This window comes from Oncorhynchus clarkii, chromosome 6 (genome assembly GCF_045791955.1).
Source record: "Oncorhynchus clarkii lewisi isolate Uvic-CL-2024 chromosome 6, UVic_Ocla_1.0, whole genome shotgun sequence".
In the NCBI taxonomy this organism is placed as follows: domain Eukaryota; kingdom Metazoa; phylum Chordata; class Actinopteri; order Salmoniformes; family Salmonidae; genus Oncorhynchus; species Oncorhynchus clarkii.
The window spans coordinates 54,786,305-54,930,483 of NC_092152.1; the positions used below are offsets into that span (position 1 = coordinate 54,786,305).

Here is a 144,179-nt window from a genome sequence, read left to right on the forward strand (position 1 = left end):
AGAGAATGTTCCAATCTCTGATGTCTCTCTGGAAGGCAACTCGTGCCCTAATTTTGTCCACCTTGTTATCTAGAGCATTGGCGAGTAATATGCTAGGAAGCAGTGGATGGTGTGCTCGCCTGAGTCTGACCAGTAGGCTGCTCCATCTGCGGCGAACACGCTGTTTTGGGTCGGTCTCTGGGATAAGAGCGCATGTCCAGGGTGGAGATCCGAGCAAAGGATCCGCTTCGGGAAAGATGTATTCCTGGTTGTAATTATGGTAAATTGACATCGCTTTTATTTCCAATAGTTCTTCCCGGCTGTATGTAATAACACTTGAGATTTTCTGGGATAACAATGTAAGAAATAGTGCCCAAAAAAACCAACTAATAACTGCATAGTTTTGTAAGGACCTGAATGAAGCGAGGCGACCATCTCTGCCAGCGCAACCATCTCTAAAAATGACTGGAATCATTGCAAATAAATTTGTGCCACTTGCACAAATTGGAGCTGGCAAAAAATTGATTTAATACATAGCCGATAACTTCAGTGTATTGCTGTAGTAGCCTTGTGTTATTATGCAATTATTAATGGAAATGTTTAGTTGATTAAATTGGAAGTTATCAAAGCTCTATTGCAATTGCCGATCAGTTGTTAGAACGCATTAGAATGACAGTAACAGTCAGTCTGATTAGGCTAGAGGTCAAAAAAATAAACACTGGCTGTTGTTGACAATCATATTCAGTTCATATACATATTATGAATATTTCATTTAGTGATTGAAATTACAACCCCGTCCTCAGTATCCTATTTCAGCCGGCTAGTGGGCACCAGAAGCACTTCTTACCTCGAAATCGCCAAACTGTTCACGTTGAATAAATTAGTCTGTTAATTTGAACGCATCCAGCTGCTAAATTGTTCAGTTTACATCTTGCCCACATTTTCCCTAGGCTACTGTAGACTATCTGAAATTAGATGTAGGCCTTTCATTGATTTTAGGCTACCTGCATCTAGCTAAGAAACCATGGAAATTTGAATTTGGGCCCAGACTTTAGTCTGTAGCCTATGCCTATTGAAATGACAAGTCCATCTCGCAAATGGTCCATTAATAACTGTTTGTAGTCTTAACATTTGGCACATAATGGCACAATTGCCAGAAACGGCACAATTGCCAGAAAATAGCCCACCAAAATGTTTTGTTAAAAAAAATACATTTGTCCAAGTGTTTCTTGCTCAGAGATTGAGAACCTCCAACTTTCATCACTCAAACTCGCCTGTGAGATTTATCTATAGTTATGCACATGCCAAAAGGGATTCAAGCCCTGAATGTTGATTGGTTGAAAGCCGTGGTATATCAGACCATATACCTTGGGTATGACAAAAAATTACTTTTATGTTGGTAACCAGTTTATAATAACAATAAGGCACCATGGGGTTTGTGGTATATAACAAATAAATAATTTTATGTTAGTAACCAGTTCATAATAACAATAAGGCACCCTGGGGTTTATGGTATATAGCTAATATACCACTGCTAACTGCTGTATCAAGGCACTCCGCATTGCCATAAGTCTTAGCAGTGGTATATTGGCCATATACCATACCCCCTCGTACCTTATTGCTTAATCATAGCAGTCAAACAAGTTAAATCGACATCCATTGATGGAAAATTATCTGGCGAGTTTAATAAGGGCAAATTATATTTTATATTGCAATATATTCAAATGATTTTATTATGTCATGTCAAGTAAGCAATAATCATTATTTTTGATTTAGCTTCTAACGTAGTTCCAAATTACGTCGATATTCCTTCTTAATTGGCTCAATAACATTATGGGGAAATGGTTTATTGTATAAATGTGGCAACTCTGTGGGGGGAAAAGGGGGCTAGTTTTCAGGCCTTTGGGGCAAGTTAAGTGGTCATTGGGCAATGTTTTTTTAGCTGGACCTGGCAACCCTGACTTCAAACACTCTCCATTGTGCCTAAATCACTAAGAAGGAATGCTCTGGACAAGAGCGTCTTTAAAAATGTAATGTAAACATATAAACTTGCCTACCTGCTTTATGTAATTTCAGATCGGGATTAAAAACCGAATCCAGCAGCCTCTGCAGGCGTTGATTCTCCTCCTTTGAACGTGACATCTCATCCTGGTACTCTGCAAACGCCTTTTCCACTACCACGGATATCTCTACAGCCACTGTTGTTAATCGATCGGAGAGAAACGCTTGCAACAACTGTAATTTTGACATTTTGGTTGAAATGTCCGTCTATTTGTTCTATTTTTGTGATTCGGTTAATACGACCCTTCATCAACGTCTCGTCAGCAACACTTAAATAAGTATATCCGGGTCACAGAATATCGACATTTTTCAAAATATAAGTCCCGCACGTCACAGTAGAAAAGTATCAATAACCTGCATTGATTCATGATAAATGAAACATTATTCCGTAAACATAGATTCATATTTAAATTACATTTGCATTAAATGTGGGTTTTAAAACATGTTCCAAGTTCAAATAAATGCCCCAATGTGAATCACTGTATATGGAATACATATTGACTTAAAGTTCAAAAACTATTCTGGGTGGCACAGTAAAAGTATTGTAGGGAATACTCAGTAGGGTCTGAATACTTCATGGGGCTCTGAATGTTGGCCTTTTACTCCACCCATTCCATTGGCCACATAAGATTCTTTGTGCTGATGTAGAAGTGGGGTGGGGAGTATTCTGTACGGTCTGTATAATCCATATATGGTGTAATTTCACGGGGCTCTGAGTATTGTTGGACTTTTACTGTGGTCAAACAGCATAAATGGGGTGCCTGGACACTATACTGTACAAGTTGAAGGCAAAACGCCCCAAGAACAAGCAGGAACAAGCTAGCCTTAAAAATTGTCAAAGACTCCAGCCAACCTAGTCATAGACTGTTCTCTCTGCTACCGCACTGCAAGCGGTACCGGAGCGCCAAGTCGAGGTCCACGAGGCTCCTAAATAGCTTCTACCCCCAAGCCATAAGACTCCTGAACAGCTAACTATTGACTGCTGCCCTTTGTACTTGTCACATGCGCCGAATACACCTTACAGTGAAATGTTTACTTACAAGCCCTTAACCAACAATGCAGTTTTAAGAAAATACCTAAATAAAGTAAGAGATAAGAATAACAAATTATTAATTTGATTTGAACTGAAGACAGCCGCAGTAAAGGCCTGGCAGAGCATCACCAGGGAAGAAACCCAGCATCTGGTGATGTCTATGGATTACAGATTTAAGGCAGTCATTGACTGCAAAGGACTTGCAACCAAGTATTAAAACTCACAATTAAATTTATGATTATGTTAGTTTGTTCAATTACTTTTGAGGCCCTAAAATTGGGGGGCTATGTATAAAAATGGTTGTAGTTCCTACACGGTTCATACAATAATTTTGACAAAACCCTTAAATTAAAGATGAAAGTCTACATTTAAAGCACATCTTGATTGTTGACTTTCAAATCCATTGTGGTGGCGTACAGAGCCCAAATTATGCAAATTGTGTCCAAATAGTTATGGACCCGACTGTATATCACGGTCCCAAGGCACATCAATGAACAGATTATAGAGCAAACAACAAAATTGTCACAAAGCATAGGCTGTAATGTGGGGGGTGGCTTGACTTACCCAGTGATTTTACCCATGCACCGCCAAGACCAATAGGAACTCTCATTTGCAACTGTTGGACTAATGATTACATCCTAGATCAGCTGGATGCAGGCAAGAGTGTGCAAGGCGGTATTGAATGTGTCACTGTCTGTCACCTTGATTACTCAAAATTCTCTTGGCCTGTGTACCTACGTTGTAAACCTTCATTCATGGGCTGAATGAAAAATTAGGTTGTAGCAACCTCATGACGGGTACATGGAAAATGTAGTAGCCTAAACCTATCGATGTTACATTGTGCTGGGCAAATGAATGACAGTCATCCAATATGCTGTAATAGAAATAAGCCCAAGCTCATAAAAAAAAGTATCATCCTCCCTCATTTTAAACGGCACTGACCGCCACTAAAGTGATTTGCATTGTGGCCAATCTAATGGGCATAGTAAAAGGCCAGCAACACACTGTATTATTCAGAGCCCCATGAAGTGAAACCATATATAGATTCTACAAACCCTACTGAGTACTCCCCGTTTTTCCCGTACAGTGCTATATTTGTGCCATATAGTGACCAGGCAGCTTTTAAGCCGTTTGACCACAGTAAAAGTCCAGCAACGTTTCCTATGGCCTAGTTTTTTGTTCAAACTCATCTGATTTGTATTCTAGGGACTCTAGTGAGTAGACTGGACCCTAGTTTCATGGACACACAATCTATTGTTTTTCCTGTACAATGCAATTTGTTTGTGCAATTCAACAAAAGTACAGTAAGACTTTTCATAAACATTACATTTAAAAATTGCATCCTTGAACAATAGCACCAGTAAATAAACAAGAATCATACAATCAAAATAGTGATTTATTTAAAAAAATATGAATGGTATATTTTTTACCAGTAGGCTTTTATTATGCCTTGATCACACCTAGAGCATTATTGCGCAAAATGGAACGCAGCATCTGGATATGTGTGCAACAAAAGTTCAACATTTCACTTCTGCTACAGAAAATAGTGTTGACATAGAGGGATGCCTCACTTCTAGTCCTTAGGAAACTTTGCAGTATTTCATTTTTTATGTATTATTTCTTACATTGTTAGCCCAGAAAATCTTAAGTGTTATTACATACAGCCGGGAAAACTATTGGATATCAGAGCGATGTTAACTTACCAGCACTATGACCAGGAATACAACTTTCCCGGAGCGGATCCTTTGTCCGCACCACCCAGGGCATTTGAACTGATTCCAGAGGCAAACCCAAAACATCACCTCCGGTGGAAAAGGAGTCAGAGTATATTACTTGCTAATGTCCAGTCCCTAGATAACAAATTGGACGAAATCAGGGGAAGGTTTGCTTTCCAGAGAGACATCAGGGATTGTAACATACTCTGTTTCACGGAAACATGGCTCTCTAGTGATATGCTCAGTGCATCGCGTTGACAGGAATAAACATCTCTCCGGGAAGAAGGGCAGGGGTGTATGTTTCATGATTAATGACTCATGGTGTAATTGTAACAACATACAGGAACTCAAGTCCTTTTGTTCACCTGACCTAGAATTCCTCACAATCAAATTATCATTATCTCCCAAGATAATTTTCTTTGGTTATTATCACAGCTGTGTATATCTCCGCCTCAAGCCAATACCATGATGGCCCTTAAGAAACTTCACTGGACTTTATGCAAACTGGAAACCATATATCCTGAGGCTGCATTTATTGAAGCTGGTGATTTTAACAAAGCAAATTTGAGGAAAAGGCAACCTAAATTCTATCAGCATATTGACTGTAGCGCTGGAAAAACACTGGACCATCATTACACTAACTTCCGTGATGCATACAAAGCCCTCCCCTGTCCCCATTCGGCAAATCTGACCATGACTCCATTTTGCTCCTCCCTTCTTCTAGGCAGAAACTCAAACAGGAAGTACCTGTGCTAAGGACTATTCAACGCTGGTCTGACGCGGACGGGATATGTTCCGGGTAGCCTCAGAGAATAATATAGGCGTATACGCTGATTCACTGAGTGAGTTTTATAAGGAAGTGTATAGGAGATGTTGTACCCACTGTGGCCATTAAAACCTACCCTAACCGTGGATAGATGGCAGCATTCGCACAAAACTGAAAGCACGTACCACCGCTTTTAACCATGGCAAGGCGACTGGGAATATGGCAGAATACAAACAGAGTAGTTATTCCCTCCACAAGCAAAATGTCAGTATATATTTTACCGTTATTTAACTAGGCAAGTGAGTTAAGAACCAATTCTTATTTTCTATGATGGCCTAGGAACAGTGGGTTAACTGATTTTTAACCTGCCGCCCCAGGTAGCCTAGTGGTTAGAGACAAAGTGAAGTCGCAATTCAATGGCTCAGACACGAGACGTATGTGGCAGGGTCTACAGATAATCAGGACTACAAAAGGAAAACCAGCCACGTTTAAATGTCGGACTCATGTCGGCCATGGAGAAGGAGCGCCCACAGTCCTTGGTAGCGGGCCGCGTTGGTGGCACTGTAGGATCCTCAAAGTGGGCAAAGAAGGTGTTTAGTTTATCAGGAAGCAAGACGTCAGTGTTAGGCCCAGACGGCATCCCTCAGAGCATGCGCAGACCAGCTGGCTGATGTGTTTACGGACATATTCAATCTCTCCCTATCCCAGTCTGCTCTCCCCACATGCTCCAAGATGGCCACCATTGTTCCTGTACCCAAGAATGCAAAGGTAACTGAACTAAATGACTATCGCCCTGTAGCACTCACTTCTGTCATCATGAAGTGCTTTGAGAGACTAGTCAACATTCATCACACCCCTATACACATCGATGGACAGCAGTGGAGAAGGTGGAAAGTTCCTCGGCGTACACATCACTGACAAACTGAAATGGTCCACCCACACAGACAGTGTGGTGAAGAAGGTGCAACCTCAGGAGGCTGAAGAAATTTGGCTTGTCAACTAAAACCCTCACAAACTTTTACAGATGCACAATTGAGAGCATCCTGTCGGGCTGTATCCCGCCTGGTACGGCAACTGCACTGCCCACAACTGCAGGGCTCTCCAGAGGGTGGTGCGGTCTGCACAACGCATCACCGGGGGCAAACCTTCTGCCCTCCAGGACACTTACAGCACCCGATGTCACAGGAATGCCAAAAAGATGATCAAGGACAACAACCACCCAAGCCACTGCCTGTTTATCCCGCTACCATCCAGAAGGCAAGGACAGTACAGGTGCATCAAAGCTGGGACCGAGAGATTGAAAAACAGCTTCTATCTCAAGGCCATCAGACTGTTAAACAGCCATCACTAGCACAGAGAGGCTGCTGCCTACATACAGACTTGTAACCATTGGGCCACTTCAATAAATTGAACACTAGTCACTTTAATAATGCCACTTTAATAATGTTTACATATCTTGCATTACTCATCTCATACGTATATACTGTATTCTATCTATTGCATCTTACACGGAACCCAAACCGGCTGTGCACATGCTCCATCATGCGCCATCGTACATACATTTATTTTGTCCCCCCCCCAAACCAAACGCGATCACGACAAGCAGTTTAACATATCAAAACAAACTCTAAACCAATTACATTCATTTGGGGACAGGTCGAAAAGCATTAAACATTTATGGCAATTTAGCTAGCTAGCTTGCACTTGCTAGCTAATTTGTCCTATTTAGCGAGGATGCTGTTGCTGGCTAATTTGTCCTGGGATATAAACATTGAGTTGTTATTTTACCTGAAATGCACAAGGTCCTCTACTCCGACAATGAATCCACACATAAACCGGTCAACCCAATCATTTCTAGTCATCTATCCCCCTTCCAGGCTTTTTATTCTTTGAACTTATATGGTTAATTACCACGACGACCGACAACACAGTTCATCTTTCAATCACCCACGTGGGTATAACCAATGAGGAGATGGCATGTGGATATCTGCTTCTATAAACCAATGAGCAGATGGGAGAGGCAGGACTTGCAGTATCTGCGTCACAAATAGAACGGACTTCTATTTTAGGCCTTGGCAACGCAGACGCTCGTTGACGCATGCGAGCAGTATAGGTGCAATAATTGAATAATATAGATTTCTAAATTTATTTTGCAACGGTCGCACATGCGAGTGGTGTAGTCAGGGTATTAGCCTTTGCCACTCTGACATTGCTCATCCATACATGTATATATTATTATTCCATTCCTTACTTAGATTTGTGTGTATTAGGTATTTGTTGTGGAATCGTTAGATATTACTTGTTAGATATTGCTGCACTGTCGGAAATTTCGCTACACTTGCAATAACATCTGCTAACCATGTGTATGTGACCAATACAATTTTATTTAATTGTATTTGCTTCAACATTCACCTTCTGCTACCATTTCTGTCAAGCCGTCTACGCATACAGTTTGACGCATACGTTCGATCAATCCAATTTATGCACCACACCGGAACGCACTGCAACTGCTTCTGCAACGGAATGTTGCAAGGAAAATGCAGCGTTTCATTGGAAATGAATGTAATTCTGGCGTACTAAAATGAAAAACACTCTCGGTGTGTTCATGCAGGAACCAATGGGTGCTCGATGTGGGGCGTTAATGCAGGAACCAATTAGATGCTGTATCATAAACATAGCTTTTACAGCGGACTTTTATTTTAGAGGTTAAATCCAAAAACCGGAAGTAAATGTTTTGTTTATATATTTTTTATTTAAAATACCAGGTCAACAATTGACATTGTTACATCATTCAAAACAGAACGCAGGTATTAACAATAAAATACTAAAACATACAAAAATATCAATGAAATAATAAAAAAAATCAACTATTCTAGTGCAATTGTAATCACTCTGAAAAAAATCTTAATATAATGATTCAGGAAAATGTTATTCTTGCTGTTATTCACTAGGGTTAATGTTTTAATAAGATAGTTAAATTCAAATATGTGTAATTTTTGTATAGTATTTTGAAATTTTTGTTTATGTATAAAGTATTTGGGAACAAGAATAAAACAGGGAAACAGAAATGGTGTTACCGCCACCTTCTGTACTAGAGAAGGAGCGCATGTAAACTGATTGAAACGTGCCTATCATCACCATTGCGGAGCTCCATAAACGTGTTCGCCCGACGGGAATTCAAATGTGTAGGCTACTACAGTAAGGTTACTGATATATTTGAAAGCGGTTCTAGTTTTACAACGGGAACCTCAGGCACGAGAGAGACAAATAGAGAGAGCGAGAAAGAGTGAACTTTCAAAGTTGGCCTACCCACCGAGTATTCTACGGGGAGGTCCATTTTTGACGAGAAAATATAAATAGAGGTAAGCCTACATTCCCCCTGGCAATATTGCTATTTTCAGCCAATTTATAGATTACAGACCTAGCTAACATACTAATTGATGCTAATGTGCTGTGAAAACTATTTTAATTGTATATTTCCAGAACTATTTTCTGACACACACACAGAATAACCATTTATTATTATGACTCCAACTTGTAATACCTTTTGGGAAGAGTTTTGAATACATGGTCATGGAAACAAGCAATTTCTTATCATCATGACAACATCTTCAAAATCACACCAACGTCCCTTAGGAGAGTTAGTATTATAGTGCTGTCTTTCCTTCACATAGGCTACTTAGGGTTACTAATTTACTAATTCAATATTTATCCAATTCCGTAGCAACCACGTGATGATTCAAATGTCTCTCCTCATGTTTTGTTTTTTTCAAATCAAAATCAAATTTATTTGTCACATACACCGAGTACAACAAGTGTAGACCTTACCGTGAACTGCTTACTTACAAGCCCTTAACGAACAATGCAGTTTTATGAAACTAAAGTAAAAAATAATAAAAGTAACACAATAAAATAACGAAAATGAGGCTATATACAAGGGGTACCTGTGGAGTGAGGAACGAGAAAGGGTGTCAGAGGAACTTTCCCCTGGTTCCAGATAAAAGACAGAAATAAACTTTCCCTAGAGAATAACATTTCAGAATTCCAAGCATTCCTGGAGCTGTTCCCTCCCTTGTATTGACTTTCCTTCTTTTGGAAGAGGAACATTGAGCTCCACTGACTGCCCAACTCATACCCACAGATAAAGGCAGGCTGATCAGTCCTACAGTACAATTTCATCATAGGACAAGAATACGTTATGTGGTCTTATAGGCTGGTATAGGAATGTAGGATGTTTTCTATTACAAATGTGCTAACTTCCATCTCTACAGTGAATTCGGAAAGTATTCAGTCCCCTTGACTTTTTCCACATTTTGTTACGTTACAGCCTTATTCTAAAACTGATTCAATGTTTTTTCCCCCCTCAATCTACACACAATACCCCGTAATGATAAAGTGAACACAGTTTTTTAAACATTTTAGCAAATGTATTAAAATTTAAAAAAAACAAATACCTTATTTATGTAAGTATTCAGACCCTTTGCTATGAAACGCAAAATTGAGCTCAGGTGCATTCTGTTTCCATTGATCATCATTGAGATGTTTCTACAACTTGATTGGATTCCACCTGTGGTAAATTCAATTGATTGGACATGATTTGTAAAGGCACACACCTGTCTATATAAGGTCTCACAGTTGACAGTGCATGTCAGAGCAAAAACCAAGACATGACGTCAAAGGAATTGTCCGTGGAGCTCAGAGACAGGATTTGTGTCGGCATAGATCTGGGGATGAGTACCAAAATAATTTCTGCAGCATTGACGACCCCGAAGAACAGTGGCCTCCATCATTCAACGTTGTCCTAGAGCTGGCCGTCCGGCCAAATTGAGCAATCGGGGGTGAAGGGCCTTGGTCAGGGAGGTTACCAAGAACCCGATGGGCACTCTGACAGAGCTCCAGAGTTCCTCTGTGGATATGGGAAAACCTTCCAGAAGGACAACCATCTTTGCAGCACTCCACCAATCAGGCCTTTATGGTAGAGTGGCCAGACGGAAGCCACTCCTCAGTAAAAGGCACATGACAGCCCGCTTGGAGTTTGCCAAAAGGCACCTAAAGACTCAGACCATGAGAAACAAGATTCTCTGGTCTGATGAAACCAAGATAGAACTCTTTGGCCAAGCGTCACGTCTGGAGGAAACATGGCACCATTCCTACGGTGAAGAATAGAGGTGGCAGCATCATGCTGTGGAGATGTTTTTTCAGCGGCAGTGATTGGGAGACTAGGCAGAATTGAGGGAAAGATGAACGGAGCAAAGTACAGAGAGATCCTTGATGAAAACCTGCTCCAGAGTGCTCAGGACCTCAGACTGGGGCAAAGGTTCACCTTCCAACAGGACAACGACCCTAAGCACACGGTCAAGACAACACAACACAGGAGTGGCTTCGCAACAGTGTCTTTGAGTGGCCCAGCCAGGACTTGACTGTGCAGCAACGCTCCCCATCCAACCTGACAGAGCTTGAGAGGATCTGCAGAGAAGAATTGGAGAAACTCCCCAAATACAGGTGTGCCGAGCTTGTAGCGTCATACCCAAGAAGACTCAAGGCTGTAATCGCTGCCAAAGGTGCTTCAACAAAGTACAAAAATGTTTAAAAAAATAAATAAATCATGTTTTTTACTTTGACATTGTGTGTAGATTGAGGGGAAAAAACAATTGAATACATGTTTTAATAACCTTTATTTAACTAGGCAAGTCAGTTAAGAACAAATTCTTATTTACAATGATGGCCTCCCGGGGAACAGTGGGTTCATTGTTCTGCCTTGTTCAGGGGTAGAACGACAGATTTTTACCTTGTCAGCTCAGGGATTTGAGCCAGCAACCTTTCGGTTACTGGCCCAACCTTCTAACCACTGGGCTACCTGCCGCCCCGAAAAGTCAAGTGGTCTGAATACTTTCCAAATGCATTGTATGTCATGACAACCAACTGAGGACCATCATTTTCCAAGATGGCGTAGCAGTAGGACGTGTTGTCGTGTCGTGTCCCTTGTATATATCGTTTGTTTTCGTTTTTTTCTTCGCATATCTTTAAAACACTTTGCTGAACCTCAACTTCTTCTAAATACTCTCCTGCAACCCGCCTCACCCAACGTAGCTATTTTTCCTAAAGTATTTATATTTACTTCGGATCTGGAACCCCTCAACTGAAGCTAGCCAACTAACTACCAGCTTCAGCAAAACATTGCTAGCGGTCTTCAGCTAACCGGTCATCAGCTAACCTTTAGCTCGGAAAGCTCTCGCCAGTTCGAACAACGCGACTCTAACCAGAGCATAACGGACTTATTTTTTATTTTTTATTTTTATTTTTCATCCCCGGATTCCCACCGCAAACGGAACATTTTGAGCTCCTGGGCTACAATATCCGGGCCCACGACCGGTCCATCGATGTCACCGCATGAAGAGGAATAAACAGACTCCCCCCATCGCGACGTCCCCAAAGGCTAACTCTCTAGCCCTTGCTATCTCCTTGCTTGCAAATTCGGCCTGCTAACTGCTAGCTTGTTTAGCCCGGTCCGCTAACTGCTACCGTGTTTAGCACCGTCTACTAACTGTTAGCTTGTTAGCACAGGCCTGCTAACCGTCTGAATCGCCGCGTCCCAAACACTCACTGAACCCATATTTACTTTCTATCCCTTTTCGATTTTGAATTTGTTTATACCTTCCGGTAACCTGCCTCACCCAATGTGATACGGAACCGCTATTATTTTTACATCTTTAGAACACACTCAAGAACCTCCAGAAGCTAACCAGCTAACTGGCTACAAGCTATTTAGTCATTGTTAGTTTTCTAACCTGGATAACACTCGCCAGTCCAGCTTCCCTGCCCCATCCACCGCTGCCCCCTGGACACTGATCACTTGGCTACATAGCTGATGCATGCTGGACTGTCCATTAATCACGGTAATCCATTCTGCTTGTTTATGTTTTATCTGTCGGCCCCAGCCGCACTCAGGCTCTGTGTGTAGTTAATCCGACCCTCTCTGCCTAGTCAATCGCCATTCTATCTGCTGTTGTTGTGCTAGCTGATTAGCTGTTGTTGTCTCACCTACTGTTTTAGCTAGCTCTCCCAATTCAACACCTGTGATTACTGTATGCCTCGCTGTATGTCTCTCTCAAATGTCAATATGCCTTGTATACTGTTGTGCAGGTTAGTTATCATTGTTTTAGTTTACAATGGAGCCCCTAGTTCCACTCTTTATACCCCTGATACCTCCTTTGTCCCACCCCCCACACATGCGGTGACCTCACCCATTACAACCAGCATGTCCAGAGATACAACCTCTCTCATCATCACCCAGTGCCTGGGCTTACCTCCGCTGTACCCGCACCCCACCATACCCCTGTTTGCGCATTATGCCCTGAATATATTCTACCATGCCCAGAAACCTGCTCCTCTTATTCTCTGTCCCCAACGCCCTAGGCGACCAGTTTTGATAGCCTTCAGCCGCACCCTCATACTACTCCTTCTCTGTTCCGCGGGTGATGTGGAGGTAAACCCAGGCCCTGCATGTCCCCAGGCACCCTCATTTGTTGACTTCTGTGATCGAAAAAGCCTTGGTTTCATGCATGTCAACATCAGAAGCCTCCTCCCTAAGTTTGTCTTACTCACTGCTCTAGCACACTCTGCTAACCCTGCTGTCCTTGCCGTGTCTGAATCCAGGCCACCAAAAATTCTGAGATTTCCATACCCAACTATAACATCTTCCGTCAAGATAGAACTGCCAAAGGGGGAGGAGTTGCAGTCTACTGCAGAGATAGCCTGCAAAGTAATGTCATACTTTCCAGGTCCATACCCAAACAGTTCGAACTACTAATTTTGAAAATTACTCTCTCCAGAAATAAGTCTCTCACTGTTGCCGCCTGCTACCGACCCCCCTCAGCTCCCAGCTGTGCCCTGGACACCATTTGTGAATTGATCGCCCCCCATCTATCTTCAGAGTTTGTTCTGTTAGGTGACCTAAACCGGGATATGCTTAACACCCCGGCAGTCCTACAATCTAAGCTAGATGCCCTCAATCTCACTCAAATCATCAAGGAACCCACCAGGTACAACCCTAACTCTGTAAACAAGGGCACCCTCATAGACGTCATCCTGACCAACTGGCCCTCCAAATACACCTCCGCTGTCTTCAACCAGGATCTCAGCGATCACTGCCTCATTGCCTGTATCCGCTACGGAGCCGCAGTCAAACGACCACCCCTCATCACTGTCAAACGCTCCCTAAAACACTTCTGTGAGCAGGCCTTTCTAATCGACCTGGCCCGGGTATCCTGGAAGGACATTGACCTCATCCCGTCAGTTGAGGATGCCTGGTTTTTCTTTAAAAGTAACTTTCTCACCATTTTAGATAAGCATGCTCCGTTCAAAAAATGCAGAACTAAGAACAGATATAGCCCCTGGTTCACTCCAGACCTGACTGCCCTCGACCAGCACAAAAACATCCTGTGGCGGACTGCACTAACATCGAATAGTCCCCGCGATATGCAACTGTTCAGGGAAGTCAGGAACCAATACACACAGTCAGTCAGGAAAGCTAAAGCCAACTTCTTCAGGCAGAAGTTTGCATCCTGTAGCTCCAACTCCAAAAAGTTCTGGGACACTGTGAAGTCCATGGAGAACAAGAGCACCTCCTCCCAGCTGCCCACTGCACTGAGGCTAGGTAACACGGTCACCACCGATAAATCCATGATTATCGAAAACTTCAACAAGCATTTCTCAACGGCTGGCCATGCCTTCCGCCTGGCTACTCCAACCTCGGCCAACAGCTCCCCCCCCCCCCCCGCAGCTACTCGCCCAAGCCTCTCCAGGTTCTCCTTTACCCAAATCCAGATAGCAGATGTTCTGAAAGAGCTGCAAAACCTGGACCCGTACAAATCAGCTGGGCTTGACAATCTGGACCCTCTATTCCTGAAACTATCCGCCGCCATTGTCGCAACCCCTATTACCAGCCTGTTCAACCTCTCTTTCATATCGTCTGAGATCCCCAAGGATTGGAAAGCTGCCGCAGTCATCCCCCTCTTCAAAGGGGGCGACACCCTGGACCCAAACTGTTACAGACCTATATCCATCCTGCCCTGCCTAAGGTCTTCGAAAGCCAAGTCAACAAACAGATCACTGACCATCTCGAATCCCACCGTACCTTCTCCGCTGTGCAATCTGGTTTCCGAGCCGGTCACGGGTGTACCTCAGCCACGCTCAAGGTACTAAACGATATCATAACCGCCATCGATAAAAGACAGTACTGTGCAGCCGTCTTCATAGACCTTGCCAAGGCTTTCGACTCTGTCAATCACCGTATTCTTATCGGCAGACTCAGTAGCCTCGGTTTTTCGGATGACTGCCTTGCCTGGTTCACCAATTACTTTGCAGACAGAGTTCAGTGTGTCAAATCGGAGGGCATGCTGTCCGGTCCTCTGGCAGTCTCTATGGGGGTGCCACAGGGTTCAATTCTCGGGCCGACTCTTTTCTCTGTATATATCAATGATGTTTCTCATGCTGCGGGCGATTCCCTGATCCACCTCTACGCAGACGACACCATTCTATATACTTCCGGCCCGTCCTTGGACACTGTGCTATCTAACCTCCAAACGAGCTTCAATGCCATACAGCACTCCTTCCGTGGCCTCCAACTGCTCTTAAACGCTAGTAAAACCAAATGCATGCTTTTCAACCGTTGGCTGCCTGCACCCGCACGCCTGACCAGCATCACCACCCTGGATGGTTCCGACCTTGAATATGTGGACATCTATAAGTACCTAGGTGTCTGGCTAGATTGTAAACTCTCCTTCCAGACCCATATCAAACATCTCCAATCGAAAATCAAATCAAGAGTCGGCTTTCTATTCCGCAACAAAGCCTCCTTCACTCACGCCGCCAAACTTACCCTAGTAAAACTGACTATCCTACCGATCCTCGACTTCGGCGATGTCATCTACAAAATTGCTTCCAACACTCTACTCAGCAAACTGGATGCAGTTTATCACAGTGCCATCCGTTTTGTCACTAAAGCACCTTATACCACCCACCACTGCGACTTGTATGCTCTAGTCGGCTGGCCCTCGCTACATATTCGTCGCCAGACCCACTGGCTCCAGGTCATCTACAAGTCCATGCTAGGTAAAGCTCCGCCTTATCTCAGTTCACTGGTTACGATGGCAACACCCATCCGTAGCACGCGCTCCAGCAGGTGTATCTCACTGATCATCCCTAAAGCCAACACCTCATTTGGCCGCCTTTCGTTCCAGTTCTCTGCTGCCTGTGACTGGAACGAATTGCAAAAATCGCTGAAGTTGGAGACTTATCTCCCTCACCAACTTCAAACATCTGCTATCTGAGCAGCTAACCGATCGCTGCAGCTGTACATAGTCCATTGGTAAATAGCCCACCCATTTTCACCTACCTCATCCCCATACTGTTTTTATTTATTTATTTTTCTGCTATTTTGCACACCAATATCTCTACCTGTACATAACCATCTGATCATTTATCACTCCAGTGTTAATCTGCATAATTGTAATTATTTGCCTACCTTCTCATGCCTTTTGCACACAATGTATATATAGACTCCCCTTTTTTCTACTGTGTTATTGACTTGTTAATTGTTTACTCCATGTGTAACTCTGTGTTGTCTGTTCACACTGCTATGCCTTATCTTGGCCAGGTCGCAGTTGCAAATGAGAACTTGTTCTCAACTAGCCTACCTGGTTAAATAAAGGTGAAATAAAAATAAATAAAAAAAATAAAATCAAAGTGACTTATCATTCATATCGATATATTTCTTGTTGTTGTACATTGCAGCAATATGCTTACAGTACGTGAACGTGTTGGTGTTATGCCAATGCAGAGCTTAGTAAACATAGCGAGAGCACAGACACAGCCTCCTCCATATGCTCGCCCACACCTCAACAGTCCAATGCGGATGAACTGATGAACTCTAACTTCTCAGTTGCCTACTGTTTACATTGACTTGCACAAGCCGAGAGAAAATGGAACAGGCATACCCCAAGTTTGGGCTTTGATATTTGGCCATGTTTTTTCTGTTGTGTTCACTAACAAGGACAAGGTTTTAAAAAGTATTTGAAAAACGGTTTAAACAGGAATGATAAAAAAGGGGGGATGGAGAAGGCAGAGGGAGTGTTTTGGTTTTACTCCTGCAGCTGGTGTTTTTTTCCCTGAGAGTTTTGTAGGCGACTTGTGGCTCCCTCTAGGTGTGGCAACATTCGGGCCGGGATAATTATCACAAACACTGGCTCCACTGAGAGTGGACATGCCAAACCAGATCTGTATAGTGTGTGTGTGTGTGTGTGTGTGTGTGTGTGTGTGTAAGAGGGAGAAAGAGAAATGGGTCATAATAAATAATACATGTATTTTTATCGTCAGTTGCACACAAGGTCCAACCAAAACTTGACTTCTGCTTTTAACCCAACCTCCCTGAATTGGAGAGATGCTGGGGGGTTCCACATTGGGTGCCCAGGGAGTTGTTGTTGTGGGGGGGTTAACTGCCTTGCTCAAGGGTAGAATGACAGATGTTTCACCTTGGGGATTCGAACTAGCAACCTTTCAGTTACTGGCCCAATGCTCTAACCACTAGGCTAAAGATTGTAGAGCGTTTGTTTGTGTGGTAAAAGCATGTGTAGTGAGTATGTGTGTGTATTCCTGGACAATGCACAGAGAAGCCCTTTTAGGCACAAGTGGGAGGAAAGATTTGTACATACAGGTGCTGCCTTCTAAAGGGCCTTCTAAAATATAAAGGGAGAGGGAAATGTACAACTAGCACTAGACAGGCTGTACTGTATACACACACTTCACAAAATGTACCATTGTGCCCCTTGTCAGGTTGGTTGTAAGATCAGATGCAGATGTGAACAAGGTCATGTTGGATTTATTTTGAAGTGTCTTTTGTTTGTTTACTATTGTGTGGGAGTGCTGAAGTTAAGTAAATGGAGTGAAAAACCAAATGCCTCAACCACACTCTTCCTCCCTCTCAGTCTCACCACACACCCTTTACACAACAATTAACATTTGGGCAACAATAACATCTGTCTCTTGTTCAGTCTCTCTTCTTTCACTCTCTCTCTCTTCTCTGTCTCTCTCTCTCTCGTTTTCAATTTTTCTCTCCCCATTTATATTTATTTTGTATTTCAGTGAGACTACATTTATTTACTCTTTACTGCATTTCAAACTCTGTTGTCCAGACTGTCATGAATGAATGATTGCTTGCCAATCATTCTGTGGGGAGTTCCCTAAAGATAAGTACACTGCAATAGAAGGCCCACTCATATTTTGATGGTTTACATGGGGCTATTTCGACCTCTGGAGAGTGACCGGGTATCAAGAGCTAATCTTGATATCCTGTAATCTGGCATAGTAGTGAGATTGAGTGCTTGTAAAGATGGAGGCTTCATTCAGTCCACAACTCAATACTCCTGTGGTAAAACTCTGTCACACATGAACATGCAGCTAGCTGACTGAGGAGCTTTCTTGTATATCTGATCGGTTTGACATGGTGTTATTGTGTATACTGTGATAATGGTCTTATGCTATGTTGTATAGGCCTTTCGTGCAGAAAAGGTGCTTTAGTATATGACATTAAGTATTATAACACTGAAAAAGCTTAACACGCTGTTGTGAATTTGGGGGATAGAGCCAGGAGCTGGACTTGAACCAGGGACCTCATGCATGTCAGCACAATCCACAACCACTTTGTTGAAGAGTCTTCTCTTGATAGTCAGCAGGCCGCATAGTGCTGTATTTTAGACATGGCTGCTGCAGTATCTATTTATTTCATGTAAATCAGTCCTTTTTTAAAGACTCATTTTCCACTCTGCTGTTCACCTCATCCTCCCCGCTGCTCTCCTCCAGTTCGCAAATATTATAAATGCCGCCGAAATGTCACAGTGCAGCTAATATGACACTTCGTCATTGAACAAATAACCATTTCAGTTCAGGGTGTTTTATGTAATTACATCCTCAATTAGTTCCCAGTGTCTGTCACACTTAGTTAGCGTATAAGCATATTACACTGAACAAAAATATAAACGCGACATGCAACAATTTCAAAGATTTTGCTGAGTTACAGTTCATAGAGGGAAACCAGACAATTTTAAATAAATAAATTAGGCCCTAATCTATGGATTTCACATGACTGGGCAGGGGCGCAGCCAATTCGTTTTTTGTAGAAGCACCGTTTAGGCGATTACAGCTTTGAGTCATTTTGGGTATGTCTGTATCAGCTTTGCACATCTGGATTTGGGGATTTTCTTAAATTTATCCTTGCAGATTTTCTGAAGCTCTGTTAAATTAAGTGGGGAGCCATGCTCCCCATCCAACCTAACAGAGCTTGAGATGATCTGCAGAGAAGAATGGAAGAAACTCCCCAAATACAGGTGTGCCAAGCTTGTAGCGTCATACCCAAGAAGACTCGAGGCAGTAATCGCTGCCAAAGGTGCTTCAACCAAGTACTGAGTAAAGGGTCTGAATACTGATGGAAATGTAATTAATTTTTTTCAACAATTTTCTACAAAGCTGTTTTCACTTTGTCATTATGAGATATTGTGTGTAGATTGTTCAGGGGAAAAAACGATTTAATCAATTTTAGAATAAGGCTGTAGTGTAGCAAAATGTGTAATAATCAAGGGGTCTGAATACTATCCAAATGCACTGTAAATGCCTAGAATGATGTTTTGTTAATGTCAGTATTGTATGTAGCTTACAATTTATGCCTTGTATGTGAATCCATTCATTTTACAAAGGTGTTAAATAATACTTGCTTTGATATTCATTTCTCATGACCATTCCTTGATCTTAGTCAGCTAAACGCATAATACTTGATTGCACGTGTTTTTTCTAGAATGTTAAATGGAGTCTGCTATTCAGTTTAATAGACTTTAACATGCACATTACAGTCTTATCATGGGTTGCATGTAAGGTATACAGTGCCTTCAGAAAGTATTCATACCCCTTGACTTATTCAATATTTTGTTGTTACAGCCTGAATTCACAATATATAAAAAAATATATATTTTTCTCATCTATTTACACAAAACCCCATAATGACAAAGTGAAAACATGTTTTTAGACATTTTTGCAAATGCATTGAAAATGAAATACAGAAATATATGCCAATTACCAGACACTTTTATCCAAATTACTTATAGCAGGGTGTGTCTACAGTACATTTTCATATGGGTGGCCCCAGTGGGAATCAAACCCACAATCATAACTCAGCAAGTGCCATGCTTTTCCAAATGAGCCACACAGGACTCCATGTAGGCTACATGCAGATCACCCGTCATGGATTGGGGTTTCGTCTTGTGAAGTTGCTAGATGGTGATTTGCTGTCTTCAGAGAGGTAAATAGAGATCCATGGTTGAACAAATTAGCACACTAATGCAGCAAATCAATCAACCAAATGGAAACTTATGTAAATGTATTTGCTTCTATTAGCTTCACCCCTAACAAGGTCCTCCATTATATCATTAGCATGCATGGTCTGCCACGCCACAGTCCACAGTGACTCGCTCTCTCATTGAGAAGTTCACAAGGTACTGTTTTACTTGCTCGCCGGGTTTAGTTGCCATGGCAACAAATCTGTCAGAAATCGGGAAGAATGTGTTGTCCAATCCTGAAGCCTCCCCTATCTCTGCTTTATTTCAAAAATACATTCTGGGGAAGTTTGTGACACAGTTCACACAGTCATAGATTTTCCTAGATCAAGTATTCCCTCTGTTTTTGAAAAAAGAGTGAGCCTGATCAAAGCTGAAGTGAAGTCCCAGGGAACATCTCTCATTCCTCCCTGTTCTCTCTCCTTACTCTGACTCTCTCTGTCTACCTTTCGCTCTCTCTACCTCTGTCTACCTGTCTCTCTCTCTGCTATGTGTTATACAGTATGTGTTCCCAATTGTTTTCCGAACATTTAATACCTTAGCCTGATTCAATATTGTTAACCTGCAGTAGTGGGCTGACTCATTGTTTTTGTGCAGTTGAATTACACTTCCTGATGTCTTTGGAGAGAGTGAAGATGCAGTTAGGGATAATGCATTGCCGGCTGTCAAGCGTTCCTATGCTGTGAGAGGGAGGCAGGGGACGTTTATTTATGAAACAGACACATATTTGGTGTTCACGCTGACATTGTCTACTTCCTGGGTGACAGTGGGGTTATGACTATTTGATTTAAAAGCTGATTGAGGCCACAAAGGACTTACTGCATCAGCAGGTTTGACACTGTTGGGATATAGTGTAACGTTTCTGTGAACATGCAGTGTTTAAATTGACCACCAGTGGGTAAGATAGTCAAACGAAAGTGTTTTAACTCGTCCAAATATTGGAAAGAAACATGGTAGCGTGTGTGAATGGACTAGACTGAGGGATTGTGTGTGTGTGTGTTTGGTAGTTATTTAGTGTTTTACCATTTTATCATTACATCAACTACTAGAGTTGGTTCCCTCATCCCCCAATTACCCTCTTATCTTATTCCCCAATCATAAATAGGTGTTCTACTTAACACTCCCCTTTTCTCACCTACTTTCATTTTTGCTCCAGTTTTCTTTCCTGCTATTTCTGTTCACCAGTCACCAGAACATTAGCAAGTCAGATTGAAAAAAAATAAATAATGGACCGACCTGAGACAAATAAGGCAATTGGGAAACCTAAATCCAGCATACAGTAAAAATGCCCTCTGTAGGTTTCTCATCATTCTTACATATGACTATCAACATTCTGTTGTAGCAAATTTTCTTTAAATAAGGTGCCAGCCTCCCCACCTCTCCCAGCCACCACTGTTGTGTAGGACTACTGTTTAACATCTTTGGTCTATTTTACTTTTATCCTATTATTATTATTATTATTATTATTATTATTATTATTATTATTTTAGAATTTATCCTACGGTTCTGTGTAGGTCTACTAATTAGCATCCTCTCTCTCCATGCAAACAGTCCTCAACAGTAATTATGATTTGGGTAATTAGGTGTTCACAGCCACAGTTAACCAGTTTCAATTTCTTTGCTACTTAGCAAACAACTTTGGTGTTGGTTTACTGAACATTTTAGTACATTAAATAAACATTTAACCCACTGGGCACAGACGTCAGTTCCACGTCTAGTTTTGATTTACAGAGTTGTCACGAATTCCGCCGAATTTGGCTCTCCTGCCTGTTCGGGCGGTGCTCGGCGGTCGTCGTCACCGGCCTACTAGCAGCCACCGATCCCTTTTTCGTTGTCTGTTTGTTTTGTCTCATTAGTTTCAGCTGTGTCCTGTTGTATGTGCTTAATGGGCTTCCTTATTTAAAGTACGTGTACCCCCCTTGTTTTGTGCGGGGTTGTATTTATGTTACTTGTGTGCATTAGGTAGAGGTGTTCTTGTTTCTGGACCTGGCACTGTGTGTTTTGGGTGGTCCACATTACTGTCCGCGCCTTGTGTTTTGGGCTTATTGTGTTGTGCCGCATTAAAGTGCACCTTTTCCCAGTGGAACTCTCTGCGCCTGATTCCTTCCTCACCCACCTAGTCCCGCGTGACATGAGTTGTCAACTAATGTGAATTCAATGTGAAATCAACAAAACATTTCACTATGTCATTGGATTTAGGTAAAAAGTTGGGTGAAAAAAATATGAAATTCCCTTTTTCAAATAAAATCGGGATTCCACATTGATTTAACATCACTCGCTAACTGAAGTGAACATAATTAGGGCTGGTTTCTATCAGACCCCTACTGCGAAACAAACGTGTGTTTCGACCAGTCAGTCTGTTAGGAAGTGTGGGGGAGCATATGCAGTGGACTATCATATAATTTATTTATTTTCAAACATGAATTACTTACCAGCCGGTGTGTTTCAACTAGTAAACACGATTTCCCGGTTATGGCACCAGAACTCTTATGTTCCCACAGCGGGGATGTGAACCATAGAAATAGAATTACTAATTATATTTGTATGATTATTAATTCTATATGGTGAGAATCTCAGAGGAACTCTGCATTTCTCACTTAACCGTTTCAACTGTGTATGTGCAATGTCTCTAAGCTTGAACTGGCTATGATGAGGCCAGCTTTACCACAGTTGAGCTTCACCTGCAGTGAGTTTGATTGGGGCTATCTACAACCTAAAATAGTTATTTGGCTGTCCCCATAGAATAACCCTTTTAGGTTCCAGGTAGAACCCTTTTGGGTTTCATGTATAGTAGAACCCTTTCCACAGAGGAACCAAGATAACCCCCCAAAAATATTGTATATTCTAAGAGTGTAGACCTATGCCATTGGTCCTATTGTTTGGCCTTAGCTCAGAAGCAACACTGTGTGCTACAGGAAAGGCTTGCTCTAAGCTAGTAGCTACCGTAATCAAACAACAGCATATTGGTTCTCATTCTTTATGGTGCCAGGTTAAGTGGATGAATCGATGCCCTCGGGGACTGGGAAACCATTACCAGTGAATTCGAGAGAAATATGAGACAGTTGCGTCTGCTGAACTATCTACTGCAATCTAACGTGGGGAGGGTAATGAGTGATCCTTGGAAAAATAAACTGCTTTGGTTCTAATCAAAGACGAAGTCGGGCACGTGCCTGATATGTGCCACACACACCGGTCCGCTGACCTGACCCGACGTGTGCCCCCAATACTCTCCGTATTTATCCGTATTTACCGCTCTCTTTTACCGCTCTGTCACTTTCCCTCTTCATCAAATTTCCTGGAGCTCGCCAACGCACAGCCAGCCACCTGTCTGAGAAATCTAGTGACGAGATTACTCATACTGCAATCCCTTCACCGTTATTCACCCGCTATACTGTGTTAACGCCATGATGTACATACAGCAAGTGAGCCCAGTGGCTTGTGTGGGGCTGTGTGCATGCTTAGATGTGTGCTAGGTACGTTGTGATTTTTTTTTTGCTTGCTGCATGTGTGTAATATCCCTTTCATACTACGACATTTTTTCGCCAACTTTACCATACCGCAAACTTTATTTCCCGATTTTTCCTTATAACTGAAATGTATTGCAGGTGTTGTGCCGAAAATCTTCCCTTCGCGTGAACGCGCACGCACTCAATTCTTCATTGGTACAACTTGCTTGTTAGTTGAGATTTCTGCTCTTCACTCCGTTGTCAGTTTAGCATACATTTTAATTTTAGTCACAGAAAGCATTTTTTATTTGTGTCCTTTGATCGCGGGGCAGCCACTAGTAATGTCTGCAGTTTTCAGTTTGGCTATTTGTTTTAAGTGTATTAGTCTAGTCTATAAATAAATCTCTTTGCCAAAATTCATCATCTCTCCCATATCTTATTGACTAGTAGTTGTTCTGGAATGTTTATTGCTTGCCTACATTTTACTCCCTCCTCTATGTTTAATATAACACACATACATTCATTATTAATTTCTGTTGCCTATCCTGACATTAAGTTTGTTCTATTGAAAGTATTTGACTCTGACATGTGCCATAGAAAGTATTTGACTCTAGTGACAAAATTAAGGAACTTAGAAGGGGTGGGGGTTCTGAAATTCTCCTCCCCCTTCTAATTTCCTTAATTTTGATGCTAGAGTCAAATATTTTCTGTGACACACACTACTGGTCAACCTGAGTTTGAGCTACCAAAAATGATTCTGAAGTGTGCCAGGCCTTGCAGTCCCAAGATAGAAGGGAGGGAGATTTTCGGCAGGCAAGAAAATGCCCCCCCCTAATTTCCTTAATTTGTCCCTAGTCAAATACTTTCTGTGGCACACATCAGAGTTAAATACTTTCTATAGAACAAACTTCACGTCAGGATAGGCAACCAAAATTAATGTATGTGTGTTATATTTAACATAGAGGAGGGAGTAAAATGTAGGCAAGCAATACACATTTCAGAACAACTACCAGTCGAATAGGAAATGGGAGAGATGACACATTTTGGCAGAGATTTATTTATAGACTAATACAACACCTGTATCAAAGCCAAAACTTTAATTTCCACCTAATGATCTAGTAATCAATTCAGTAAACTTCTGCCTGTGGTTTAAGGCATCCGCATACTTCCCATCCGGAATAGTTTGTGCTTATATTATGAATACATTTTATGACTGTTTTGGTCTTCGGCAAGGGTTTTCCGGCTGTTCGTGCACACACAATGTTTTCTCGAGGCAAGCTGAATTCGGTAGCCCAAGTCCATGCCCATTCGTCAGTGATTGGTCAACAGTAGGGATTATTCACCAAACATTTTAGTTGGGTGTACAATTGCGCAACAAAAATCTCCTCGCCAAAACGTAAAAATGAATGACAGATTTCTTGTGTTATTTTAGATGAATACTGACTTTTGGCTACGGTGTCTCAAGATAGACAAACAGAACTATTGCTGCTTTTTTCTCTCTCGTTTTTCAAGCAAAGGTCTTTTAAGGGAGTATGCGAGCACACTCGTTAGGCTAGGGCCCAGCCGAATCAAGGCATGCTGACACCTTTAGTATGAAACTTAGTTTAATGCTGAGGCTGCATTGGCACGCACTACGCTCTTAATGAAACTCTTGATGGTTGCTAGGCAGCACAATATACCATCCTCCTGCCAGTTCTAAACTTTGCAAGGAATGTCACTCTTCTTCGCATACCCTACCACTAAGCATGCAATGTTTTCTTAACCACAACTGGATGGATCCATAAATAATTACTGTGGGAATAGATATCACTGAATGAAGAACATATTGGAATAAAGTAGGCTATTTCAGTTGAAGGCATTTATTGAAACTCGTCCAATCATTGTCATCCAATCATTGTAATACATTTGAAGCCATACCTGCGTGTGGTCAACTAGATGATAATTTTAGCACTGTTTTGATTGACTCCTCTTGATAAATCAATGTCAGATTTTGTTTTTCACTGAATCTCCGTTTTCGTATTGGTTAGGCAACAAATAGGCTGGGGAAATGTTATCTAAATTGAGGTGAGTGCTGCTCATGATCGTCTTGTCTTGTTGGGTCATCTATTTGAACATTTTGCCAGCATGTTATGTAGTTTAACAAGTGGATTATGTTGCTCTTCACTTACAGTCGCTTAGTAGCCTAGGTCTACGTTTGCCCAAAAGCCTGAGATGTCATTGACTTGTTTCAATCAATGTGATTTTGTTTCACTGAATCTCTGTCTGTATCGGCGATTTGGTTAATTGGTTTCTGGATGCGGAAATAAGTGGGGGTTGTATAGCTAATTTATTCGTTTGCCCATCTATCACTGATCAGAAACATTCAGCATGCAATAATGTTGCCCAAATCAAATGTAGGCCTTTTATTTTGCTCAATCGCATGTATGCAACTACACAAGCTTCCTACGCGGAGGTTGTGAAATATTAACACGAGACTTGCATGCTTTTGAAAATAGGATTGCTATTATTTTCTATCAGTATCTTGATGAAGATACGCTCAACGCAAGACCCTACGTCTGCACCCTAACAAAGTGGGTAAGAAAGAGATGAAACATGGATAAAAAAAAAAGCATGGGCTTGGGCTCTGTTTCAAAAATATCACTTTATCACCTTCCCGTGACACAAGTTGTGTGGGAAAAATATTATTTATATTTTATTCTTACTACAACATATATGTGTAGTTTTAAAAATACATTTTATTAGTCTTATAGTGTTTCTTAGGACTTGCCAAAACAAATTAATAATATATTTATTTTTGATGTATATTCAATGGTTTTATTCAAATAAACGCCCACCCAAATCTGCACACCACTACTACCACTTGTCACAGGAATGTGGTAAAAATGGGCCTGTTTGGTAGGGGGTCATACAAACATTGTCAGTTTTTTCTTAAATCGTGTGTGTGTGTGTGTGTGTGTGTGTGTGTAGGGGGGGGGGGGGGGGGGGGTCTATGAGTGTGTGTATGTGCGATAGATGGATTATGTCCTGCAATCCTTACACCCTGTCCTCTAAGGGGATTTTCCCCACCAATCTCATCTAAATCCCCGGGAGACAATGGCTGTGGGATTAGACTTGCAATGAGCCAACACCTCCCCTAACCCCAGTTTTGTGTCTGTGTCAGTCTCACATACACCTTTTTCTCTGTCTCAACACCCATTCATTACAAACGCACTAATTCTCAATCATGTTTGTAATCTGCATGTGCTGATGCATAATGAAAGCATTCCTCGACTCTGCATAGATATTGAGTGGAGAATATTATTATCCTATAACGGGAGAAATCTGATATGTTAGTGAAGATAGATTATGCTCATAACATCACTGAGAGATCTGATAGATATGCGTACATCGTGATTATGGCGGGTGAATAGGTTTTCACAGGGGCTGTTAGGTGTGACGAGTTCAGCATCAGGCTGGCATCTATTGACACTGTCCCCGGGCTGAGAATTGTAATGGATGGACGGCAGGTGCCTTCTCACATATCACTCTATTTAGGGCTGAGACCGATGTTATGTTTTGATGATTGTATCACTATAGCTGTAATTAAGATGAGATAATAGACAATGTGCTCACTTAAAAATGACTATTTTTAAAGAAAGTTGGGTGCTGGATCCACGTTTGTAAAATCCATTTAGGGCAGTACAGGGTTTTCCTACAGTGTGAGTTTGATTGAATGCCACCCAGTGTGGATATAAGTGTGGACTGTGTGGAACTGTGTTTAGATACACACTGCCCGGTATGACTGCAAATCAAATAAAAATGAATTATATGGAGGCTGTGTGTGTGGAGGCTTTGCGGTAGATTTGATGAATTATTAAAGTTCCATTTCCTTTGTCGTTTCACACTAAGAGAGGTAATCTACCGTTGCTCTTCAGAGGGGCACACCGTTGTTTTTCCCTTGGTTTCTTTTACTGGGATTGCACAGTGTTTGATATCTGGTAATTGTACTGATCCCCTCTGTGTGGAAAGTCCCCTGCCTCCTTCCAAAATAAAACACAATACATGTGTTCAATTTTTTTTTGTGCAGCTGAAAAACCCAGGCAATGGAAATAGAAAATGTAGTAAAATAAATGAATCTTTGCTTGAAAATGTTGACATTTAAGGAATATTTTGGACCCACAGTTTGGAACCACTGATCTACATCCTATTGAGACAGTCCTGCTCTCTATATTCAAACGTTGATCATTGACATTGATCTAGCATGCCATTGACTTGTTCTCGGCATGAAAGTATTGATGTCACTCCACAACCATTATCATTAGTTCACTTGACAAAATATGAATGTCACGTCCCAGTGGTATGGACTCCTCCTCTATTAAGAGTCCTTGTCTTGGACGTAGGGGGTCTGCTAGCCTATGATGACTACATTAGAATGTAGCCTCACAGTCTTCTCCCCTACTTTAAGACTATTGCATTTCTTGGTCACTTTGTCTGTTTATTGAAGGTGGCTTCGTACGTATAGTGCATTTCACAACCTGCTAAGCCTCAGGGTTTCTCTGTAAACTGTAAAAGCGCCAACGGACCGAATTAAGCCACATGTATAATAGGCTGGTACTCGTTCATTCTCTGTGGGTCTGAAATAAAGGCAAGTATACAACAACAAGGTTATAGAGACCGTGAATGATGTATTCTTATGGGAAGTAGGACATTGTGTCTGTGTGTATAGTATTTACATTAAATGATCCATATTGTTGTCTGAATATGTTTGATGTATTTTTCCCAAATTCACAAGAGGTCCGTTTCCTCCTTCCTACCTGGACCAGCCTCCACTGCTATTTTAATGAATCGTTAAATTGTCATAATGTAGTTTATCATTGCTTGTTTTTTTCTTTAAAATGGGGCTACCAGGCATGGTTCTCTAAGCCTGTAGAAGAGAGATTATGCTGTAAGCCTGATGGACTGATACGCATATCTACAGGGAACTGTGCTACATTCCTTATTTTGTATGTTCAGCAATATGTGAGGTATATGAGAAAATGATTTTGAATAGGTATATTATACAGTATAGGATTTAATTTAATATCAAAACAAATGCTGTTTTTAGATGATCCACACAATTACCAAACATCATTAGCAAGCAATAAACAATGATAGACTGCAAGGCATTGAGTTACCCATAAGCCTAACATGTACATGCATCTAAGAACAAACTGAAAGTTCAATATTCTGCTACTGGCATCTTGGCGAGGGGAAAAATACAAGTTCAATCATAGTTGACCTTTTTTGTTGTTCAAGCCTTGTTGTTGAAACCTTCGTCACCATTCATTGTTTTGAACCAGATGGTCACAGAGTTGCGGAGCGTGTTATTTTGTTTATAGCATATGTATATCTAGGGAGAGTTGCTTGCAGCATGGGATTCTAGCTGCAATGTGTGGGTATGTTTGTTCCTGTCGGGGGGATAGAGGTAGAAAACATGACTGTAGTCAAGCATCTATAGAGCGTAGGTTCGAGTGAGAGAACAACCTTAGAATGTGGAATGAGATGGCGAGAGAGAGAGAGAGGGAGGGAGAGAGAAAGGGAGATGGAGAACTAGCATCTTTCTGGTATGTTAACCAAGGAGCAGGTCCTCTTTTGTGTGGGGTTGATGCTCACGTGTTTGTGTATGTCAGAGGGAGGGAGAGGGAGGAACAGTGTGTGGTGCGAGGGAGGATGGGACGCAGGAAGCGGATTGGCTCAGCTCTGTAGTAGGGTGTGGCTATAGGCTGTGAATGACTGCTCCAACCCATCTCACTGTCAGGATTTGAGGACAGTTACCAAGGAGTAGAGGGGGGAGTGCTGAAATAGTGTGAGTGAATGAGAGACAGTAAGCGAGAGAAAGAGAGGGAGGGAGGGAGGGAGGGTGGAAGGGAGAGCGAGAGGGAGCTGGACGGTTGCTATAACACTGCAGTCTTTTTTTCTTCTTCCCTCATCTAAGGAAGGTGTCTCTCTCTCAGGCAGATACTTCACTCTAGTTACCCACCTAGAGAGGAAGAGGAGAAAACAAACAAAAGGGGTGCACAGAAGGGAGGGAGAGAAGAGGAGAGGGAACCTGAATGCAATGCTCTACTGGCTGGACTGTGAAACTGATATACAGAAAGGGAGGGAGACAGAAGTGAAGAAGGAGCGAGGGAGTGAGGCAAGTAGCAGGTAGACCTGCGAAACAGCAGCTGCGGGAAGGGGAACAGAGGAAAAGCAGAAAGGGGGAGTTAGAGAAGAGAAAGAGAGAACGAACCAGGACGAACAGGAAAACCAGGCAAGGAAAGTGGTAGAGCGCTCACCTAAAGGAAACCAATGAATTCTCTCCTCATTTCAGTTACCTATCCTTTTCTCACGTATCTTTTCCTTTCACTCATCCCCACGCATTCACCTCAGTGTTGTCTCTTGGTCTGCACATCTTCTCTCCTTTTAACTTTTCTGCATGTGAGGGAAAGTGGAGCCAAGACAATGGACACTGGTGAACATTCAGAATCAATTCCAACTGGATGTAGTACTAGCGTGCGGTCTTAATGGAGAAGTGGTTCTGGTGTAAAAGAGACTGATTGGCTAAAACCCTGTTGTTGTTGTCAAGAGTGACTGTTTTCTCTGCCAGAGCGCACCTGCTCCGGAATTTCTAATGGCACCAGGTGTGACGTATCACTCAGCCAACCGATCAGATGAGAGCAGTTCTGGAAGTGCCAAGCGCTCTTGCAATTATGTGTGTCCGATTCACCTGAGATTAGCAGGAATTGGAAAAACTAGAGCTTCTTTGTGATAGACAAGTGTAGTTGTGGGATTCAGGAAAGGAACATATAATGAACAGGTGTTGTAGGATTAAGCAACGTTAAAACGGGAATATACAGGTGTAGGATTACGAATGAAGGCACTCTGGATAACCACAGATGACAAGACATCGTCCACAGACGAATTTGAGGTGATGTGTTTTAATCTTAGCTGGTCTATCACTGCAGGGGCAAAGTTGGACTGCATGCCTAATCACGCTTCAGTTTCTGTGGTGAAAACACTGTAGGCTGGTTTGCTTAGAAACTATTGGGAACAGGTGCTATTCCACATTACTGGCACCACAACTATGCACATTTGTCCCCTGAGGACACGCTATTTGTACTTTGTGTCTCTGTATAGGTCTTAAGATACTTTTTTTTGTGTGGGCTCTCAAAGACCTCTTGAAGCTCTTGAGGGGGTTGAAATAAAACTTTGGCTGTTGCTAGCGTCTCACCTCTGGTTGGTCCATGAGGCGCTCAAGCACGGACGAGACGCCGTACCGGCGCAGTCCCTCACTGGACAGCAAGCCTGAGACGCCACCCTTCAACTCGGGTTTCCACAGCTACAGTGGCGAGTACGAGTATAAACGTCCGCCCTTTGCATTCGGCTTCCACACGGCGCCGGGTCCGCAGGCGGCTAAAGGCCGCTACACCACCTCGCAGGGGAAGAAGTATGTGGTGTTTTACCTGGACCTCTCCTTCATCTTCCTCCTAGAGCTGCGGCGCTGCAGGATGGCTGAGGGCTGCATGAGGAGCCTGCGCTACGGTATGGTCTTCTTCAACCTCCTCTTCTGGGTGAGTCCAGCTTTTTGGCATTTGGAGTGAGTGTGTGTGTGTGGTGGGGATTTTTTGAGATGTGGCAAGTCTTGGTGAGGTCTGTCTGTCTCGGTCTGTCTGTCTCGGTCTGTCTGTCTGTTATATGAGTGATTGTGTGGGTGTGCTTCATGAAGTTCAGTTTCTGTATTTCTATGTGGGTATATTTCTGCCTGTTTGTGTTCAGCCTATGCATGCGCAAACCTGTTTGTATCGCGGATATCACTTTATTGCAATAGTCGCACTCTAATTCATTATCACTTCTATCATACTCTTTTGCAAAAGTGGTTATCTCTTACTCTTTTTACACTTGTGGGCTCTTGACTGTGTCTGTTTGATTGTGTCTGTCTCACGGCGATAGCATCCGTCCCCTCACCACTCTTTTGACGCCTGCACAGCTTGTCAAATGTGACCGTTAAGCTTCAATTGGAAATAGTTGCCCGTTTAAAAGTCTGGAGCTAAATGACAGGAATGTTTGCACTTAATTTTATCTGCTCCTGTTAGTCGCCCTGCATAATAACGTCTGGTAAATTACCTAAATGTAAACATATTGTGCCATCATCAATACAGCTAATCAGCCTGTAATATTTTATGTTGTATAGGCCTAGGCCCATTTATTTTCTGAAATTCACTGAAGAGGATGGTCCTCCCCTTCCTCCTCTGAGGAGCCTTCACAGATGCCTATCCATGTGGTAGGCCCACCATTTTGTTAAACAGACCGTTACATTTGGATTTTTTTAGTCCGGATTCCTGTAACTAATCAATTTGGCTATTTAAGCTATGATCAGTTTGTCAAAAATGTACGGATACAAACTTGAAACCACAAACTTGAAACTATTGAACATTTTACTTTGATCTGTCCTGTTTTTAGGATATGTTGTTTGCTAACATGACGGTGCAGTTTTTATTTGATTGGATGTCATTTAGGTTTGGCTATTTGATCAGAAAAACCTGCATGATGTAAAAAGTGTCCATCTTACATTGTCATACATTTTATGTCCAGCCTGTAGGCTACAGAAAACTCACCTATCTTATATCTGCTACATGATTTATTATAAACTCAGCAAAACATTGAATGTCCTCTCACTGTCAACTGCGTTTATTTTTAGCAAACTTAATATGCGTAAATATTTGTATGAACATAAGATTCAACAACAGACATAAACTGAACAAGTTCCACAGACATGTGACTAACAAATGGAACAATGTGTCCCTGAATAAAGGGGAGGTCAAAATCAAAAGTAACAGTCAGTATCTGGTGTGGCCACCAGCTGCATTAAGTGCTGCAGTGCATCTCCTCCTCATGGATTGCACCAGATTTGCCAGTTCTTGCTGTAAGTTGTTACCCCACTCTTCCACCAAGGCACCTGAAAGTTCCCAGACATTTCTGGGGGGAATGGCCCTAGCCCTCACCCTCCAATCCAACAGGTCCCAGATGTGCTCAATGGGATTGAGATCCGGGCTCTTCGCTGGCCATGGCAGAACACTGACATTCCTGTCTTGCAGGAAATCTGGCACAGAACGAGCAGTATGGTTGGTGGCATTGTCATGCTGGAGGGTCATGTCAGGATGAGCCTGCAGGAAGAGTACCACATGGAGGAGAATGTCTTCCCTGTAACGCACAGCGTTGAGATTACCTGCAATGACAACAAGCTCAGTGCGATGATGCTGTGACACATGCCCCAGACCATGACGGACCCTCCACCTCCAAATCGATCCCGCTCCAGAGTACAGGCCTCGGTGTAACGCTTATTCCTTTGTCAATAAACGCGAATCCGACCATCACCTGTGGTGAGACATAACCGCGACTCGTCAGTGAAGAGCACTTTTTGACAGTTCTGTCTGGTCCAGCGATGGTGGGTTTGTGCCCATAGACGACGTTGTTGCCGTTGATGTCTGGTGAGGACCTGCCTTACAACAGGCCTACAAGCCCTCAGTCCAGCCTCTCTCAGCCTATTGCAGACAGTCTGAGCACTGATGGAGGGATTGTGCGTTCCTGGTGTAACTCGGGCAGTTGTTGTTGCCATCCTGTACCTGTCCCGCAGGTGTGATGTTCGGGTGTACCGATCCTGTGCAGGTGTTGTTACATGTGGTCTGCCACTGCAGCTGTCCGTCCTGTAGAACTGTCTTAGGGGTCTCACAGTACGGACATTGCAATTTATTGCCCTGGCCACATCTGCAGTCCTCATGCCTCCTTGCAGCATGCCTAAGACACGTTCACACAGATGAGCAGGGACCCTGGGCATCTTTCTTTTGGTGTTTTTTTATAGTCAATAGAAAGGCCTCTTTAGTGTCCTACATTTTCATAACTGTGACCTTAATTGCCTACCGTCTGTAAGCTGTTAGTGTCTTAACTACCGTTCCACAGGTGCATATTCATGAATTGTTTATGGTTCATTGGACAAGCATGGGAAACAGAGTTTAAACCCTTTACAATGAAGATCTGTGAAGCTATTTGGATTTTTACGAATTATCTTTGAAAGACAGGGTCCTGAAAAAGGGAAGTTTATTTTTTTGCTGAGTTTAGATATATTTTTTGGGCGGAACGTTGGTGGAGCGCTGCAGCGATTCATCTCTCCATCAGCACCCTGGAGGCGCGCTAGGAATGGGTATGCTAAGTATTTTGCACCCCTGCCTTTGACAAAGTAGGCACTGCTTATCACAGGGCAGCATCAGTGCTCACCTAAAAAGTCAATTTGCCACTGGTTGAGGGAAATTTTCATTGTTTTAGGATCAAAATTATGTGTGGTTTTTATGTGTTGTTGGAGGTGCATTTTGGTCAGTTTAGCTCAGAAAATGCCCTCCTCGTCATTCTGCTACCATAGGCAGATTGACAGGATAGGCAGTAGGATAGGATAACATAACGCCAAGGACTGGGTAGAGAAGAGTGTCTGAACAGAAGGCATTCAACTTTAGAACCTGATTGGTCCAACAGGCTGTCAAGCGGCGGGAAGATAAACGGATCATATACAAAGACCCAGACTTCAAAGTTGACACACCAGACCTACCTCCCAACATCGCCCCGGTTAAAAAACCAACCAAGGAGGAGCTGGTGGCAAAACCTTTCAGCCTAACTTTGCAACTAACTTTAGCTTGCCGAAGGATGGCAGTGTGATGTTGTGGAACGCCATCAGTAACATGTCATGCAATAATTGGTGACTGCATGCATTGTGCCTGCTATGTAGACCACCTGGAACAGCACCATTCTCCACTTCACAGGTGTATTCATTCCGGTATCTCATAGGCATAGAAACCAGAATGAATAAAACAGGCTTGGAACCTCTAACTCTGGCAAATTGACTGGTCAACTCATGGGCACATTTGCAATGGCTGCTTGGTGTTGTCATTAAATTTCATTTGTCACATGCTTTGTAAACAACAGGTGGAGACTAAGAGTAAAATGCTTACTTACAGGCTCTTCCCAAAAATGCAGAGAGAGAAAATAGAGAAATAATAGAAAAGTAATAACACATAATAATAAATACACAATGAGTGACGATAACTTGCCTATGTACAAGGGGTACCAGTATCGAGTCGATGTGCAGGGGTTTGAGGTAATTAAGGCATATACAGTTGAAGTCGGACGTTTACATACACCTTAGCCAAATACATTTAAACTCAGTTTTTCACAATTCCTGACATTTAATCATAGTAAAAATTCCCTGTCTTAGGTCAGTTAGGATCACCACTTTTATTTTAAGAATGTGAAATGGCAGAGTAATAGTAGTGATTTATTTCAGCATTTCTTTCTTTCATCACATTCCCAGTGGGTCAGAAGTTTATATACACTAAATTAGTATTTGGTAGCATTGCCTTTAAATTGTTCTGGGACCAGTTGGATCGGAGGGTGAGGGCTAGGTCCATTCCCCCCAGACCAAGTTTATACTTCCTGACTGATGTCTTGAGATGTTGCTTCAATATATCCACATAATTTTGCTTCCTATTGATGCCATCCATTTTGGGAAGTGCACCAGTCCCTCCTGCAGCAAAGCGCAGCACAGCATGAAAAGGGGCAGACAAAGCGGTCTTCTGATCAGGCACCGGAGACGGGCACATCGCACACCACTTCCGAGCATACTACTCGCCAATGTCCAGTCTCTTGACAACAAGGTGATGAAATCCGAGCAAGGTTAGGATTCCAGAGAGACATCAGAGACTGTAACGTTCTTTGCTTCACTGAAACAGGGCTCACTCGAGACATGCTATCGGAGTCAGTACAGCCAACTGGTTTCTTCACAAATCGCGCCGACAGAAACGAGCATCTTTCTGGTAAAAAGAGGGGTGGGTATGCCTTATGATTAATTAACGAGACTATTTGATGTTCTTATAGGCACTTTAGTATTGCCAGTGTAACCGTATAGCTTCCGTCCCTCTCCTCGCCCCTACCTGGGCTCGAACCAGGAACACACCGACAACAGCCACCCTCGAAGCATTGTTACCCATCACTCTACAAAAGCAGCGGCCCTTGCAGAGCAAGGGGCACAACTACTCCAAGTCTCAGAGCGAGTGACGTCACTGATTGAAACGCTATTAGCGTGCACCCCGCTAACTAGGTAGCCATTTCACATTGGTTACACCATCCTAATCTCAGGAGTTGATAGGCTTGAAGTCAAACAGCTCAATGCTTGAAGCATTGTGAAGAGCTGCTGGCAAATGCACGAAAGTGCTCAGTCAGACTGCTCTATCAAATATCAAATCATAGACTTAATTATAACATAACAACACACAGAAATATGAGCCTTTGGTCATTAATATCGTCAAATCCGGAAACTATCATTTCGAAAAAACAAAACATTTATTCTTTCAGTGAAATACGTAACTGTTCCGTATTTTATCCAACAGGTGGCATCCGTAAGTCTAAATATTGCTCTTACATTGTACAACCTTCAATGTTATGTCATAATTATGTACAATTCTGGCAAATTAATTATGGTCTTTGTTAGGAATAAATGGACTTCACACAGTTCGCAACGAGCCAGATGGCCCAAACTGCTGCATATACCCTGACTCTGCTTGCACGGAACGCAAGAGAAGTGACACAATTTCCCAAATTATAAGAAATTTATGTTAGCAGGCAGTATTAACTAAATATGCAGGTTTAGAAATATATACTTGTGTATTGATTTTAAAGAAAGGCATTGATGTTTATGGTTAGGTGCAACAACAGTGCTAAATCATCACCCGTTTGGCGAAGTAGGCTGTGATTCGATGAGAAATTAACAGGCACCGCAACCATTATCTGCAACGCAGGACACGCTAGATAAACGAGTAATATCATCAACCACGTGTCGTTAATCCAGTGATAATGTGAATAAATTATTTATCTAAAAAAATAATTATTAACATTTTTGAATTTTACCCCTTTTTCCTCCCCAATTTCGTGGTATCCAATTGTTAGTAGCTACTATCTTGTCTCATCGCTACAACTCCCGTACGGGCTCGGGAGAGACGAAGGTTGAAAGTCATGCGTCCTCCGATACACAACCCAACCAAGCCTCACTGCTTCTTAACACAGCGCGCATCCAACCCGGAAGCCAGCCGCACCAATGCGCCGGAGGAAACCCCGTGCACCTGGCAACCTTGGTTAGCGTGCACTGCGCCCGGCCCGCCACAGGAGTCGCTGGTGTGCGATGAGACAAGGATATCCCTACCGGCCAAGCCCTCCCTAACACGGACGATGCTAGGCCAATTGTGCGTCGCCCCACGGACCTCCCGGTCGTGGCCGGTTACGACAGCCTGGGCGCGAACCCAGAGTCTCTTTAAAAAATAAAATAAATAAATCTTCACATTATCGGGGCCTCCCCTGTGGCGCAGTGGTTAAGGGTGCAGTACAGCGCCCTTAACCACTGCGCCACCCGGGAGGCCCCGATAATGTGAAGATTGATTGTTTTTTTTTAAGTTTAATGCTAGCTAGCAACTTACCTTGGCTTCTTGCTGCCCTCGCGTAACAGGTAGTCAGCCTGCCACGCAGGCTCCTTGTGGAGTGCAATGTAAGGCAGGTGGTTAGAGTGTTGGACTAGTAACCGGAACGTTGCAAAAACAAATCCCCGAGCTGACAAGGTAAAAATCTGTCGTTCTGCCCCTGAACAAGGCAGTTAACCCACCGTTCCTAGGCCGTCTGTCACGCCCTGACCTTTTTATGTCTCTATTTTGGTTTGGTCAGGGTATGATTTGGCTGGGCATTCTATGTTCTTTTTTCTATGTTTTTGTATTTCTTTGTATGTTTCTCAATCAGGGACAGCTGTCTATCGTTGTCTCTGATTTGAAACCATACTTAGGTAGCTTTTTCCCACATGGTTTTTGTGGGTAGTTATTTTCTGTTTAGTGTTTTCTGCACCTGACGGGACTGTTTCGGTTTCGTTAATTCTCTTTTGTTATTTTGTTATAGTGTTCAGTTTAAGAAAAAGTATGAACACTTACCACGCTGCGCTTTTGTCCGATTATTCCTCATCCGACGACGACACTCTTTACACCGTCATTGCAAATAAGTTCTTAACTGATGTGCCTAGTTAAATAAAGGTGTAAAAATAATAATAAATATAATCGGCCAAATCAGTGTCCAAAAATACAGATTTCCGATTGTTATGAAAACTTGAAATCGGCCCCAATTAATTGGCCATTCCGATTAATCGGTCTACCTATACTACATATGTAGCTACGGGGCGGTAATCATTTAGGCAGGTTTCCTGCAAATCAAGTGCACCTATAGGCCTGCCGCTGGCCAATCAGATAACTGTGCAGACATGAGCTTTCTTGAGCCATAGACTGCAAAAAGAAGCCTCAAAAACGTTGATACTGTATAATTTCTAAACTTTTGAAACCATGACAAGAGAGAGCGGCTGTTTAATGTGTAAGTTCATTTTTAAGTTGTTATTCAGCACTGTCAACACTTTGTTCAATACCTTTTATAAGCTGTAAAATGCATGTTCTTCCACACGCTAAAACCAGCACTGCAGTGGCAATGACTGAGTATAGCAAAGTGTTCCGATAAGCTTGCATTGTTTATTAGCGGCTTGTGTCTTTTTTAATATCAAGGAATGTTTCACTTTCTCTGGCCATAGGAGTAACATGAATTGGTGCATGAGGCATAAATAATGCAGTGCGACGTGAGAATTATTGTTGAAATCTCCATTTAATAAGTTCACTGTTCCTATCAGTCATTCCAAACTGTAGGTTCAACAGAGCAAATTAAATGTAACCATACTTTATCAATCATATATCATCAATGATGGATTATATAGAATTTGGAAAGTCGTCAACAGATATGGTTTAAATTCAGCTGTGAGGACAGAGGAACTGATTTGATATGCTAGCTTACTGTCTAGACACGATTCTAATGTCAGAATGCCAGGTAAATGGGCAGAATATGTGTAAAAATAATGCAAAGACTGAAAGAGAATGGGGTATAATGGAATGGATTCAGACCATCCCAAGAGATGACAGATAAGCTTAATCTAGGTATTGCAAATCAGAAAGGGGTGGTGGGCTCACATATCTTATTTGTCATGCACAAACGGAGTAACACGAGAAATGCTGCTCCATTTTCTAATGCAAGAGCATTTTTTGACACAGGCACTACATTTGCAAGAGGGAATAACCAACTTTGCAACTGAAGATCACCTGGGATGTATTGTTGAAGTCATTGCAAAGAAAGGAATCAATATTCACAGAACAAAATTTACAGAGCTCATGTATGCTGTTAGAGTGCATTCTGAAAGTATTCAGAACCCTTGACTTTTTCCACATTTTGTTAATTGTTTTTCCCTCATCAATCTACACACAATACCCTATAATGACAAAGCAATAACAGGTTTTTCGAAATTTTTGCAACTATTAAAAATATAAATACCTTATTTACATAATTATTCAACTGTTCGCTATGAGACTCGAAATTGAGCTCAGTTTCCATTGATCATCCATAAGATGTAGCTACAACTTGATTGGAGTCCACCTGTGGTAAATTCAATTGATTGGACATGATTTGGAAAGGCACGCACCTGTCTATATTAGGGATGCACAATATATTGGTGAACATATCGGAATCGGACGATAATAGCTAAAAATGGCAACATCGGTATCGGCCCGATGACTAGTTTAACGCCGATGTTAAAAACCGATGTCAAAGCTACCCTGCATACAGTTGAAGTCGGAAGTTTACATACACTTAGGTTGGAGTCATTAAAACTCGTTTTTCAACCACTCCACAAATTTCTTGTTAACAAACTATAGTTTTGGCAAGTCGGTTAGGACATCTACTTTGTGCGTGACACAAGTAATTTTTCCAACAATTGTTTACAGACAGATTATTTCACTTATAATTCACTGTATCACAATTCCAGTGGGTCAGAAGTTTACATACACTAAGTTGACTGTGCCTTTAAACAGCTTGGAAAATTCCAGAAAATTATGTCATGGCTTTAGAAGCTTCTGATAGGCTAATTGACATCATTTAAGTCAATTGGAGATGTACCTGTAGATGTATTTCAAGGCCTACCTTCAAACTCAGTGCCTCCACTTGACGACCTGGGAAAATCAAAAGAAATTAGCCAAGACCTCAGCAAACAATTGTAGACCTCTACAGGTTTGGTTCATCCTTGGGAGCAATTTCCAAGCGCCTGAAGGTGCCACGTTCATCTGTACAAACAATAGTACGCAAGCATAAACACCATAAGACCACGCAGCCATCATACCGCTGAGGAAGGAGACGCATTCTGTCTCCTAGAGATGAACGTACTTTGGTGCGAAAAGTCCAAATCAATCCCAGAATAATGGCAAAGGACCTTGTGAAGATGCTGGGGGAAACCGGTACAAAAGTAACTAAATCCACAGTAAAACAAGTCCGAAATCGACATAACCTGAAAGTCTGCTCAGCAAGGAAGAAGCCACCGCTCCAAAACCACCATTAAAAAAGCCAGACTACGGTTTGCAACTGTACATGGGGACAAAGATTGTACTTTTTGGAGAAATGTCCTCTGGTCTGAGGAAACAAAAATAGAACTGTTTGCCCAAAATGACCATCATTATGTTTGGAGGAAAAAGGGGGAGGCTTGCAAGCCGAAGAACACCATCCTAACTGTGAAGCACGGGGGTGGCAGCACCATGTTGTGGGGGTGCTTTGCGGCAGGAGGGACTGGTGCACTTCACAAAATAGATGGCAGGAAAATTAGGTGGATATATTTAAGCAACATCTCAAGACATCATTCAGGACGTTAAAGCAGGAAGTTAAATGGGTCTTTCAAATGGACAATGACATACTTCAAAAGTTGTGGCAAAATGGCTTAAGGACAACAAAGTCAAGGTACTTGAGTGTCCATCACAAAGCCCTGACCTCAATCCTATAGACATTTTTTGGGCAGAACTGAAAAAGCGTGTGCAAGCCAGGAGGCCTACAAACCTGACTCAGTTACACCAGCTTTGTCAGGAGGAATGGGCCAAAATTCACCCAACTTATTGTGGGAAGCTACCCAAAAACGTTTGACTCAAGTTAAACAATTTAAAGGCAATGCTACCAAATACTGGGTGTATGTAAACTTCTGACCCACTGGGAATGTGATGATGAAGAAATAAATCTGAAATAAATCCTTTTCTACTATTAATCTGCCATTTCACATTCTTAAAATAAAGTGGTGATCCTAACTGACAGGGAATTTTTACTAAGATTAAATGTCAGAAATTGTGAATTGGCTAAGGTGTATGTAAACTTCAAACTTCAACTGTACCTACATAATGTAGGTATGACGTAGTAACACCACGTAAAATTTTGCGCTACATGTGCAACACAGCATCCCTAACATAGCAGACATTGTGTGGGCTGTGTGGATCGAGCAGTCAACAAGTCGAGCAGTCATTTGAAAGAGTAAGACATTTTCAGCGAGACAACTCAAAGGCGAAATCCATTAAGCCAAGAAAGCCAAGATACAGTTTCTTGCAAAAGTATTCACACCCTTTCCGTTTATCCTATTTTGTTGCATTACAACCTGTAATTTAAATGAATTTTTATTTGGATTTCATGTAATGGACATACACAAAATAGTCAAAATTGTCCAAATCACCAGCATGTACCTCCTTGGTGTCACATCCTGACCAAAGACAGCCTTTATTTTCTATGGTAGAGTAGGTCAGGGCGTACCTAGGGGTTTAGTCTAGTTTATATATTCTATGTGTGGTTCTAGTTAGTTTTTTCTATGTTGGTATTTTTTTTGTCTTTGCTAAGTTTCACTTTATTCATTAAAATTATGTGGAACTCAACATACGCTGCGCCATATCACGTCCGCACTGCTGAAGGAGCGGTGGTGCAATCCATATGCTGCTTTGATTGTGCCTGGCTACAATGTTTTCAGGAGAGACTGGATGGAAGGAAGAAGAGGGGGTGTGATGATTTACATTAAAGAACATATCCGATGTAAACAAATTGAGTGGTCATGTGATAATGAACTAGAATGTATTGGCCTGAACGTTACACTGTCTCCCCAAATGTCTTTTACCCTTATTGGAATGTATAAGCCACCTTCCAACAAAAGTGTGTTTTTTTATCAGTTTAATAACATGCTTATGGAATGTGACTTTGGGAAAGAGGTAATCTTAATGGGAGATTTTAACATTAATTATGAAGACAAGTTTTGTAGGAAAATCCTCAAACGGATCACTAATACTTTTGACCTTACACATGTTAAAGGGCCAACCAGGGTGACTTGTTGCTCTAAAACACAGATTGATTTGGTGTTCAGTAATAAACCAGAGAGAGTAACTAAATCATTCAATATGGTTACTGGGCTATCTGATCATAATCTGACACTTATAGCCAGAAAGCTGTCTAAGAGCAGGTTTAACCTCTCTACTGTTAGAAAGCTGGATCAACTAAGAATACATAAGAGTGAATTAAGCTATTTTGAAAATGCAATTAAGGGAATTAACTGGAATGATCTCTTGTCCTATACAGACGTGGAAGCTGATAGTCAGGTTTTTCTATCCACAATCCAGACTACAATAAATGGTTTCCTAAAGAAAATGAAATCCAAACCTGGCCAAAAGAGCACTCTTCCTTGGCTAAATGGAGAAATCTGGAAATTGATGAAAGAACGAGATGATGCTCTAAAAATAGCCCTAAGATCCAAATTAGAGCATGACAGACGTAGGTTTGCCATGTTGAGAAATAAGGTGATGAAAGAAATCGGACAGGCCAAGGCAAACTTTTTTTATTAACATAATTGGTGAAGCAAAGCGAAATTCTAAATTGATCTGGGAGAATCTAAAAAAGTTAACAGGGAAAGACCCTAGTAACACTGCAGAAAGACTAGAAATCATGGGGAATAACAATCTAACACAGGATGCAGTCGAAATAGCAATAGCCTTCAATTCCTACTTTATTGACTCTCAGGGTACTGACACAGAACCCCTCCACTGGTTTCTTGGGCTCAGTGCTAGTAAATGATGCTCAACCTGTCTTCGTCATAAGGGAGGTTTCTGAGTCAAAGGTGAACAAGGTGATTAGCTCACTAAAGAACTCTAAAGCCAAGGGTGTGTTTGGGCTGGACTCTACCTTTCTTAAAAACTACAAAGAGTCACTTATTGGCCCCATTACGAAGGTCACCAACGCATCTATTGGTCTCTGGATGTTTCCAAGGGTATGGAAGTCGGCTATAATAACGGCCATCTTTAAATAAGGCGACCCTGCTGACGTGAGTAATTACAGGCCCATTAGTATACTACCTGTGGTGTCAAAGGTTGTTGAAAAGTGTGTAGCAGAACAACTGATTGCCCACCTCAACAACAGCCCCTTCACATTACACTCCATGCAGTTTGTCTTCAGAGCGAAACACTCCACAGAAACGGCCAACTGCTTTCTTCTGGAAAATGTGAAGTCCAAGATTGACAAAGGGGGCGTTGTTGGGGCTGTGTTTCTGGACCTAAGGAAGGCTTTTGATACTGTTAACCATGAGATTCTCGTCACAAAATTGTCCAAGTTCAACTTTTCCCTTGATGCCTTGAGATGGATGAAATCATACCTTGAAGGCAGAACTCAGTGTGTCAGAGTGAGCAATGAGCTGTCGCCCACTCTTAGCTATGATGTGGGCGTGCCCCAAGGGTCAATACTGGGGCCCCTCCTGTTCAGCCTGTACATTAATGATCTTCCTTCTGTCTGTACTGGGTCTGAAGTTCAAATGTATGCAGATGATACAGTGATATATGTGCATGGAAAGAGCAAACAACAAGCACAATAACTCACTACTGTAATGGTCCAGTTTAGAAAGTGGCTCAGTGACTTGTGTTTGCATCTCAATGTCAAAAAAACTGTTTGCATGTTCTTCGCAAAGAGGGCAACAGATGCTACTCAGCCAGATGTCTATGTGTCAGGGGAGAAGCTCCAGGTGGTATCTGATTTTTAAGAACCTTGGCATCATACTTGATTCCAACCTCTCTTTTAAAAAGCATGTGAAAAAGGTAATTCAAATAACCAAATTCAACCTAGCTAATTTCCGATTTAAACTAAATTGTTTGACTACAGAGGTAGCAAAACTGTCCTACAAGTCTATAATACTCCCGCACTTAACATACTGCTTGACTAGTTGGGCCCAAGCTTGTGTACAACATTAAGACCTATTCAATCTGTCTACAAACAGGCTCTCAAAGTGCTTGATAGGAAGCCCAATAGCCATCATCACTGTTACATCCTCAGAAAGCATGAGCTCCTGAGTTGGGAAAATCTTGTGCAATACACCGATGCATGTCTTGTATTCCAGATCCTAAATGGCCTGGCTCCCCCTCCACTCAGTATTTTTGTTAAACAGAAAACCCAAACATATGGCAGCAGAACTACAAGGTCTGCCATGAGGTGACTGTATAGTTCCCTTAAGGAAAAGCACCTTTAGTAAATCCGTTTTCTCTGTGAGAGCTTCCCATGTCTGGACTACACTGCCATCAGACGCACATAACTGCACCACATATCACACTTTCACAAAATGCTTGAAGACATGGCTAAAGGTCAATCAGAATTGTGAACATGGTCCCTAGCTTTGTGTTGCCGCTTTCCATGTCTGTTGTCTGTAACTTGTGAGGTTTGGAAACACTTTGTTGCTGTTATGAATTTTGTCTTGCTGCTTTTTGTTCTATGTTGCTCTGGTTGTATGCTACGTCTTGCTTGTCCTATGTTGCTCTGTCTGTATGCTATGTCTTGCTTGTCCTATGTTGCTATTGTCTATATTGCAATTGTTTTTAATGACCTGCCTAGGGACTGCGGTTGAAAATTAGCCGGCTGGCTAAAACCGACACTTTTACTGAAACGTTGATTAATGTGCACTGTCCCTGTAAAAATAAAATAAACTCAATCGTCGTCGCCTACTGAACACAAAAGAACAATACACTGATAAAATGAATCGTTCACAGAATGTGATGGACTAAAAAAAAACACGCACACACACATAGCACAACATCCACCATACTTACCTGCAACACCACAATAACTGTTGACTGACACAGAAGCATGCTCAGCATCATATCACACAAGGTCAAGAAGAGAGGTCAAGCCCAGAGCTGTCCTAGACCTGTGAAATGTAAAAGGGTGTAGGTAGATCGCTGCCTTAAAAGAGTTCCAGACTGTAAACTTGCTATTGAAAAGTTTATTTGAAGTGCTTTGGTATTGTATTTGTTTGAAATGTGGAGATGTCATTGCTACAGTGAAAGCTGAGTTGCTGGGAATCCTTTGTTCTAAAAGTAACAGTATGCTGAATCATTGTTTGAGTCTTATGTTGATTCAGTTGGTGCAGTATAAATGGTTACATACCTGGAGTTCAAACAACAGCTCATGTATTCAAAAGAAATGCTTAGAATATGTATAAAACATTTTTTTAAAGAAGGGGGAGGTAATATTCATATGTGTAAACATACTGAATTGTAATTCGATGCATTTTACTGCCATATCAAACTGCGCTATGATTGGTAAAGACCACCCAGGTGGTGAGGTCATGGTCAGTTGATCATGGTATGAGACACATGAACATGCCAGTTATAAACTTTTTCAGGACACTGTCTTTCAAATATAATTCGTACAAATCCAAATAACTTCACAGATCTTCATTATAAAGGGTTTAAACACTGTTTCCCATGCTTGTTCAATGAACCATAAACAATTAATGAAAATGCACCTGTGGAACGGTCGTTAAGACACTAACAGCTTATAGACGGTAGGCAATTAAGGTCCCAGTTATGAAATCGTAGGACACTAAAGAGGCCTTTCTACTGACTCTGAAAAACACCAAAAGAAAGATGCCCAGGGTCCCTGCTCATCTGCGTGAACGTGCCTTATGCATGCTGCAAGGAGGCATGAGGACTGCAAATGTGGCCAGGGCAATAAATTGCGATGTCCGTACTGTGAGACGCATAAGACAGCGCTATAGGGAGACTGAACAGACAGCTGATTGTCCTCGCAGTGGCAGACCACGTGTAACAACATCTACACAGAATCGGTACATCCGAGCATCATACCTGGGAAACGGGTACAGGATGGCAACAACAACTGCACGAGTTACACCAGGAACGCACAATCCCTCCATCAGTGCTCAGTTTGTCCGCAATAGACTGAGAGAGGCTGGACTGAGGGCTTGTAGGCCTGTTGTAAGGCAGGTCCTCACCAGACATCAATGGCAACAACGTCGCCTATGGGCACAAACCCACCGTCGCTGTACCAGACAGGACTGGCCCAAAGAGCTCTTCACTGACGAGTCGCGGTTTTGTCTCACCAGGGGTGATGGTCGGATTCGCGTTTATTGTCGAAGGAGTGAGCATTACACCGAGGCCTGTACTCTGGAGCCGGTATCGATTTAGAGGTGGATCATCGGACTGAGCTTGTTGTCATTGCAGGCAATCTCAACGCTGTGCGTTACAGGGAAGACATCCTCCTCCCTCATGTGGTACCCTTCCTGCAGGGTCATCCAGACATGACCCTCCAGCATGGCAATGCCACCAGCCATACTGCTCGTTCTGTGCCAGATTTCCTAAACGCGAATCAGTGTTCTTCCATGGCCAGCGAAGAGCCCAGATCTCAGTCCTATTGAGCACGTCTGGGACCTGTTTGGATTGGAGGGTGAGGGCTAGGGCCATTCCCCTCAGAAATGTCCGGGAACATGCAGGTGCCTTGGTGGAAGAGTGGGGTAACATTTCACAGCAAGAACTGGAAAATCTGGCGCAGTCCATGAGAAGGAGATGCACTGATGTACTTAATGCAGCTGGTGGCCACACCAGGTACTGACTGTTACTTTTGATTTTGACCCCCCCTTTGTGCAGGGATACATTATTCCATTTCTGTTATTCACATGTCTGTGGAACTTGTTCAGTTTATGTCTGTTGTTGAATCTTATGTTCATACAAATATTTACACGTTACGTTTGCTGAAAATAAACGCAGTTGACAGTGAGAGTACGTTTCTTTTTTTGCTGAGAGTACTTATTTTCTTTAGCCTACTGGACGAGAGACGCACGCTTGCTTGCTGAATGTAAAATAGGCTACAGCATTAAGAACGAGTTGGAAGTTGGATTGGAGGAGCCCATATTTGTTTTTTTTGTAAGCCAATCTTAACACTGGGCTATATACATCCTGACAAGATTTTGACATGAAACAAAACGTTTGAACGGTTATTCAAATCAGTCTACATCACTGCAGTTTACAGCTTATTTACAATCATTGTGTACTCACAGTATAACAATAATACATTCCTTATTGCATTGTGATGTTGTAGCCCAGGTATAATGCACTACAGATCTGCCATTTCATAAACTTGAACTCTTTTACTTTGACAGGTAAATAATTATCTAATAGCCCTAATATTTTGCTAATGAATGGCCTAATATCTAGCCAATATTTAGCTATTTAGGCATGTTCAAATTAACAGGGACCCTGTTTATCTTTCTTTTGGTGTTTTTCAGAGTCAGTAGAAAGGCCTCTTTAGTGTCCTAAGTTTTCATAACTGTGACCTTAATTGCGTACCGTCTGTAAGCTGTTAGTGTCTTAACGACCAATGTTCATTGTTTATGGTTCATTGAACAAACATGGGAAACAGTATTTAAAGCCTTTACAATGAAGATCTGTGAAGTTATTTGGATTTTTATGAATTATCTTTTGAAGACAGGGTCCTCAACTTTTGCTGAGTTTAGAAATACAGTGGTTTGCTAAAGTATTCACTCCCCTTGGCATTTTTTCCTATTTTGTTGCATTAACAGCCTGGAATTAAAATATATTTTTTGGGGGGGGTTGTATCATTTGATTTACATGACATGCCTACCACTTTGAAGATGCAAAATATATTTTATTGTGAAACAAACAAGAAGTAACACAAAAAACAGAACTTGATCGTGCATTACTATTCACCCCCCCCCCCCCCCCCAAAAGTCAATACATTGTAGAGCCACCTTTTGCAATTACATCTGCAAGTCTCTTGGGGTATGTCTCAATAAGCTTGGCAATCTTTAAATCATTCCACAGATTTTCAATTGGATTGAGGTCTGGGATTTTACTAGGCCATTCTAAGACATGTAAATGTTACACCTTAAACCACTTGAGTGTTGCTTTAGCATTATGCTTAGGGTCATTGTCCTGCTGGAAGGTGAACCTCCGTCCCAGTCTTACATTTCTGGAAGACTGAAACAGGTTTCCCTCAAGAATGTCCCTGTATCTAGTGCCATCCATCATTCCTTCAGTTCTGACCAGTTTCCCAGTCCCTGCCGATGGAAAAACATGCCCACAGCATGATGCTGCCACCACCATGCTTCGCTGTGGGGATGGGATTCTTGGGGTGATGAGGTGTTGGGTTTGTGCCAGACATAGCGTTTTCCTTGATGGCCAAAAAGCTACATTTTAATCTCATCTGACTAGAGTACCTTCTTTCATATGTTTGAGGAGTCTCCCATATGCATTTAGGCAAACACCAAACTTGTTTGCTTGTTTTTTTCTTTAAGAAATGTATTTTTTCTGGCCACTCTTCCGTAAAGCCCAGCACTGTGGAGTGTACGGCTTAAAGTGGTCCTATGGACAGATACGCCAATCTCCGCTGTGGAGCTTTGCAGCTCCTTCAGGGTTATCATTGGTCTCTTTGTTGCCTCTCTGATTAATACCCTCCTTGCTTGGTCCGTGAGCTTTGGTGGGCGGCCCTCTTAGCAGGTTTGTTGTGGTGCCATATTCTTTAAATTTTTTAATAATGAATTTGATGGTGCTCCGTGGGATGTTCAAAGTTTCTGATATTTTTTATAGCTCAATCCTGACCTGTACTTCTCCACAACTTTGTCCCTGACCTGTTTGGAGAGCTCCTTGGTCTTCATGCTGCCGCTTGCTTGGTGGTGCCCCTTGCTGAGTGGTGTTGCAGACTCTGGGGCCTTTCAGAACAGGTGTATATATACTGAGATCATGTGACAGATCATGTGACACTTAGATTGCACACAGGGTTACTTTATTTAGTTATGTGACTTCTGAAGGTAATTGGGTTGCACCATATCTTAATTAGGGGCTTCATAGCAAAGGGGATGAATACATATGCACTCACCACTTTACCGTTTAAAAAAAAAAGAAAGGTTTTTTAAACAAGTTATTTTTTAAATTTCACTTCACCAATTTGGACTATTTTGTGTATGTCCATTAGATGAAATCATGAAATCCAAATGAAAATCCATTTCATTTACAGGTTGTAATGCAACAACATAGGAAAAAACGCCAAGGGGGTGAATACTTTTGCAAGGCACTGGACACATGCTTGTCAGAGCTTCTCAATAGAATCAGTTTGACATTGTTTTACTATTGTAACTTGCAGTGCTGAAAATTCTATTGACCCCGTCAGGAGCCCAGACGTTTGCCATAGATGGTAGAGTTTTCATCTTTGGACTACATGATCTTAAGATTGCATTCGGCTAAGGCACTTCTCTCTATATCGGTTGGCTACATTGGTGACCATGGTGGGATCCTTTTGATACACCTATAGGGCCTTGGCACATGAATGCTCCTAGAGAGAAGCGGGAAGGAATACTGAAACATCCGTTGATGACAGTTCTACGGTCTCCATCAGAGGCTCAGCCTTTTGTTGTAGATGGTAAAGCTTTAATTTCTGCACAGCAACATTGTAAGATTGTGCCCCCCACGGCACTTCTCTCTCACCATTGATTGGTAGGTTACACTATATTTAGGTACTTCAAATACTGCATAAGGCACCTTTGCTATTTCTCTCCACATCACTAAACGTGATGTTTATTCTTTGTTCTAATGTATATGCATGAAACATACATTATGGAAAACATGCCTCACTCAGTCATAGTAGCAGGGGTTGGAATCCAATCGTTTCGTTCTGAACAGAACCACTATTTATTTTTTCATTGCACTGTTCCAACCAGCAAAATAAAGTTTGGAACCAGTTTGAATTAAATAAAAGTACCGGTTTATATCGTTCCTTTCTATTGCTTTTTTAATCTGTGAAATGAAGTTTTTTACATTAAGCTCATTAAATTACTTCACCAGTCAGTGTGGATAGCAATTACGGCTATGAGTCTTTCTAAGTGTTTTCCACAGCTGGATTGTGCGACATTTTCCCATTATTCTTCTCAAGATTCTCTGTCAAATTGGTTGTTAATCATTGCTAGACATCCATTTCCAGGTCTTGCCATAGATGTTCAAGTAGATTTAAGTCAAAACTAACTCGGCGACTCACAGTCTTCTTGGTAAGCAACTCCAGTGTAGATTTGGCCTTGTGTTTTAGCTTCTTGTCCTGCTGAAATGTGAATTCATCTCCCAGTATCTGGTGGAAAGCAGACTGATCCAGGTTTTTCTCTAGGAGTTTGCCTGTGCTTAGCACCATTTACATTTATTTTTTATCCTGAAAAACTCCCCAGTTCTTAATGATTACAAGCATGCCCATAACATGATGCAGCCACCACTATTCTTGAAAATATGGAGTGGTACACCTTAATATGTTTGGGGCAAACCCAATACACAACACTTTGTATTCAGGACAAAAAGTGAATTGCTTTGCCACATTTTTTGCAGTATTACTTTAGTGCCTCCCTGGTCTTTGTGGTTGAATCTGTGCTTGAAATTCACTGCTTGACTGATGGACCTTACAGTTACTATAAGGACGCTAATAAGAAATCCCGCTATGCCCTCTGACGAACTATCAAACAGGCAAAGCGTCAATACAGGACTAAGATTGAATTGTACTACACCGGCTCCGACGCTCGTCGGATGTGGCAGGGCTTGCAAACTCTTACGGACTACAAAGGGAAGCACAGCCGCGAGCTTCTCAGTGACACAAGCCTACCAGACGAGCTAAATTACTTCTATGCCCGCTTCGAGGCAAGCAACACTGAAGCATGCATGAGAGCATCAGCTGTTCCGGACATCTGTGTGAACATGCTCTCCGTAGCCGATGTCAGTAAGACCTTTTAAACAGGTCAACATTCACAAGGCCGCAGAGCCAGACATTTTGATAAACATAATTACACTATGACATGATGGGTTATTGTGTTTAGGCCAGTGATTAAAACATCTAAATGTAATCAATTTTAAATGCAGGCTGTAACACAACACAATATGGAAAAAGTCGAGGGGCACTGTATTACCATGACAAAACATAATAAAACTATTTAATTCACTGACAGAGATCGTTAATGAAACACTAGCTTCCTTAGCAGGCTATTTTACATTTACAGTAGCTGGCTAGGCTAGATAAACTATTACATTGTCTAGCTTTCAATAAATTGGCTATGTGGTCAACAGAGTACCTCTGGATACGATCAAGACAATTCACATTGAATGCTGTATTTTTCAAGTGCACTCAAAAATTGATATTTATCTTATTTCAGTCTTCATCACCATCAGATAACAGCTCAAGTTTTCACGTGAGGCTGTGTTTACATCTTAGATAGAAGCAGGCCATTGGCTGCCTTCATCACGAGGGGTATGTACAGGATTTCTGATTGGGTCCACATTTAGCAATTCTACACATTTGCCTGAGCAGACAGAGCACTGAAATATACTTTTTTTATGAGAAAATGTGCAAGGAATGAAATTGCCAACAAATGTTATAGTCATAAGAATGTTTTACTGTCATATACAAAAAGATCTGCTCCTCTCTTGACAGGGATCGAGTCAACTTCATGACCTTTGATTAAATTAGTTTTGTTCATGCAGTCGACATGAGGTGCAAGTTGGATCATTTGTATCCCCGTCATGCAACACACTTTGAAAGGCGGTCACCAATTTGACGAAAGTAATCTGCATGAACGTGCCCAATCTCAATGTGACCCACCAGATTCAGAAGCTTGAAAACCCCATTAAACCCCGTTAGATTTTTGTCCCCCGCAAAACTAAAACTGAACATAATTCATTGTTTTTATTTATTTTTAGTTAGTTTTGGAGTAAAAAAATAATAGTTTTAGTATAGTTTCAAACAGGATTGTTAATTATTTTTTAGTTTTTTCAGGATTAGTTTTCGTTTTATTTTCAGTTTTATTTTACTTTAATAACCTTGCAGCAAAGCTTTTAGTCCTTTTGATGTTGAATGCATGTTGAAAAGCTTATTGTGTCAGGTGTGTGTCAAAGAGGAAGTGTATAAGAGAGACTTTGTGTGTGTGGCCTTTCTGGTACTAAGACACTCACTTAATTCAAATTGAAATCCAATAAGCATTCACTTATTCCGGGGCTAAATTCAGTTATCCTAATGTTCATTTTCTCCATTACCTTAACTGAGTGAAATAGCTTAATACATTCTCACTCTACCCTGGAGTATTATTGTCTGCTGAACGGCAGCGAGGTGCAAGGGGCATATCAGTCCTTCCCAGACAAACTGTAGAAAAGACAGAAATTACAGAAAAAAGGGATCCCTTCTCCCAGGGCATACAGCGACAAGCCCCTAAATGTTGCCAAAATTACTTCACAGAAGAATTAATATAACAGTGGGCCTCCCAAAATACGCCAGGATGCACGGTGCTAAACATATAGCTTTCAGCAGCCTCAGCTCCCACTTGAGCCGCAAAGGGCTCCACACACACAAACACACAGTACAGTAGCAGCAAAGTCCCCAATAAGTCACTTAATTAGCGCCCTATGTAGTTAATCTCGTTAGTACTGACTTGGTGTACTCACACTGCGGGGACCCGCGGGTGAGACACATACGGAGATAAAAACAGAAAGAGAAATGGAGAAGGGAGAGAGGGAAAAAGGGAAAAGGAGAAAGAGAGAGGGATTGAAGTTGCTAGTCCTCAAAAGTTTTTTTTTTTTGCCTGTGTTATGTAGGTCAGAACCCAGCAGTCTACAGGATCTATAGGCTCCCAATTCCTGGAGTTCTGATAGTTCAACATGGTTGAACATTCACATTCACATGGTTTACCAGGTGTGGTTCCCTAGTGCATGAGAACTGTAAATAACAGGGTATATGCACATTCTACATGACATTAAATGCTAGATTGTTTACAGCAGAAAATAATGTATTTGACTCGTGCACCAATACAGTTGATACTGTCTTGGATACTGGACTACCAATATCAAGTGCCAGAATTAATTCGGGCCAGGATTCATCTGGTTTTTGCACAGATCAGAGTACCAAATGTTACTACACAGAACAAAAATAAACATAACATGCAACAATTTCAAAGATTTTACTGAACTGAATTACAGTTCATATAAGGAAATCAGTCAAAATAAATATATGAAGCCCTAATATATGGATTTCACATGACTGGGAATACAGATATGAGTCTGTTGGTCACGCCTTAAAAAAAAAGTAGGGGCATGGATCAGAAAACCAGTCAGTATCTGGTGTGACCACCATTTGCCTCATGCAGCGCGTCACATCTCATTCGCATAGAGTTGATCAGGTTGTTGATTGTGGACTGTGGTATGTTGTCCCACTCTTATTCAATGGCTGTGCGAAGTTGCAGGATATTGGCGAGAACTGGAACTCGCTGTCGTACAATGCCAATCCAGAGCATCCCAAACATGCTCAATGGGTGATATGTTTAGTGAGTATGCAGGCCATGGAATAACTGGGACATTTTCAGCTTCCATGAATTGTGTAAAGATCCTGGCGACATGGGGCCGTGCATTATCATGCTGAAACATGAGATGATAGCGGTGGATAAATGGCACGACAACTGGCCTCAGGATTGACTCCAATGCTTCCCACGCTTGTGGGAAGTTGGCTGGATGTCCTTTGGGTGGTGGACCATTCTTTATACACATTCTTGAAAAACCCAGCAGTGTTGCAGTTCTTGACACAAAGTGCACCTGGCACTTACATTTTTTTGTCTTTTCCATTAACCCTCAGAATGGCACACACGCACAATCCATGCCTCAATTGTATCAAGGCTTAAAAATCCTTTAACCTATCTCCTCCCCTTTATCTACACTGATTGAAGTGAATTTATTAAGTGACATCAATAAGGGATCATAGCATTTACCTGGTCAGTCTATGTCATGGAAAGAGCAGGTGTTCTTAATGTTTTGTATACTCAATGTAAGTGTGATGCATGTGACATCCCGGCAACTTTGAGAAAAAAAAACATTTCATATCGGAGTTGTCGCAGTTGAAATTCGGCACAGTCTACACTCTACACCATGGGTGTCAAACTCTGGCCCGTGGGCCAAATTTGGCCCGCAGGGTAATTATATTTGGCCCACGAGACAATACCAAATTACTACTAGAGCTGGCCCGCCGGTATTATACAGCGCATTCACCACTAATACTACGAATCCCATAATGCTCTGCTGTTTTCGCGCGCCAATCAGGACAGGACCCAGAAACGCTCTCTCCTCTGTGACAGTAGTCATAGCAACATAGACGCTACAACTGTCAGCGAGCTAACCCTTCCCAAAAATGGCGAAAAGAAAGGCAGAAAACAGGAGCTTTCTGGACAAGTGGGAGGCAGAATATCTGTTTACATATGTAAAAGACAAACCTGTTTGTCTTGTTTGTGGAGTCAACGTGGCTGTAAGTAAGGAGTACAACATTAGAGGACACTATGAAACAAAACACCATGACAAATACAAGGACCTGGACATGACTCAAAGGAGCCAGAAAGTAGAGGAGATGAAAATAAGTTTGGTTTCACAACAGAACATGTTTAAAAAAGCCACATCACAAAGCGAGGCTGCTGTAAAGGCTAGTTATATAGTGGCAGCAGAGATCGCAAAATCAGCCCGGCCCTTTAATGAGGGAGAGTTCATGAAAAAGTGCATGATGAAGGTTTGTGACCTCGTATGCCCAGAGAAAAAACAAGCATTTTCAAACGTGAGCCTGAGCAGGAACACAGTAGCTGATCGCACATGTGATCTTGCCACCAATCTGTATGACCAGCTGATGGAAAAGGGAAAAGATTTTGTTGCGTTCTCCCGCGCTGTGGATGAGAGCTGCGACGCATCTGATACTGCTCAGCTGTCAGTCTTCATCCGTGGAGTGGACTCAAATCTGTGTGTTACGGAGGAGCTATTAGGATTCAAATCAATGCATGGCACAACCACAGGAAAGGAAATCTTTGAGGAGGTTTCCAAATGTGTAACTGAAATAAAGCTGCCGTGGGATAAACTCGTTGGATTAACGACAGATGGTGCGCCAGCGATGTGCGGTAAAAAGAGTGGACTGGTGGGCATGGTTCGGGAGAAGATGCGGGAAGAGAACTGTGCAGGTGAGCTAACTGTTTACCACTGCATCATACATCAGGAAGCACTGTGTGCCAAAGCCCTAAAGATGGAACATGTTATGACCACAGTAACACAGGTAGTTAACTTTATAAGAGCCAAAGGTCTAAATCACCGCCAGTTTAAATATTTTCTGGAGGAGTGTGGTTCGGAATACGCAGACGTGCCGTATCACACAGAGGTGAGATGGCTAAGCAGAGGAAAAGTACTGAACAGGTGTTTCGAGCTGCGTGAGAAAATATGTCAATTCCTGGAAACCAAAGGGAAGGATACAGCAGAGCTCCGGGAGCAAAAGTTCCTGTGTGAGCTGGCCTTTCTCTGTGACATCTCGAGCCATCTCGATGCGCTGAACCTGCAACTTCAGGGGCGGGGGCGCATCATCACAGACATGTACGCTGCAGTGAGGGCCTTCAAAACTAAACTGTGCCTGTGGGAGAATCAGATGCTGCAAGGAAACCCTTGCCATTTTCCCTGCTGCCAATCCATAAAAGCGCAGATCTCTACCGCCGTGTTCCCATGCGCACAGTTTGCTGAAAAACTCAGTGTTCAGGCCTCCCGGGTGGCGCAGTGGTTAAGGGCGCTGTACTGCAGCGCCAGCTGTGCCATCAGAGTCCCTGGGTTCACGCCCAGGCTCTGTCGTAACCGGCCGCGACCGGTAGGTCCGTGGGGCGACGCACAATTGGCCTAGCGTCGCCCGGGTTAGGGAGGGCTTGGTCGGTAGGGGTGTCCTTGTCTCATCGCGCACCAGCGACTCCTGTGGCGGGCTGGGCGCAGTGTGCGCTAACCAAGGTGGCCAGGTGCACGGTGTTTCCTCCGGCGCATTGGTGCGGCTGGCTTCCGGGTTGGATGTGCGCTGTGTTAAAGAAGCAGCGGCTTGGTTGGTTGTGTATCGGAGGACGCATGACTTTCAACCTTCGTCTCTCCCGAGCCCGTACGGGAGTTGTAGCAATGAGACAAGATAGTAGCTACTACAACAATTGGATACCACGAAATTGGGGAGAAAAAGGGGTAAAAAAAAAAGAAAAACTCAGTGTTCTCGCCGCTGAGTTTAGCCGGCGATTTGCCGACTTCGATGCCCAGAAATGCAAGTTTGAACTGCTTAGTAATCCCTTCGCAGTTGATGTGGAAAATGCACCAACCAACATCCAAATGGAGCTGATTGAACTCCAGTGCAACGACACTTTGAAGTCAAAGTATGATGCTGTGGGCGCCGCACAGTTTCCACGGTTCATCCCTGACACAATGCCTCAGCTCCGCACCCAAGCTGCTCAGATGCTCTCCATGTTCGGCAGCACTTATCTATGCGAGCAACTTTTCTCCTCGATGAAGATGACCAAAACAACTCACAGGAGACGTCTGACTGATGAACATCTTCGCTCGATACTGAGGATTTCTTCAGCTCAGAGCTTGAGCCCAGACATTGATGAACTAGCATCCAAGAAGAGATGCCAGGTATCTGGCTTGGGCACATCAGATTAGACCAGTGTGCAATAATTAATGTTTTCTTTATGCACTTTTTCTTGCTACAAGGCATGGGTTAATGGTTGATTGATTTATTATCATTTTATTTGTAAAATTATTAGCCAGTGGAAAAAGTTTATTTTGGTATTTAAATCAGAAGGCTGCAAATAGAAAAGAGGCATACAATTTTTATTTAAATTTTATTTATTTAATAAATGAATGCCATTGATGTGTTTTTTCATTTGAAATTCGATTTTGCATGTCTCCACTATTAAATTATATATTGTATGGTAATAAGCGATGCTTGTTCCATATGCAATGTTAAAGCAAAACTTGTTTGGGTCCATATTAAAAGGTTAATTTGTTCAATGTTGGCCCGTGACTTTGTTCAGGTTTTACATTTTGGCCCACTGGGTATTTGAGTTTGACACCCCTGCTCTACACTCTTAGAAAGAAGTTGTTATCTATAACCTAAAAGGGTTCTTCGGCTGTCCCCATAGGAGAACCCTTTGAACAAAAAACGTTTTGGTTCCAATTAGAACTATTTGGGGTTCCATTTAAAACCCTTTCCACAGAGTGTTCTACCTGGAACCAAAAAGTGTTCTCCAAGCCGAAGAACGAAACATCACCAGGGTTTACAGTAAGATGGGGGACCCTTGACCCGACAAATCTCTCTATCATTTGAGGGAACAGATGGATGGAGGGAGTGAGAACACTCACTCCCCTGCACTCCTTCCTTCCCCTCCCTGACGCTCAGACGAAAAAGAGCTCGATACAACCTAATTGACAATACCTTGTCGCCAAAGGAACCGAGTTTAGGGAGCAATGGAGTCCCACTCGGAATGAATAAGCCGGCGAATGACATTGATCCAAGCTGAGTGGATCTCCTGGTTCACCGTGGGATACGCTCTGGAGGGAATCAAAGCCTGTGAAAGTGCCTGGTTTCTTGCATCAAATAAGAAAATAATCAACCTTAATTAGTGTAGAGGTAGGCTCTCAGGGCTGGGCAAAGCAGTCACAGAGGCACCATGGGAAAGCACTGTTGTTTTTCTGGAACAATTCAAAAGAAACGTAAAGGATTTGTTTATATAGAACACACTATACTAAACAGGAGCAAGAGCGAACGTGCGAGTAAAAAGAGAGAGATGTAGATGGAAGGGTGACTGATTGTACTGCACCGTACAAATCTCTGGTAAAAGCAATGTCAATTTGAAGATACATGGATTCTCTTTGATAAATGGGACGGCTGTTTCAACACACTCGTTCATCTCTGGACGTGTAAAGACAGACATTTTATATTGACATTTCTCGCCCCTTGTCGGTTGCCATTACTGCTGTAGAGAAATTGAGTCTCCCATTCCTTTTTAGGGGGAGATCAATTGTTCTATTATATGTTCAAGCATAAGGCAGAATAAATAACAATTGGATTGTCAGCGCATGTCCAACACATAATCACATGATTATCAATAATACGGTATATACATAGTACATATACAGACCTACCATGCACAGACCTACCATGCACAGACCTACCATGCACAGACCTTAGTCAGTCTCCCATTCTAAATACATCTGGACTCTGGAAGTGGTGTTTTATGGCTTATTCAGTGGGACTGAGACATTTAGAAGGTTTCAATGTTTCACACAGAAAGGTAAATGGATAGAGTGGATACAAATCTCCATACTACACAACAGAGAATCATGGCTGGTCTACACAATACAGCACTATCTGAATTTTCTATAACGTTCCCCTCTGCTGAATAAGTACTATGGTTTGCTAATGCTAATCACACATTTACAACCTGAGAAAGGTTCTTTGTCACCGGCAGTTTCTGACAAACCTTCACCGTTGTCAAGAACATACAGTGGGGCAAAAAAGTGTTTAGTCAGCCACCAATTTTGCAAGTTCTGTAATTTTCATCATAGGTACACTTCAACTATGACAGACAAAATAAGAAAAACAAATCCAGAAAATCACATTGTAGGATTTTTAATTAATTTATTTGCAAATTATGGTGGAAAATAATTGTACCTTTTTAAGGCCCTATAGAGGGAACATTTTTTATATAATGATTACCCATCAAGAATTATTAACCCCCCCAAAAAACGTCATATTTTTTAAAGGAACTCAGTCTGGTTTTCAACTTACTCTTTGAAGTTGTAACAGTAGAAATTGGGTAGGGATCGTCAGTTTCCCTCTTGTCACGCCAATCATTGCATTCCTTAGAGAGCTATTTTTTAGCCCATAGATTTTGTTTTAATGTTCGAGTCACTCAAATATCACATTAAACATGGTAAAATGTATAAAATTGCAAGACAATTAGCTTTAAACTGCAACATTTTCTCTGCGCCCCATGACAAAATGTGTAGAATTGGAAGAAACGTGCAAAAAAGTTCTCTCCGCAAACAAGAGGGGTGTGAACAGTTTGTGTCATGAACAGTCTTGTGCCCATAGAAATAGATGTGGTGCGGGATGTTCTCCAATGCTGGAAGGGGGGCCTGAGTGATAAAACGCTAACTTAATGGGTAGCCATTTGGAGTGCAATGTGGTTTGTAGATCAGCTAGTCTGCCAAGTGCCTTGCTCAAGCATACCCTCTCGAACACGATTGATTACCTTACTGGGTTTAACAGATGTCAACCAGGTGATGACATGTTGAGCATGAGACAAAGACTGCTAGAGGTACAGTACTTGGTTTGGTATCATAGAGTTGTCCGAGCGTAGTGAAGAATCAGGCTTCTAGTGAAACAGGGAGTAGGATTGACTGCTGAACTTTGGAACATAGATAATTGTGTATCGTGCCTTCCTTTTCCCCTCTTGCTTTTTTTTGTCTCTCGCTTTCTCAAAACTTGCATGCACACACACACACACGCACACACACACAGTCTTTCTCACACACATATACATACACACACACACACACAAACACACTGGCAGAAGACATGGCCCCTACTCCCCTGCCAGGCTATAAAAATAGAGGGTTTATTAACACATATTAACATTCCATCTTCTTATCGACAAGGGAAATTGAGGAGGGTGGCAGGGCTTTTAGATTGAGAGTGTTGCTGGAAAGAAATAAGAGGAGGAGGGAGAGGGGAAATCAGTTCGAGGAAGCTGGTGGAAGGAGACGGGAAGCAAGTAGGCATTAAAGTATTAACCCAAGCAGGGGGAAAATTATTTTAAAAAAGAGCAGGGGATCAGGGAAGTGGCTCGGCCTGGAGTGGGCTTTAAGCTCTGATTCTCCTCCCGAGAGAGAGACGAAGCCTGGTTTTCATCCCTATTACCGTTGTTCAGTAATTGAGCCAGCCTGGTTCTGCAGAGCAGAATTCAACAGAAAGCTGCCGTGCCTTACTGCCTGAGCAGTGAGCACTGAGACGACCAGCGAAGAAAGGTGACTCGTATTAGAATGACAAACACTAAGCACACAGTGGCAAAAATAAATTAGGACGACCCTAGTTATATAATAATGCGTTAGGCGCAGCAGGGAGTCCGAATGGCATCGATATAGAAAGAACAAATCTGTTAACACTGCGGGACCTGTGAGTGGAATACAGCACCGGCTGCCTCAGGAAGAAGGGAAAGAAGACTGAGGCGAGAGGGATGAGAGAAGGATGCAGGTATGCATATTGGGAGGTTGAGGGAACAGGTGGAGCAACAGCAGGCGGCGTAGAGGGAGGGGAAAATTATGGAAAGGGCCAGGCCGACTGATTCATAAACCACCTTGATGATCATGTAAGGACCGGAATGAGATTGTTCATTGAAAATGAGCTCCATGCTGTAATAAATGGAAGCAGAATCAATATGGAAACAGACATGGTTTTGATTTTTGTAGGAGTTCGCACAAGCCCATCCTAATAGCCGAAGGGCTGTATTATTCATAATCAGTTGATGCATCTATTATAAGGGCACAAGGCGAGACCCAAATGCAGACACAGGAGGCAGATGGTAGAGCTCCGATATTTATTATAACAAAGGGAGTAGGCAAAGGCGGGTCGGGGACAGGCGAGAGTTCATAAACCAGGTCCGAGTCCAAACAGTACCAGACAATAGGTAGTCATGAGATCAGGCCAGGCAGGGGTCAGAAACCAGATCTGAGTCCAAAACAGTACAAGGGGATTGGCAGGCTGGTAGTCAGAACAGGCAGAGTGGTCAGGCAGTCGTGTACGGAGTCAGGACAGGCAAGGGTCAAAACCAGGAGGACTCAAAACAAACAGAGACTGGGGAAAAAATCGGAGCTAGAAAAAAACCCCTGGTTGACTTGGCAAACAAGACGAATTGGCACAGAGAGACAGGAAACACAGGGATATATGCACCGGGGATAATAAGCGACACCTGGAGGGTGTGGAGACAATCACAAGGACAGGTGAAATAGATAAGGGAGGGACATCTATTGATCAGTATATCTAGTAGCGCATTAGTGGGTATGAAATAATAGTTAAACAAGCATTTTGGTCGGATTTATTATTTATTAAAAACCCATGATATATTGATGCAATTATACTTTTTGGGGTTATACACGCATAACAACATGTGGTAAACACTTATCACAACCTTGTTGGCTGCCAGACAGGGAAGGTTTCTAATATTTAATGGTCACCTCCTACTCATCGGGAAGCCTCCCTTTCTCTCAATCTGTCTGATTCTGCTTACAATGACGGGGCTATGTCTGGCCTTCCAATAATGTGCTTCAAAGCAGGAGATAAAGAAACACATTTTTCAAGGAGACTGGTCGATTTAATAATACATTTTCTTTTGAGGTCCTATAATGCTTTCAGGATGCTTCAGTCACATAACTCAAAATACACCTCCTTTGTGGTTATCACAGTCATATTGTTGTTGAGGAACATAAAGAAGAATATTACTGCTCATTTTCCAAGAGTCTGCACAAGCGAGAGATAATTACAGGGGCAGCCACGGTGCAGCAGCTTTGGAGCAATGTAGGTGTTAGCCTAAGTCATTTAGGTGTTAAGTGCCAAATGGCAACATGGCTGTAGACAGTAGGCTTTCTAAGATTCTGATTCTGATAGTTGTAGTCTTTTGCTTTTTCCCAACCCCAGTCCGGGCTAGAAAAACACCAATGAATTAGTTGAGACCATGTATTAGTGCTGAACCCCATTTAGGTGTTAATTGCCTTGCCTAAGGGGCAACAGATGTACATGGTATCAAATCCAATTTTATTTGTCACATGTGCCGAATACAACTGGGGTAGACCTTAGAATAAAAAATCCAAGATGGCGTAGTCAGATGTCTTTGTCCTGTCGTGTCCCTTGTATGTAGTGAGGGGGAAAGTATTTGATCCCCTGCTGATTTTGTACGTTTGCCCACTGACAAAGAAATGATCAGTCTATAATTTTAATGGTAGGTTTATTTGAACAGTGAGAGACAGAACAACAACAAAAGAACCCAGAAAAAAGCATGTCAACAATGTTATAAATTGATTTGCATTTTAATGAGGGAAATAAGTATTTGACCCCCTCTCAATCAGAAAGATTTCTGGCTCCCAGGTTTCTTTTATACAGGTAACTTGCTGAGATTAGGAGCACACTCTTAAAGGGAGTGTTCCTAATCTCAGGATGTTACCTGTATAAAAGACACCTGTCCACAGAGGCAATCAATCATATTCCAAACTCTCCACCATGGCCAAGACCAAAGAGCTCTCCAAGGATGTCAGGGACAAGATTGTAGACCTACACAAGGCTGGAATGGGCTACAAGACCATCGCCAAGCAGCTTGGTAAGAAGGTGACAACAGTTGGTACGATTATTTGCAAATGGAAGAAACACAAAAGAACTGTCAATCTCCCTCGGCCTGTGGCTCCATGCAAGATCTCACCTCGTGGAGTTGCAATGATCATGAGAACGGTGAGGAATCAGCCATGAACGGGAGGATCTTGTCAATGATCTCAAGGCAGCTGGGACCATAGTCACCAAGAAAACAATTGGTAACACACTACGCCGTGAAGGACTGAAATCCTGCAGCGCCCGCAAGGTCCCCCTGCTCAAGAAAGCACATATACATGCCCGTCTGAAGTTTGCCAATGAACATCTGAATGATTCAGAGGACAACTGGGTGAAAGTGTTGTGGTCAGATGAGACCGAAATGGAGCTCTTTGGCATCAACTCAACTCGCAGTGTTTGGAGGAGGAGGAATGCTGCCTATGACCCCAAGAACAACATCACCACCCTCAAACAGGGAGGTGGAAACATTATGCTTTGGGGGTGTTTTTCTGCTAAGGAGACAGGACAACTTCACCGCATCAAAGGGACGATGGAAGGGGCCATGTACCGTCAAATCTTGGGTGAGAACCTCCTTCCCTCAGCCAGGGCATTGAAAATGGGTCGTGGATGGGTATTCCAGCATGACAATGACCCAAAACACACGGTCAAGGCAACAAAGGAGTGGCTCAAGAAGAAGCACATTAAGGTCCTGGAATGGCCTAGCCAGGCCGGTAGGGATATCCTTGTCTGATCACGCACCAGCAACTCCTGTGGCGGGCCAGGCGCAGTGCGTGCTAACCAAGGTCGCCAGGTGCACAGTGTTTCCTCCGACACATTGGTGTGGCTGGCTTCCGGGTTGGATGTGCACTGTGTTAAGAAGCAGGGCGGTTTGGTTGGTTGGGTTGTGTATCGGAGGACGCATGACTTTCGACCTTCGTCTCTGCCGTGCCCGTACGGGAGTTGTAGCGATGAGACAAGATAGTAGCTACTAACAATTGGATACCACGAAAAAGGGGGTAAAAAATAAAAATTTTTTATTTATTTTTTAAAGTGCCTTCCTCACCATCTTAAATAAGCATGCCCCATTCAAAAAATGTAGAACTAGGAATAGATATAGTCCTTGGTTCACTCCAGACCTGTCTGCCCTTAACCAGCACAAAAACATCCCGTGGCGTTCTGCATTAGCATCGAATAGCCCCCGTGATATGAAACTTTTCAGGGAAGTTAGGAACAAATACAGTGCCTTGCGAAAGTATTCGGCCCCCTTGAACTTTGCGACCTTTTGCCACATTTCAGGCTTCAAACATAAAGATATAAAACTGTATTTTTTTGTGAAGAATCAACAACAAGTGGGACACAATCATGAAGTGGAACGACATTTATTGGATATTTCAAACTTTTTTAACAAATCAAAAACTGAAAAATTGGGCGTGCATAATTATTCAGCCCCTTTACTTTCAGTGCAGCAAACTCTCTCCAGAAGTTCAGTGAGGATCTCTGAATGATCCAATGTTGACCTAAATGACTAATGATGATAAATACAATCCACCTGTGTGTAATCAAGTCTCCGTATAAATGCACCTGCACTGTGATAGTCTCAGAGGTCCGTTAAAAGCACAGAGAGCTGAATAATTTTGCACGCCCAATTTTTCAGTTTTTGATTTGTTAAAAAAGTTTGAAATATCCAATAAATGTCGTTCCACTTCATGATTGTGTCCCACTTGTTGTTGATTCTTCACAAAAAAATACAGTTTTATATCTTTATGTTTGAAGCCTGAAATGTGGCAAAAGGTCGCAAAGTTCAAGGGGGCCGAATACTTTCGCAAGGCACTGTATACACAGGCAGTTAGGAAAGCTAAGGCTAGCTTTTTCAAAAAGAAATTTGCGTCCTGTAGTACAAACTCAAAAAAGTTCTGGGACACTGTAAAGCCCATGGAGAATAAGAGCACCTCCTCCAAGCTGCCCACCGCTCTGAGGCTAGGAAACACTGTTACCACCGATAAACCCACTATTATTGAGAATTTCAATAAGCATTTCTCTACGGCTGGTCATGCTTTCCACCTGGCTACCCCTACGCCGGTCAACTGCCTGGCACCCTCCACAGCATCCCGCCAAAGCCCCCCACCATTTCTCCTTCACCCAAATCCAGATAGCTGATGTTCTGAAAGAGCTGCAAAATCTGGACCCCTACAAATCAGTCGGGCTAGACAATCTGCACCCTCTCTTTCTAAAATGATGTGCCGAAATTGTTGCAACCCCTATTACTAGCCTGTTCAACCTCTCTTTCGTATCGTCTGAGATTCCAAATGGGGGTGTCTATGGGGGTGTCACAGGGTTCAATTCTCGGGCCGACTCTCTTCTCTGTATACATCAATGATGTCGCTCTTGGTGCTGGTGATTCTCTGATCCACCTCTACGCAGACAACACCATTCTGTATACTTCTGGCCCCTCTTTTGACACTGCGTTAACTAACTTCCAGACAAGCTTCAATGCCATACAACTCCTTCCGTGGCCTCCAACTGCTCTTAAATGCAAGTAAAACTAAATGCATGCTATTCAATCGATCACTGCCCACACCTGCCCGCCCATCCAGCTCTGACTTAGAATACGTGGACAACTACAAATACCTAGGTGTCTGGTTAAACTGTAAACTCTCCTTCCAGACTCACATTAATTTGTTGAATCTAGATGTCATTTTTTTTAGTAACGTTCCCAAAGTAAACGGGCTATTTTTCAGGACCAGAAAATAGAATATGCATATAATTGACAGCTTAGGATAGAAAACACTCTAAAGTTTCCAAAACTGTAAAGATATTGTCTGTGAGTATAACAGCACTGATATTGCAGGCAAAAGAATGAGAAAAATCCAATCAGGAACGCAGCGGTTTCTAAATAAGAGTCCCTTCCTATGCTTCCCTATTGAGCAGTGAATGGCATATCAACGAGATTCCTTTTTCTATGGCTTCCTTAAACTGTCTAGTATCACAAGACATAGTTTCAGGCTTTTTTTTTGAAAAATGAGCCTGAACGACAACATTGTGTCAGTGTCCACCTGATGGCTCTTTGTGTATTTCTCGCGCAAAAGACAGAGGTAGCCATTTTTCCACCCGGTCTTACTGAAAAAAGCTCTGTCCTGGTTGATATATTATCAAATAGATATTTGAAAAACACCTTGAGGATTGATTATAAACAACGTTTGCCATGTTTCTGTCGATATTATGGAGCTCATTTTGAATATTTTTCGGCGTTGTCGTGACCGCAATTGCCGGTCGTTTTCTCAGCCAAACGTGAAGAACTAACGGGGCTATTTTTGGCAACAAAAATAATTTTTCTGGAAAAAATTATTTGCTATTTGCTATCTAACTGGGAGTCTCGTGAGTGAAAACATCCGAAGCTTATCAAAGGTAAACAATTTAATTTGATTGCTTTTCTGATTTTCGTGACCAGATTGCCTGCTGCTAGCTAGGCATAATGCTATGCTAGGCTATCGATAACTTTACACAAATGCTTGTCTTGCTTTGGCTGTAAAGCATATTTTCAAAATCTGAGATGACAGGGTGATTAACAAAAGGCAAAGCTGTGTTTGAATATATTTCACTTGTGAGTTCATGAATATGAATATTTTCTAGTAAGATTTTTTGTTGCGTTATGCTACTTAGTGTCAGTTGATGACAATTCTCCCGGATCCGGGATGGGTAGTTCCAAGAGGTTGTTAAGCATCTCCAATCCAAAATTACATCTTGATTCGGCTTCCTATATCGCAACAAAGCATCCTTCCCTCATGCTGCCAAACATACCCTCGTAAAACTGACCATCCTACCGATACTCGACTTCGGCGATGTCATCTATAAAATAGCCTCCAACACTCTACTCAACAAATTGGATGAAGTCTATCACAGTGCCATCCGTTTTGTCACCAAAGCCCCTACACTACCCACCACTGCGACCTGTACGCTCTCATTGGTTAGCCCTCACTTCATACTCGTCGACAAACCCACTGACTACAGGTTATCTACAAGTCTCTGCTAGGTAAAGCCCCGTCTTATCTCAGCTCACTGGTCACCATAGCAGCACCCACCCGTAGCACGCGCTCCAGCAGGTATATCTCACTGGTCACCCCCAAAGCCAATTCCTCCTTTGGTCACCTTTCCTTCCAGTTCTCTGCTGCCAATGACTGGAACGAAGTGCAAAAATCACTGAAGCTGGAGACTCATATCTCCCTCACTAGCTTTAAGCACCAGCTGTCAGAGCAGCTCACAGATCACTGCACCTGTACATAGCCCATCTGTAAACAGCCCATCTATCTACCTCATCCCCGTACTGTATTTATTTATTTATCTTGCTCCTTTGCACCCCAGTATCTCTACTTGCACATTCATCTTCTGCACATCTACCATTCCAGTGTTTAATTGTAATTATTTCGCCACCATGGCCTATTTATTGCCTTAACTCCCTTATCTTACCTCATTTGCACTCACTGTATATAGACTTTTTAATTTTCTTTTTTCTACTGTATTATTGACTGTATGTTTTGTTTATTCCATGTGTAACACTGTGTTGTCGTATGTGTTGAATTGCTATGCTTTATCTTGGCCAGGTCGCAGTTGCAAATGAGAACTTGTTCTCAACTAGCCTACCTGGTTAAATAAAGGTGAAATAAATAAAATAAATAAAAGAGTGAAATGCTTACTTACAAGCCCTTAACCAACAATGCAGTTTTAAGAAAAATAAGTGTTAAGTAAAAAAATAGATAAGTAAAAATAAAATGTTCAAGTAATTAAAGAGCAGCGGTAAAATAACAACAGCAAGGCTATGTACAGGGGGTACCGGTACAGAGTCAATGTGTGGGTGCACCGGTTAGTCAAAGTAATTGAGGTAATATGTACTTTTTCGTTTTCTTTTTTCTACTGTATTATTGACTGTAGGTAGAGTTATTAAGTGTATTGGTCTATAAATAAATCTCTTTGCCAAAATTCGTCATCTCTCCCATATCTTATTGACTAGTAGTTGTTCTGAAATGTTTATTGCTTGCCGACATTTTACTCCCTCCTCTATGTTAAATATAACACACATATATTCATTATTGATTTCTGTTGCCTATCCTGACGTTAAGTTTGTTCTATTGAAAGTATTTGACTCTGACGTGTGCCATAGAAAGTATTTGACTCTAGTGACAAAATTAAGGAAATTAGAAGGGGGGGGGGGTTCTGAAATTCTCCTCCCCCTTCTAATTTCCTTCATTTGTGGCTAGAGTCAAATATTTTCTGTGACACACACTGGTCAACCTGAGTTTGAGCTACCAAAAATTATTCTGAAGTGTGCCAGGCCTTGCAGTCCCAAGATAGAAGGGAGGGGAGATTTTCGGCTTCTAATTTCCTTAATTTTGTCACTAGTCAGGAGGGAGTAAAATGTAGGCAAGCAATTAACATTTCAGAAAAACTACCAGTCGAATAGGAAATGGGAGAGATGACACATTTTGGCAGAGATTTATTTATAGACTAATACAACACCTGTATCAAAGCCGAAACTTTAATTTCCACCTAATGATCTAGTAATCAATTCAGTAAACTTCTGCCTATGGTTTAAGGCATCCGCATACTTCCCATCCGGAATAGTTTGTGCATATATTATGAATACATTTTATGACTGTTTTGGTCTTCGGCAAGGGTTTTCCAGCTGTTTTCTCGAGGCAAGCTGAATTCGGTAGCCCAAGTCTATGCCCATTCGTCAGTGATTGGTCAACAGTAGGGATTATTCACCAAACATTTTAGTTGGGTGTATAATTTCGCAACAAAAATCTCCTCGGCCAAAACGTAAAAATGAATGACAGATTTCTCAAGTTATTTTAGATGAATACTGACTGGAGTCGTGCCTAGCCATGTGGTCATGAGTGAACAGGGGGTACAGGAGGGGCCCCCGTGTTGAGGATCAGCGTGGTGGATGTGTTGTTACCTACCCTTACCACCTGGGTGCGGCCCGTCAGGAAGTCCAGGATCCAGTTGCAGAGGGAGGAGTTTTGTCCCAGGGTCCTTAGCTTAGTGATGAGCTTTGAGGGCACTATGGTGTTGAACGCTAAGCTGTAGTCAATGAATAGCATTCTCACGTAGGTGTTCCTTTTGTCCAGGTGGGGGGGGGGCAGTGTGGAATGCAATAGATATTGCATCATCTGTGGATCTGTTGAGGCGGTATGCAAATTGGAGTGGGTCTAGGGTTTCTGGGACAATGGTGTTGATGTGAACCATGACCAGCCTTTCAAAGCATTTCATGGCTACAGATGTGAGTACTACGGGTTGGTAGTCATTTAGGAAGCTAACCTTAGTGTTCTTGGGCACAGGGACTATGGTGGTCTACATAAAACATGTTGGTATTACAGAGTCAGTCAGGGACATGTTGAAAATGTCAGTGAAGACACTTGCCAGTTGATCAGTGCATGCTCGGAGTACACGTCCTGGTAATCCCTCTGGCCTTGTGAATGTTGACCTGTTTAAAGGTCTTACTCACATAGGCTACGGAGAGCATGATCAAGCAGTCGTCCGGAACAGCTGATGCGCTCATGCATATTTCAGTGTTACTTGCCTCAAAGCGGGCATAGAAGTAATTTAGCTCATCTGGTAGGCTCGTGTCACTTTGCAGCTCGCGGCTATGCTTCCCTTTGTAGTCTGTAATAGATTGCAAGCCATGCCACATCCGACGAGCATCGGAGCCGGTGTAGTACGATTCAATCTTAGTCCTGTATTGTCACTTTGCCTGTTTGATGGTTCGTCGGAGGGCATAGCAGGATTTCTTATAAGCTTCCAGGTTAGAGACCCACTCCTTGAAAGCGGCGGCTCTACCCTTTAGCTCGGTGCGGATGTGTCATGTAATCCATGGCTTCTGGTTGGGGTATGTACATACAGTCACTGTGGGGACATCATCGATGCACTTATTGATGAAGCCAGCGACTGATGTGGTGTACTCAATGCCAGCAACCCTCAGCTTGCCAGTTCATGTCTCATTCCCACTGTTGCCAGGCCTGAGATTCAACTGGCAACCCTCCGAATCTGGTTCATATATCTAACCTCTAGCCTAGGCCTTGTTTTTGTGTGTTTTTAAATAGGGAATAAATACAGGATAGTTCAATGTTGAAAGGCCACACCATCTACCAATGTAGAGTACTCACTAGTGGCTTCCCTTTCTCTCTTCAAAATATTTGCTAGCAGTGACATGGCTAATGCTGTTTGGCTTGCGAGTCAATGACATACACTAGCAGAGAGGATACTGTCAAGTAGATTCCCTCAGCCTGGACTGCCAGTCAAATGAACTGGGCTCCCCTGCGGCTAGCTAGCTAGATGCAGCAGCTGGTGATAGGACTGTTAATTATGTATGGCTTTTCTAAATGCTTAGCAAAGTAAGCAGTCTATGGCACGAAGCTATTGTAAGTCAGACTCCAGCAGCGCATGTTCCCTATGCAGTCTCTACTCATCCACGGGGTAGCCAATAATGTGTCATTGTGACATCCTTAAGCTGTGATTGTGGCAATGTTGATTGTTTCGTGCTGTTTAGATCAGCTCATAAACACAAATTCAGTCATTACAGTTCAACCTAGGCCTAGAAGACACCACATCAAATAAACACGTAATACAGTGGTGTTGCAGCACAATCTATAGCTGCAGTGTCTTACTCAGATCCACCAAGAGCCATATACTGCTTGTGTGTATATTCACTGACAGAGAGGAGTGGAGTGGGTTTGATCAAGTCACATCTTCCAATGCACTGGTTTTGTTCCATAGCAGATACAAAGTTGTTTGTTACAATGGAATACAACCCCTCCCTTGCCATTTTGCTCCCACCTCATTCAGTTTGATGCTGAACCCTATTGAAATATTCAACACTAACTAACCTCCAACTAGCCTGAAGCCCTTTCTATAGTAATCCTCAAATTTACTCTTCCCATGCCACTCTCTTCAGAGCAGCATTGGCTGGTTGAGCGGCCCCTGCTACTTTATTAGCGATTCACCCAAGGCAGATTTGTCATTTGAAAAAAAAAGATGTGTGAACATGAGTTGATTAAGGCTGGCAGTGGGAAAGATGGACTACCGTAGGGTGGAAGAGGGAAAGGAATGAAGGTAGGGATGGAGGGAGAGAGCGAGCGAGCGGGAGGGAAAGAGAGGGAGGAATGAAGAAAAATAGAGAGAGCGGAACAGAAGGAGGGAGGGACAAGGGAATTATGGCCGTTCTCACTCAAATTGAGCGTTAACACACGCGCTCCGAGATTGATGGAATATTAGCTGTTTGCACCCACAGAAACGGACACACACACACAGGCGTAGCGGTGGGGGTGTTTTGTTCGCTAGCTTATGAGTTGGAACACATTTTGATATAGGATTTTATTAGGCGCAGAGATTTAGTGCCTCCATGGTAGGGGCCCTTGGGGGAGTGCATCCGTTAACTGTAAATGTAGGGAAATTGACCCATTTTGGGATAGTCACCAGCCTAATGAAACTCAATGTGTGCTCTTCAGATTCACTGAGTCAATTTTTCCTCCTACTCGCTCTCTAGCTTCCTCTTATAACCTATTTTTTTTGTCCCCGTTCATTCTGTTGCACGTGCTCTCTCTTCATCTTCTTCCTCCCTCCTTCCGTTCCTCTCACAGATTTGTTATGCTGCTAAAGCCAGTCTGTTGTATAGTTCTCCTGGGTCACCGTTTGCTTCTATGTCTCTTTTTCTCTCTCTCGCTCTCTTCTTCCTCCCTCCATTATTCATTTGTTATGCTACTGCCATTCTGCAGCACACTTCTCAAATTGGCCCTTTCCTAAATTAACCATCAATGGAGATAGAGATTTGGACCTGTGGATTTACTTAATTCTCCATACTAGCCAAGGATTATAACGGCGATTCTGATACAACCATAAATTCATACATTGGGCCCCCGGCCTGAGAGGATGTAAGTTCAATATATAGCTAGATGTAGGCTACCATGGACAGCCGCATCATATTTAGCTTACGTTGATTGGACTAAATCGTTTTTGGTATCTTTTAGTTGTCACTGTATTAGACTAAGCATAGGTAATTTGATAATGTTGAAATCTTGACGTTTAAATGATGCTGGAATAGTGGAGGCAGCTCCTGTTTTCTTTGCGACTTGCGGTATGCTAACTCCGTGGTTCTATATCAATAGTTGTTTAGTAGTCTGAAAATGTTGGCAAGATGAACTTGCTTGACCATGCTGTAGGTCATACAACTGTTTGTTACATGCACTATGCTTTGTGGACTTCAACGGACAGATGTTGCTCTCCGGTTTTATAATGAAACAAAGGTGTGGTTGAATTTATTCTTATAGTCTTGGCCTTAGGCCTATATGTAGTGGTGAAAATAGAATACATTTCTTCCCGGTGTGGGACCTCCCCAAAATGTTTATGGGCCAATCATAGAATTGCATATAGAATCCCTATTAATTCAATAGGATTTCTGTAGGCCTGGTTGTAAAGATTTGTTATTCAACTTTTAAAATGTATGACCTTTTATTGTGCCATAAAAACAAACAGTCATGATATTTTCATCTGATTGTCAAACAATCACTTCAAAGGGATCCTTTACTAGGCTGCCCGTGCACGTTCATCCACTCGCAAAATATTTCCAGTCTCCAAACAGTGGTGAAGATACATCTGTTACACAAAACACCAAAAAGTGTAGTCATTAGGCCAGAATTGATGCGTTCACTGTTGTCTGTGCACGTCTCGGTGTCAGCCACTTGTTAGGGTTCGTTTCCTTATCAATCAGTTACTCATTGGTGAAATTAGCATTATGACAATATCTTTAATTAAATCATTCAAAAACCTTTATTAATGCAATTGCAGACAGAAGTTGACAAACAGGAACATAGCACGAATGTTGCTGAGTAAGTTCTGCATCAAACAAAATGTCTCCAGTTGTTTTATTAAACCCTAAGTCGCGCCCTGGTGATGTCACTGCCTACTTCATCATCCTCTACTCCTGGGAGCAAAACCATGCCTACAAAGCTGTATTAACAGGGCCTTTATTGTTAGCTAAACACTTAGCAGTAAATGTCCCCTCCCCCCAAAGTTGATTCATTGTGGAATGTTTACCTAGTCTTATCTCCTTCACTCCCCCGCAGAGGTCTGTCTAAGTCACACATTTCTAAGAGGGGCCTCTTTATAATGAGGCAGAGAGAGAGAAAGAGACAACTAAAATACAACTGTAGAACAATACTAAACTTCTACAATGAATATATATATTGTTAATCCGTCTAGGTCTTATAACCCCTCCCCTTTTATTAATGAAACATAAGCATAATCAATTATTCTAATACATCAAACATTTTAGTACAACCCTTTTTCGTGACTCCTAGGTGAACCCGTCGAACCACATCACATTTTGAAGCGTAGCCTATACCACACGTTTTGAAGTTCATTCGCAAATTTTTCATGCCGCTGACATGATAAAAAGTGGTACAATAGCCTATAGTTTAATTGAAATTTTGTTTTAATTATTGTGATAGGCTCACCGCCTTACTTTCACCCCTGCCTACAGTATATATCATGATGACAAGGCATATGAACTAACAGGTAATAGGGAAAACAATTATCAAAACACATACAGTTGAAGTTGGAAGTTTACGTACACCTTCGCCAAATACATTTAAACTTAGTTTTTCACAATTCCTGACATTTAATCTTAGTAAACATTCTCTGACTTAGGTCAGTTAGGATCACCACTTTATTTTAAGAATGCGAAATGTCAGAATATTAGTAGAGAGAATGATTTATTTCAACTTTTCTTTCTTTCTTCACATTCCCAGTGGGTCAGAAGTTTACATACATTCAATTAGTATTTGGTAGCATTGCCTTTACATTTTTTAACTTGGGTCAAATGTTTCGCGTAGCCTTCCACAAGCTTCCCACAATAAGTTGGGTGAATTTTGGCCCATTCCTCCTGACAGTGCTGGTGTAACTGAGTCAAGTTTGTAGGCCTCCTAGCTCGCACACGCTTGTTCAGTTCTGCCCACAAATGTTCTATAGGATTGAGGTCAGGGCTTTGTGATGGCCACTCCAATACCTTGACTTTGTTGTCCTTAAGCCATTTTGCCACAACTTTGGAAGTATGCTTGGGGTCATTGTCCATTTGGAAGACTCATTTGCAACCAAGCTTTAACTTCCTGACTGATGTCTTGAGATGTTGCTTCAATTTATCCATGTAATTTTCCTACCTCATGATGCCATCTATTTTGTGAAGTGCACCAGTCCCTCCTGCAGAAAAGCACCCCAAAAACATGATGCTGCCAACCCCTGTGCTTCACAGTTGGGATGGTGTTCTTTGGCTTGCAAGCCTCACCCTTTTTCCTTCAAACACAACGATGGTCATGGCCAAAAAGTTTTATTTTTGTTTCATCAGACCAGAGGACATTTCTTCAAAAAGTACTATCTTTGTCCCCATGTGCAGTTGCAAACTGGAGCAGTGACTTCTTCCTTGCTGAACGGCCTTTCAGATTATGTCAAATAGGACTCGTTTAACTGTGGATATAAATACTTTTGTACCTGTTTCCTCCAGCATCTTCACAAGGTCCTTTGCTGTTGTTCTGGGATTGATTTGCACTTTTCGCACCAAATTACGTTCATCTCTAGGCGACAGAACGCTTCTCCTTCCTGAGCGGTATGACAGCTGTGTGGTCCCATGGTGTTTATACTTGTGTACTATTGTTTGTACAGATGAACGTGGTACCTTCAGGCGTTTGGAAATTGCTCCCAAGGTTGAACCAGACCTGTGGAGGTCTACAATTTTGTTTTCGGAGGTCTTGGCTGATTTCTTTTGATTTTCCCATGATGTCAAGCAAAGAGGCTCTGAGTTTGAAGGTAGACCTTGAAATACATCCACAGGTACACCTCCAATTGACTCAAATTATGTCAATGAGCCTATCGGAAGCTTCTAAAACCATGACATAATTTTCTGGAATTTTCCATGCTGTTTAACTGCACAGTCAACTTAGTGTATGTAAACTTCTGACCCACTGGAATTGTGATACAGTGAATTATAAGTGAAATAATCTGTCTGTAAACAATTGTTGGAAATATTACTTGTGTCATGCACAAAGTAGATGTCCTAACCGACTTGCCAAAACTATAGTTTGTTAACAAGAAATTTGTGGAGTGGTTGAAAAATTAGTTTTATTGACTCCAAACTAAGTGTATGTAAACTTCAGACCTCAACTGTAGGTTGTAATCAGTGGTGTAAAGTACTTAAGTAAAAATACTTTAAAGTACTACTTAAGTAGTTTTTTGTGGTATCTGTACTTTACTTTACCATTTTATATTTTTGACTACTTTTACTTTCACTTCACTACATTCACCCCAAAACGATGTACTTTTTACTCCATACATTTTCCCTGATACCCAAAAGTACACTTTACATTTTCAATGCTGAGCGGTACAGGAAAATTGTCAAATTCACACACTTATCAAGGTAACATATCTGGTCATGCCTTCTGCCTCTGATCTGGTGGATTAATTAAACACACATGCTTCATTTGTAAAAAAAATTATGCCGTCTTGTTTGCTTAAGATAAACAATTTGAAAATATTTTTACTTTTGATACTTAAGTATATTTAAAACTAAATACTTTTAGACTTTTACTCAAGCAGTATTTTCCTGGGTGACTCACTCACTTAAGGTATCTTTACTTTTACTCAAGTATGAGAATTGGATACTTTTTGCACCACTGGTTGTAATATGGATATTTCTTCCTGGTTTGGCTTTCCGAGTGATTTTGCCCACGCACCATTACTGCTCAGTGGTCACTTACCAAATATATGTATAACTAACCCAAGATAGACAACAGCCTGTCGTTTCCAATGGGAGCAAATTCATCATAGTGGGTAGGCAGAGCAAAGCTAGCAAGAGCTTATTGGCGCGTTCTAGCATGTATTTGCATATTACCGCTGGGGAGCGCCTACTCTGTGAAGTCTACAAAACTTTATCCACTCTGTTCGTAACAGATTCTAGTTTTGGAAACAGAAAACCGTATCAAAATGTTCCATCGATGAGAAAATGTGCAGAATGTCAGCCAAAATCCATCTTGTTCCATCATCTCCCACTGCCGGACACTGGGCTTCCTCTCAAGACCATATTTGCTAGTGAGTGGAAACGCCAACCGGATGACTCACATTTACACATCCAGTGAAATATCCGTCTCTTTCTTTCTTTCTTTCTTTCTTTCTTTCTTTCTTTCTTTCTTTCTTTCTTTCTTTCTTTCTTTCTTTCTTTCTTTCTTTCTTTCTTTCTTTCTTTCTTTCTTTCTTTCCTCTCTTCCCCTCCTGTTTGATCTCATACTCTCATTGTCGGCTCAACCCTGAGAAAATCTCATCCCCCATCATGTCACTGATGTGTGTCATCCATGATGCCTTTATCTCTCAAGCACACAGAGAGTACGTCTGAGTCTGGGCTATATGGAACCAGCTGTGGAGGCCACCACAATCCTCTCCTATCCATCTTCATTTAATGGAGTCCTTTAGCTGCACTATTGTGGAAGGATGTTCTGCAATGCTATTAGTGCTGCCTGAATGCACAGAAAGGCTGAGTGAGGAGGGCCATTATCGAAGAAGAAGAAAGAAATATGGAAAGGAAGAGTTTCACAAGGTCATTTGTGCTACAAATGTGATTGGCAAGTACAGTAAATAGCTTCTGATGTTACTTTGGTTTCCTGTTTTATTCAGTGTTATTGTGTTTTTTTGTATGCTTTTTTTAAAAGGTTGTGTGGTAGACTATTGTAGACAATCTTACATTCTTGGTGGGAAAAGATAATACTTAACGTCTTAAAACCTTGACATTGCAGACTACTGTAAAGTGAACTGTGACACTATATACCAACGGTTTCCCAGGCATTCATGATACATACCTAAGCGCCACTCAAACATGAAATAACAGCTCTGCGACAAGTTGTCGTATTACTCTAGCCTAGCATGCCTATGAAAAATATTTTTCATAACATGTTCGACATTGGGTAAAGGGTAACGGCTGCTGAGTTGTTGTGTATAGTCTACCGTTCAAAAGTTTGGGGTCACTTAGAAATGTCCTTGTTTTTGAAAGAAAATCAATTTTTTGGTCCATTAAAATAACATCAGATTGATCAGAAATACAGTGAAGCCATTGTTAATGTTGTAAATTACAATTGTAGCTGGAAACGGCTGATTTTTAATGGAATATCTACATAGGCGTACAGAGGCCCATTATCAGCAACCATCACTCCTGTGTTCCAATGCCACGTTGTGTTAGCTAATCCAAGTTTATAATTTTAAAAGGCTAATTGATCATTTGAAAACCCTTTTGCTATTATGTTAGCACAGCTGAAAACCTTTGTGCTGATTAAAGAAGCAATAAAACTGTCCTTCTTTAGACTAGTTGAGTATCTGGAACATCAGCATTTGTGGGTTCGATTACAGGCACAAAAAACTTTCTGAAACTCGTCAGTCTATTCTTGTTCTGAGAAATGAAAGCTATTCCATGTGAGAAATTGCCAAGAAATTGAAGATCTCATACAGCGCTGTGTACTACTCCCTTCACAGAACAATGTAAACTGGCTCCAACCAGAATAGAAAAGGGAGTGGGAGGCCCTGGTGCACAACTGAGCAAGAGGACAAGTACATTAGAGTGTCTAGTTTGAGAAACAGACGCCTCACAAGTCCTCACAAGTCCTCAACTGGCAGCTTCATTAAATAGTACCCACAAAACACCAGTCTCAACATCAACATCAACATCATCAGATTACCTCAACAAATTGACAACTAGAATGCCAAAGGTCTGCAAGGCTGTAATTGCTGCAAATGGAGGACACAATTATTATTTCAATTAAAAATCATTATTTATAACCTTGTCAACGTCTTGCCTATATTTGCTATTCATTTTGCAACTCATTTCATGTATGTTTTCATGGAAAACAAGGACATTTCTAAGTGACCCCAAACTTCTGAACGGTAGTGTATGTAGCGCGTATGTACAGTATACTGAACAAAATGATGAACGCAACATGTAAAGTGTTGGTCCCATGTTTCATGGGCTGAAATAAAAGACCCACAAAAAGCTTATTTCTCTCAAATTTTGTGCACAAATTTGTTTACTTCACTGTAGTGAACATTTCAACTTTTCAACTGCCAAGATAATCCATCCACCTGACAGGTTTGGTATATCAAGAAGTTGATTAAACAGCATGATCATTACACATGTGCACCTTATGCTGGGGACAATGAAAGGCCACTATAATGTGTGGAGTTTTGTCACACAACACAATGCCACACTGCCCTATCAAGCAAAACGGCACTAACTGCTCATAGCGTGGAACTGAGAAAAATGTATTTTATTTACTGTGGTTTCACAGTAACTTTATGCAGTTGCTGCTAACATGACCCACATTTTCTCCAAAACACAAAACAATAGAGGCAGGATACTTGTCCACATGATTAAGCATGTATCAATGTAGCAGTAATGACATTAACTCATTTTCGACCAAATGAGCAGTTACTAACATTTTGCTTGGTAGGGAAGCACTGATGTCTCAAGTTTTGAGGGAGCATGCAATTGGCATGCTGACAGCAGGAATTCTACCAGAGCAGTTGCCAGAGAATTGAATGTTAATTTCTCTACCATAAGCACATAAGCAACGTCGTTTTAGAGAATTTGGCAGTACGTCCAACCGGCCTCACAACTGCAGACCACGTGTAACCACGACAGCCCAGGACCTCCACATCCGTCTTTTTCACCTGCGGGATGGTCTGAGACAAGCCACCCGGACAGCTGATAATTATGTGGGTTTGCACAACCGAAGAATATCTGCTCAAACTGTCAGAAACCGTGTCAGGGAAGCTCACCTGCTTGCTTGCCCAGGGTCTTGACTTGACTGCAGTTCGGCGTTATAACCGACTTCAAGTGGGCAAATGCTATCCTTCGATGGCCACTGGCACGCTGGAGACGTGTGCTCTTCGCAGATTAATCCCGGTTTCAACTGTACCAGGCTGTCACATCCTGACCTTAGTTCCTTTTTTATGTCTCTGTTTTTAGTTTGGTCAGGGCGTGAGTTGGGGTGGGCATTCTATGTTGTGTATTCTAGGTTTTGTATTTCTGTGCTTGGCCTGGTATGGTTCCCAATCAGAGGCAGCTGTCGATCGTTGTCTCTGATTGAGAACCATACTTATGCAGCCTATTTTCCCACTTTGATGATGTGGGTAGTTAATTTCTGTTTAGTGTTTTTGTTGCACCTTACAGAACTGTTTGTTTGTCGGTTTGTTGTTTTTGTTCAGTATTCATCTTTATTAAAATTATTATGAATACGTACCACGCTGCACTTTGGTCCTCTTCTCCTTCTCCCGATGACAATCGTTACACAGGCAGATGGCAGACAGCGTGTATGGCGTCGGGTGGGCGTGCGGTTTGCTGATGTCAACGTTGTAAACAGAGTGCCCCATTTTATTTTTAAAAATGTCATCTTTATTTAGCCAGGTAGGCTTGTTGAGAACAAGTTCTCATTTACAACTGCGACCTGGCCAAGATAAAGCACAGCAGTTCGACACATACAGTGCCTTGCGAAAGTATTCGGCCCCCTTGAACTTTGCGACCTTTTGCCACATTTCAGGCTTCAAACATAAAGATATACAACTGTATTTTTTTGTGAAGAATCAACAACAAGTGGGACACAATCATGAAGTGGAACGACATTTATTGGATATTTCAAACTTTTTTAACAAATCAAAAACTGAAAAATTGGGCGTGCAAAATTATTCAGCCCCCTTAAGTTAATACTTTGTAGCGTCACCTTTTGCTGCGATTACAGCTGTAAGTCGCTTGGGGTATGTCTCTATCAGTTTTGCACATCGAGAGACTGAATTTTTTTCCCATTCCTCCTTGCAAAACAGCTCGAGCTCAGTGAGGTTGGATGGAGAGCATTTGTGAACAGCAGTTTTTAGTTCTTTCCACAGATTCTCGATTGGATTCAGGTCTGAACTTTGACTTGGCCATTCTAACACCTGGATATGTTTATTTTTGAACCATTCCATTGTAGATTTTGCTTTATGTTTTGGATCATTGTCTTGTTGGAAGACAAATCTCCGTCCCAGTCTCAGGTCTTTTGCAGACTCCATCAGGTTCAGATCAGATTCTTCCAGAATGGTCCTGTATTTGGCTCCATCCATCTTCCCATCAATTTTAACCATCTTCCCTGTCCCTGCTGAAGAAAAGCAGGCCCAAACCATGATGCTGCCACCACCATGTTTGACAGTGGGGATGGTGTGTTCAGCTGTGTTGCTTTTACGCCAAACATAACGTTTTGCATTGTTGCCAAAAAGTTCAATTTTGGTTTCATCTGACCAGAGCACCTTCTTCCACATGTTTGGTGTGTCTCCCAGGTGGCTTGTGGCAAACTTTAAACGACACTTTTTATGGATATCTTTAAGAAATGGCTTTCTTCTTGCCACTCTTCCATAAAGGCCAGATTTGTGCGACTGATTGTTGTCCTATGGACAGAGTCTCCCACCTCAGCTGTAGATCTCTGCAGTTCATCCAGAGTGATCATGGGCCTCTTGGCTGCATCTCTGATCAGTCTTCTCCTTGTATGAGCTGAAAGTTTAGAGGGACGGCCAGGTCTTGGTAGATTTGCAGTGGTCTGATACTCCTTCCATTTCAATATTATCGCTTGCACAGTGCTCCTTGGGATGTTTAAAGCTTGGGAAATCTTTTTGTATCCAAATCCGGCTTTAAACTTCTTCACAACAGTATCTCGGACCTGCCTGGTGTGTTCCTTGTTCTTCATGATGCTCTCTGCGCTTTTAACGGACCTCTGAGACTATCACAGTGCAGGTGCATTTATACGGAGACTTGATTACACACAGGTGGATTGTATTTATCATCATTAGTAATTTAGGTCAACATTGGATCATTCAGAGATCCTCACTGAACTTCTGGAGAGAGTTTGCTGCACTGAAAGTAAAGGGGCTGAATAATTTTGCACGCCCAATTTTTCAGTTTTTGATTTGTTAAAAAAGTTTGAAATATCCAATAAATGTCGTTCCACTTCATGATTGTGTCCCACTTGTTGTTGATTCTTCACAAAAAAATACAGTTTTATATCTTTATGTTTGAAGCCTGAAATGTGGCAAAAGGTCGCAAAGTTCAAGGGGGCCGAATACTTTCGCAAGGCACTGTACATCAACACAGTTACACATGGAATAAACAAACATACAGTAGAAAAAATAAAGATCTATATACAGTGAGTGCAAATGAGGTAAGATAAGGGAGGTAAGGCAATAAATAGGCCATGGTGGCGAAGTAATTACAATATAGCAATTAGACACTGGAATGGTAGATGTGCAGAAGATGAATGTGCAAGTAGAGATACTGGGGTGCAAAGGAGCAAAATAAATAAATACAGTATGGGGATGAGGTAGTTGGATGGGCTATGTACAGGTGCAGTGCTCTGTGAGCTGCCCTGACAGCTGGTGCTTAAAGCTAGTGAGTTAGATATGGGTCTCCAGCTTCAGTGATTTTTGCAGTTCGTTCCAGTCATTGGCAGCAGAGAACGGGAACGGAAACGCGGCCAAAGGAGGAATTGGCTTTGGGGGTGACCAGTGAGATATACCTGCTGGAGCGCGTGCTACGGGTGGGAGCTGCTATGGTGACCAGTGAGCTGAGATAAGGTGGGGCTTTACCTAGCAGAGACTTGTAGATGACCTGGAGCCAGTGGGTTTGGCTACGCGTATGAAGCGGTGGCCAGCCAATGAGAGCGTACAGGTCGCAGTGGTGGGTAATATATGGGGCTTTGGTGACAAAACGGATGGCACTGTGATAAACTGCATCCAATTTGTTGAGTAGAGTGTTGGAGGCTATTTAATAGATGACATCGCCGAAGTCAAGGATCGGTAGGATGGTCAGTTTTACGAGGGTATGTTTGGCAGCATGAGTGAAGGATGCTTTGTTTGCGAAATAGGATGCCAATTCTAGATTTAATTTTGGATTGGAGATGCTTGGTTTGAGTTTGGAAGGAGAGTTTACAGTCTAGCCAGACACCTAGGTATTTGTAGTTGTCCACATAGTCTAAGTCAGAACCCATGGTGGCGGTGGGGTTGTGGTAAGGGCCGGCATAAGCTATGGACAACGAATACAATTGCAATTTATCAATTGCAATTTGAATGCACAGAGATACCTTGACAAGATCCTGAGGCCCATTGTCGTGCCATTCATCCTCCGCCACCACCTCATATTTCAGCATGATAGTGCACGGTCTCATATCGCATATATTCCAGTTCTTCCATGGCCTGCATACTCACCAGACATGTGTACGACAGTGTTTTCCAGTTTCTGCCAATATCCAGCAACTTCACACAGCAATTGAAGAGGGGTAGAACAACATTCCACAGGCCACAATCAACAGCCTGATATAGTATATGCGAAGGAGATGTGTCGTGAGGCATGAGGCAAATGGACCTACCTTTTTTGTTGTTGTTGGTATCTGTGACCAACAAATGCATATTTGTATTCCCAGTTATGTGAAATCCATAGATTAGGATCCTAATGAATTTCTGATTTCCTTATATGAGCTATAACACAGTAAAATCTTTGAAATTGTTGCATTTTGCATGCATTTATATCTTGTTCAGTGTACTTCAAATGGTTTAGCTTAAACACAACATTAGCTAAATATACCTAGCATATTAATCCCGCAGACCCAGGCCCTTGCTGAGTGACATGGCTGTGGACAGAGATAATTGCTGTCACAGGGGAGTGTCGACAAGGTCTGACAAACTGGGAAGCTACCACAACAAATCACTGTTCTCTCCAAGCATAGTCGATATAATGAGCCTAGACCCTGGGGTACCTGTGTGTGGGCCGTGTGGTGTGTTTGCTGTGTGTACAGTACATGCTTTTGTGTGTGTGGGTGTGAGCCATGTGTGTTTGTGTGTGGCACATGCAATTGGAATAAGGGAGGAGGAGTAGGAAGACGAGGAGGAGGAACCAGGGAGAATCCCCTAGAGAACATTATTGATTACCATTGGCATGCTTCTCTCTTTCTCTCCCTCCCCTCTCTCTCTTTCCTTCTTTCCCTCCCTCGCTCTCTTTCCTTGTCTTCCTATCTCTCTCTCCATCTTTCTTCCTCGCTACCTCTTTCTAACAGCTACAGTTTATTTATATGGTTTTGCAGGGGCTGTGTTGTTTTGTTTGGTGCTGTGCTGTACTCCAGAGAGACAATCGTACTCCGCCTTCTGTAAACCATGCTTGCTGGAGCTCTTCCCATGTGCATCAATGCAAGCAGCTGTAGCATTCGGTGGAATTTCCAAAGGCACCAGAGGCTTGACACATTCCATTATGCACCACCGCTGTATACTTGTGTTCGAGAAGCTGAAATGGTCTAACCACACGGACACCGTAGTGAAGAAGGCACGACAGCGACTCTTCAACCTCAGGATGCTGAGGACATTTGGCCTGTCCCCCGAGGGCTCTCACAGTGTTCTACAGGAGCACCATCAAGAGCATACTGTCAGGCTGCATCACAGCCTGGTACGGCAACTCCACTCCCGCGGACCGCAAGGCTCTTCACAGGGCGATACGTGCAGTCGAACGCACCATTGGGCACACGGTGCCTGCCCAACAGGACACCTACAACACCAGGTGTTGCATGAAGGCCAAGAAGATCACCAGGGACCACAGTCCCCTAAGCCACGCCCTGTTCTCCCCGCTTCAATCACTCAGACGCAGGCAGTACAGGAGCATCATGGCAAAAAAAAAAAAAAAAAAAAAAAAAAAAAGACTGGCCAATAGTTTCCACCCTCAGACCATCAGGCTGCTGAATAGCCACCTCTAGTCAGATACCTGCTCCCCTCCCCCTGCTCCTCCCCCTATGGACACCCTCAACTCTCACCTATCTTACCCCTGCTACTCCCCCTATGGACATTCTTTCTCCTCTCCGCCCCAACGGACATTACTCTGCCCCCACCCCAACGACATTCATCACTGTTGCTGTTGTTAATATTTATATTATTACTTTTTGGTTTGATTTCACTCAATGATCATGCTTCTGCTCCCCCTATGGTCATTCCACCTCACCCCCTCAACAGTCTTTACCCTGCCTCCACCCCAATGGACATTTATTTATTCATCTCTGCCTCAGTTGTTATTATGAATATAGTGCTATTTCTATAGTTTTTTTGTATTACCATTTTCATTATTTTATTTCACTAGTTCTGCATGTTGGAGCTCGAAGCATAAGAGTTTCACTGTACGCTGCAATCACACCTGCAACCCTGTGACTATTAAACAATCTGAATCAGTTTCAAACCGCCACTTGGCTATACTCTGAAAAAAGCTATGGTCTCAAGATGCAATGGTCTCAAGATGATGCAATGCATCCTTCTTTCCCTGGATTGCGTTCTTGTTAATGACAAGCGTTTAGATTTAGATTGAATTGGGACCTCTGTCTTGAATGAACCGCCGCCTGAGTGATAAATTGCATTTTATGGTCTCAAAACACTTTCCATTGTATATTAGGTAAATTACCCCATCCACCACCAATGTGTAGCACCTGCCGGAATACTCGACAGCACGTGGGCTTTCACGGTGGAGAACGAGGAGTAATGGTGTCTGTTTGGAAGCTAGGGATGATAACATGGCCATGGTGGTGAAGAGGTTAGCTGCTAGCCGGGAGCTCTCTATTCACCATGAAGGGGAAACATTATAGTATTGGGGACGAGAGCATCTTAATATTCAAGGCCCTTTAGCCTTTCAAGACAGTAGTAGGGGGATGTAGGATGTAGCTTGCTAGCACTACCAGGATATATTCAAGAGCTCCACTGGTCCTCAGGCTGTGTATCAGATGCTCTCCTGTGTGCCTCCATTTTTTGTTTTTGGGGGGGGGGGGGGGGTGATACAAATGCATGACTGATAGTTTGCATCTAAGAGTATTATTATTTATGATCCCTGGCTCTACTCTAGAAGGAGATACTGTATATTACTCTGCAACAACTGCAGAGTCCGTATAGTCATCATTTATTTTGTCTATTCAAATGCTGAGAATAGCATTACTGGCTTTGCTGCTTTCTTCTGTCATAAATTACCGCCACACTTTTTTGTATGATGACACCAAATCACATCCTGAAACATGTGCTCCTGTGATGCTTTCTTACATTGCTTGGGAATAGGAGTGTCTAAGTTCCAATATCTGAGACCTGGATAGAAATGACAGATTTACCCACTAGCACAACAAACTATAAATGCATACCGAAAGATTTTCCCTTTATCTATTCCAACTCCCACATATACAAACAGATTGTGGGAGATGTGACAGAGCGGAGGGACATATTTGGCAGATAATACATACAGCATTACTGTGGGGACTCCTGGATAGTGATCTATAACATCTGGAGTATAGAGATGATGTTCTGAATACTGATATGTAAGAAGATACAAATCAGTAGCCTGGTCCCAGATCTGATTGTGCCGTCTTGCCAACTCCTATGGTCATTGTCATATAGGAGTTGGCGAGACCAAACAAACAGATTATGGGAACAGGGTAAAAAAAAACTGTTGTTTGGCACCAGTTTTAGCTATAGACACCAGAAGGCCTCAGGGGCGATTCAGCTCCCTCTTTCAACCCACTTAACAAAGAATGAACAATCTGCTTAGACTCACTAATTGTATTTAGCCTTTATTTAACTAGGCAAGTCAGTTAAGAACAAATTCTTATTTACAATGACGGCCTACTCCAGCCAAACCCCGACGACGCTGTGCCAATAGTGCGCCGCCCCTATGGGACTCTCAATCACAGCCGGATGTGATACAGCCTGGATTCGAAGCTGGCATTATAGTGACACCTTTAGCACTGAGATGTAGTGTCTTAGACCGCTGCGCCACTCGGGAGCCCAATCATTTGTCTTAGTTTGGTGTTGAACCAACTCGCTGCTAGTGAGAGATTCAAAAGGACGAGTCCTTTACTGAGTTGATGAATTAGTCCAATTAATCACTGGTAATTATGCAGAAGCATAATTACTGAACACCATTGCAATATTTTCCATGCCGAAAGTGGAATAAACAATTGGTTTTAATACACATCTACATCTGATTACAAATGTACTGGGTTTCTCTTAACGTTACAGAACTGCTGAGATGTAGCCTATAGTCTTTAAGTATGGTGAATTGTTCTTAGCTGCTTGCAAGAAACGACTTGCGGTGATCAACAACTTCAACCTTTCATCAAATTCAGATTGAACCTGATGATGTGGGACCCAACCTGTCCCTAATTGAATAGTCAATAAAAACCTTGATGTTATTTTTTTGGGGGGGGGAAATGCTCTGTTTTTACCACTGCTAGAAATCATCTCGCATTGTGCTGTAAAACGGGCTATCATCCAATTCATAACACTGCATGATGCGTAATACCCCCTCTGCCAAAATACAGGTTGGTTAGAAATAAATAGGGCTACATTTCAGTGCTGAGACCCTTTTGATATGCAGCTCGTCCACTAGCCACAACGCCTCTGTGGTGTCATGTAAACAACAAACTCCCTACTGAAATTGAACTGAAAATACACCCGTATTTCTTAGTGATGGGCATTCCGACTCTTTTCGAATGAGCATCATCATTTGGCTCCGTTCACGTAAAAGAGACGCATCATTAGGCTCCCAACCGGCTCTTAATTCAAAATGCTTGAAAATCACTCATGTAAAGCCCAAAAAGTAGGCTACCATTATGTCAGATCGTGATATGCATGTTCAAGTACTTTTTATCTGGACAAATTATTCAATTTTTAAAATTGTTTTTACACATAAGCGTGGACCAGAATGACGTGTTCTCCCCACTATTTATGGTTCTGCAGTGAGAATTTACCATCTTCAGATAATGATTTTGTAACTTATTTGCAGATAATCATTGTTTGAAGCTCAAAAAGCAGTAGTAGCACTATGTAAATCAGGAAGCCACATGAACAGCTCTTTCAACGATGCGATTTGCTTCCCAAAGTTCTTCAAAAAGAGCTATTAGCTGGCAAACGACCCATTACTAGTATTTCTCCCCTCAAACGTTTTTGTCATGTGAATGTGAGTAGAAAAGTGGGGCAGTGTTTTAAACGTGCCGTATTTATGCAAATGTATGGAATTAAGTTGTCTTGCCAATTGGGACGTTTAATTACATACATTTCCCCCGGGATATGATCTAGTTAATTGCCGATAAAGAGAGCGAGATTCCTAAGTTTAAGGTGAAATTTAGTACACCATGAGGAAAGGAAGGAGACATGTTGGTGCTGATATTTTTTTAACTCTGGAAATCGGTCAATTTAAATAAATTAATCAGGCCCTAATCTATGGATTTCACATGACTGGGCAGGGGCGCAGCCATGGGTAGCCCTGAGGGGTCATAAGCCTACCCACTGGGGAGGCAGGCCCAGCCTATCAGAATTAGTTTTTCCTGCTGTCGAGGTGACTGGTCTCAGACGATCCCTGTAGGTGAAGAAGCCGGATGTGGAGGTCCTGGGCTGGCGTGGTTACACGTGGTCTGCGGTTTTGAGGCTGGCTGGACATACTGCCAAACAATGTTTGACGTTACTTTTGGTGGATAAATTAATATTTAATTCTCTGGCAACAGCTCTTGTGGACATTCCTGCAGTCAGCATGCCAATTGTACGCTCCCTCAACACTTGAGACATCTGTGGCATTGTGTGTTGTGTGACAAAACAGCAAATTTGTGCATTTTAGAGAAATAAGATTTTTGTGCGTATGGAAAAAGTCTGGGATCTTTTATTTCAGTCCATGAAACATGGGGCCAACACTTTATATGTTGCGTTTATATTTTTGTTCAGTATACATTTGTATCCAATTGTGTGCCGAGTTTGCCTTGCAGCATTGCAGAGGCAGTTGCTGTGTGTTCTGTATACGTTGGACTTGACGGAAATAGTTGGTCAAAAACTGTGAATGTACATTTTTGTTACACACATATCCAGTAAAAATGTTGGATTATATCATTTAAAAAGTTTGACTGCAGAATTCATGACGCATGATTGATGCAGACACTTTTGGTCTGATCGAGGCTTAAGGGTCAAAGCGAAAATCGTCAGTGGAAACAAAAACAAAACGACTCCACACCCATTTTGGTAAAAATACAAGGGACGGTGCTGGAGAAATGTAACCACTCTCAAATTCATAGACAGAGCTATGGATGCAAGGACTGACCATCCGGGATATCAAAATTATAGTTTTAAGCATGTTTTGAGGCTATATTGTGTTTGCTTACATTTACTTTGTTGACAAACATTGGAGTAAAACTAGTTTATATTTTGGGTTATGATGGGGTAAGACAGTTGAACTAAGCTCATGAGATGTTTATGAGTTATTTTCTCAAACAAACAGTAGGTACATATGTGACTGGCCACCTCTATTTGGTCTTATGTTGCAAAATTCTAAATAGTGTTTTTTACATTGGATAAAAGTAGAGACGTAGAACTACAAAATGTGACCCGTTTCAGGAAGCTACTGTAGGTGTATGTCGCACGTCACTACTTCACAGTTTCTTTTATAATTTGTTTGTTGTCATGTGCCTTAATAATAAACTTATATGCCTTCTGTAAATATGAATAAAATTGTTAAATTATGAGCCTAGTTGGTTTTAGCCACAGAAGAAGACAGGAACCTTCCCGCTAGCCATGATTGGCTAAGATAATGGATGGGCTGGACATGCTGAGAGATGAGTTCGGATTGGTCTTCCATGTAGCAGTCGTCTGTCTATAACATGAGCTGCTCCGTATGTGCAGATAATCCTTGCTACTGCAGCTTTTTTGAAAGATATAATGTTAGCCCTGGAGATCTGCAAAAGTGTTGCTACTGGTCTTAACAACATTGCTATTAATAAAGGCCAGTGTGGGAAAGTTGTGATGGACTACTTTCTGCAATTACGTTCAAATGCCTCTCTTGTGAAGTAGTGACGTGCCTGAAACGGGCCACAATTTCTAAGTCAACAAATGGATGTAGCAACTGTTGATTTCCCCTTTAAGATTGGGGTTAGGGCAGAGAGGAAGAGGTGAAGCAAGAAGGTTTATTCCGCACAAAATCTATGTTTAAGCAGATCATAGATTATTAGTAAGTGAGGAATTTTTGTATGGGGGGCGGGGAATAAAAATCAGTTGCAATTTTGACACGAGGCTTATTTGATCTAATAGAAGTTTCGTAACGTCTATTCTCGACAGACCAGATGTGCCATCTTTCCATATTTCTACACCTCTAAAAACATAGACTGCCAGATTATATTCCAAGCAATGAAACACCAGTTGAAAGTGATTTTATGGTATGTTCATGATGCCATGCCCTTATCAAAGCTTGAGTTGGCACAGCTCATCTGCTGGCTGAGATATGTCATAATGAAGGTTTCGTCGTTATACTTTCTCTCAAGCATGTGCTTTTCAATTTATACGATTGTAGGCTACATTGACATGGTTTGGCAATGGCTATAGAACTGCCATTGTTTACTTTTGGTAGTTACTTTTTTGTTGTTGCTTTTATTAGTTTTCATTTTACCACAAGGACATCTATAGCATAACACCATCAGCATTTTATTTCACCTTTATTTAACCAGGTAGGCAAGTTGAGAACAAGTTCTCATTTACAATTGCGACCTGGCCAAGATAAAGCAAAGCCGTTCGACACGAACAACTACACAGAGTTACACATGGAGTAAAACAGACATACAGTCAATAGTACAGTAGAAAAATAAGTCTATATACAATGTGAACAAATGAGGTGAGATAAGGGAGGTAAAGGCAAAAAAAAGGCCATGGTGGCGAAGTAAATACAATATAGCAAGTAAAACACTGGAATGGTAGATTTGCAGTGGAAGAATGTGCAAAGTAGAGATAGAAATAATGGGGTGCAAAGGAGCAAAATAAATAAATACAGTAGGGGAAGAGGTAGTTGTTTGGGCTAAATTATAGATGGGCTATGTACAGGTGCAGTTTAATTTAACAAAAGTAAGTGCTCGAGTATAACCAACACACTGAATAATACTCATTGATTGAAAGGGACGGCAGTCTGGCCTCACAATGAATAGCCTTTGAGAGTTTTCTTTTTCTCAGCAAATTAACTCTTAAAGGGACTACGACATAGAGTGTACATCCCAAATGGCACCCTATTCCCTATGTAGTGCACTACTTTTGACCTGGTTACATAAAGCTCTGGTCAAAAGTTGTGCACTATATAGGGATTAGGGTGCCATTTGGGACGCAAGCAGAGTCTCACATAGAACACCATGGATTCATGAACCATGAAAAGAGGAAAGTGTAGTCTCATAAGGAGGGCAGACGGGAGTTCTGTGAAGGCTCCCGAGATAATTTTCCTATCATCCCTCTAGCGCTGTCAGGCGGTCTGATCTGTACATCTCTCTCCATCACATTTTCAGGGTTAGAGGGCAGTCCACATACTGTGGCTGTCAGTATGAGGCCCTCTCAGCAGCAGTATGTTATGGAGATGTTGTACTAACAGAGGCACAGAGCATGTGATATTTAAGTATGACATTGTACCATGTAAAGCGCTACTGTATGTGTCGATAACATAGGGCCTTGGAGCATGTCTGTTTTAACTTGTCATTGTTATTTCATGTACATTAATGCAGTACCCTGTCTGTCTCTGTCTACCAAATGCCCGGTCTTTTCTCTCCCTTCTTTCTTCTCTCTCTCTCCTTTCCTATCGCTCTCCCTCTCTCTGACTATGATTCCCTTCTGACTTCTCTCTCAGGGGTATGAGGAGAGACAGCGGTATAATCATCTTCTAATTCCCAGCTGTTCTAATATTCTGATCATGGTGGATGGTAATGGATGACTTGCACCAACCTGTCTTAAGTGATTGGAGCGGCAGCACACAACGCTTCAGAGCAGTTTTATTCATGACCTGCCCTACTTTGAGCTCAAGAGCTGATTAAAAAGATCTGCTGTTGTTCTACAGTTGGGAATAGAAGTGCGGGAGAAAAACAATAATCACATATTTAGCCATGCAAATCGAGTCTTCTAGTCTTGGTTGAGCATGCCGGGCAATGCATTTCCTGGCATTGCCTTGGGATTGTGTGTGTTGTGTTTAGATGTATGTGTGCACCAAATAATCCTGTTGTGTTTTTTGTTTATGCTACTCACTTTCTCAATTTTTTCTTTCTTTCTTCCTTTGTCTTTCTCTCTCCTCCTTCTTTCTCTGACAGTTGGGGGGTTGTGGAATACTGGGCGTGGGGGTATGGCTGTCAGTGACCCAGGGCAACTTTGCCACACTCTCCTCATCCCTCCCATCCCTCTCAGCAGCCAATCTACTCATTGCGGTCGGGACCATCATCATGGTGATTGGTTGCCTCGGCTGTGTCGGAGCTGTCAAAGAAAGTCGTCCGCTATTGCTGAGTGTGAGTATCTAACAAAGAGTATTTGCCACTCTTGTTGACAAAAAGAACCGCGATAATTCGTTTTTATACACATTCCCATTTCTGCAGTAAGCATCATGTTGTATTCACATTTTTTTAATTGTAATTTAGCAGATGCTTTTATCCAAAGCAACATACAGATGTCAACATCAACAGACAGTGACATATTATGTAGTTTCAGTATATGTGGCCAATGCGGGAACTTTAGACCAGCATTCATAATTCCAAGCACCATGAAGATCTTTCCATTAAAAACACTATTTCAAGTCATAATTGTCTCTGGTTGCCAAGAACAAGTCTCGCATCGTATAACAAACCATATAGTTGATTTACTTGGAATGACTAAAAGTCTGTTAACTTAGCCTTTAAACCTAGCAATTAAATAAAGTTTGACAGCAGCGCAGCAGGTGGCTCAATTACTGGCCCCATGGGAGCGACCATCAAACATATCGTAGCGCTAAAGCCCCTCATTAGTATCAGCCTTGACATTCTCCCAGAATGCCTAGCCGGTTGGACCGCTGTGTCGATTTGATAGGAAGACGATGTTCGCAAAGGCTTTTTCGCAGCGACTGACGAATCATCTTGAGCCTTCACATCGATTTCGAAATAGACAGCTCTAACCCTCTGCTTTCATTAGAAGAGCAATTAGAGATTTGATACCTGAACTGATCATTGAGGGGAGATGGATTAAGATTTGACCGTGGTAATTGTTGAAGTGCTGTGGTGCTTCGTGCCTGATATGTATCGGGGTTAAAAGTAATACGGTTGAGTGGTAATTTGTAACATGGCAATAACTTGTTGTGGGCAGCGTTTTACAACAGTTGTGTACTGAACGTCTTGTCAGTCTATTAGTGAGGATGTGTTTTCATGTTTTATTCCATTATCTCCATGAGATTCATTGGAGAATACAAAGCTTTTTTCCAATATCCACACTAACAGATCACTTAGAATGCATGCCAATTACATTGATTCATTCTAAGTGATACAGAATGTGATTATGGACATGTAGCCTTGCCAGTGGCGATTTTAGCATGTAAATCTTGGCGTGGCAAAAAAACAAACATGTTTTTAGATGCATGCCAGCAAACCCACTACACAACACTAAACAATACATTAATTGCACTATAACGGTGACAAACTGTGCCCACACACTTTTAGGGCCTACATAAAGCTGTCCCAACAGCAGAGTCCCAACACCTTACCACTGCTACACCTGGCTTTCAGGAGAGCCTTGTCTGGCAGCGAAATAGTTAATTCTGCCACACCTTCTCCCGCTCTCCTTCTCTGGTGCTAGAGGGTGCCAGGCTGCCCTTAATTTCGCACACCTGTCACCATCATTAAGCGCAGCAGCGCAATATTAGACTCACCTGGACTCCATTACTTTGTTGATTACCCCCTCTATATCTGTCTGCTCCTCAGTTTGTTCCCTGTGTCAGCATTGATGTTGTTATTTTTCCCCTTTCTAGACTCGGTTCCTGTTCTGTCTCATGTCCATTGTTTATTAAATGTTCTCCCTGTACCCTCGTCTCCAGCTTCGATCCTCACACATTCAGCCTCATTTACTGCTTTTGAAAAAAACATAGCTGATATCAAATCAAATTTATTTATACAGTGCCTTGCGAAAGTATTCGGCCCCCTTGAACTTTGCGACCTTTTGCCACATTTCAGGCTTCAAACATAAAGATATAAAACTGTATTTTTTTGTGAAGAATCAACAACAAGTGGGACACAATCATGAAGTGGAACGACATTTATTGGATATTTCAAACTTTTTTAACAAATCAAAAACTGAAAAATTGGGCGTGCAAAATTATTCAGCCCCTTTACTTTCAGTGCAGCAAACTCTCTCCAGAAGTTCAGTGAGGATCTCTGAATGATCCAATGTTGACCTAAATGACTAATGATGATAAATACAATCCACCTGTGTGTAATCAAGTCTCCGTATAAATGCACCTGCACTGTGATAGTCTCAGAGGTCCGTTAAAAGCGCAGAGAGCATCATGAAGAACAAGGAACACACCAGGCAGGTCCGAGATACTGTTGTGAAGAAGTTTAAAGCCGGATTTGGATACAAAAAGATTTCCCAAGCTTTAAACATCCCAAGGAGCACTGTGCAAGCGATAATATTGAAATGGAAGGAGTATCAGACCACTGCAAATCTACCAAGACCTGGCCGTCCCTCTAAACTTTCAGCTCATACAAGGAGAAGACTGATCAGAGATGCAGCCAAGAGGCCCATGATCACTCTGGATGAACTGCAGAGATCTACAGCTGAGGTGGGAGACTCTGTCCATAGGACAACAATCAGTCGTATATTGCACAAATCTGGCCTTTATGGAAGAGTGGCAAGAAGAAAGCCATTTCTTAAAGATATCCATAAAAAGTGTTGTTTAAAGTTTGCCACAAGCCACCTGGGAGACACACCAAACATGTGGAAGAAGGTGCTCTGGTCAGAACTTTTTGGCAACAGTGCAAAACGTTATGTTTGGCGTAAAAGCAACACAGCTGAACACACCACCCCCACTGTCAAACATGGTGGTGGCAGCATCATGGTTTGGGCCTGCTTTTCTTCAGCAGGGACAGGGAAGATGGTTAAAATTGATGGGAAGATGGATGGAGCCAAATACAGGACCATTCTGGAAGAAAACCTGATGGAGTCTGCAAAAGACCTGAGACTGGGACGGAGATTTGTCTTCCAACAAGACAATGATCCAAAACATAAAGCAAAATCTACAATGGAATGGTTCAAAAATAAACATATCCAGGTGTTAGAATGGCCAAGTCAAAGTCCAGACCTGAATCCAATCGAGAATCTGTGGAAAGAACTGAAAACTGCTGTTCACAAATGCTCTCCATCCAACCTCACTGAACTCGAGCTGTTTTGCAAGGAGGAATGGGAAAAAATTTCAGTCTCTCGATGTGCAAAACTGATAGAGACATACCCCAAGCGACTTACAGCTGTAATCGCAGCAAAAGGTGGCGCTACAAAGTATTAACTTAAGGGGGCTGAATCATTTTGCACGCCCAATTTTTCAGTTTTTGATTTGTTAAAAAAGTTTTAAATATCCAATAAATGTCGTTCCACTTCATGATTGTGTCCCACTTGTTGTTGATTCTTCACAAAAAAATACAGTTTTTTATCTTTATGTTTGAAGCCTGAAATGTGGCAAAAGGTCGCAAAGTTCAAGGGGGCCGAATACTTTCGCAAGGCACTGTATAGCCCTTCGTACATCAGCTGATATCTCAAAGTGCTGTACAGAAACCCAGCCTAAAACCCCAAACAGCAAGCAATGCAGGTGTAGAAGCCCGGTGGCTAGGAAAAACTCCCTAGAAAGGCCAAAACCTAGGAAGAAACCTAGAGAGGAACCAGGCTATGTGGGGTGGCCAGTCCTCTTCTGGCTGTGCCGGGTGGAGATTATAACAGAACATGGCCAAGATGTTCAAATGTTCATAAATGACCAGCATGGTCAAATAATAATAATCACAGGCAGAACAGTTGAAAGTGGAGCAGCAGCACGGCCAGGTGGACTGGGGACAGCAAGGAGTCATCATGTCAGGTAGTCCTGAGGCATGGTCCTAGGGCTCAGGTCCTCCGAGAGAGAGAAAGAAAGAGAGAAAGAGAGAATTAGAGAGGGCATACTTAAATTCACACAGGACACCGGATAGGACAGGAGAAGTACTCCAGATATAACAAACTGACCCTAGCCCCCGACACATAAACTACTGCAGCATAAATACTGGAGGCTGAGACAGGAGGGGTCAGGAGACACTGTGGCCCCATCCGAGGACACCCCCGGACAGGGCCAAACAGGAAGGATATAACCCCACCCACTTTACCAAAGCACAGCCCCCACACCACTAGAGGGATATCTTCAACCACCAACTTACCATCCTGAGACAAGGCCGAGTATAGCCCACAAAGATCTCCGCCACGGCACAACCCAAGGGGGTTGATATGGCTGACTTGCTTAAACAAATGTGGTTTCTACTGACAATTGAGACATACAAACTATGGCATAGTACACAGATTCAGAACCGTTGGATAAATAAAGGGGGCATATGAGCAGACAATGAAAGCTCTTACAATATTCAATGATTATATTTATCTAAAACAGGCTATACATGTGCACCACCAAATCAGGACTGTAGGCAAAATTTGGAGTGGAAAAGGGACCAAATTATTAGGGTGAGGCACATGTGCTTACTAACAGCTTACTGCACAACATACACTTAGTATTACTTTCTTACTGTAGCTACAGTATACATATCTCCCTGGATTATTACATCATTTATGCAGCAGCGTACAATACATTTTTGGACTCAACTTGTTGTGCTGTGCCCACTTGAACAGGAAGGTGGCGCGGCGGTTTTTATTTTTTTAAACCTTTATTTAACTAGGTAAGTCAGTTAAGAACAAATTCTTATTTTCAATGATGGCCTAGGAACAGTGGGTTAACTGCCTGTTCAGGGGCAGAACGACAGATTTGTACCTTGTCAGCTCGGGGGTTTGAACTTGCAGACTTCCGGTCCAACGCTCTAACCACTAGGCTACCCTGCCGCCCCATTGCGAAGAGCTGCTGGCAAACGCAGGAAAGGGCTGTTTGAATGAATGCTTACAAGCCTGCTGCTGCCTACCACCGCTCAGTCAGACTGCTCTATCAAATATCAAATCATAGACTTAATTATAATATAATAAACACACAGAAATACAAGCCTTAGGTCATTCATATGGTCAAATCCGGAAACTATCATTTCGAAAACAAGCCGTTTATTCTTTCAGTGAAATACGGAACCGTTCATTGCACAACCTTCAATGTTATGTCATAATTATGTAAAATTCTGGAAAATGTATTTGTTTGGAAGGAATGGTCTTCACACAGTTCGCAACGAGCCAGGCTGCCCAAACTGCTGCATACTGCTGCATATACCCTGACTCTGCTCTGCTTGACTCTGAACGCAAGAGAAGTGACACAATTTCCCTAGTTAATATTGCCTGCTAACATGAATTTCTTTTCACTAAATATGCAGGTTTAAAAAAATATATACTTGTGTATTGATTTTAAGAAAGGCATTGATGTTGATGGTTAGGTACGTTGGTGCAACAACAGTGCTTTTTTCGCGAATGCGCTTGTTAAATCATCACCTGTTTGGTGAAGTAGGCTGTGATTGGATGATAAATTATCAGGCACCGCATTGATTATTTGCAACGCAGGACAAGCTAGATAAACTAGTAATATCATCAACCATGTGTAGTTAACTAGTGATTATGTTAAGATTGATTGTTTTTTATAAGATATGTTTAATGCTAGCTAGCAACTTGCTCATTGCTGCACTCGCGTAACAGGTGGTCAGCCTGCCACGCAGTCTCCTCGTGGAGTGCAATGTAATTGGCCATAAATCGGGCGTCCAAAAATGCAGATGACCAATTGTTATGAAAACTTGAAATCGGCCCTACTTTCAAGACTACTGGGATCTTGGAAAAAAACAACCCCTACGCTCTGTATTTTCCACTGGCTGCCCCACCACCACAGAAAGCACTGAGCTAAGCTGAAACACCCGCATTTTGGAGCTGCCTTACTCAAGAAAGCAAAAAAGAGACCATGTTTGTGTTGACTACTAGCAGCTTTATTAACTAGAATTATTATTTTTTTTACATTGTTTGCAAACTGATAATATGACATTTATGCCGAAATAACATGCAAACAGGCTAGAAAGATGGGGCTCAAAACAGGCTCTGCCCCACCTGCCCTGAATGACTGGTCGCCATTGAGCCTTGCCCTTGTGCACACATTTCAAGTGGTTTGCTAGTATGCATATTGGAACAAAGCTTTGGGCACACATTCTAAGTAGTTTACTAATATGAAACAGAGCTTATTAATAGCCATTTTGGTGGACTGCCATGCTTTTACACTGTATACTGCTACTTCTAGTCTGACCGCTCTGAAGTGGTCTTGTAGGGACACATTTCAGATCAGTTAACATATTTCAGTCCATTTGAACCAGGTCTCTGTAAACTGGGTTGTCGTGCAAAATGGTCAACATTCCATTATGGTTAACCTGCAGCCGGGGCTCTAAATTATATTTTCATTTGTAGCACCAGAAAATGAGATTTTTTGATTGATTGAGATACAGCCTATATGAATTCTAGCTACATTCAGCACATGTTGTGCCCTAGAAAGAAGAAACTATCCACTGGGCACACTGGTTGAATCAACTTTGTTTCCACGTTATTTCAATGAAATTACGTTGAACCAATGTGTAATAGACATTCAATTGTGTTCTGTGCCCAGTGGGTATTATGTGACTAAAGGCATTTGTTTATTATAAAAGCTAAAATGTTGATACGAATACCTGTCAATGATATTACATAGTTGTTTGTGGAATATTAGTTTTCTACATTGTGTGAAAGCACTGTTTTCCTATTGAGCTGCATAACATTGTACACTGTCTTTTTAGAAAAATGTCAGGTTGGTTATGAAAACATGCAAGAGATCTGTCATTTATTCATTGCTATGAGCTTTTCCCTTTCGTTTTTTAAACCAGTGGTGGAAAAAGTGCTCAATTGTCATACTTGAGTAAAAGTAAAAATACCTTAATAGAAAATGACACAAGTAAAAGTGAGTCACCCAGTAAAATACTACTTGAGTAAAAGTCTAAAAGTATTTGGTTTTAAATATATTTCAGTTTCAAAAGTAAATGGAATTGCTAAAATGTACTTAAGTCTCAAAAGTAAAAGTATAAATCATTTAAAATTCCTTAAATTAAGCAAACCAGACAACACAATTGTCTTGTGTTTTTTATTGACGGATAGCAAGGGACACACTCCAACACTCAGACATAATTTACAAACAAAGCATTTGTGTTTAGTGAGTCTGCCAGATCAGAGACAGTAGTAATGACCTGGGATGTTCTCTTGATAAGTGTGTGAATTGGACCACTTTCCTGTCAAAATGTAACAAGTACTTTTAGGCGTCAGGGAAAATGTATGGCGTAAAAAGTACATTATTTTCTTCAGGAATGTAGTGAAGTAAATGTTGCCAAAAATAAATAGTAAAGTACAGATACCCCCAAAAAACGACTAAAGTAGTGCTTCAAAGTATTTTTTACTTATGTACTTTACAACACTGGTGTAAACAAATGTTTAACGACATGTGAGTAGTTTTAGAATGGCTCAAGACATGGCTTATAAATGTCAAATGTGGTCCCTGCGATCCACTATAGGTAGATAAAAATGAGGTGCTGGTAGTATGGGTCATGCCATTTGACCTGGTTGGGCTATAAGCAAGCCGTTTCCGCTGTATTAATGGTGCAACCATGACGCCATCGACTCTGCACTCGCCTTATCATTACAACAATTATTATCTGAGAGGTTTTTTCCAAGGCGCACAGTGCTCCCAAAATAACACTCCTGGTCGCATACGAACCAATTGGTTGCACTTTAGAGCCCTGTCTGCAGCTAATAACAGCCTCTCTGGAAGCTTCTACCTCCACCACAGACTCACTGCATTAAGTCACAGTCCAGGAGTTAAATCTCTACTAAATCTCTATGGGTGTGAAATGAGACGTGCAAGACTAGCCCCAGGTCAAAGGTGAAGAGCGGAAGGTTGGGTTTTAGTTAGTGGGCCGGAATCTGACATTGGTGCAATCTTTAAAAACACCACAGCCATGCTTTCGCGTAGCCCATCCTTTCAGATCAGTGGCTACACAACGAAGCAAAAGGGCCGCCAGTCGAGAGTAATTTGGGACCTGGCACAGTTGTAACCTTCCCACCACCCTAAGTTAGTTATCGGTCCGACGTAGCTGGATTCCTAAAGGTATTGATTTGGGAGGCACCGTCTGACAGTGGCATGCCTTCAGTTTCTCCCTCTTCCGTCTATCAACAAAGACCCTTGGTAGCTTTCATGCTGAATGGGAATCACAGAGAGTCGATAAACCGCCTGAGATCAGTGGTCGACCAGCAGTTTCATTATATCGCTCTCACTGCCAAGGCATTGATCTCCACTAAACTAGGATATCAAAGCCTGACGAGAGGAGAAACAAGTCATAGCATAAATAACAGGGCTGGTTTGGCTACTGTAGTGGGGGCTACCCTCACAGCCACATACTTTTGTTGTTTTCACATGTACATGAAGTCACCAGCAGTTGTGAGGCATTAAGTGGATGACAAAGGCTTTGCAATACCTAGTCAGTTGCACAACTGAATGCGTCTTCCACGTTTAACCCAACCCCTCTGAATCAGAGAGGTGTGGGTGGCTGCCTTAATTGACATCCATGTTATCCACACCCAGGGAGCAGTTGTTGGTCAACTGTCATGCTCAAGGGCAGAACAGCCCATTTTTCCACCTTGGGGATTTGAACCAGCAACCTTTCAGTTACTAGCCCACCGCTCTTAATCGCTAGGCTACCTGCCGCCCTAACATAGGCCAAGCTCAATGTTGCTTGTTAGTTCACTCAGCAGCATATGGTTCTCATTCGAACTGTGGCATGGGAATGAGTCAACTATCAACTTGATTGATGGATTGCCTGCTATCACATTACAACCAATATCATGTCAGACTGAGACGTTTTAGAGGGAAGGAGGTTCTGGCAGTAGATATGATTACCATTCAATTACCGACTCCCTGACATCCTCTTTAACTGACAGCCAATTGGTTTTCTAACTTCCATCTCAATTGAAGCAACTCAGTTTCTCTGTTTCTAATTTCCTTAATTGATGAATTGTTTTTGGTTTCGACTTCGGTATATTGCAAGAGTACTTTTTTGTCTGATGCCGGCTACAAATTCCATTTGGTTTGTATGAGTTCAGGAGGAGAGAGGGAGGGAGAGAGAGAGAGAGAGAGAGTCAACGAGAGAGAGAGATGAAGTGCACTAGGGCAGAAACCTCTTGGCTGGTGAGAAAATAAAATAAATCACGCACTGACTACGTCGAGCTTGTGACTCGACAAATTTGTTGGATGCATTTTCTGTTTGTTTTGGTTGTGTTTCAGATCATTTTGTGCCCAATAGAAATGAATGGTAAATAATGAATTGTGTCATTTTGGAGTCCCTTTTATTGTAAATAAGAATATAATATGTTTCTAACCACTTTACATGAATGTGGGCGCTAACATGATTATGGATAATCCTAAATGAATCGTGAATGATGAGTGGGAAAGTTTCAGATGCAAAAAATACCCCAAAGACATGTTAACCTCTCACCATTACAATAACGGGGTGTGATATTTGTAGAGTCACATGATGTAATCATTGCGTGTTATGAATATGGGACCAAATACTTTACTTTTTACTACTTTAATAGACATAAGTGAATTCCTCCCAATACTTTTAGTCCCCTAAAATGGGGGTACTATGTACAAAAAGTGCTTTAATTTCTAAACTGTTCAAAATGATAATGGATAAAAATGCCCTCAAATGAAAGCTAACAGTCTGCACTTTAACCTCTTAGTCATTGTATCAATTAAAATTAAAAGTGCCTGAGTACAGAGCCAAATACGTGTGTCACTGTCCCAATACTTTTGCAGCTCACTGTATCACGGCCCAACCTGTCTCTGAGTATTACTGTCCCACTCCTCCACTTCTTCTCTTGTCAGTCTTAAATATATATAAGGCAGAATGATCTAAAGGCGTTCGATCTTCCATGTCTCCTCAACTCACTCTTCCTGACACTTTGTCTGTCCTGCTCCCCTGTCTCCCCGCTCTTCCTTTCTCAAGTTAAATCTCATATTACACAGGCATGTAATATGGCTCTGGCTAGCGTTTCCTGGGCCTGATGGGTCAACTCGTAAAAATCTCTCCTCTCTCTCTCTCTCCCCGCTTTCTCCCTCTCTCTCTCCTGTCCCTCTCTCTCTCTCCTGTCCCTCTCTCCTCTCCCTCTCGCCTCTCTCTCTCCACAGTTCTTCATCCTCCTTCTGCTGATCTTCTTCTTGGAGATTCTGTCCATCATGCTCTTCTTTGTTTACCAAGACCAGGTAAGGCGACGTCTCACTCTTATTTATTTATTTATTTGTATTGTGTTTGATTCCAGTAGCGTTTAAGTCTCACAGAATGTAATAATATAAACTCAGCAAAAAAATAAAAGTCCCTTTTTCAGGACCCTGTCTTTAAAAGATAATTCGTAAAAACCCAAATAACTTCACAGATCTTCATTGTAAAGGGTTTAAACACTGTTTCCCATGCTTGTTCAATGAACCATAAACAATTAATGAACATGCACCTGTGGAACGGTCGTTAAGTCACAAACAGCTTAGGCAATTAAGGTCACAGTTATGAAAACTTAGGACACTAAAGAGGCCTTTCTACTGACTCTGAAAAACATCAAAAGAAATATGCCCAGGGTCCCTGCTCATCTGCGTGAATGTGCCTTAGGCATGCTGCATGAGGACTGCAGATGTGGCCAGGGCAATACATTGCAATGTCCGTACTGTGAGACACCTAAGACAGCGCTTCAGGGAGACAGGACGGACAGCTGATCGTCTTCGCAGTGGCAGACCACATGTAATAACACCTGCACAGGATCAGTACATCCGAACAACACGGGACAGGTACAGGATGGCAACAACAACTGCCCGAGTTACACCAGGAATGCACAATCCTTCCATCAGTGCTCAGACTGTCCGCAATAGACTGAGAGAGGCTGGACTGAGGGCTTGTAGGCCTGTTGTAAGGTAGGTCATCACCAGACATCACCGGCAACAACGTCGCCTATGGGCACAAACCCACCTTTGCTGGACAGGACAGGACTGGCAAAAAGTGCTCTTCACTGACGAGTCGCGGTTTTGTCTCACCAGGGGTGATGGTCGGATTCGCATTTATCGTCAAAGGAATGAGCGTTACACCGAGGCCTGTACTCTGGAGCGGGATCGATTTGGAGGTAGAGGGTCTGTCATGGTGTGTCACAGCATCATCGGACTGAGCTTGTTGTCATTGCAGGGAATTCATCCTCCTCCCTCATGTGGTACCCTTCCTGCAGGCTCATCCTGACATGACCCCCCAGCATGACAATGCCACCAGCCATACTGCTCGTTCTGTGTGCGTGATTTCCTGCAAGACAGGAATGTCAGTGTTCTGCCATGGCCAGCGAAGAGCCCGGATCTCAATCCCATTGAGCATGACTGGGACCTGTTAGATCGGAGGGAGAGGGCTAGGGCCATTCCCCCCAGAAATGTCCGGGAACTTGCAGGTGCCTTGGTGGAGATGGTAACATCTCACAGCAAGAACTGGCAAATCTGGTACAGTCCATGAGGAGATGCACTGCAGTTCTTAATGCAGCTGGTGGCCACACCAGATAATGACTGTTACTTTTGATTTTGACCCCCCCTTTGTTCAGGGACACATTATTCCATTTATGTTAGTCACATGTCTGTGGAACTGGATTGAAACGTAGAGGAGCATTGGCTTTTCAACATAAATACATTTTTACACATCAGAGCATTTCCAACTTGGGAAGGGATTAATAATAAAATTCGCACACACACACACACATACATCCTGCTCCTACATACACACCAGTACGTACACTGGCATGCACAGACACAATAATACAATTCACAGCATTTCAAATTCAATCCATCTAAACAAGCGGTGCGCCAATAACGGGACGCCCTCCAATCTATCGGCCACGGCTAATCCATTATGCATGACTTGTGGCATCCTCGCTACCCCGAGGGCCAGGGCCAAGGCCGTTGGTGTCTACAGTCTCCGCCTGTACCTTTTAGTAAATAATGATCCTACCCTTTGATATTTTTCTCCTCCCTCTTTATTTCCTTTGAGTGCATTTGATTTTTTCCCACTCTCGTACTGTGTATAGCTTTTTATCTGTGGTTATGTAATAAAACCCATACAGGCTCTGTTAAATCTGAATCCTCTGCCCCACAGCCATTATAATCCTTTGGTTTGTCTCAATTGGTGTGTAATTCTAGAAGAGTTCCTGGATTGGTAGCATCTTCCTGGGCTTTCAGCCATTATATCCCTTCCGCTATGGATGTCAGTCCCCACCCTAGTCCCTATGTCTGATTCCCTATCCTCCATTCCGGATCTGAATGATTCAGTTTAATTTCTTAACGGTTCTACTCAAAGCAGTGCAATGAGAAGCTGGGTAAAAGACCGGAGCACTGTAAAAGCCAGGCGTACTGTAGATGTACTGTAGGACTTAAGAAAGAAATTAAGAAAGAAAGGGAATGGTCCTCCAGTGGCTAGTTTAAATGGACTCTATGATGTTCTTGAACCGCAGGGCCATTCAATATGTACATAAGAGAGTTACATGTTAATGTTATTGTTGGGAAGGCTATGTTCTTTTTTTAAAACATCGTTTTCCATTACGGGTACTGGAAGGCAGATGTGTGTGCTGGCTTTTATTTCAGCCCAGCACTAAACACACGATTCAGCAAGGTCATAGTGGTCAAATGAGTTGGCGCATGACGTTAATGGTTATGTCAACTTGCGTTATCGCAAAATGTATCAGTTACCGCTGGAAATCTGAGTTACAAAAACAGTGTACAGTCTGTTGCTGCCCTATTTCAGAAATATTCAACCTACCAGCCACGTTGATTCAACATAAATGAGAAAGTACGAAATAATGAGGAAACTTTACCCAGAGAGCTGATTTCTGATCCTTCATCAGTATTCTGTTGCCGGGTCTCATTCCCACAACACCGCTACTCCACTGATGGCCTTGAACACTTCCATCTGTTCCTTCAACACATCAGCGCGTGGCACCTAATGCCAGCCTACAGCTGCCAACCTTGCCATCTTTGACTGACTTCAATAGCTAAACTAAAATGTGCTCCGCTCGGGTTCCCCAAGACCAGGATTGGGAAACGCTGACCTAGTCTCATCACCACCTAATCAAATAGGGTCATTAAAAAAGTTACAGCAGCCAGGCGGGGGTTCCTTTCCAACTAGGAAACCGTGTCGGTCAAACCAATTACTGTAGGAAAATGGTGATCCGTACGTTGTCCATATTAGGACAGACACACATGTCCATGGAAGTTGTCAGAGTCACCTGGAGTTGGTGTCAGTCACTTTCAGTTGGTATACACATTATATAATGTGTTTTTTTAAAATAATTTATTAGTTTACAATATGATTAATTCATTAATATTTGTAAAAGCGTCAATGATGAAAGCATTAGAATGTGACTCAAATGAAAGACAGTGACATTTTCTCCAATGTGTGGCACAACTCAGTTTGTTGTATATAATAGTAAGGATCATATTTCTTACATAAACAAGGTGCACATTTCAACCTCAGCAGCATGGGACTGAGGTTCAATGTAGCAATTTGAAATTGAGTCATGTAACCACTTCCTGAATACATTTCAAGCATGGAGAAGTTTCATTTTGTGCTGAGAGAAACGTTTGATTGGTAAAACACACTACTAATCATAGTGATTCACCCATTAAATTAATGGCGACATGAAATTACTAATTCATTGGACTACCTACAAGACATAAAATGTTCTGTTCTTTGTGTGAAAAGGAGAAACCCATTGTTGAAATCCTGTAGGGGTGTTGACAGTATAAAAAAATAAAAAACCTGGGTTCAAATAGTATTTGTTTTGCTTCAAACACTTTAGCTGGACTTTAGGCACTCCAGGCAGGATCAACTGGCACTCAGGCAGTGTCACGCCCTGACCGTAGATTGCTTTTGTAGATTGTTTCTATTTTTAGTTTGGTCAGGGTGTGATGTGGGTGGGTATTCTGTTTTGTTCTATGTTTATATTTCTATGTGTTTGGCCTGGTATGGTTCCCAATCAGAGGCAGCTGTCAATCGTTGTCTCTGATTGAGAACCATTCTTAGGCAGCCTGGTTTTGCCCTTGAGTTGTGGGTAGTTGTTTTCTGTTTCGTATCTGTACCAGTCAGAACTGTTTTGTGTTGGTCTATTTTTGTTATTTTGGTCTTAGTGTTCTGAGTTTAAATAAATATGAACATGGACACATATTGGTTCGATCCTTCCTACTCCTCCTCAGACGAAGAGGACAGCCGTTACAGGCAGGCTCAACCAATCGCTCAAAGTACAAATACTAAACTATTTGAACCCACGTCTGGTAAAAGTATCTGTTGATTTAAACTTCATAGAATTCAATATTGCAATCAGGTTGAGATAAAACCATAATACAATAAGTAGAATTGGAGCAAAGCAGCATTGAGTAAAATAGACTGTGGAAAACAAAACGTGAACAGCTCCTGTCAATGTTTCCCTATGAATAAATATGAATATATATGAATGCATTTGAATAAACATACGACATTAAAAGGAATACCTACAGAGAGAATAGAACCACAAAAAGACCCCATTTTGACAGTATTCTATCCTTGCTGGGAGCTATCACAGACCAACATAGATAAACAGTTTGCCATTTTACCAGTTAGGGCTCCCGAGCGGGTGGTCTAAGGCACTGCATCTAGCTAGAGGTGTCACTACAGACCCTGGTTCGATTCCAGGCTGTATCACAACCGGCCGTGATTGAGAGTCCCATAGGGTGGCGCACAATTGGCCCAGCGTTGTGCGGGTTAGGGTTTGGCCGGGGTAGGCCGTCATTGTAAATAAGAATTTGTTCTTAACTGACTTGCCTAGTTAATGGGACGATTTGGGACGATGCATAGAGCCTTCGCCTTCTCTTCACATTTCCTGATTCCTCGTCCAATAAACATTTAACACAGTGCAATGTAAAAAATACAGAAAGTATTCAGACCCACAGATTTTTCCAAAATGTGTTACATTCCAGCCTTATTCTGAAATGGATTAAATTGTCGTCGTCGTCGTCCCCCCCCCCCCCCCCCCCCCCCCCAATCAATCTACCCACAATATCCCATAATGACGAAGCGAAAACAGGTTTTTAGAAATACCTTATTTACATAAGTATTCAGACCCTTTGCTATGAGACTCAAAATTGAGCTCAAGTGCATCCTGTTTCCATTGATCATCCTTGAGATGTTTATACAACTTGGAGTTGTAGAACAAATTCAATTGATTGGACATGATTTGGAAAGACACACACCTGTCTATATAAGGTCCCAAAGTTGACAGTGCATGTCAGAGCAAAAACCAAGCCATGAGGTCGAAGGAATTGTCTGTAGAGCTCCAAGACAGAATTGTGTCGAGGCACAGATCTTGGGAAGGGTACCAAAAAATGTCTGCAGCATTGAAGGGCCCAAGGAACACAGTGGACTCCATCATTCTTAAATAGAAGATGTTTGGAACCACCAAGACTCTTTCTAGACCTGGCCGCCCGGCCAAACTAAGCAATTGGGGGAGAAGGGCCTTGATTAGTGAAGTGCTATCTCTACTGTACTTCACTAATCAAGCGTTTATGGTAGAGGTGCCAGACGGAAGCCACCCCTCAGTAAAAGGCACATGACAGACCGCTTGGAGTTTACTAAAAGGAACCATGAGAAACAAGATTCTCTGGTCTGATGAAACCAAGATTGAACTCTTTGGCCTGAATGCCAAGCGTCACGTCTGGTGGAAACCTGGCATCCCTTCGGTGAAGCATGGTGGTGGTAGCATCATGCTGTGGGGATGTTTCTCCGCGGCAGGGACTGGGAGACTAGTCAGGATCGAGGGAAAGATGAACGGAGCAAAGTACAGAGAGATCCTTGATGAAACTCCAGAGCGCTTAGGACCTCAGACTGGGGCAAAGGTTCACCTTCCAACAGGACAACGACCCTAAGCACACAGCCAAGACGCAGGAGTGGCTTCGGGACAAGTCTCTGAATGTCCTTGAGTGGCCCAGCCAGAGCTCAGACTTGAACCCGATCGAACATCTCCGGAGAGACCTGAAAATAGCTGTGCAGCGAAGCTCCCCATCCAACCTGACAGAGCTTGAGAGGATCTGCAGAGAAGAATGAGAAGCAAACCTTGAGGAAGCAAACCTTGAGGCCTAGAGAAAGATTTGAATAGCTCTACTGCTGTGTAATGAGCTGCTTTGGGAAGAGAGAGTGTTTGGTGAGTTTTCACACTGTTTCTAAATTGCACATTTGATGACAACATGATTCAGGCTAATCCATAACAGTGTGTATAAAACAACAGCTTCTTTAAGCAGCGTCAAGTTGATAAGAATCCCTCAAAGCAATGACTTTAAAGACTGTGAGGCCGCAGCAATTGCCATTTGCTGAAAAATGATGCAAAATCCTTCTTTGAATCTCTAATCTAATATGGCAGGTTTAGCTGTCTTGTGGTGATCTGGCATAATATGAGTCAGTGTGTTCCAAGGCGATACACGGGATATGCTTTTTTAAATTATTATTATTATTATTAGAATAATTTTTTAAAGTATATTATTATTTATTTTTTATTGAATATTTAAAACATACAATATACTTGCAGTGAAGCCGCTCAACAACTACATCACATTGGTCATCTAACGGACTCCTATTCAGAGCGACACACAGAAGCAACCAGGGTCAACGCCCTGCTCAAGGGCACGTCGACAGATCTCCCACAAGGTCAAAAACGGGGACCCGAACCAGCGATCCATCAGCCACCGGCCCAAGCTCCTAGTCGCCAGGCCACCAGGCCTCCAAGATCCCCCTCACATTTCCCCCCAAAAATTATCAGAGTGGATTGATCTTTTCCAGACAGATTTGATCATGCATTTTTTAAGTTACAGGAGTGTCAGCAAAGTTATGATTGGAAGTATGAGCCAGTATCTGCTGGAAAGATACAAGGAGAAATATTTCCTTAGGGCCGTATTCTGACTTGAGATAGCACTAAACTCGAATTTGTCTCCCATTGACGTCAATGAATGACACGAAAGTCAGAGTTAAGCGTGCATCTCAAGTCAGAATAAGGCCCGTTGTGCTTTCAGCAGAACAAATTTTGCTCCTATTATTTTCAGAAGGGAATACAAGACAAGAACAAATGCTAAAATCATGAAATTGTATTTTAGTAACACTTCCCCTCATGCTCTTTTATCCTTTGTGTTACCTTTGTGTTCTACATTGTACCCGTATATTATTTTGCTCAGAAAAATATCAGGTATAGAGTCTATTATTCATGCTACATTGCGGCTGTGTTGAAACAGCTGTAAACAAATGTGATTTTAGCAACGTTGGGAGAGCCCTTTTGACAGTGGGTTGAACAGACCACTGATGGTGTCAGCCTGTTGCCCTCTACACAAACATGCCAAAAGACTGCATTACCCTACTGGCACAGTTTTTGAGAGAGCAAAGGCTCTGGATCAATGGCAATATATCAGATTGATGTATTGTTTGTTGACTGTCTGAATGCGTAAATAAGTTGTGTGTTTCGGAGACAGAGAGACAGAGACAGAGAGTGTTTGTGTGTGTGTGTTTTGCATGAGTAAGGATGTCCATGTCTTCACCTTGATGTCTTTGTGTGTCTTGTATCCAGGTTGATCACTATGCCCAGAGGGATTTGAAGAGGGGACTCCAGCTCTTTGGCACTGAAGGCAACGTAGGCTTGACCAACGCCTGGATGATCGTACAAACTGATGTAAGTCCATACCAAGGCACTTAACCCTACTTGCAAGTCGCTCTGGATAAGAGCGTATGCTAAGTGACTAAAATGTAAATGTCAAATGTAAGTCAATGTGTCCAGCTTAGACTGCCCCCTGGTGGTCAGCAGTAGAACAATACACTAGTCTTAAATTGGCCTGGTCCCAGATCTGTTTATACCAATGCATGACAATGACCATAGGGGTTAGCAAGACAGCACAATCAGATCTGGGACCAGGATAGTGTTAAAAGAGGCCAAGTTTTTAGAAATACAGTACTGCAGGCTAATTACATGATCATAGGGACACTTCATAGGGACAAGGGATTATGCAATCTAACCTGATTCCACCAATAAGAATAGCCTTGGATTCTTTAAATAGGCTGCCAAACAGTAAGAGAAATGCAAATTGGACCGCACGGCTCCCCGAAGAACAACACTGTTTGTTTCCACACTCACTTTGATGTGCTTGGCTTTGTATTATTCATGACTAAAATCCACAGCTCAAATCATGGGCAAAAGAAAAGTAGGAAACACACGGTGAGGAAAGATAGTAGAGAAAAGATTGAATAAAAGGAGCTGATAAAAATGCAGCAGGCACTGCTGGTGAAAGCTGCCGAGAGATGTCAAAAGATACCAGATACAAGATATCAAACTTTGGGCTATTTGATCACAGAATGACCCTTTTTTACATTATAAAGTCCAGTTTGATTGTTTGTAGTGTGCATTAGTGAATAGTGTGCATTAGTGAATAGTGTGCATTAGTGAAGTTGTGTGACTGACTGCACATCGTGAGTGAGTGAGTGAGACCATGTGTTCAAGATTAAATTCTAGATTGAGTCACATGTCAAAACCGCAGCAAGTGTTCTCATTCCATAAGACTAAGTTAACCCTCTCCACCCTCCCCCATTGAATACATTACCACACTGCAAAATGCACCCAGGCAAAGTTAATCTAGTTTAAATTCAGTAATGACCATTTTGGAGTGATGAGGGAGAACTATCCAAGTAAAAGATGTGACAGAGATATGTTTAACATACAGTACTTATTCAAGGGTTTTTCTTTATTTTTACTATTTTCTACATTGTAGAATAATAGTGAAGGCATCAAAACTATGAAATGACACTTATGGAATCATGTATTAACCCAAAAAGTTTTAAACAAATCAAGATATATATTTTATATTTCAGATTCTTCAAAGTAGCCACACTTTGCTTTGATGGCAGCTTTTCACATTCTTGGCATTCTCTCAACCAGCTTCATGAGGTAGTCACCTGGAATGCATTTCAATTAACAGGTGTGCCATGTTAAAATTACATTTGTGGAATTTCTTTCCTTAATGCGTTTGAGCCAATCAGTTGTGTTGTGACAAGGTAGGGGTGGTATACAGAAGATAGCCCTATTTGGTAAAAGACCAGGTCCATATTATGGCAAGAACAGCTCAAATAAGCAAAGAGAAATGACAGTCCATCATTACTTTAAGACATGAAGGTCAGTCAATACAGACAATTTCAAGAACTTTGAAAGTTTCTTCAAGTGCAGTCACAAAAACCATCAAGCGCTATGATGAAACTGGCTCTCATGAGGACTGCCACAGGAAAGGAAGACCTAGAGTTCATTAGAGTTATCAGCCTCAGAAATTGCAGTCCACATTAATGTTTCACGGAGTTCAAGTAACAGACACATCTCAACACCAACTGTTCAGAGGAGACTGCTGCAAAGAAACCATTACAAAAGAACACCAATAAGAAGAAGAGACTGGTAACGCTGTCTGTGATTTATTTAGAATTCAAGGCACACTTAACCAGCATGGCTACCACAGCATTCTGCAGCGATTCGCCATCGCATCTGGTTTGTGCTTAGTGGGATTATCATTTGTTTTTCAACAGGACAATGACCCAACACACCTCCAGGCTGTGAAAGGGCTAATTGACCAAGAAGGAGAGTGATGGAGTGCTGCATCAGATGACCTGGCCTTCACAATCACCCGACCTCAACCCAATTGAGATGGTTTGGGATGAGTTAGACCGCAGAGAGGAAAAGCAGCCAACAAGTGCTCAGCATATGTGGGAACTTCTTCAAGACTGTTGGAAAAGCATTCCAGGTGAAGCTGGTTGAGAGAATGCCAAGAGTGTGCAAAGCTGTCATCAAGGTAAAGGGTGGCTACTTTGAAGAATATAAAATATATTTAGATTTGTTTAAAAAAAATTGGGTTACTACATGATTCCATATGTGTTATTTCATAGTTGTGATGTCTTCATTATTATTCTACAATGTAGAAAATAGTATAAATAAAGAAAAACCCTTGGAATGAGTAGGTGTGTCCAAACTTTTGACTGGTACCGTACATTTGGAAATGCCAGAGAACGATCTCTGTTCATGAATCATGCAGAATGCTTTTAGTGTGTAGCATTTTTGGTGTTCCTCTCTGTTCGGTCATTAACGTTCAGTGTCCTTGTCTGGTGTAGTTCCGCTGCTGTGGCGTGACCAACCATACGGACTGGTTTGAGGTGTACAATGCCAGCCGCGTGCCCGATTCCTGCTGTCTGGAGTACAGCGACAACTGTGGCCTCGTGAACCCAGGGACCTGGTGGACCGCGGTAAGATGCACAGAATCACACATACACGAACAAACACACATGTACCCACACATACACTCTCCCTCTCTCCGACACACATACGCACATGCGGTTGTTTTTGTTGCCCAAATGTAATTGTTTGGTCCAAAAACCTTCCTTGTGACCAACCAGGTAAACAAAACATTACAGTATACTGTGATAAATCTCAGACAATCCACCCACAGTCCACTGAGCTTTTGCTAAAACCCAACCCACCATTTGGGAAACACTGCTCTGCTTCACCTGTTCTCATATGCCTTATATTTGGGGTATAAGGCATATTCAAATATAAGGGGTATTTAACCCTATGGGCTATAGCCCATAGAAACCCAGTGAATAACACATTCTAAATGGCAAAACAGATGTATCATAAGGAATAAGGTTTTTAAGTATCTATCCTATATCTAGGAGATATAAGAAAGCTCAGGAATATTTATATATATACACTGCTCAAAAAAATAAAGGGAACACTTAAACAACACAATGTAACTCCAAGTCAATCACACTTCTGTGAAATCAAACTGTCCACTTAAGAAGCAACACTGATTGACAATAAATTTCACATGCTGTTGTGTAAATGGAATAGACAACAGGTGGAAATTATAGGCAATTAGCAAGACACCCCCAATAAAGGAGTGGTTCTGCAGGTGGGGACCACAGACCATTTCTCAGTTCCTATGCTTCCTGGCTGATGTTTTGGTCACTTTTGAATGCTGGCGGTGCTTTCACTCTAGTGGTAGCATGAGACGGAGTCTACAACCCACACAAGTGGCTCAGGTAGTGCAGCTCATCCAGGATGGCACATCAATGCGAGCTGTGGCAAGAAGGTTTGCTGTGTCTGTCAGCGTAGTGTCGAGAGCATGGAGACGCTACCAGGAGACAGGCCAGTGCATCAGGAGACGTGGAGGAGGCCGTAGAAGGGCAACAACCCAGCAGCAGGACCGCTACCTCCGCCTTTGTATAAGGAGGAGCAGGAGGAGCACTGCCAGAGCCCTGCAAAATGACCTCCAGCAGGCCACAAATGTGCATGTGTCTGCTCAAACGGTCAGAAACAGACTCCATGAGGGTGGTATGAGGGCCCGACGTCCACAGGTGGGGGTTGTGCTTACAGCCCAACACCGTGCAGGACGTTTTTCATTTGCCAGAGAACACCAAGATTGGCAAATTCGCCACTGGCGCCCTGTGCTCTTCACAGATGAAAGCAGGTTCACACTGAGCACATGTGACAGACGTGACAGAGTCTGGAGGCGCTATGGAGAACGTTCTGCTGCCTGCAACATCCTCCAGCATGACCGGTTTGGCGGCGGGTCAGTCATGGTGTGGGGTGGCATTTCTTTGGGGGCCGCACAGCCCTCCATGTGCTCGCCAGAGGTAGCCTGACTGCCATTAGGTACCGAGAGGAGATCCTCAGACCCCTTGTAAGACCATATGCTGGTGCGGTTGGCCCTGGGTTCCTCCTAATGCAAGACAATGCTAGACCTCATGTGGCTGGAGTGTGTCAGCAGTTCCTGCAAGAGGAAGGCATTGATGCTATGGACTGGCCCACCCATTCCACAGACCTGAATCTAATTGAGCACATCTGGGATATCATGTCTCGCTCCATCCACCAACACTACGTTGCACCACAGACTGTCCAGGAGTTGGCGGATGCTTTAGTCCAGGTCTGGGAAGAATTCCCTCAGGAGACCATCCGCCACCTCATCAGAAGCATGCCCAGGCGTTGTAGGGAGGTCATACAGGCACGTGGAGGCCACACACACTACTGAGCCTCATTTTGACTTGGTTTAATGACATTACATCAAAGTTGGATCAGCCTGTAGTGTTGTTTTGATTTTGTTGTCAGCACATTCAACTATGTAAAGAAAAAAGTATTTAATAAGAATATTTCAGTCATTCAGATCTAGGATGTGTTATTTTAGTGTTCCCTTAATTTTTTTGAGCAGTGTATATACAGTGCCTTGCGAAAGTATTCGGCCCTCTTGAACTTTGCGACCTTTTGCCACATTTCAGGCTTCAAACATAAAGATATAAAACTGTATTTTTTTGTGAAGAATCAACAACAAGTGGGACACAATCATGAAGTGGAACGACATTTATTGGATATTTCAAACTTTTTTAACAAATCAAAAACTGAAAAATTGGGCGTGCAAAATTATTCAGCCCCCTTAAGTTAATACTTTGTAGCGCCACCTTTTGCTGCGATTACAGCTGTAAGTCGCTTGGGGTATGTCTCTATCAGTTTTGCACATCGAGAGACTGAATTTTTTTCCCATTCCTCCTTGCAAAACAGCTCGAGCTCAGTGAGGTTGGATGGAGAGCATTTGTGAACAGCAGTTTTCAGTTCTTTCCACAGATTCGATTGGATTCAGGTCTGGACTTTGACTTGGCCATTCTAACACCTGGATATGTTTATTTTTGAACCATTCGATTGTAGATTTTGCTTTGTTTTGGATCATTGTCTTGTTGGAAGACAAATCTCCGTCCCAGTCTCAGGTCTTTTGCAGACTCCATCAGGTTTTCTTCCAGAATGGTCCTGTATTTGGCTCCATCCATCTTCCCATCAATTGTAACCATCTTCCCTGTCCCTGCTGAAGAAAAGCAGGCCCAAACCATGATGCTGCCACCACCATGTTTGACAGTGGGGATGGTGTATTCAGGGTGATGAGCTGTGTTGCTTTTACGCCAAACATAACGTTTTGCATTGTTGTCAAAAAGTTCAATTTTGGTTTCATCTGACCAGAGCACCTTCTTCCACATGTTTGGTGTGTCTCCCAGGTGGCTTGTGGCAAACTTTAAACGACACTTTTTATGGATATCTTTAAGAAATGGCTTTCTTCTTGCCACTCTTCCATAAAGGCCAGATTTGTGCAATATACGACTGATCGTTGTCCTATGGACAGAGTCTCCCACCTCAGCTGTAGATCTCTGCAGTTCATCCAGAGTGATCATGGGCCTCTTGGCTGCATCTCTGATCAGTCTTCTCCTTGTATGAGCTGAAAGTTTAGAGGGACGGCCAGGTCTTGGTAGATTTGCAGTGGTCTGATACTCCTTCCATTTCAATATTATCGCTTGCACAGTGCTCCTTGGGATGTTTAAAGCTTGGGAAATCTTTTTGTATCCAAATCCGGCTTTAAACTTCTTCACAACAGTATCTCGGACCTGCCTGGTGTGTTCCTTGTTCTTCATGATGCTCTCTGCGCTTTTAAACGGACCTCTGAGACTATCACAGTGCAGGTGCATTTATACGGAAACCTGATTACACACTGGTGGATTGTATTTATCATTAGTCATTTAGGTCAACATTGGATCATTCAGAGATCCTCACTGAACTTCTGGAGAGAGTTTGTTGCACTGAACGTAAAGGGGCTGAATAATTTTGCACGCCCAATTTTTCAGTTTTTGATTTGTTAAAAAAGATTGAAATATCCAATAAATGTTGTTCCACTTCATGATTGTGTCCCACTTGTTGTTGATTCTTCACAAAAAAATACAGTTTTATATCTTTATGTTTGAAGCCTGAAATGTGGCAAAAGGTCGCAAAGTTCAAGGGGGCCGAATACTTTCGCAAGGCACTGTATGTCTCACAGAATGAAATAATATAAACTCAGCAAAAAAAAAAAAAGAAACGTCCCCTTTTCAGGACCCTGTCTTTCAAAGATAATTCGTAAAAATCCAAATAACTTCACATATCTTCATTGTAAAGGGTTTAAACACTGTTTCCCATATTGTTCAATGAACCATAAACAATTAATGAACATGCACCTGTGGAACGGTCGTTATGACACTAACAGTTTACAGACGGTAGGCAATTAAGGTCACAGTTATGAAAACTTAGGACACTAAAGAGGCCTTTCTACTGACCCTGAAAAACACCAAAAGTAAGATGCCCAGGGTCCCTGCTCATCTGCGTGAATGTGCTGCAAGGAGGTATGAGGACTGCAGATGTAGCCAGGGCAATACATTTTAATGTCCGTACTGTGCGGCGCCTAAGACAGCGCTACAGTGAGACGGGACGGACATTTGATCGTCCTTGCAGTGGCAGACCACGTGTAACAACACCTGCACATGATTGGTACATCCGAACATCACACCTGCGGGACAGGTACAGGATGGCAACAACAACTTCCCAAGTTAAACCAGGAACGCACAATCCCTCCATCAGTGCTCAGACTGTCCGCAATAGGCTGAGAGAGGCTGGACTGGGGGCTTGTAGGCCTGTTGTAAGGCAGGTCCTCACAAGACATCACCGGCAACAACGTCGCCTATGGGTACAAACCCACCGTTGCTGGACCAGACAGGACTGGCAAAAAGTGCTCTTCACTGACGAGTCACGGTTTTGTCTCACCAGGGGTGATGGTCGGATTCGCGTTTATCGTCGAAGGAATGAGCGTTACACCGAAGCCTGTACTCTGAAGCGGGATCGATTTGGAGGTGAATGGTCTGTCATGGTCTGGGGTGGTGTGTTACAGCATCATTGGACTGAGCTTGTTGTCATTGCAGGCAATCTCAACGCTGTGCATTACAGGGAATACATCCTCATCCCTCATGTGGTACCCTTCCTTCAGTCTCATCCAGACATGACCCAGACAGGAATGACAGTGTTCTGCCATGACCAGCGAAGAGCCCGGATCTCAATCCCACTGAGCCCGACTGGGACCTGTTGGATCGGAGGGTGAGGGCTAGGGCCATTCCCCCACAGAAATGTCCGGAAACTTGCAGGTGCCTTGGTGGAAGAGTGGGGTAACATCTCACAGCAAGAACATGCAAATCTGGTGCAGTCCATGAGGAGGAGAAGCACTGCAGTACTTAATGCAGCTGGTTGCCACACCAGATACTGACTGTTACTTTTGATTTTGAAACCCCTTTGTTCAGGGACACATTATTCAATTTCTGTTAGTCACATGTCTGTGGAACGTGTTCAGTTTATGTCTCAGTTGTTGAAATATTTACACGGTAAGTTGATACGATGCCCATCCAACCCGGAAGCCAGCCGCACCAATGTGTCAGAGGAAACACCATACACCTGGCGACCGTGTCAGCGTGCACTGCGCCCGGCCCACCACAGAAGTCGCTAGTGCGCGAGTTTGCTGAAAGTTTGCTGAAAATAAACGCAGTTGACAGTGAAAGGATGTTTATATTTTTTGCTGAGTTTATATATTATTTTACACATTTTACCACTTTTTTGGGGCACAAAATTTTTTTAAAACCGGTACCGGGTTACGTTTAGACGAGTCCTGTGACACTTGTGGGGGTCGTAGAACAAAACGGAGTTCATGAGAGTCTCTGCTTTCGATACTGGGATACTTTGTTGCCCAAACAATTTCCAAAAATCAGTCTTCTCAAGAAAACCTCTGTAGTGTTACAGACATTTTCGTCTCCTGGTCTGACAAAAAGCTCTGTATCCCTGTCACTTTTCACCGCAAACGCGGAAGGCCAACATGGGCGTATGTGGTGGATTGAGCCCATACAGAACAAAAAAACATATCTCTAGCTTAGACAGATTTTGATGGGGATTTTTTAATTATGTTAATCAACTCTATGGGGTTTTTAAATCTGTGCCTTGAGGTCTGCAGCAGCATTGCTGATTTTCTTTCTTTTGCCCCTGGTAGTTAATTAATATATAATTCCTTGATTAATACCCTTGTTTGGTGAAAGAATCCACTCAACTGGTGTCACAGGTCTAAATCCCTGATTTATAGGGGAAGACTGAAAACCAGCAGTGCTAAAGACTGAGGCATAAATTCTTTCTGCCGTATACCATGCTAGGCTCATGTACTCTGTGCCAGTCCCAACGCTGTCTGACGTTGTCTATGCCACTATCTTTCATTATTACAACAACCGCTGCTTTAAGGATATATAAACTATTCACAATTCTATACGTGAAGACTTGTATTTGTCTCGTGGTACATTACATCATCATTTTCAGTGACACTGTTTCACGTAATGTCTCTTGAATGTTAAAAAGTTGTCGCCTAAGTGTATAACCTGCTTGTGTTGGCCATGAAAAATTCAGCTTGTTCGCTCGTCTAAATGTTGTCCCAGCACAGAGCAATGGTACCATCTGCAAGTTACTCCCAACCTTCCGCCCCTAGTGAAGGCATCCATATGGGACCCACTTAGCTAACATGATAAGGAGATGATTTGCAGAGTAAAAGGCATGTATGGGAGGATGTGTCACTTTGTGTTGGGCGGTGTAGAGAAGAGCCTGTGGGCCCGATACTCTTGTAAGTCTACCAAGACTAGCGACAGAAGGAAAATGAAATGTACCCCAACCCTGCTGTAGGCTACACTTAGGCACCCCATGCTATAAATGAATGTGATGTTTTTGTATAATGTGCTGTAAAACTTTTGTTTCCATTCCTGTGTGTCTCCACAGCCATGTTACGAGCGGGTGAAGGATTGGATACAACAGAATCTGGTGGCCCTGTGGATATTTGCCTTGTGTACGGCACTCACACAGGTACAGACACTGGTGACACAATTGTGCTCTTCAGTGCACGTTGAAAGTGCTTTGAATGCTTATGCTTCAGTGGGTAGCATTTTATAGTGATGTCTATTGACAGGGAACCATAACATCTTAGCTTGGCACCAGTAGATCGGTATCTGCTTTTCCAACTTTGCTATACAGACTCCATTCTAAATATCTGTGCATATGAACGTTTACTGTAGCTTGCATGAATGGCAGGACAACAAAAGTCAGAGGAGTTGGTTAAAGCACATATTGAACAGATCTGGAACCAGGCTAATATCCCTAATAATTTATAAGAAATGAGATGATTTGAAAGTAGGCCTCAATTAACAATTACAGTGAAACCCAATTCAAATTCATGAGGTTGTTCCTTTTATTCTCAATGGAGACACTGGTCTTGTACAAATACCCATTCTAGCTTACTACACACTTAAACTGCATACTATTTAGCACATACAAAGTATACAGTATGCCACGACTGCAACCTGCGTTGTGATAATTTCGTTGTTTGCTCTATAACCTGTTTATTCATGTGCCTTGCAACCGTGATATACAGGGCTAAACAATCAAAATAAATTCAACCACACCTTTGTTTGATCACAAAATATAGCAACCTCTGTCCAGTGAAGTCCACAAAGCATATTGCATGTACAGTTAGTTAGTTAGTTACATGACCTACAGCATGGTCAAACAAGTTCACGTTTCAGACATTTTTGGACCACTTAACAACTGTCGCAAAGAAAACAGGATCTGCCTGCACTGTTCCAGCACCACTTTAACTTCAACATTTTAACATCAACACCACCTGTGCTTAGTCAAATAGTGACAACGAAAAGATGCCAAAAACAATTTAGTCCAATCAACGTAAGCTAAATAGGATGTGGCTGTCCATGGTTCTGATTTCTGTGTGTGTGTAGAAAAACCTGTTTACTCACCCTACTTGTAGAGAAACACTAATGCCATCCTCCTCTCTTTCATGTTGACAAAACATTCTGTCACTCTGTCATACAGTACACGTTTTTATTTTTTGTTGTCCTCAGCTACCTGGATAAAATGCTTGCTTGCTAGCCTAACGTCCGTTCATGGGCAACGTTAGCTAGTTAACATTAGACTTCTACATCTAGCTACATATTGAACTTTCATCCTTTCAGGCCAGGGGAACAACAATCTATGAATTAATGGTTGGATAAGAATCGCAGTTATAATCATTGGCCAGTACAGATAATTAAGTTAAACCACAAGTCCAAATCACCATCTCCATCCATGGCCAATTTAGATGTTGCTTACAATGCAATACTTGTGAGAATTTTAAGGAGAACAAAAACCACTTAGCCTACATTTGAACACCAAAGCAGAACACCACCATCGGCATCTTCCCAATTAAGTAGCCTAGTTTTGTCGTTTGGCTACTTGAAGAGAACTGGGGCCAATCACTCACAGCCCACCTCTTCCCAACTTTGTGGAAAAGTGTGCATCGAATTCTACTGGATGAAGAGCCGAAATGAGTATAACATCCTGGCATTTAAACCATACTAGATTGAAAAAAAAAAATTGGTAGCAAATCCCCATATCTGATTATCAACTGTTGTCAAAGCCGACATTACTATGAAATACGGGCTATTAAAGTATACTCGATTTTCTAAAATATCCCATACTATATTTAGGACACAAGTATGGGTATTCAGACACAACCACTTTATTGATGATGTAGGTGTGTCACATTGGTTTTGGTTGTGTATGTGTTCCCTTTGTGTAGATTCTGGGTTTGGTCTTCTCTATGACGATGTTCTGCCAAGCAGTCAAAGTGGAGACCTTCTACGCCTAGCAGCGTCCCCTCTTTGCCCCAAAGGACTCTGTGAATGAGTGAGGCACACACCTCTCTCTCTCGCTCTACTCTGTGACGGACCTTTCTCACCAACGACTCGCCGACCAATCCTCATGTAACATCTTCACAATGACCTGTACTGTAAAACAAGCACAATGTACTATCGGGAGCCAGTGGATGTTTTTTTGCTGAATTAAATGTTATTCGCTCATTTTGTGGTCAACATATATATGTAATATATAGGAGTAATCCTTTTTTAAATATATGTTTTAAATGATTTTGAATCATTCTATAATCTTAAGTGTTTTTGAAACGAGAGGAGAGCTAAGGAATGCAGGTCAAGAGTGCATTTATTAAGACAGGCCATATGAGTAGTAAAGTGCATGGCTCTTATAATGGTGTTAGTAAATGTTTGGCTCATCCAAATCAACTTTTCCTTGAGTTTCTTTTTTACTCCAACGTCAAGAAATACTGTAAATTATAGTGCATTGTAACAGTGAATTCATAATAATACTTATTTAATAAACAAGTTAATCTGTAGGGATTTACTATGTATACAATATAATAATATACATCAGTATGGCAACTTCAATACTAAGAATGTCTGGATGTTCACAAAATATCCTGAAAATAGAAGATGGTCCCTAGGCCCCATCTCGAGTTGCACAGATCAACAAAACCAACATGAGTCATCCTAGGCTACTAAATGTCTCTTGAGATCTGACTGTCACAGAATCTGTCAAGATCCTCGACAACGTCTCCCTGCTGTGGCCTAGGGGCATTTCTTTCCCACAGTTCTCATCAATATTATTTCATTCACATTGAGCCAACTTCTGTGTAACCCCATGAATAACCATTCCCTGTGTCCCAGCTAGGTAGAACACACAGTCTCCCATACCAAATGCATGAGAACATCAGAAAACTCTGCAAAACAACCTTTGATTAGAAATGTTTTTGTGGGTTCACAATCTCTCTTGGTAGCTTGACATGTACTTTGATTGTCAGTGTCAGTGGAGTCTTGGTAGCAGCTGTGCATTTCTGTTTACACAATTAACACTGGGAAAATATATATATTTACAAAAAACATTATATGTGGGATTGGAAATGATAAAGACAATTACATTGATGGAAGCTATAATCTATCTGCAATATTAAAGCTGATCTACCCCCTTACAAAAACACTGGGAAAACCGCCTACATCTTCAGATGCTACAGTTAAACACTAGCCAGTGAGGGGTAGGTAACAGGTGTATTTCCTGTACACCACAACATCTATGACTGGACAGGCGTGCAAGCAACACACACACACACACACAGTCACACCGAGGTAGGGGAGACCAGGGTGGGGAACAAAGTAAGATTCATATTTTTTACATCACCATATATATCTATGTTTCTAGGACTTAACAGACTGTGGTGTTAACTATTACACAGTCTTCAATAGCCGACTTTGTGGTAATAAAACAAAAATGATTTGAAACTGATACTTGGTTGAAAATACACCAAATTGACAAATATGTAATATTGACCAAAAACGCAAAATAGACAAATTCATTTAGCCTATTTTCTATTAGCATTTAAGTATGAATTTGACTTTTTTCTCATCGTTTTTCTACAGTATTTATTTATTTAACATTTTGCGGGATGAAATCTCTTGAGATGCACCATCTTGTTTTCAAGTGTCCAAATGAGAAAAACAAAAAACAAACAGTACTTAATAACAATAATAATATGGCAACTACTGGTTAATAATAATGAAATAATAATAAAAACTTACCTTAACAGCATAAAAATATTTTGTACAACTACTAATAGGCCTAAAATGAATAAAAACTGCTAAACTACAAACTATTAAACATAAGTACCTATAATACATAGCCTACATGCATACATATTTACAAATATCTTATCATTTAGGGTGTATTGGGTTAAAACACGCTTTGGTGTTTACACTATAAGTTAGACTATATTTTTGGATGGCACGACAATGGGCCTCAGGATCTCGTTATGGTATCTCTGTGCATAGAAATTAGCATTGCTTATGAAACCAACACTTTACATTTTGCTTAAAATTTGTTCAGTATATATTTACTTTAGGGCCTCAAAACCCATTGCATGACCACCAAACTGCAATATGCCTAAACCTCCCCCAGTCACTACAGGCACCCTAAAGGTTATACTAAAATGTTTCACATATCAAAGGGCTATATGTTATTTCCTTTTCGCATTGAACAAATGTCCGCACATGCTTTTCTCCCCCCTACTCTCGCCACCTTGTTGAGACCTCTGCAATTGCGCCTCGAGTTCATCATAGGCCTACTTTCTGCATGCCTCTCCCTCCACTCAGAGGAGCCATACTTCATTCCCATGTTCGCTTGCTTTCTCCCTTCCCGCGCTTGATCAATAAAACATGCGCTCGCGGTCGCTCTCTTTCACCTCTCCACTCCCTCGTCTCTCTGAAGCCGCTGACTGAGTTGATGAAACAGCAAAGACAGAGAGCTGACGGAGAGCTGCAAACATGACAATGGTTGAACTGGAGATATTTCACAGTCTGCTTGTCCTAGGAGTACAGTCGTGGCCAAAAGTTTTGAGAATGACACAAATATAAATTTTCACAAAGTCTGCTGCCTCAGTTTGTATGATGGCAATTTGAATATACTCCAGAATGTTGTGAAGAGTGATCAGATGAATTGCAATTAATTGCAAAGTCCCTCTTTGCCATGCAAATGAACTGAATCCCCAAAAAACATTTCCACTGCATTTCAGCCTTGCCACAAAAGGACCAGCTGACATCATGTCAGTGATTCTCTCGTTAACACAGGTGTGAGTGTTGACTAGGACAAGGCTGGAGATCACTCTGTCATGCTGATTGAGTTTGAATAACAGACTGCAAGCTTCAAAAGGTGGGTGGTGCTTGGAATCATTGTTCTTCCTCTGTCAATCATGCTTACCTGCAAGGAAACACGTGCCATCATCATTGCTTTGCACAAAAAGGGCTTCACAGGCAAGGATATTGCTGCCAGTAAGATTGCACCTAAAGCAACCATTTATCAGATCATCAAGGAGAGCGGTTCAACTGTTGTGAAGAAGGTTTCAGGGCGCCCAAGAAAGTTCAGCAAGCGCCAGGACCATCTCCTAAAGTTGATTCAGCTGCAGGATCGGGGCACCACCAGTACAGAGCTTGCTCAGGAATGGCAACAGGCAGGTTGCATCTGCACGTACAGTGAGGCGAAGACTTTTGGAGGATGGCCTGGTGTCAAGAAGGGCAGCAAAGAAGCCACTTCTCTCCAGGAAAAACATCAGGGACCGACTGATATTCTGCAAGAGATACGGGGATTGGACTGCTGAGGACTGGAGTAAAGTCATTTTCTCTGATCCCCTTTCCGATTGTTTGGGGCATCCGGAAAAAAGCTTGTCCGGAGAAGACAAGGTGAGCGCTACCATCAGTCCTGTGTCATGCCAATAGTAAAGCATCCTGAGACCATTCATGCGTGGGGTTGCTTCTCTGCCAAGGGAGTGGGCTCACTCACAATTTTGTCTAAGAACACAGCCATGAATAAAGAATGGTACCAACACATCCTCCGTGAGCAACTTCTCCCAACCACCCAGGAACAGTTTGGTGACAAACAAAGTATCCAGTATGATGGAGCACCTTGCCATAAGGCAAAGTAATAACTAAGTGGCTCGGGGAACAAAACATTGATATTTTAGGTCCATGGCCAGGAAACTCCCCAGACCTTAATCCCATTGAGAACTTGTGGTCAATCCTCAAGAGAGGGGTGGACAAAGAAAACCCCACAAATTCTGACAAACTCCAAGCATTGATTATGCAAGAATGGGCTGCCATCAGTCAGGATGTGGCCCAGAAGTTAATTGACAGCATGCCAGGGCGGATTCAGAGGTCTTGAAAAAGAAGGGTCAACACTTCAAATATTGACTCTTTGCATCAATTTCATGTAATTGTCAATAAAAGCCTTTGACACTTATGAAATGCTTGTAATTATACTTCAATATTCCATAGTAGCATCTGATAAAAATATCTAAAGACACTGAGGCAGCAGTGAATATTTGCGTCATTCTCAAAAATGTTGGCCACGACTGTACATCCCCTGTATTGTCCTGGAGTCTGAAGTCTTCTAATATATTTTATATTAAATAAAATGTCAGTGTTTGTTCATTACAACCACTTAATTTGTAAAAAGGTGTCTAAAGGTAGGTATAGCCCAAGGCTACATTGTGCACAGCTCTGTTCCTTGAGTGCTGCATGCAGATTTTCATTGTCGCTTTTTTATTGGGACTGATTTCTACTTTGAAACAGGTGTGCACACTCTCCAGCCAGTCACAATAAAGTACCAGGTAGAAACTAGAATCAGTAGCGCGTTCAGCAGGACTAGTGATTTTGGAAAATGGAAATATGTTATGTAGAACAAGGAATCTATGGCTTTCTGCAACGTTCGTCAACGTTTGGCAACTGAACGTGGTGCAGCCCTTGTGGACTTGAGGGCCTGAGTTGTGCACCCCTGCTATAGAATGATGACATTTCCAACTGAAAGCAAAATGGTTTTGACTGAAAATGGTACCTACGTCAGAAGTATTTTACCTCGACAAATATCCCACTTGCTTTAATCTTATTGTCAAAATTAATATATTACCACGGCTGAATTTCTGTAGTTCAATGCTTCCATTGTCTCCCCCCTTCTGGCTATTGGGCTAAAAATCCATATTGCAGTCTAAAAATAAACATGGCAAGGTAAGCGAGCCCAGATAAAATTAACAAACTTGCAAAGAAGCAAAGACGTAGGACTATTCATAGCAAACGTTAAATTGTATTACCAGGTACTAGCATTTCATACATTTGTTTAGACAATATTCTTCCACCTCCACTGGCTAAGTATGGAGATGCTTTACGATCTGTAGGGCAGCCTTTTGCATCCCCCCCAAAGTTTAAAATGTGGAATCCGTACCCTTGCCGATATCATGGACAGTAATGGTTTGAGAACATTAAAAATTTCAAAGATACACATTACCAGGTAACTCCTTTCCCCCACCCCATATTTACAATTTACGTCAGCTTTGCTGGCCTATGGCGTCCCTTGGGAAACCCAACTACCGAACCATCCAATGATGGAATTTATGAATCATTTAAAATGGGCTCCCAAAAGGACTGATCACTACAATATATATATGAAAACCTTTATATATGCTGAGCTAGCCATTAGTATGGTCCACAGATCTACTGTAACTGACCTGGAAAAATATGATCATGGCATCCCGTAATCCGAACCATCAACCTTATACATTTAAAATTTGTTCACAGGTATTTACCACCAAGAAAAAGTTTTAGCATGAAAATGGCCCCAACTCCCAACTGTTCACTGTGTCCCCTAAATCAGGTAGGCACATGCCTTCATATGGTGTGAGAGTGCCCTGCAGTTAAATGCTTCTGGGACAAAGTTATAAAAATCATTTTGAAGTAAATGTATGTAAATATTCAATGCTTTGCATCTGATGTGTTAGTTAATAAGAGGATAGCTCCCTGAATCTCTCAATCAGAGACGATTACTACCGACAGGCAGCACTGCCGCAAAAAAATATATGTTGGCTCTTAGATGGCAATCAACCCACTTTCTTCCAATTCACCAGTGGATAGAGTTCATATTTGAAGAATCTCAAATCTAAAATATATTTCGATTTTTTAAACACTTTTTTGGCTACTACATGATTCCATATGTGTTATTTCATAGTTTTGATGGATTCACTATTATTCTACAATGAAAAACCCTTGAATGAGTAGGTGTGTCTAAACTTTTGACTGGTACTGTATACAGTTGAAGTCAGAAGTTTACATACAATTATGTAGGAGTCATTAAAACCAATTTTTCAACCACTCCACAAATGTCTTGCTAACAAACTATAGTTTTGGCAAGTCGGTTAGGACATCTACTTTGTAAATGACACAAGTAATTTTTCCAACAATTGTTTACAGACAGAGTATTCCACTTATAATTCACTGTATCACAATTCCAGTGGGTCAGAAGTTTACATACACTAAGTTGACTGTGCCATTAAACAGCTTGGAAGAGCTTTATAAGCTTCTGATAGGCTAATTGACATTTGAGTCAATTGGAGGTGTACCTGTAGATGTATTTCAAGGCCTACCTTCAAACTCAGAGCCTCTTTTCTTGACATCATGCGAAAATCAGAAGAAATCAGCCAAGACCTCAGAAAAAAATTGTAGACCTCCACAAGTCATGGTTCATCCTTGGGAGCAATTTCTAAATGCCTGAAGGTACCATCTGTACAAACAATAGGATGCAAGTATAAACACCATGGGACCACACAGCCATCATACCGCTCAGGAAGGACATGCGTTCTGGTTCCTAGAGATCAACGTACTTTGGTATGAAAAGTGCAAATCAATCCCAGAACAACAGCAAACGATCTTGTGAAGATCCTGGAAAAAACAGGTACAAAAGTATCTATATCCACAGTAAAACTAATCCTATATCGACATAACCTGAAATGCCGCTCAGCAAGGAAGAAGCCACTGCTCCAAAACCGCCATAAAAAAGCCAGACTACGGTTTGCAACTGCACATTGGAACAAAGATCGTACTTTTTGAAGAAATGTCCTCTGGTCTGATAAAACAAAAATAGAACTGTTTGGCCATAATGACCATCGTTATGTTTGGAGTAAAAAGGGGGAGGATTGAAACCGAAGAACACCATCCCAACTGTGAAGCACGGGTGTGGCAGCATCATGTTGTGGGGGTGCTTTGCTGCAGGAGGGACTGGAGCACTTCACAAAATAGATGGCAACATGAAAAAGGAAAATGATGTGGATATATTGAAGCAACATCTCAAGACATCTGTCAGCAAGTTCAAGCTTGGTCGCAAATGAGTCTTCCAAATGGACAATGACCCCAAGCATACTTCCAAAGTGGTGGCAAAATGGCTTAAGGACAACAAAGTCAAGGTATTGGAGTGGCCATCACAAAGCCCTGACCTCAATCCTATAGAAAATGTGTGGGCAGAACTGAAAAAGTGTGTGTGAGCAAGGAGGCTTACAAACCTGACTCAGTTACACCAGCTCTGTCAGGAGGAATGGGCCAAAATTCACCCAACTTATTGTGGGAAGCTTGTGGAAGGCTACCCGAAACGTTTGACCCAAGCTAAACCATTTAAAGGCAATGCTACTAAATACTAATTGATTGAATGTAAACTTCTGACCCACTGGGAATGTGATGAAAGAAATAAAAGCTGAAATAAATAATTTTCTCTACTATTATTATGCCATTTCACATTCTTAAAATAAAGTGATCCTAACAGACATAAGACAGGGCATTTTTACTATGATTAAATGTCAACTTTTTTTTTTAAATGGAATATCTACATAGGCGTACAGAGGCATATTATCAGCAACCGTCACTCCTGTGTTCCAATGGCACGTTGTGATTTTTAAATGCTAATTGATTAGAAAACCCTTTGCAATTATGTTAGCACAGCTAAAAACTGTTGTCCTGATTAAAGAAGCAATAAAACTGTCCTTCTTTAGACTAGTTGAGTAGCTGGAGCATCAGCATGTTGGTTTAGATTACAGGCTCAAAATGGCAAGAAACAAAGAACTTTCTTCTGAAACTCATCAGTCTATTCTTGTTCTGAGAAATGAAGGCTATTCCATGCGAGAAATTGCCAAGAAACTGAAGATCTCGTACAACGCTGTGTACTACTCCCTTCACAGAACAGCGCAAACTGGCTCTAACCAGAATAGAAAGAGGAGTGGGAGGCCCTGGTGCACAACTGAGCAAGAGGACAAGTACACTAGAGTGTCTAGTTTGAGAAACAGACACCTCACAAGTCCTCAACTGGCAGCTTCATTAAATAGCACCCGCAAAACATCAGTCTCAACATCAACAGTGACAAGGCGACTCTAGGATGCTGGCCTTCTAGGCAGAGTTCCTCTGTCCAGTGTCTGTGTTCTTTTGCCCATCTAAATCTTTTCCGATTATTGGCCATTCTGAGATAAGGCTTTTTCTTTGCAACACTGCCCAGAAGGCCAGCATACTGGAGGCGCCTCGTCACTGTTGACGTTGAGACTGGCGTTTCACCTTCCAGCAGTGTCTTTTTTCTGGCCACTCTTCCGTAAAGCCCACTCTGTGGAGTGTAAGGCTTAAAGTGGTCCTATTGACAGATACTCCAATCTCCGCTGTGGAGCTTTGCAGCTCCTTCAGGGTTATCTTTGGTCTCTTTGTTGCCTCTCTGATTAATGCTCTCCTTACCTGGTCTGTGAGTTTTGGTGGGCGGCCCTCTCTTGGCAGGTTTGTTGTGGTGCCGTCTTCTTTCTGTTTTAATAATATATTTAATGGGGCTCTGTGGGATGTTCAAAGTTTCGGATATGTTTTTATAATCCAACCCTGATCTGTACTTCTCCACAACTTTGTCCCTGACCTGTTTGGAGAGCTCCTTGGTCTTCATAGTGCCGCTTGCTTGGTTGTGCCTCTTGCTTAGTGGTGTTTGCTGACTCTGGGGCCTTTCAGAACAGGTGCATATATACTGAGATCATGTGACAGGTCATGTGACACTTAGATTGCTCACAGTTGAACTTTTTTTTTTTTTTTACTAATTATGTGACTTCTGAAGGTAATTGGTTGCACCAGATATTATTTTGGGGATTCATTACTTTTTGAAATATTTGTATTTCTTTTTTTCACTTCACAAATGTTTACATGTCCATTCCATGATATCCAAATAAAAATGTATTAAATTACAGGTTGTAATGGAACAAAATAGGAAGAACGCCAAGGGGGTGAATACTTTCGCAAGGCACTGTATTTGCATGATTTAGCATAATTAATTCATCATTACCGTTTTGTTTCATCCATGTGACAGGCCAATACGAGTTCATAACATGTGACAGACCAATACATCACGAGGCTTCTTTCTCTCTAAACTTAGACCTTGAAACTGAGAAATCTTTAGTTCATTCTCAAAACGCGGTCTGGGCGTACTGCCAAATTGCAGCTACTGATAGTGAGGATTTGTGCATGAACACAGAAATGGGTTATTAGAACAGCACATTAATAGAAGACAGAAATTAATTAGAAGAAAAGCACAAACATTAAAATTCCCATTACAGTTTCTTCAAGTGCAGTCACAAAAACCATCAAGCGCTATGATGAAACTAGCTCTCATGAGGACCGCCACAGGAAAGGAATACACAGAGTTACCTCTGCCACAGAGGATAACTTCCAGTCTCAGAAATTGCAGCCCAAATAAAGGCTTCACAGAGTTCAATTAAAAGACACATCTCAAAATCAACTGTTCAGAGGAGATTGCGTGAATCAGGCCTTCATGGTCGAATTGCTACAAAGAAACCACTACTAAAGGACACCAATAATAAGAAGAAACTTGCTTGGGTCAATGGACATTAGACCGGTGGAAATCTGTCCTTTGCCCTGATGAGTCCCAAATGTGAGATTTTTGGTTCCAACTGCCGTGTCTTTGTGAGACGCATAGTAGGTGAAGGGATTATCTCTGCATGTGTGGTTCCCACCGTGAAAACACTGCTCAAAAAATAAAGGGAACACTAAAATAACACATCCTAGATCTGAATGAATGAAATATTCTTATTAAATACTTTTTTCTTTACATAGTTGAATGTGCTGACAACAAAATCACACACAAATTATCAATGGAAATCAAATGTATCAACCCATGGAGGTCTGGATTTGGAGTCACACTCAAAATTAAAGTGGAAAACCACACTACAGCCTGATCCAACTTTGATGTAATGTCCTTAAAACAAGTCAAAATGAGGCTCAGTAGTGTGTGTGGCCTCCACGTGCCTGTATGACCTCCCTACAACACCTGGGCATGCTCCTGATGAGGTGGCGGATGGTCTCCTAAGGGATCTCCTCCCAGACCTGGACTAAAGCATCCACCAACTCCTGGACAGTCTGTGGTGCATGGTGGATGGAGCGAGACATGGTGTCCCAGATGTGCTCAATTGGATTCAGGTCTGGGGAACGGGCGGGCCAGTCCATAGCATCAATGGCTTCCTCTTGCAGGAACTGCTGACACACTCCAGCCACATGAGGTCTAGCATTGTCTTGCATTAGGAGGAACCCAGGGCCAACCACACCAGCATATGGTCTCACAAGGGGTCTGAGGATCTCATCTCGGTACCTAATGGCAGTCAGGCTACCTCTGGCGAGCACATGGAGGGCTGTGCGGCCCCCCAAAGAAATGCCACCCCACACCATGACTGACCCGCCGCCAAACCGGTCATACTGGAGGATGTTGCAGGCAGCAGAACGTTCTCCACGGCGTCTCCAGACTCTGTCACGTCTGTCACGTGCTCAGTGTGAACCTGCTTTCATCTGTGAAGAGCACAGGGCGCCAGTGGCGAATTTGCCAATCTTGGTGTTCTCTGGCAAATGCCAAACGTCCTGCACTGTGTTGGGCTGTAAGCACAACAGACTTGGAGTTACATTGTGTTGTTTAAGTGTTCCCTTTATGTGCGTTTCTATCTCAGTGTATTACATAGAACAGTAATTAGCGAGTGCATTAGCATGTATTATGCAGCATTATCATAGTTATGCTTCAAAGTTATCAAGGTTACATTTCCATCCACGTTTTGTTATATGATCATGTGTAATAACTGTCAGACCATATAACTCAACCTGACTATTTGGACAAGCTTATTCCATCAGTAGTTCTCACTCACGCGGGTGATGTGGAGGTAAACCCAGGCCCTGCATGTCCCCAGGCACCCTCATTTGTTGACTTCTGTGATGGAAAAATCCTTGGTTTCATGCATGTCAACATCAGAAGCCTCCTCCCCAAGTTTGTTTTACTCACTGCTTTAGCACACTCTGCCAACCCTGATGTCCTTGCCGTGTCTGAATCCTGGCTTAGGAAGGCCACCAAAAATTCTGAGACTATAACTATAACATTTTCCGTCAAGATAGAACTGCCAAATGGGGCGGAGTTGCAATCTACTGCAGAGATAGCCTGCAAAGTAATGTCATACTTTCCAGGTCCATACCCGAACAGTTCGAACTACTAATTAAAATAATTACTCTCTCCAGAAATACGTTTCTCACTGTTGCCGCCTGCTACCGACCCCCCTCAATCTCACACAAATCATCAAGGAACCCACCAGGTACAACCCTAAATCTGTAAACAAGGGCACCCTCATAGACGTTATCCTGACCAACTGGCCCTCCAAATACACCTCCGCTGTCTTCATTGCCTGTATCCGCTACGGGTCCGCAGTCAAACGACCACCCCTTATCACTTTCAAACGCTCCCTAAAACACTTCTGCGAGCAGGCCTTTCTAATCGACCTGGCCCGGGTATCCTGGAAGGATATTGACCTCATCCCGTCAGTTGAGGATGCCTGGTCATTCTTTAAAAGTAACTTCCTCACCATCTTAGATAAGCATGCTCCGTTCAAAAAATGCAGAACTAAGAACAGATATAGCCCTTGGTTCACTCCAGACCTGACTGCCTTCGACTAGCACAAAAACATCCTGTGGCGGACTGCAATAGCATCGAATAGTCCCCGCGATATGCAACTGTTCAGGGAAGTCAGGAACCAATACACACAGTCAGTCAGGAAAGCAAAGACCATCTTTTTCAATCAGAAATTTGCATCCGGTAGCTCTAATGCCAAAAAGTTCTGGGACACTGTAAAGTCCATGGAGAACAAGAGCACCTCCTCCCAGCTGCCCACTGCACTGAGGCCAGGTAACACGGTCACCACTGATAAATCCATGATAATCGAAAACTTCAACAAGCATTTCTCAACGGCTGGCCATGCCTTCCTCCTGGCTACTCCAACCTCGGCCAACAGCTCCGCCCCCCCAGCAGCTACTCGCCCAAGCCTCCCCAGCTTCTCCTTTACCCAAATCCAGATAGCAGATGTTCTGAAAGAGCTGCAAAACCTGGACCCGTACAAATCAGCTGGTCTTGACCATCTGGACCCTCTATTTCTGAAACTATCCGCCGCCATTGTCACAACCCCTATTACCAGCCTGTTCAACCTCTCTTTCATATCGTCTGAGATCCCCAAGGATTGGAAAGCTGCCGCAGTCATCCCCCTCTTCAAAGGGGGAGACACCCTGGACCCAAACTGTTACAGACCTATATCTATCCTGCCCTGCCTATCTAAGGTCTTCGAAAGCCTAGTCAACAAACAGATCACTGACCATCTCAAATCCCACCGTACCTTCTCCGCTGTGCAATCTGGTTTCCCAGCCAGTCACGGGTGCACCTCAGCCACGCTCAAGGTACTAATCGATATCATAACCCCCATCGATAAAAGACAGTACTGTGCAGCCGTCTTCATCGACCTGGCCAAGGCTTTCGACTCTGTCAATCACCATATTCTTATCGACAGACTCAGTAGCCTCGGTTTTTCTAATGACTGCCTTGCCTGGTTCACCAACTACTTTGCAGACAGAGTTCAGTGTGTCAAATCGGAGGGCATGTTGTCCTGTCCTCTGGCAGTCTCTATGGGGGTGCCACAGGGTTCAATTCTCGGGCCGACTCTTTTCTCTGTATATATCAATGATGTTGCTCTTGTTGCGGACGATTCCCTGATCCACCTCTACGCAGACGACTCCATTCTGTATACTTCTGGCCCTTCCTTGGACACTGTGCTATCTAACCTCCAAACGAGCTTCAATGGCCTCCAACTGCTCTTAAACGCTAGTAAAACCAAATGCATGCTTTTCAACCGTTCGCTGCTGCACCCGCACGCCCGACTAGCGTCACCACTCTGGATGGTTCCGACCTAGAATATGTGGATATCTATAAGTACCTAGGTGTCTGGCTAGATTGTAAACTCTCCTTCCAGACTCATATCAAACATCTCCAATCTAAAATCAAATCTAGAGTCTGCTTTCTATTCCGCAACAAAGCCTCCTTCACTCACGCCGCCAAACTTACCCTAGTAAAACTGACTATCCTACCGATCCTCGACTTTGGCGGTCATCTACAAAATAGCTTCCAATACTCTACTCAGCAAACTGGATGCAGTTTATCACAGTGCCATCTGTTTTGTTACTAAAGCACCTTATACCACCCACCACTGCGACCTGTATGCTCTAGTCGGCTGGTCCTCGCTACATATTCATCGCCAGACCCACTGGCTCCAGGTCATCTACAAGTCCATGCTAGGTAAAGCTCCGCCTTATCTCAGTTCACTGGTCACGATGGCAACACCCACCGGTAGCACGCGCTCCAGCAGGTGTATCTCACTGATCATCCCTAAAGCCAACACCTCATTTGGCCGCCTTTCCTTCCAGTTCTCTGCTGCCTGTGACTGGAATGAATTGCAAAAATCGCTGAAGTTGGAGACTTTTATCTCCCTCACCAACTTTAAACATCTGCTATCTGAGCAGCTAACCGATCGCTGCAGCTGTACATAGTCCAGGAGGTAGGCGAATAATTACAATTTAGCAGATTAACACTGGAGTGATAAATGATCAGATGGTCATGTGCAGGTAGAGATACTGGTGTGCAAAAGAGCAGAAAAGTAAATAAATAAAAACAGTATGGGGATGAGGTAGGTCAATTTGGGTGGGCTATTTACCGATGGACTTATGTACAGTTGCAGCAATCGGTTAGCTGCTCAGATAGCAGATGTTTAAAGTTGGTGAGGGAGATAAAAGTCTCCAACTTCAGTGATTTTTGCAATTGGTTCCAGTCACAGGCAGCAGAGAACTGGAAGGAAAGCATCCAACAAGTGTATTGAAGTAGTCAAATGTTTAGTATTTGGTCCCATATTCCTCACACGCAATGACTACAACATGCTTGTGACTCTACCAACTTGTTGGATGCATTTGCTGTTTGTTTTGGTTGTGTTTCAGATTATTGTCTGCCACCATGATTACAAATAAACAAGAATCGTGAATATTTGTATTTTTGTATTTATTAAGGATCCGCATTAGCTGCTGCCGAACATTGCACTCAAAACAAAAGATAAAAACACTACTTCATATTGCATTATTATGCCACTAAATATCGACAGTACAGTACAATACCACCATACAACAATATTACAATGAACGTGTGTGTGCTAGCGTTTGTGTGAGTATGCGTGTGTCTGTTCTTGTGTGTGTGCATCTCTTCACAGTCGCCGCTGTTCCATAAGGTGTATTTTTATAAAAAATAAAAAAAATCTGATTCTACTGCTTGCATCAGTTACCTGATGATGTAGTCATGGCTCTATGCAGTCATGGCTTTATGTAGTCATGGCTTTATGTAGTCATGGCTTTATGTAGTCATGGCTTTATATAGTCATGGCTCTATGCAGTCATGGCTTTATGTAGTCATTCATGGCTCTATGCAGTCATGGCTTTATGTAGTCATGGCTCTATGTAGTCATGGCTTTATGTAGTCATGGCTCTATGTAGTCATGGCTCTATGCAGTCATGGCTTTATGTAGTCATGGCTTTATGTAGTCATGGCTTTATGTAGTCATGGCTCTATGCAGTCATGGCTTTATGTAGTCATTCATGGCTTTATGTAGTCATGGCTCTATGTAGTCATGGCTCTATGCAGTCATGGCTTTATGTAGTCATGGCTTTATGTAGTCATGGCTTTATGTAGTCATGGCTTTATGTAGTCATGGCTTTATGTAGTCATGGCTCTATGTAGTCATGGCTTTATGTAGTCATGGCTCTATGCAGTCATGGCTTTATGTAGTCATGGCTCTATGTAGTCTGTTCTTGACTTGGGGATTGTGAAGAGACCTCTGGTGGGGTATACATGGGTGTCCGAGCTGTGTACTAGTAGTTTAAACAGACACCTCAGATGCGTTCAGCATGTCAACACTTCTTACAAAAACAAGTAGTGATGAAGTCAATCTCTCCTCCACTTTGAGCCATGAGAGATGTACATGCATATTATTCATGTTAGCTCGCCGTGTACATTTAAGGGCCAGCCGTGCTGCCCTGTTCTAAGCCAATTGTAATTTTCCGTGGTCCCTCTTTGTGGCACCTGACCACACGACTTAACAGTAGTCCAGGTGCGACAAAACTAGGGACTGTACGACCTGCCTTGTTGATAGTGTCAAAGAAACGGTTTATTATGGACAGACTTCTCCCTATCTTAGCTCCTGTCTTACATTAGTACCCCAGGTCATCTTAGGTTTCATTACATACAGTCGAGAAGAACTACTGAATATAAGATCAGCATCAACTCACCATCAGTACGACCAAGAATATGTTTTTCGCGACGCGGATCCTGTGTTCTGCCTTACAAACAGGACAACGGAGTGGATCCTATGCAGCGACCCAAAAAAACGACTCCGAAAGAGAGGGAAACGAGGCGGTCTACTGGTCAGACTCCGGAGACGGGCACAGCGCACACCACTCCCTAGCATTCTTCTTGCCAATGTCCAGTCTCTTGACAACAAGGTTGATGAAATCCGAGCAAGGGTAGCATTCCAGAGGGACATCAGAGACTGTAACGTTCTTTGCTTCACGGAAACGTGGCTTACTGGAGAGACGCAATCCGAAGCGGTGCAGCCAACAGGTTTCTCCACGCATCGCGCAGACAGGAAAAAACATCTTTCTGGTAAAAAGAGGGGCGGGGGCGTATGCCTTATGACTAACGTGACATGGTGCGATGAAAGAAACATACAGGAACTCAAATCCTTCTGTTCACCTGATTTAGAATTCCTCACAATCAAATGTAGACCGCATTATCTACCAAGAGAATTCTCTTCGATTATAATCACAGCCGTATATATCCCCCCCCAAGCAGACACATCGATGGCTCTGAACGAACTTTATTTAACTCTCTGCAAACTGGAAACAATTTATCCGGAGGCTGCATTCATTGTAGCTGGGGATTTTAACAAGGCTAATCTGAAAACAAGACTCCCCAAAATTTTATCAGCATATCGATTGCGCAACCAGGGGAGGAAAGACCTTGGACCATTGTTACTCTAACTTCCGCGACGCATATAAGGCCCTGCCCCGCCCCCCTTTCGGAAAAGCTGACCACGACTCCATTTTGTTGATCCCTGCCTACAGACAGAAACTAAAACAAGAGGCTCCCACGCTGAGGTCTGTCCAACGCTGGTCCGACCAAGCTGACTCCACACTCCAAGACTGCTTCCATCACGTGGACTGGGAGATGTTTCGTATTGCGTCAGATAACAACATTGACGAATACGCTGATTCGGTGTGCGAGTTCATTAGAACGTGCGTTGAAGATGTCGTTCCCATAGCAACGATTAAAACATTCCCTAACCAGAAACCGTGGATTGATGGCAGCATTCGTGTGAAACTGAAAGCGCGAACCACTGCTTTTAATCAGGGCAAGGTGTCTGGTAACATGACCGAATACAAACAGTGCAGCTATTCCCTCCGCAAGGCTATCAAACAAGCTAAGCGCCAGTACAGAGACAAAGTAGAATCTCAATTCAACGGCTCAGACACAAGAGGCATGTGGCAGGGTCTACAGTCAATCACGGACTACAGGAAGAAACCCAGCCCAGTCACGGACCAGGATGTCTTGCTCCCAGGCAGACTAAATAACTTTTTTGCCCGCTTTGAGGACAATACAGTGCCACTGACACGGCCTGCAACGAAAACATGCGGTCTCTCCTTCACTGCAGCCGAGGTGAGTAAGACATTTAAACGTGTTAACCCTCGCAAGGCTGCAGGCCCAGATGGCATCCCCAGCCGCGCCCTCAGAGCATGCGCAGACCAGCTGGCCGGTGTGTTTACGGACATATTCAATCAATCCCTATACCAGTCTGCTGTTCCCACATGCTTCAAGAGGGCCACCATTGTTCCTGTTCCCAAGAAAGCTAAGGTAACTGAGCTAAATGACTACCGCCCCGTAGCACTCACATCCGTCATCATGAAGTGCTTTGAGAGACTAGTCAAGGACCATATCACCTCCACCCTACCTGACACCCTAGACCCACTCCAATTTGCTTACCGCCCAAATAGGTCCACAGACGATGCAATCTCAACCACACTGCACACTGCCCTAACCCATCTGGACAAGAGGAATACCTATGTGAGAATGCTGTTCATCGACTACAGCTCGGCATTCAACACCATAGTACCCTCCAAGCTCGTCATCAAGCTCGAGACCCTGGGTCTCGACCCCGCCCTGTGCAACTGGGTACTGGACTTCCTGACGGGCCGCCCCCAGGTGGTGAGGGTAGGCAACAACATCTCCTCCCCGCTGATCCTCAACACTGGGGCCCCACAAGGTTGCGTTCTGAGCCCTCTCCTGTACTCCCTGTTCACCCACGACTGCGTGGCCACGCACGCCTCCAACTCAATCATCAAGTTTGCGGACGACACAACAGTGGTAGGCTTGATTACCAACAACGATGAGACGGCCTACAGGGAGGAGGTGAGGGCCCTCGGAGTGTGGTGTCAGGAAAACAACCTCACACTCAACGTCAACAAAACTAAGGAGATGATTGTGGACTTCAGGAAACAGCAGAGGGAACACCCCCCTATCCACATCGATGGAACAGTAGTGGAGAGGGTAGCAAGTTTTAAGTTCCTCGGCATACACATCACAGACAAACTGAATTGGTCCACTCACACAGACAGCATCGTGAAGAAGGCGCAGCAGCGCCTCTTCAACCTCAGGAGGCTGAAGAAATTCGGCTTGTCACCAAAAGCACTCACAAACTTCTACAGATGCACAATCGAGAGCATCCTGGCGGGCTGTATCACCGCCTGGTATGGCAACTGCACCGCCCTCAACCGTAAGGCTCTCCAGAGGGTAGTGAGGTCTGCACAACGCATCACCGGGGGCAAACTACCTGCCCTCCAGGACACCTACACCACCCGATGTCACAGGAAGGCCATAAAGATCATCAAGGACATCAACCACCCGAGCCACTGCCTGTTCACCCCGCTATCATCCAGAAGGCGAGGTCAGTACAGGTGCATCAAAGCTGGGACCGAGAGACTGAAAAACAGCTTCTATCTCAAGGCCATCAGACTGTTAAACAGCCACCACTAACACTGAGTGGCTGCTGCCAACACACTGACACTGACTCAACTCCAGCCACTTTAATAATGGGAATTGATGGGAAATGATGTAAATATATCACTAGCCACTTTAAACAATGCTACCTTATATAAATGTTACTTACCCTACATTATTCATCTCATACGCATACGTATATACTGTACTCTATATCATCGACGGTATCCTTATGTAATACATGTATCACTAGCCACTTTATACTATACTATGCCACTTTGTTTACATACTCATCTCATTTGTACATACTGTACCCGATACCATCTACTGTATCTTGCCTATGCTGCTCTGTACCATCACTCATTCATATATCCTTATGTACATATTCTTTATCCCCTTACACTGTGTACAAGACAGTAGTTTTGGAATTGTTAGTTAGATTACTTGTTATTACTGCATTGTCGGAACTAGAAGCACAAGCATTTCGCTACACTCGCATTAACATCTGCTAACCATGTGTATGTGACAAATAAAATTTGATTTGATTTGATTTGATTGATTTGTTGTGTCAACCTGTTTTGACCATGACAGTTTACAATCCAGGGTTACTCCAAGCAGTTCATTGAATCAGAGCCAGGAGAATGCTACCTACCCCAATGCATAGTGCCAACTGTAAAGTTTGGTGAAGGAAGAATAATGGTCTGGGGCTGTTTTTCGTGGTTCAGGTTTGGCCCCTTAGTTCCAGCGAAGGGAAATCTTAATGCTACATCATACAATGACATTCTAGATGATTCTGTGCTTCCAACTTGGTAGCAACGGTTTGGGTAAGGCCCTTTCCTGTTTCAGCATGACAATCCCCCCGTGCACAAAGCCAGGTCCATACCAAAATGGTTTGCCGAGGTTGGTGTGGAAGAACTTCACTGGCCTGCACAGAGCCCTGACCTCAACCCCATGGAACACCTTTGGGATGAATTGGAACGCTGACTGCGAGCCAGGCTTAATCGCCAAACATCAGTGCCTGAACCTCACTAATGCTCGAGGCTAAATGGAAGCAAGTACCTGCAGCAATGTTCCAACATGTAGTGCCTCGAACTTTCTCACTCATCATTATTCATGATTAATTCATGATTTTCCATAATCATGGTAGCATCTACATTAATGTACAAGTGTTTAGAAACATATTATATTCTTATTTGCAATTAAAGTGATGACAAAATGGCACAATACTTTATTTTCCATTCATTTCTATTGGCCACAAAATAATCTGAAACAAACTAAACAAACTGCAAATGCATCCAACAAGCTTGTAGACTCAAGCTTGATGTAGTTTATTTAACCTTTATTTAACCAGGAAGGGCTCATTGAGATTAAAATCTCTTTTTCAAGATAGGCAGCACCAAGTCATTACAAAAACATTACAGACAGACATGAAAAACTACAAGTAATCTAGTAAATACCATGAAATTCACAAGAGTATAAAACAGCAAATTAAAAACATTGACAGGTCAGGGAATCAGCCTCAAAATCCTTCATCAGTGATTTAAAAGTATTTGGTAAGGTGTTCCAAGACGATGGAGCAGAGTACATAAAGTAGTCATTGCGTGCTAGGGATATGGGACCAAACCAACTTCATACTACATTAATACACATAAATGAATTTGTCCAAATACTTTTAGCCCCCTTATTTTACAGAGCCATGTACAAAAGGTGCTGTAATTTCAAAAAAAAAATATTTAGCAGACATGCTTATCCGGAGCGATTTACAGGAGCAATTAGGGTTAAGTACCTTGCTCAAAGGCATGTCGACAGATGTCACCTAGTCGGTTTGGGTATTCGAACATTTCAGTTACTGGCCCAATGCTCTTAACCTCTAGGCTACCTGCCACCAGATATGGATGAAAATACCCTCAAATTAAAGATGGCACTTTAACCTCATAGTCACTGTTTAATTTCAAATCCAAAGTGCTGCAATACCTCAATCAAAATGGATCAGTTCCCATTGCTTTCCTTAGATGATTGACACAAGGCCAGGATCACCCCCCCAGCTGCTGTAACGCAGCACGTTGGCTCCATGTTCACATGTTCGTCATCAAAAACAAAGCACTGCCAGACAAGGGAGAACCTGCCAAGGGAGACAATAAATGAGGAAAGCTGTTTGATCTAACAAAGAGGTTCGGTCCTGGCAGAGGATGTTATGGGCGTTCTGGTGTACAGCTGACGTCGGCAGATAATGCCTCTCTGGGGTGTCCTAAGAGCCTATGTGATGACATTTAAACTTAAGCGCCTCTGTTCAGCTACAGTGGACACGTGGTCCAGTTTCCTCTTGTGTCGGCAGTAGTGCTTCTCTGTTCTATGGCATCAGTTGGTTGAAGCAAGTTCAGTTGGCAGCTTGGCACCACCGTCTTTGCGGATGTCATTCCAGCAAGGTTCTAGCCTACATCAGGGACCATATGCATCAAGCATCTCAGAGTAGGAGTGCCGATTTAGGGTTAGTTTTATTTTCTACCTCGTAAAAGGATGCTATATGAATACGGGTACAGGGCTATTCAATTCCAGCCTTTTCTCTGACAGTTAATAATTGATTGACCAGTTCCCCCACCTGGTAGCCCAGTAACTGTCTGCAGATAAGTCATAATAATAATTATAGCCAAGTACTTCTCATAGCCCGAACACAGCTTATGGTTCCGTTGGAACCCTGAGGTCTCCTCACACCATCACAATATGCACATTGACTACAAATACTCTCGGACTTTGCTAATAAATCCTTCAACCCTTTATTATGCCTTGAAACAAACGTGTCCCCATAGTCAAAAGTGAGTTAAGAGAATAATTCGACTCCAGGAGACAATGCAGAAGTTAATATAGTACATTTTAGTGGTAATTTAGCACAAATGACCATTACTGCCCTCAGTGACGTTGAGTCACTGAAAAGGATTCATTTTTGCATTTGTCATTTAGCAGATGCTTTTATCCAGAGCGACTTACATGAAGTAGTGACTGCATACATTTCTTAATAGAAAGTAATTGTTGAAATATACATTTATTTTGAAATTACACTGTGGTGTAAGACTTGACATGCTTTGAAACCCCAAAACCAACTGAATGTAATGAATATCACTCAGTGGAAAGACAAGAGACCTCTGTGCACCATTGATGAAATACAAAGACCCGAACGCAGAGGTACACAGTACTAAAGCAACCTTTATTTGGAGAAACGGCAGACAAAACAGCTAATGTATCATTTTCCACCCATTCCTTCCTTCTCTTTTACTCATGTTCTCTCCAGACTTCAACCATTCCTACTTTAGTGGATCCCTGTCAAATCCACAAGTCATCTCTCCCCGTCCTTGCACTGAAATGATCTGGCCACCCCCATCCTCCCTCTCTTCCATAACTTATGCCTTTCTGACCAGTCCCTTTGCTCGTCATCTTCGTTATGGTTGACAGGCCATTTTGTTTATCCAAGCACCTGTGAAGAATTGAGGTGGCCCGTCTGGGATCAGATTTTAAAAAACAACAAAAGTGTCAACTCATTTGAAGTTAAGGACAGTCATGCAAACACCTTTTTATTTATAAGTATTTACAGAGCCCTAGCCACCCCTCCCCCAGTTCCCTCCCTCCACCCCACCGTAATGGCCGGGTTCTGGGTAGGAGGGGCTAGTGGATCCTTGTCAGCTCCTCCACAATCTTTATGACCTCGTCCACGGTGGCCTCGCGCTTCATGCCGCTGCCGTCGTCAATCTGAAACGCAGAAGGGGGTGTTATGTCAGCTCACTGTTCCAGCAGTTTGGATTGGCCCGCACAGCTGTGGTACCTTTATTAAGTGTCACTGCAGTCCAAAAAGTGTGAGCAAGCTAGTGTGTGAGAGCGAGTGAATGAGTGTGTGTAGCGGTGTGAGAGCATGTATGTGTGTGCTTCAGAGAGCGTGCATGTGTGTTGGTACCTGTAGCGTGCTGACCACCTCCTGCATCTTGGCGCGGCCCAGGTCCAGGAAGCTCTCGATGAGGTCCCCGTCGATGAAGCCCGTGGCCTGCTCAGTCTTACGCTCTGTATGGAAGGACCTCCAGGTGCCACCAAGTCAAGGAAGACAAACACACACCTACACACATACCCCTACAGCAAAGTCACTCCTCTTACAGGGGACTCTGTCCTTTTGAGGACTGGAAGCTGCATTTACTCATAGAATGTTCACTAAAATATGAGCACATGTTACCCCATTTTCTCTCCAAATTACAATCTTTGGCTCATCGCTGCAACTCCCAAATGGGCTCGGGAGAGATGAATGTTAAGTCATGCATCCTCCAAAACATGACCTGCCTGGCTATCACACTGCTCGCTTAAACCGTAAGTCAGCTGCACCAATGGGTCGGAGGAAACGCTGTTCGACGGATGACCGAAGTCTGCTTGCATGTGCCGGCCCTGCCACAAGGAGTCACTACAGCGCGACGAGTCATGGAAAGCCCCCCTGCCAACACCCCCTACCGCGGACATCTCCTAGCCAATGGCTCCCGGTCAAGGCCGGCTGTGACACAGCCTGGGATCGAACCTTTTGACCACTGCGCCACTCAGGACTGCCTGGTATTGTGACGCAATAATTTCCATGGTAATGTAGATTCAATTTATGTTAACCGATGTGGTTCATGCAATTGGAATGTATTTTTTCTAATGTCAGTTGAATCAGCAAATCACAGCACATATTGATGGGTAGACTTCCTGCTTTGCGCCTCGCAATGGACCCAAATCCACCCATTATGCCATCATTGACTTGTATTGGGACACCCGTTCTAGTCATTCTATTTTTATGGCAGCACATGCAGTCAGGAGTGGAGGAGGTTATTACAGTGACCGCGGTCATTTGGCTGGCCAATTACCGTTATGCAAAATTCCATGAGTCACAAGCGTATTGATTCTTCCCTGTGACTCCCCCTGTAATCAACCACCATCTTATATGGGTGACAGGCAGACAGGCACTACGTGTCAACTTCAGGTCGCCGCTTCATTCACATGACATGGTAAAACACAGCATCGTTCATTCATATACGGGCTAGGCAACCATTACCCTTCTGACAGCCACGTCAAGGTAGTACCAAGTTTTGCCACCCGTGACAGTGATGCTCACCAGTTCTGAAAAGGCACTTTCAATGTGATACACAAGGGGCAGGTTTGTGTCCGCGTGAACCCCCCCCCCCCCCTCCACCCCACACCAAAAGGAAAGGATATAAGCTGTGCTCGATCTTGCCCACGCTCTTGATGACCTTGTTGAGTCGGTTCTGCAGGTCCAGCAGCAGGCTATACCAGCCCTCGGACAGAGAGGTCACAAGACCTAGAGACATAAGACAGATGGCTTGTCATTTATGGGAGAAAAGAAAAAGGAGAACCGAAATGGATGAGCTATGCAGAGCAGTATGCTCGCCACTCATACCTAGTGAAGGAGAAAAGATGAAAGCTGAGAGGGAATTTGAGTGTGGGTTGTCTGAGGGAAGGTGAAACAATTTTCTCTCTCCAATTTGTGCCTTCCGAACATGATGTCCACGAACACAAATGTGTTGTGCAGCTTTTTGCAAGGGGACTAATACATTTTCACTACTTTAAAAAGAGCCTGTATATATTTTTGCTTCATTGCTCATTAGCAGTCAACCCGGGAATTACCAGAGGTGCTTACTCAGAGAAAGGGTTCTCTTACCAGGAAAAGCTTTCAGCAGAATTGTGAAGGCGCCTCAGTGAAATAATAGTAATGGCAGAACTCACTGAACATTCAAAGCATCATTCCCCTTTCTTTATTAACACAGCTACGAAATAAATGGAGAAAGGAAGGTGACTTTGATTTTGGACAGTCACTTGGAAATGACTTTCATCCCCTCTCCACTGCTCCCCACCTCTCACATGTAGTTGAGGCAAATCTGTAGGGCAGACCGCTACACTAACAGTACATAGCCTAAAAAAAAAAAAGACACGAGGGCATTCGGGACCTTGAAACCGGCATCAGTACTAGTTCAGTAGGCACCAGAAAAACAACATTTTGAAACCCAAGTGCTGCTACAGAAACAAGAACACAGATCTCGCTCTTGCGGTCATAAAATGTTTTGTGCTACTGCATGCTCTACGACCCTGGCGTGTATTCATTACCGCAAACAAACCATAGAAAAACATTTTGCAACAGAAAAAAAAATACAAGTTTCTTATTTTGACAAATTCAGGTTAGGCCCTCCCTGTTTCGTCTCATTTGGTTTCTAGTGAATACACCCCTGGCGTGTGGCAGTGGGGGCCATTACCGATCATGCCGTTGACGGTGCCAAAGAGAACGGAGCCCTGCGTGGGGGTGGAGCTCTCGCCCAGGTTCTGCAGCACCAGTGACCCATGGGAGAAGACGTTGACAAACTCCCCCAGGTGGAACACGCCCACCTCCTGTAGGTGTTGTCGCTCCTCGTCTGTAGTGGCCGCGCTGCCAAGGGAGAGAGGAAGGGAGAGAGCTCAACTTCTATTTTTGGTCCAAATTATTTAATGCTTTGGCAATGTATACCCATTTATTTAGTTCTAAAAAAGGCTACATTTCAGAGATGGCACAAAAAGTTTATTTTTGATTCTAATCATTGTACCTATTTATTTATACATTTCTGCTTTGGAAATGTGTGCCCATTTATTATAATTGAGAGAAAGTGGCAGGGATAAAACGAACGACACAGAGGCAGGTAGAAAAAGATAACTGGGAAAAGCAATAGATGTAGATGACAGGTAATGAGTAAGAAAAAACAAGCGCGTGAGGGAAGAGTTAGTGAGAAATAAGAAAGGTACAGTGATAGAATGCAAATTTGATGACTGAAGACAAAAGAGCACAGGAGGAAGGACGAGAAGAGAGAAACGGTGGCATCAACAAACATCAGAGAGAAGGATAAAGGTCAACGGGAATTCAGTGATCATGGATGATTAAGTCGACGGCTTATGGAGGACGGCGGTCAGAGTGCGAGGACATGTCTAGGCCGGGCTCCATCTCATTTAGTCCTTCAGAGATTCTATGCATACTATTTATTTGCCTCCTTCCAAGGTGAGAGGATTCTAGAAAGAGGTCAGATTCCACCTCACCTGTCTTTTTGACAAACAAAGAGGTTGAAGGCATTCTCCGCCCCCAGGAAGTTGTCATCGTCCAGGATCTCCACAGCACTCATCCAGTTGGGATTGAAGTCACGGGCGATCTGAGAAGAGTGACAGGGGAAAAGCAGGCGTATCACCAGTGGCTCAAATCCATTCAATAAACTTTATTAAGCCAAGAGGTGCAATTATTGATAAACAATGGTTCCAATTCATTACTCAAGGTTTTATTAATTGGAAGTGTTTGGTGTTGAATCCTCCTCGATATAGCCCATGAGAAATGAGTGCGACAAAATAAAATTTTCTATATTCTATATTTTGGAGAATGCTGTATTCCAAGGGGGAACCACCCATGATGAAAAAACCTGTATATGAACAAATCGTCATTTAGACCTTATAAAGTCTACACCCTCCTCCTTGAAGTGTGGCACTGAGCACATCCCCCATCCTCTTAGGGGAAAAGGGTGGAGAATTGGAACACTGGCAGGGCCTCTCTTAGTATCATTCCTTACCTCCTCAAAGTTGCCCTCCATGGGT

At 42.5% G+C, this 144,179-nt stretch overlaps 3 protein-coding genes across 4 annotated transcripts in view; 1 reads left to right on the plus strand and 2 right to left on the minus strand.

Moving 5' to 3' along the window:
• The window catches only part of LOC139412134 (zinc finger protein 723-like), an 11,523-nt gene extending 9,230 nt beyond the window's left edge, over window positions 1-2,293 (minus strand). Inside the window, exon 1 of the mRNA XM_071158944.1 lies at window positions 2,037-2,293. Within this exon, the coding sequence (XP_071015045.1) occupies window positions 2,037-2,229 (193 nt within the window). The 5' untranslated portion in view covers window positions 2,230-2,293. The remainder of the gene's footprint in view (window positions 1-2,036) is intronic.
• A 6,351-nt stretch (window positions 2,294-8,644) lies between these two features.
• On the plus strand, window positions 8,645-119,116 carry LOC139411301 (tetraspanin-4-like). Of its 2 annotated transcripts, XM_071157438.1 has the most exons (8): window positions 8,645-8,916; window positions 30,873-30,952; window positions 90,002-90,193; window positions 100,105-100,179; window positions 107,565-107,666; window positions 110,135-110,266; window positions 116,661-116,744; window positions 118,510-119,116. In XM_071157438.1, the coding sequence occupies exons 2-8, from the start codon at window positions 30,890-30,892 to the stop codon at window positions 118,576-118,578; spliced, it is 717 nt and encodes a 238-aa protein (XP_071013539.1). In that variant the 5' UTR covers window positions 8,645-8,916; window positions 30,873-30,889; the 3' UTR covers window positions 118,579-119,116. The 2 variants fall into 2 exon arrangements, with proteins under 2 accessions (XP_071013539.1, XP_071013538.1); XM_071157437.1 differs by lacking the exon at window positions 8,645-8,916 and having other exon boundaries at window positions 30,554-30,952.
• Window positions 119,117-139,737: 20,621 nt separating this feature from the next.
• LOC139411295 (DNA damage-binding protein 1-like) overlaps window positions 139,738-144,179 on the minus strand; it is a 27,889-nt gene continuing 23,447 nt past the window's right edge. The window contains exons 21-26 of the mRNA XM_071157411.1: window positions 144,155-144,179; window positions 143,637-143,746; window positions 142,829-142,998; window positions 141,777-141,879; window positions 140,500-140,623; window positions 139,738-140,297 (exon numbers count right to left, since the gene is read on the minus strand). The exon at window positions 144,155-144,179 is cut by the window's right edge and continues 146 nt beyond it. Coding sequence (XP_071013512.1) covers window positions 140,214-140,297; window positions 140,500-140,623; window positions 141,777-141,879; window positions 142,829-142,998; window positions 143,637-143,746; window positions 144,155-144,179 — 616 coding nt within the window. The 3' untranslated portion in view covers window positions 139,738-140,213. The remainder of the gene's footprint in view (window positions 140,298-140,499; window positions 140,624-141,776; window positions 141,880-142,828; window positions 142,999-143,636; window positions 143,747-144,154) is intronic.

What these genes read in the sequence shown, in the direction of transcription:
- LOC139411301 (XM_071157437.1), top strand. Translation starts at nt 30,626, where the DNA reads ATGAGGCGCTCAAGCACGGACGAGACGCCGTACCGGCGCAGTCCCTCA. An exon ending in GGATGATCGTACAAACTGAT is followed by an intron (nt 107,667 to 110,134) that starts GTAAGTCCATAC and finishes TGTCTGGTGTAG; the next exon opens with TTCCGCTGCTGTGGCGTGAC. An exon ending in CAGGGACCTGGTGGACCGCG is followed by an intron (nt 110,267 to 116,660) that starts GTAAGATGCACA and finishes GTGTCTCCACAG; the next exon opens with CCATGTTACGAGCGGGTGAA.